The sequence below is a fragment of the Labrus mixtus genome, chromosome 10 (genome assembly GCF_963584025.1).
Source record: "Labrus mixtus chromosome 10, fLabMix1.1, whole genome shotgun sequence".
NCBI classification, from domain to species: Eukaryota; Metazoa; Chordata; class Actinopteri; order Labriformes; family Labridae; genus Labrus; species Labrus mixtus.
In genome coordinates this window covers 6,183,275-6,327,453 of record NC_083621.1, presented here as the reverse complement: position 1 = coordinate 6,327,453, position 144,179 = coordinate 6,183,275, and the positions used below count along the sequence as shown (strand labels likewise).

General features: G+C 40.3%; 1 protein-coding gene across 6 annotated transcripts; it reads left to right on the top strand.

Moving 5' to 3' along the window:
• Positions 1-45,501: 45,501 nt before the first annotated feature.
• On the top strand, positions 45,502-132,059 carry gria3b (glutamate receptor, ionotropic, AMPA 3b). Of its 6 annotated transcripts, none has more exons than XR_009674642.1 (16): positions 45,502-45,750; positions 46,241-46,399; positions 70,561-70,800; positions 92,018-92,205; positions 103,667-103,720; positions 104,743-104,904; positions 105,650-105,817; positions 106,235-106,339; positions 108,408-108,512; positions 110,344-110,550; positions 112,720-113,093; positions 113,586-113,784; positions 122,554-122,801; positions 123,574-123,688; positions 126,534-126,648; positions 128,089-128,227. XR_009674642.1 is itself a non-coding variant. In XM_061047723.1 (16 exons), exons 1-15 carry the CDS (start codon positions 45,672-45,674, stop codon positions 128,332-128,334), a joined length of 2,649 nt encoding a protein of 882 aa, XP_060903706.1. In that variant the 5' UTR covers positions 45,507-45,671; the 3' UTR covers positions 128,335-128,336; positions 130,238-132,059. The 6 variants fall into 6 exon arrangements, 5 of the variants coding, with proteins under 5 accessions (XP_060903711.1, XP_060903709.1, XP_060903706.1 ...); XM_061047723.1 differs by lacking the exon at positions 123,574-123,688 and adding an exon at positions 130,238-132,059 and having other exon boundaries at positions 45,507-45,750; positions 128,089-128,336; XM_061047725.1 differs by lacking the exon at positions 126,534-126,648 and adding an exon at positions 130,238-132,059 and having other exon boundaries at positions 45,507-45,750; positions 128,089-128,336.
• Positions 132,060-144,179: the final 12,120 nt, after the last annotated feature.

The following is a 144,179-nucleotide window of genomic DNA, read 5'->3' as shown; positions in this document are numbered from 1 at the left end:
TGAGAGAGACATTGTATGATGGCATGAGATGAAGAAACACAGAGATGTGAGACGTGGCTGCCAGTCTTAAAGCTGGCGGGGGCCTGAATACTGGAGCTCAGTGGCTATTTCAGTGCTTGTTCCCACTGGGGATGGGTCTTAGCAACATGCCACAGGACATTATTTCATGCATCGCTGAGCTGCCTTCAAACTAACGCAGCCACTTCTTGATTTTTGGCCTTCTGCACAGCTGAGTTTTTATAGAATATTTTTTTTATTGAATATGTTGACGCTCAATCAGTGTAACCTCAATGGACCTAATCCATGAATAAACCTGATTGGTCCATTTAAAAACACAAACTTTAAAAAGTCACAGTTGCGGTTATTCATATGGTATCAATAAGAAATGTGCATTAGAGGCACAGCACTGCAGACCGAATTCTCCCCTTGCTGCATATGGAAACAAAGATAATGTAAATTTGCATTTTAAAGGTCCTTTCTTTAAACTGTGAATGCCATTATAACTCTGGAAAACAATGGGCCTCGAGGAACAATGGTTTCAGCACAGTAGCTGCACACAAAAAATACAAAGTTGAGACCTGTAATTTGTGCTTGTAATTGTATGCTGTCCTGTCCAGCTCTGATTATTCCGTATGAGCCTGTCTGCATCCTGATGCTGATCTCTGGCCTTTTACGCAAAACAAGGATATTTTCATTAGACAGAATAATTACAAGTGTTGCAAATTATAGATTTACTGTTATTTATTCTGTGAACTGTGGTAATTATATTATTGTCACAATGTTCTTTATCTTGACAATACAGTACTCATTAGATCCATGATGATTCACAGAGACGTTCCCTCTGTTTGGTTGGTGTGCAGAACTTCATTTGAAACTATAGTGGCAAAAGCTTTGATTGCAGTTGCAAGGCATATTGTTAAGTTTTTTGTTTATTTGCCTTTAATGCCTATAATCATACAGCGCTATGTGCTTAAAAATCTTGCTTTACTCGTACACTCAGTGCATTACAGATTCATTCATTAGCCTATATTTTTGGCTGATTTGGACCTATTACAGTTACAGCACAGATGTTTTCACTTTTCACAGTACACACAATAATGAACTGCAACCATATATTTAAGGATGTCATAGCTACTCTGTTGCATATGAAGCAGCTTGTGGTCAACACTTGAATGTTAATGCATCTTACCTTTTAAGACTACAGCTTTGGAGTACTCCTATTAGTCAAATTATTGAAAATTGTTGCATAATCTGTGTAGTAAAGTGCCATTTTTCATTTTATCTGAAAATAAAAATAAAAACCATGTATAAGCTGCCATAGCTGTAATCAGTATGCATCATGTTTCCTTTGAAAAGCTCTGTTGGTGTAATTCTCAAAAAGTCAATATCTTTCTGAACACACAATCAAATATTTGAAGTACTTCTTATTACTAAGGGTGCAAACAAGTACTCATTAAAGGCTTTATATGCAATTTTTCACACTTAAATGTAATAGAAATCAAGTATATCCTCTGAAAATAACTCTATGAGTAATGACTGTCTACAATGGGTGTAACACCCGAGTCCCACTGTCTGTGATGTTTTCCGATAAATAATAATAAAAGTTGTTTAAGAGAGTGTTTCTAGATCACGGTCATTTCAGGTAAATTTACATGCAGTGTGAAGATACGAGCATAATAAAGATCGCTATCATTAGCATGCTAACACAACAATGCACCGCAAGTTGTTTTAGTTTCATGCTGGTGCTCCAGGGGCGACATCTGCTGGATCAAAAAAAAATGCATATAAAGCCGTAATAAAAGTAGTAAAAAAAAAAGTAAATAATAATCAGTTACAAAAAAAAATGTAATCTATAAACATTGATCCCTACCCAGATCACACAAATTTTAAAGGACATTAAGGTCGCTATCAAATATAAAGTTCGGTGGACTGGGTGCCATTCAGGGGTAAGGTTGCTACATTGTTGCAGCCTGTCAAATTATGTGTACATAGACACTGGGGCTGTAGCTGCAGTGTTTCCCCTACTATTATATTAGGGGCGGGGAGGGGGGGGCGGCCTATAGCCCGGAACAATGTGTGACCACACTTATCACAGGCATCAGCACGTTAACCTGTAAGGAGGAATGAAGGCTGCCGTTGTTAGCAATGCTACAGTTGCAATGCTTAACAAAACCCAATTGTCATTGTTTACAGATGACCAAATTCAACCCACAATGCACTGTATTTTGGTTCACTTCCCTTGTTTGGTCTGGAATGCGTTCTCACCTACCCCACCTACCTTTACACCACCCCAAACCAAACGAACTATCCGACAAAGCGCACCAGAGTTTGTTTCAAAAGGATCAAACGGCTTAGGTGTGCCAACTTTTCAGTTGTCTTTTCAAAATGATGGCCAGTAGGCCTACGCTGTGACGTAGTGTGCAGAAAGTCAGAACTTAAAATCAAAGTCTGCTTATTCTAAGCATTTTCGTGCTTCTTTTACTGTCACTTACATATATTGTAAGCAGGTTGTGTTTTTTTGGGGGGGCATGCTTGCTTCCTTTATGAACCCCTCCTTTTTCTCTCCTAGCTCTCTCCAATAAAGCAAGCAAAACACGATAGTTGGTCCTGGTGCATGCAGGATCCGTCTACAACCCCGTTCCCCTGGTTACCCGCTACCTCTCCCCTTCTCTGCTACAGCTACCACACACACACAACTTAACTTAACTTGGTGTTAAAAAAGAAAGTAAGATGTGTTTACTGTCTAACGATGAGAAAGAGCTCATAGTGGACGAGCGAGATTGAGTGAGTGTGCCATTGCGTGCAGAGGTGAAGAGACAATGTTATCGCAAAGGTTATCGCAATATGAGCATGTTACTTACTCAGCATGTGTACATTCTACCAGTTTTACAGAGGCCTGTGTAGAATGTTTTCACACCACTTTGACGCAGTCAGATGAATTTACAGCTAACAATCAGCTTCTCTTGGATTAAACGCACAGTATGTAAAATACGCCACCAGGGGGCTCTCAATCAAAACAGTAACAAAAGATGATGTCGAGGCTTGCGGGGAATTATGGGAGTTATTCTCTCTGCTACTCCCCCGCCCCTCCCCCCGGTGAAAACGAACTCCGTGTTGAACGTAGTCAATACAAATGAGCGTAACTCACCTGATAAAGAGAATATGTTTACCAACAATGTATCTGAGTATAATTTACATGACGTTTTTATCAAATGCAGCAAAGACAGCAGACAGACAGTAACTGTGATTTCAAGCTAATATGCACTCTTTATTTTTGTTTATTTATTAATCACAATTCATATGTTTATCGCAATAATGCACTATTTTATCATGCATCATAGGCCCATTATTACCAGATAGAAAAGATGCTGTATAGTAAGAACCTTTGGTCAAAGTCTCCTGATAAACCTCTCACCTGTGCCACACCAAATCATCTTTCAACATGGCTGCTCTATGAGAGATCACACATCACTCATGTACGGTATTTATTTTTTTATCTGTTTCCAGGAGCTAAAAGTATAAGAAATAAAAATGCTACGGCTGTAAAGATAAGACTCTTTTAGATAAGCAGAAATGTCTTGTCGAGTTCTTGGAGACGGACCAAGGCTAGCTTTGCTCGGGGTTATTTAACATCACTTGTACGTGGCACAGACACACACACAGTTATATAGTTCATCATAAACACAGAGAAAGAAAAACCACTTAACAGAAAAATAATCTTGACAACACCTTATTATACTCTATTAATTTGTGATACAACTATTGCCCTGCCTGTAGAAGATATAGTGTTTGCTTTAAATGTTAATCATTGGGCCAACATAATTAGCCGCTGGTCCGGTGTAACACCCCGTGTCAAATGAAGAGCAGGACTTTCCACTGGAGAGTGATTGCACTTGAAAGTCTGGAAGATTACCACACATAAGCATAGCCTCAGACAAAATTTCCCGCTTGGCAAACTTGATATTTGCTATGCAATTGCCTTGAAGGTTTTGAAGATTTAGCAGAGGAAGTTGTGATTGTTGGAGAGAACATCTACTGAGACGTTTGTGTGAAACTCCGCTCGCATACTGTAGCCTTATTTGAATTCATAGTGGACACTCACGGCAGCGCTATAAGCCTCACAGAGACTCAGGGCAAGAGCGGATTGATGGAGTTTTAAATCTTAATGCCCTTACTTGCTTTGTCATTTAGGAGTGGACACATCAGCAGATAATGATATTAAAGTAAAATAAGACTTTGCCAATTTATGTCCTTGCCATTTTGCCTCACCAAAGAAATTTGTTCAGACCCTAAAGATTTCAAATCTCTCCAGGCCTCGTTGGTTAAATTAAAGATGCAGGCCTTCTCTCTCTCTCTCTCATGATAAAGGGAATTAGACTGTCAAACAGCAATATCCATTTGCAGCATCTCCTTGTATTGATTTTTGAATTTTATTTCGAGACACTGCGACAGATTGTGTCTCTGACTGAGAAATCCAAACTGTGTCTGTGTCATCTGGGATACATTTACCAACTTCTGACATACTTATCTCTGTACAAGCCGTATATTTCTCTCAGGGGAAATCAAAGAGAGGCAGGAGAGAATGATAACTAGAAATGATTCAATAACTACATTTTGGCTTGACCAAAGAAAAGGACGCTAAACTAACAGAAGATGAAGGTATGCATCTGTGATGTGAGCCACGAGTTGCTTTCAGTCTGTTGACTGTTAGCAGCGCAGAACCTCGTGACCTGGGTCCAAATTGCTGTCTGGCATTAATATTGATCAAAGAGGCAGGCGCTTCCACCGGCTGACAGAGTTTAAAGGCAGGACAGGCCAGACAAAGACAAGTGGACGGCTATGCGGATGAATGTACAAGTGGCCCACAAACACACATGCATACACACACACAAACACACTGCACTGAGAGTTCAACAAGATAAAAAGCACTTCAATTAGTGCAGGAAATATTGATTACTGTGCTTTACTTCATGGGCCCGTTGGAAAACAGGACATGCAGAGCACCAGGAACAGTAGAGAAAAATGATTGGCTATCTGCTATGGCATCAATGTTTTTAGTGTTTAATTTGATCCACAGCAAACATTCATGACCGGTTTTCTGTTCATGAATTTGGAACTGTTTGGGAGACCACCCTACATGGGTCTCAGCCTCTCCATCCATCATCACAACACTGCATGATTTACACTTCTGAAAAGCATGCTATGTTCACTGGCGCCCAGCCCACATTTTGCTCCACATGCTTTTTCCATGACTATTTTAGCAACACAATTATTAATGTGACAGCAGTGTTTACACGTGTCAGCATAAATTATTGACATTGGCACGCGCTCAGCTATAAATAGTGTTGCTAGAGAGGGTTTGTGCATTTATCCTGTGACAGCCTTCCACCACTCCTGTCGCCGGCCACTCCGGGTTTATTCAATACAATAGTAAACGAGCATCCAGACACGGAAGTGCTTCTCCCGCACGACTCAGCTGTCAGGCAGGTCATTCTGTGTTCGGTCTATGTTTATCACATTTATCACCAGATTACTGTAACTGTTAACATAGGCTAGTTATAGGCACTTCAAGTAAATCAGCATCAATGAAAAAGGCAACACTGGCACAGTAAGACCATGTGATCCTTCATTGATCTCGTTACTGGCAAATTCATTTTTTCCCACTTAAGATGGCATTTCCATTCTTTACTGATTATTTAAACGCCCATTTATGGGCTGTAAGAAGTAAAGCAACACATTTGACCTGCCATACAGTATTACCCAATTCTAGCTTTTCACAGAGAAGACTTCACCAAATATGTTGGTTACTAAAATACATCATAGTATAGCATTATCAAAGATATCTATTCAGCAACAGTGTCAACAGGCTTATTACAAATAACCAACCATACAAATTAAAGGACTTATCAAAAATGACAATTTAATTTACCTCAATACATTTTCAACATTGTCATAATGGAAAAAGACAAGAATGTGAGGTATCAAGAAGTAATCAACGACATGAGATTCCTCAAGACACATGAACACTTTTCACAAAACACTCAACAATGTGCCCACTACCATTCATTTGGAGGGGAAACTGGACCTCTTGGCCCACCAAATGAAAAGTACAAAATTACTTCATGTATGGCGTTTAGATGTGCATACTGCACATGTTCTATTTCAGCAGAGCCCGAACGTCTTTAATGTGTTTTGTGTCCTAAGCAATGTCTCAGATCTGCTTGCATATTTGGCAAAAGAGTACATTTTTAGCTGCATGGTGTTCCAGGCAACGGCAGAAGTTTCAACAGTGTGGCTGGAACTTTATCTCCCCTCAGTTTATACTTTCTGACACTCTCCCTCGACTCTTCTGTTGATTAGCTTTTTCTTTAAATGTTCACTTTTGTCCAGCTTTTGGCAGGGAACGGGTGATTTCAAAGACAATTGCCATACTCGTTTATGAGAGAAAACCTGGCTACAATCCATGTCCAGGTGCACAATCCAAGTGTAGTGAGCATGATCATTACACTCGTGGGAGTGACAGTGATCAGGCTGTTGATGCATTTTAACTATGATATAGTATATGTGCACACGCATGTACTTATGAAACATTGATGCTGTTGTAGTATTCTACAAGATGATATCAAGAGAATCACTGACAAACACTATTGTATCGCGCGCAGGAAAACAACATGAAGTTGTGAATTTTGTGTTAGGGTTTTTTATATTAAGGCAGTATTTTACTTGGTCCAAGGAAACCAGTGGAACGTGCAATCAGCTGGAGAAAGGCAGGAACTTTCAGCACTTCCTGTTTGTTTCTGGGATTTGTAAGTCTTAATAGGAAGTAATTTTACAATTATGAAATCAGACAGTGACTCTCTCAGCGGAAGCAGTGTCACTCTGAGAACCCCAAAAAACTTTGCGCCTGACAGAAGTTGTTTTTATATTTTAGCGCTTAAAAAAAATGTTTAAACTGTAAAAAAAATAATAAACGTCCCCTTTAGCTGGTCCTGCACCGGTGATCATGGCCCCCTCCAAAAAAACACATTTTTAACACAGGTCCTGGTGTCAAACTCTGCACAGTGAAAGTCAGGTAGTCACACTAAAACACATTATTCAGTTAAGAGAGACTTTTGAACTGTCATTGTCAAAGTCATCAGATGATATTAAAAACTTCAAAGCTTAAAGTTCATCGGCAAACTCTGAAATTGAACTTTTCTTTGAGTATCTGAATTCAGACGAAGCAGTGGATACATTCTGATTAATATAGTTCATCCCCCCAAAAAAGACAGAAACCTAAACAACTGGTTCGCTCTTCACATATCTGTTCTCTTTTCCTTTAAAAACCCCTTCTGCTTTTCTCTTAAAATGACCTGCCACATCATCCATTATAACATCCTTCCTTTCCCCCTTTTTCCCCCTCTCTGTTCCTCCTTCCCGGTTATTATTCTGCCCCCTCCTGACTTCTCCATTCTTGTTTAGTAAAGTCAGCAAAAACCAGGGGATCTCTGAATATCCAAACAGATTAGAGAGTAAGAAGTACCTAAGAGATCCCAACTTCTTATCCTCCCAAAGGTGATAAATGTCAGCCTTGATTTTAGCTGCAACAGTTACGTTAAAAAGTGGACTCCCATAAGGCCCATTGTTCATTGTGATTTAATTGTACTGGGCCATGATATAATCTGGATAAGGGATAACGATAACATTTGAGTTGATACTAATAGAAAGGGAGGATATTTTTATTTCTTATGGATAGCTCAAACAGTTTATCACGAGAAAGAAATACAACAGCAGCCAATCAACCTGCAGCTTTTTGGTTTCACGATGACAACAAGCTGTAGTACACACTCATCGTAGCTACAGCAAATACTTTCTTTTAGCAGCCATTAAAGAAAGTGGATGTCTTTTTTAGAAGAGAAAAACATAATTAGGATTCAGGAGCATACAAGAGGCTAAACGTGAACTCAGATTTCCTTAAAAGGATGAGGGAATTGTTTATAATTATTTTTTTCTGCAACATAAGGCCAGTTACTTTGAAGCTCGACTGGAAGCCCCTTTAATGGACAATCCACTCCAAAAGGGGAGCCTTAGCTTTAAAGCTAGCTAATTAACCAACAATCTGAGCTAATGTGGCTCACAATGATTTTTTAAATTAAACAGTTTGAATCCATGCTTGACTTGTTTTCAATCAATAAATTAATTAATTAATTAAGCTTTATTCATTCAGTACATTTTACACAAATCAAATGCAATTTAAACACTTATAACAGCCACTTTTGTTTGTTTTTTTAGATTACACATGACATGGGCTCTCCTCCAAAAAAGTTAACAAGCCTTATCATTTCCCTGTGACTACAATAACGGGCCTACTGGTGAGGATGGATGAGGAATCAGGGTCCACAGCGACAGGCTATGCTGAGGAGCTGCATGTTGTAATGGTTTACCATTTCTTAGTGTCTGTATGAATGAGAAAGCATGCCATTAGCACCACAGGCTGCTCCATGTTGGTGTCTCCAATAATGGGCCAATCAATAGAAACACAGGACTCAGGAGCGGAGAGCACAAAAACAAGGAATTGAAAGCATTAATGGTGTCTATCCAATGCTTTTGGACCATAAGTGGGTTGTATGTTTTCTCATATTAAAAGTGTTATAGACCCTGAGATCACAGAATAGTGCACAAGAGTGATATTGAAGATGTATATCTGCACTCATAAAAAAATAAGATTTTTTGTGGTATTGCTGGGAGAATTTCTGCAGTGCGGCATTAATATTTTGCAGCAGCGGTACTGTCCTCTATTGAGAGTGCCAAACAGCAGCTGAAATCTAAAAAGATGTGTCCATGTGGGCTCCTTTCCCATTAGGAAGAGGAAGGGGTTTGGAGGATAGGCATTCGAAACTCTCCACATCCAAGAACAGATCCCAATTATAGATCTGGGCTGTGCCCATCGCTGTCTTCTTTCCCTCAGATCATACTCTGGAGTGCATGCATTGTCTCCCTCAGCAAAACAAACACAAAACACATTTACAGTCTAAACTGCTGGCGGTGAGGACAGCAGCCGGAGAGAGCAAGAGAGAGGGACTTTTGAAATCATGTCACTATGTTCTAGTTTGAGATAGTTTTTACCCAGAGCTCTCTGGCATAGGAGGGAGAGGCCCACTGCGAAGATGCAGCTTCAAAGTGAATAACTGTGTGAAACTACCATCTGTTTGCACTGACGTATGAATTCTGCGCTTTAAAATAGGCTTATTTTAAGAGCAGGATGAAGTAGGCTTTGATGTGGATAACATGCTTATAATGCTTTTAAAGTCTGAGTTAATAGATATTTTGCCTGAAAGATGAATCCATCACTGCAGAATAACCTAAACTGCAAACTTTTTTTATAAATATCATATTGCTTTCCTATACTTTTCCACAATAAATTCTACAAGTCATTCTTGAATCCCAGCATTGCTGTATTGGTGCTGCAGGAGCTTCTGCAGCTTGAATTTTAGTGCATGCAGTTTAGATCTCTCTGGTGCGTAGCCTTTTTCTCTCACTGGAACATTCCTCTCCCCTCCTATTTTAATTGAACAATCAGTTTGTACACAAAGCAAATCTGTGTCACCTCCCACTGGTACAACTGGACACCAAATATCATTGTCAGTGTGTTAACTCATAAGACAAGAACACAGACTCTAAAATCATCCATGATTCAAGTAGGGCTGTATCTAATCATGCCTTCCAATTTATATCAGCATAACCTATTCATCTTTAAGTCCATAAAATGTGAGACAGGAGTGGAAAATGTGAAACACAAAACACCTCAGAGGCTGCAAATGTTATGCAGTTGCCCCAGTAGCTAAGCAATTACTTTACTTTATGAATTGTTATCTTGTTATTTCATCAGTAGAACAAACTGTCCAATCAAGAACCATTCTAAACAACTTTTAATATGAAACGACTGAACAGCAACAAGGTTTGCAGATAAGCAGAAGAGATTGTGGAAGAGCAACATCCAGACCTCCAACAATAATAATAATAATAATAATACAACCCCAACTAACGAATAAAACACACACAAAAAAACAAGCAGTGAAAACTCACGTAGCCTGTGACAATTCAGACACCCCTGGCTTCTTAACACCATGGACAGCGACATTATGCACACACACAAAGCGCAGTATTATCATATAAAGAGGGTTACTCACGGTTAATACCGTCTTGGAGTCGATGTCGCGTCTTCTCGGGATGATATCCCTCCGCTTGGGAACAATTCGCTCAAAGGTTAGTGGGCCTTTCTTCTGCAGCAGTATTTCTCCTTCATGTCCACACAGCCATTATCTTCTCATGTCCTCACATGCTGCATCTTCCTTCACGCTGTATATCAAAAAAGTCTCAAACCATTTGTTATGTTCCGACGTCTATGTACCTTTTAAGGCCCATATAAACGGAGTGGTGGTAAATAAACTTGTTTTGTTGTCAGTCTAGGGAAGTAAACTGCAGTGGCCTAAAGTCCAGGGAGGAAAACAGCCTGCAGGTGTTGAGAACGGACCGTAAGTAAAACTTTTACAAGTAGGCCTATTTTAATCCCGAGAATATCTCAAGAGTTGTGATTGCGCTAGCTTGAATTGTTTTACGCGCCAAATCGCGTTCCACTTCCTGTCATTAATTAACACCTGAGAAAACAAGAACCCAAAACTGGGGAGGTTCCGCCCTATTCGTCTGATATGCTTAAATAATTAAATACTTTAAGTGGGATTTCTTTTTCTGCTATATTTTATGTGTGTTAGTTTTTTGTAAGTATAATTACTTTTGTGGGACTGTAATTTCAGTGAAGGAATAAGACAGTAGCCCATGCAGACATTTATTTAATGGGAACTCTTACTGAGATGATACCTTGAGTGGCAGCACTCTACTTACAATTAAAAATATTATACTGAGCTTTCCTGAAGATGTTTAGAATGATAAAGGTACAACATAAAAATAAAAAACATTTATCTACCAAGACATTTCATAATCTTTATTTTAAAAAGTAACTGGATTTATTTCACCTTTCGCTTCATTTGAAATTACAAAAAAATGTGAATTTGAGCAGTAGGCTACCAGGGTGACCATGATTGTTTAAACCACTAGACTTAAAAGGTCTAAGATCTAAGTGTTGGTTCAATGAAACCTCAAACTTCAAATAATATATATGGGAGAAAAGTTGGATTTGTGATCATTGTATATGCACACATTTATTAGAAACATGAGAAGAAGAAAAAAAGTCAATATAGATATTTGACACCCAGCTTAAATAGTTCTCAGTACATTAACAGAGTTACCTTGGAGTTACAAAGATACCTCACAAATACTGCTTGACTTTGAGACTTGGAAGTGTCAAGCAAACAATGTTATTAGATGCAGCACTTTATTTCATGGTTACCCCATGAAAGAAAGAGAGAAGATCAAATGAACTCTCAGCATTAATACCCATTACACTGGGCTTCTCCCAAGAGATGCCAGCAGCTCAGTGCCACTGCAACACCTCTGCTATGACTAATCAGTCTTTTCTAGTAGCATCAGCCTTAAGGATTCAGCATGCATTGGTAATTCACGTCAGCACTATGGACAATGACAAGATAAGACAACGTATTGAACATTGTAGAATGAGCTAGAAGCCGAGAGGTTGTCTGTTATGGAAGAGGAAAAATTTGACTCTGCAAAATAAAACAGAGAGACAACGAAGTTTCTCAGGAATATTCACTTTTGTCCTTGAACTGCCACCGAGATTCGACCCCTTTATATTATGAAGGGAAAGAAAAACATTGTCTTTATTTTGCATAGGAAGAATGGAAGTGATATACAGTGTCATGGACAAGCAACCTCAATACAATGTGCTGGAAAATTCTCATAAGCAGTAAATCTATCAACAGTGCAGAAATCGGGTGCAGCAGGGGAAGACTTACAAATGAATGTGGCCGTCCTAGAAACCTCCATCTATCACAATAATAATGGTACCCTAAAGTTATTTGAATCCCATAGTTGAATTTACAAATAATCTGATAAATTACCTACATTCTTTAGAGGTATACAGTAGGCTATATTATTTTATGATCACTGCCACAAGGGGGCACTGTCTTACACTCAACTACACTACATTAAAATTGGCAAGCTAACTCAATCATAAGTCAGTAACTTTATATGCACCAGAAATTTATTAGAGACCACTACATGAGGAGATGTAAGACTTAGACTAAGATTTAGAGGAAACGTTGCTGCTTACTCTGCTATCTCTGATGCTAAAGCTAATACAAAAAGCTAGCATGTTAATCCTCCGGCCTGTGCAACCAGTTGCCTACAGTTTTGAATATGTCTGTGTCTTGTTTTTCATGTTCAGATCAGAGGAAGTCCTTGTGACACCCTACACGGTGATGGATGCTTCTTCTCAGGAGAGCAAAGAGTGAGTAAAGGTAAGACATCTCATTACAGTGTGTTCATGTTATTTGATACTCAGTACTGTGCTTAATCACAGGATGCTGCAGCTGTCTGTTTATTTTCCAAGCTCAAGGGTACCTTCAGGTGTCAGTTTGTGTAATTGATTGTTAATTGATGTGGCCAACATAGGTGTTGCTATGTACAAATCCAGACTAGTTGCTTCTCTGCACTCGAATTGTCGATTCAAGATTGCCTGCCAATTGCAAAAGCAAAACAACATAACTTGTTGGATGAAATATACTTTACTGCACTCCTCTGGCTTCTCCTCCAAATCCACCATAGTCTAGTTGCTGTCTCCAGAGGTCTTTACCCCAGCATTAAGATACCTCATTGCAGACATTACCAAATACTTACATTGCTGAGCAAAGCTTTAATTGTATGCAGTAGTGGTTGACTGTGCTCAGTTTGGCCTTATTCTATTCAGGTTTCACTAATTTGGTGTTGGAGAAATTATGTTTGTGAAGACCTTTTCCAGGATTTTATTATTCCTGGTAATTATACCTTCATTAAAACCAGCTTAAAGGTCAAGGCTGACAACAACTGGAAAAACATGTTGTTTGGACTGGTCTATTGTTGACTGGAGACTCACAGCGATATAGATGGAGAACCATAGTCTATAGAAAGCCAAGAAAACATCAGAGATTGAGACAATAATGCCGCCTTCTTTTAAGTCTGAAGTACAAAAAGCAATGAAAGTGATAGTATGATAAAATAAACAAACACCTTCTTTGTTGGAGTTGTTCTATTATTAGTTCAGGCAGCTATCATCTCACTCCTGTTATCGTACTTACAGTAAAAGGCATTGACGTGTGCCAGTTGGACTGTATTGTTTGCTGCTGTAGCCCCTCATCTCTAATTATAAAATGCCAAACTTAATCTGTCTGCTTCTCTTTCTGGTGGGTCGACAGCAAGGCGCTTCATGCTTCATAGCACTTTACCCTCTCAAGCTATTTCCCCCCATAGCCTTACCCAATATTGACTGGAATAAAAAATTTCAAAGCTGCTGTAAACATTCAAACGTCTGACAAGCCCACTTCCAATTTTTCAGATACAGGCCTGGGAGTTATTATAGAAAACACACCGCAATCTTGTTGTAACGAGAATAAGACAATACAGCTTTACTTTCTCTCCAATCCAGTACAGCAATGAGGGAATGCTTTGTGTGGAAAGCTAAATCAAAATACCTTGTTGATTTGTGTTTTCTCATCAAAACGCTATTTAACAGGTTAATGCCGTGCTCTGCTGGGAGTTTGTTGAATATTATAGCAATAATTGGCATTTAAGGGGCCAGTGTTTACCTTTTTAGGATTATCTCAACCGGGGTCAGCCCCACGCCGCGCTACAACTTGAGTGATTTTGCCCCCTCTGTACCAGCAGGCCTTGGAAGAGGTCAGAAAACCATGTCAATGTGTCTCTCAGCTTAATTCTATTACGCACAGGTTCAAGCTCCAAATTAAAATGCAAATTACCTCCATAATAAAAGTGAGCGAGAGTACAGGCAGAGATAAGGTACATCCTTCCCTTTTATTGCATGCGCCTAGGAAGTACAAACCCCTTTGAATGTAAAACTTAATTTAATTCTGATGAACAAAGTGTCTCAGAACACATTGTGTCACAACAGGTTCTGTGCGACTTGTGTCATGTTTGAAACAAAAAGGAATGATGGCTTCAAAGCATGAATGCTGTCTTGTTTTTTTGACTGGATAACACAGACCGTTGCTAGGCATTTGTGTTTGTAGAAAGAGGTCCGACATATTTCACTAATCACCCTTTGAAAATGCGTAAAATATACAACTAACTCAAACACATACTAAATGAAAATATTCCCGAAAAACAAATCTAACATGATCTTACACAACCAAGGATACCTTATGAAGCCAACTCAGCTATTTACTGGCATTCCTGCAGTAATAATTAAATTATGGGTTAAATTAGTTAAATTTCTAACCTATTACAAGTTCTTTTGTCAAAATGTGAGTAGTCTACCCTATCATTGTTGTCTCTGCTTCCCTGCAGCTGTCTCAGTGAGAGCCCTGTACCTTTTGGACATATGTTACCGAGTATATGAGGTGAATGTCGGCATCAAGGAGATAACAGCTTGACGTCTCGCTGGTCTGTTATCACCGTGCAATGCTCCAGAGTGGCACAGCTGCAGGAGCACAAGTCTTATCACTCCCTGAGTTAAGGTGAGAGAGCGTCGGAAGGATGAGACTCGAAATCCAACGAGCATGAGCCCTTCAGGCTCCCCCATCGCCGCCCTCTGACTCCCCTCGCTTAGATAGGCCCGCTAATGCTCTGAAGGTCTGACCTTTGCCTTTCTATAAGGGAAAAAGGGGAATAAACAGTGTCATAATCTAAGCTCTTTAGTCATTCAAGGACGATTAGTACGGTGCCCTACGACACAGAAGGTGACGCAGATCTGTGATGACTCACTGCATACAAATTAGAGCTTTTTCTTTGCTAAGTAGACGAACTGTACACCTTAATTATAGGCCACCTCGAATCTCTTGGCTGTAAGTAAAGTAGTAAAATACAGCAAAACATGACCGGCATGAACAGAGAAGAACGCTATGTAAGATACAGGAAGAGATTTCTGAGTAGTGTCAGGATGCAATTGTATTATGTTCTCTCCAAGATAAAATCTGCTTGGTTATCTAACAGCAGAAAAAACAAGACATATACGCATATTGTTCACAGTCAAGGTAGACTTGGTAAAATATTCAGTAAAGGTGCACTGAAACGAGCGGGCCACTTAAAGTGAATATATTTTGTTTTATAAATGAACATCCGCTAAATGCCCCCAGGCTGTTCTTCACCTTTCTCCTTGATACATTACTTTAGCCGAGCAGTAAACAATACATAATAGATAACTCTTGTTCTCCGAAGTGTTTTGGCCTATATCAAGGCCATGTGTACATGCAATTGTTGCAAGTCACAGGCTATGTGAACTGACAGTTAACTAAGGCAAGCAAGTGTTTCTTTATATATTTGGCCCTGCAGTGCCTGATTTCTTCCCGGCTAAGGCTGTGAGTAATGTAAACCAAGGTATCAGAAAACACCCCCAGAGTCATTTCCTGCTCTGTCTAATCAAATGGGAGAGGGAAAAAATGGCAGATGCAAAGGTTGGAGTGATGATACATTGCAAGATTATATAAATATCTCTTTTTTCAGAGATTTTTCACACAACTTTATACAACACTGTTTTAGCTTTATTTTAATTTTGGACAGTTTAATAAGGTCCATAGAATGGGATTTTTCTGATTATTATGTACAATTTCTGGATAATATATTTTGATTTTTAAATGTTCTGAATTTTAAAGTTTGTTTATTGAATCATTGATTTATATATTAGTGCAAGTATTCAGTGTAAAATCTGAACACAACTCGGTCATATTAAATGTTTGCGTCTGAATCTCGGTCACAGACTTTTTTGTAAAACTTTTCGTAAAATGTGTTCTCAAACAGACTGTTTCACACAGACATGACATCACAAAGGGCAATAACCCCTCCCCCAGGTGGGTGACTCTCCCACAGCTAGGTGTTTGTTCTGCCCTCTGAGTTTGTCTTTCCACCGTAAACAATAGGGCACAATGAGAGAAAGCCCAAGACACATCCCCTTCCAGAGAAGGTTGTGGTCAATCACAGCTCATTTGCATTTAAAGCTACAGACACAGAAACAGCCTGTTCTGAACAGGGCTGACATAGAGGGGTTAATAGACATGATAACATACAGGATCAGAGTGGATTTTTCGAAAGAAACATGTTTTAGGGAGCACTGAGACTTATTGAGACTTGTTGAAAAGGTTTATTGTTAATAATTGACTATAATATAATTGTTAATAATAAAAAACTGACTTGGCTGGAAGAAAGACCGCACATGATCCAGCAGAACAAAAGATTGTTTTATTCCTTCATTTTTCCTTTCTTGTCAAAACCTAGCACCTACTAATGGCCTAGCAGTTAGGTCGTACCCCATACAGCGTCTTTAGTCCTTTAAGTGGACGGCCCGGGTTAGAGTCCAACCTGGGGCTCCTCTGTCTTTCTCCACTCTCTCTCTCTCTCTCTCCCCGTTTTTCTACTCTATCCATAGTGTAATCTAATAAAGGCAAAATAAATCTGAAAATCGTACTGACATTATCCTGAGAAATTCTGTTTCAAACTCATCTTATATTCAGTACTCCACAAGGTCTGTCAACAGACATTCGTGGTTAAAAAGTAGCGGTTAGATTGAACCATTTAGAGTCTCAGAAATAGTATTCTCTAAATCATTCATCAAGGTGTACATATGTAGCAAATGTAATTCTAAATAGCTGCATGGTATTCTCCTTTGACTTTGTTGCAATCTTCCTACAAATGAGTGAAGAAGAGTCTCAGCATAGTTTCTTATAAAATCAAATAATAATAACTAATATAGAATCTGTTGTTATTGCCTGATAAGTAAAGTCATTTTGAATCATTTTGATCATTTCTAGGTAAATTACTGGGTGTTGAGATTAAGAAGCATCAGATAATTGGACTGATCTAAATAAGCTCTGATGTTGTCTGAATGAAAACAGGCTCTCTGCTGTGGTGCTAACCTTACCACCACACGACCTTCTGTTCAGTCTCTAACATCCATTATGAAAGGCTCTGGGAAGTGCTTACTCACAGGGTTCTGGTGTTACGTAAGTGGCTGTGCAGACATTGAGGACAAGCCAAAAATTAATCGGCACGATTAATTACTAGAGCCATATGGTCAGCAGTGTCTCAGTGCCATTTCCAGTTAGACTACTTGGGAGGTGTTGGGAGGCCTGCTGACATTTGCACAAAGTCCCTGTATCCAACATGCGTGTTCAGCTACAGTCACTCTCTCTCTTTTACACACGTACACACACTCATATGCACAGTCATGCACAGTCAAATGTAATAATGTGCAGGTCAGATACACTTTATTTTTACAGCATCATCACTATACCTTGGTTGATCATTTGCAGCAAATAGTTCACTCCAAACATTCATTCATCATTTGGCCCTAAAAGCATGGGATGTTTATACAATATTTAAAAGATTGCTGAGCACCCAGAAAGACACAAGTCATTAGAGAGCTGACTCCAGAAGAGGTCACTGGTTTTTCATCCTCCCCTCCATCTAGCCTCTGTGAGTTTGTATTGGAAAAATGGAAATTGAAGTTAATAACACCAGAGGAGATTCGAGAGCTTACTTAATCAAACTGACAGGTGCCCGTTCAGCGTTCAAAACGACAAAGCAGAGGATGGCTCCAACACACACTGTAGAAATTAGATGGATATTGTCCTACCTGCCAAGGGCTGTATGAGTCATGGTAGACACTGGTTATATGGTGAGTGTACTGTGTATATACACAGGCTGTATTAATCATGCATGCATTCCCATAGGGAGTAGATGGAGTTTTCAGCTGAACTCTATATCTTCCTGCCGATAAACACTTTGCTTTGCCAGAGGTGCTGCAATACGTAGCAAACTCAGAATAATCATGTAAGCTACGCAGTTGTTCAAGAGGCATCAAACATGCATTTGCAAATACTTGTGAATGTGCTTTACTGGTGCATAACAAATTGGATACTGTGAGGGTATGATGACAGTGACACATCACATATATTTTATTATTAACTGCACAACTGTGTGAAGTGATTCTGTGTGGCAGGAGTGACATTTTCAGGGTATTGACAAATTTAACTGGTGTTTTTTTTAACAAAAAATGTATGACGTTGGTATATGTCCCAATTGGTTGACTGAATTAGAAATTGGCCTTGCAAGGTTCAGGGCTAAATTAAAACAGCAGTTGGCGAGTCTTGTCATTTTCTGTACATGAAAAGCAAATTTCTTGAAATGTGTTCAGAAAAGGGGTCCCGGTAGCCTAGTGGTTAGTGTGCGTGCCCCATTTACAGAGGCTTAAGTCCTCGAGAGCAGGCGGCCATAGGTTCAAATCTGAACTGTAGCTCCTTTCACACATGTCATTCCCCTCTCTCTCTCTCTCTCTCTCTCTCTCTCTCTCTCTCTCTCTCTCTCTCTCTCTCTCTCTCTCTCTCCCTCCCTGGTTTCTGACTCTATGCACTGTCATATCTCTAAAATAAAGGTATATAAAAAAACATTCTGATAATGTTGACCAGAGCATGGATGTATTTCATCTAGAGCCCGGCCGATTAATCGGCCAACAGATAATATGCCCGATAAAGGCACTATCGGTATCGGCCAATTTTTACCACAGATATATGCCAATACTACTAGATTTATTTACCAGTCAAATTGCATTTCATTAGAGTATCATTGTATTACACTAACAGTTCTCTTTCTGGTTGTCACCAGCAGAATGTGCTATATGGATTAAAGCAAGCATTATCACTCATTATCACAGCGTCAAGCGGTAATGCAGGTATATGTGCAGTTACTTTCCAGTTGAGTGAACATATTGTCTTCATTATACTGTATTTCTTTTCCACAAGTGTAGGAAACTGAATTTGATCAATTTAAAAAATGTATACATCTTTATCAATGTATCTCTCCATACAGCCACAAAAATTCCCATATCTGCTGAGCCCTGATTTCATCACAGTACAGTCTTTATATTTTCACATGAAAAGAAAAAGATTTAAGTATACAATACCTGTTTAACAATAGAAATTATTTCCGACTGGAGGACACATTAGTGTAACTGCTGTTGTTACATTCATCGTTTATTGCGAGAAACCAGTAAAACCTGAGTTTCCAGAGTCCTCAATGTTTCCTAGTTATTACAGTATCACTCAAAACTCATTCTATTTGGTCAGTGTGTTTGAACTGTTATGGAACCATTGAAATTATGTAATACTTTTGAAGGTGCATACTGACCGTTAACTGTTGGTACCTGAGGTTTATGTGTTTTAGAAATAAAGCTTCATATCCAGTGTAGCATCATGTTGGAGTCACAGTGCAGCAGAGAGAAATCTCTGAGGAGGGCTGCATGAGCCAGCCACAGTGTGAATATATGTGATATGAAATATGAGATACATTACCGGGTTCTAGCACACTTTCTCTCTCAGGAGTAATTATTTGAATCGTTGTTTTTTCTGTAATACAAGCCTAACACCAGCAACCTTTTTTTTAATGAAATTTAAATCTAACTTCAAAGACACAAAAGGTTGTAGCCTTTATTTTGTGGTTTTTTTTCATAACAATGTCAGTAAACAGTTCAAGTCTACTATAGGATAGGATAATACTTTATTGATCCCCAGAGGGGAAATTCCATATGTGGTCATGGAGATTTTAATATTTATAGCATCTTTCTATTTTTTCATATTGATGCATTGTCAATAAACACATAAGATATCTGTCACATGTTTGAGTGCCTAAGGCCTCAACTAATCTCTTAACAGTGAGTTTGGCACCAACATGTGTGAATCAGTTGCTGTTTTGCCTAAACAATAGCCAATTACCATCAATTTGGTTTAACTCTTTACAAAGATTTGGATTGACATGTATATGTCTATTTTTTAACACTTGTGCTCCTAGTGGGCAAGATTTAAAGGTGTGACTATTTGGACCACTTGTGAAGTCTGATGCCATAAACTAAAGTCAAATGTAAATAAGGTTGTTTGATTTTCTTTGTTTTCAAAACCCTGATTTCTAATTATATTTAAGGTAAATCCTTCTGTTGAAGGTGTTAGTAGACTGTGAAAGACAATATCTGCAGTGTACCGTAACAGACAGCTGTGTCTTGGATTGAGAGCGGGTCGTCCTCCAATGATTTCATTCCTATCTCCAATTGTCTTTTTATTAACGTTTCCTTTGGCAAGACACTGAACCCAATATGCTCCCAGGGGCGTGGCCTATGTTGTGTCTACGTGTGTGAATTATCAGTTGATTAGTTGCTTTGCATTACACATTACAAGTGTACTATATATACAGTGCATATGTGCGCGTATGTGTTTGTGTCTGAATACTGTCAAGCACCTTAAGTGGTCGGTCGACTAGAAAGGGGTCGTATAAGTGCAGTCCATTAACATTCATTAAATTTGCTAATATATTAGCAAAATTTTGCATTTTATATCAGAATATTGGCTTGACCTTTTGACCCTGCAGCTCATGAGGTTAAAGAAAAACTGAGAGCAGATCTCAGAGGAATGAGTATCTGATTATAAAAGCAATGAAAATGTCATACATACAATTCATTCTTCATCAAAGTTGAAATAAAAGAAAACTAAAAAAGATGAAAATGTCTTTACAAACATGGTCACTGGCTGCAGCTCTGGTGTGGAGTGTTAAACTGATGTTGCACTGATCTGCAGTTACTGTCAGCCCTTGTTTCATATTCCAGCTATCTTTGAAAACAGTCAAAGCAGATGAGGACTTGTCAGACCAAATCCAAATATGCTGATTTCCTGAGCAGTGATTGACAACAGCTTCTAATGCCCTGGGATATTCTGTCCTCCTACCATTCCAGGCTGATAGTATTGAATGACGGCTTTTCTCTCTCTTCAACAGCATTTTACTTATTAATCACATTGAGAGTATGAAGCGTGAAATGAAAGTCATCCCGCTAAACTACTCTGGCCTTGACTAAATAAATGGTCCTCCAAGGGAAATAACTTTTCATGGGATTGGTTTGGTGGCAATATTCCGAGACTATGCAAATGACTACAAATATGTTGTAAATCAAACTCCGACATAAACCTGGAAGAGAATTAAACAAGCAGCTTCTTTTGCACTGATTTCAGAGAAGTTAAAATTACTAGAGAGCATTTGTATCCATAATATAGTTAAAATAAGATTTGACTACTCATGCAGTTATTTATTATTTTTTTTTTTAAATCTTTTTTGTATGTATAAAATGAAGGGGTACTGTATGGGAAAAAAATGTTGCACTTTGCAAAATCTTGCCACTTTTGTAGACAATTTAAAAAAGACGGGCTCCATTTTGGTTTTAAAAGAGTCAAAGCTGACTTGATGTTGAAGGATTGGCAATTTAATTCAAATTACGTATATAAGGCAACGTCTGACTTCGGGCTGCGCAGTGGTTAGCGCTGTTGCCTCGCAGTGACAAGGTTCCTGGTTTGAAGGAGCCTTTCTGTGTGGAGTTTGAATCTTCTCCCTGTGAATGCGTGGGTTCTCTCCGAGTACTGTGGCTTCCTCCTACAGTTGAAAGACATGCTCGTTAGGTTGATGTGTGACTCTAAATTGCCCGAAGGTGTGTATATGTGAGTGTGGCTGGTTGTTTATGTATATATGTCAACCCTGTGACTGGCTGGCGACCAGTCCAGGGTATGTGCCGCCTCTCGGCCGATCACAGCTGGGATCGGCTCCAGCCCTCCCGCGACGACCATGAACAGGAAGAAGTGGTATATATAATTGATGGATGGATGGAACGTCTGACTTCAAGTACAAATACATTGGAGTGGCAATAAAAAGATAATTCAACGCAAAAGTAGTACTACAGACGGAGCACATGCACAATGTTAAATTTATAATGTATCATAGCAGCTTTGAACCACCATGTTAACACTCAGAAGGTTAGACCACAACACAAATAAAACTCATTTGAAAACCACATTTTCCAATCACTGTAAACACAGTTGACCTTACTACTGAGCAGAGCTTGGCATAAACTCATACTACAAAGCCAAACTACAGTATATGAAAATGACTCCATTGCATCTTTTGGTTAATTTAAATGAGCTCAACGAACTGTGAAAAATGTTAATTTCTTTCACTGAGGCTCTTTGTGTTCCACATCCCTAAGGAAATGGTAAAAATACATTTCAGAAGTTGGACCTGCTCTTAGTTGGCTTGTATTCATATGTGATGTCACTCGATGGGCAGCGGTAAAGCCTGCCCTTCTCTAAGTTGAGCTTTGCTTGACTGATCTAACATGAGGCTTTGGGTCCTGCATAAAGGCTATTCACTTTGGCTGTTAAACACATACTCTGGGGAATGACAGTATATAAAATGCAGACTCATCCATTTAGCAAAGGTAGCTTTTAAAGTGAGGACACAGTGTAAACTTTTTGTCAGCACATAAACACACATATCCTGCCTAATTAGTTCGCTATATTTGAAGCTAAACACTCAGGTTTAAAATAACCATGGCTTTAACATAAAGTGAATCACCATATGTTGAATGCTGGTTGATCAAACTTTACACAGCACCAACAAGTAGAGCAGCACACAATATATGTTCACATCTAATAAAATGATGTCACTGAGCTATCGTTCAAGGTCCTTATTGCATTTACTCTGGTTATATATATACATATTGTATGCAACATGGTGTATGGTTTTATTAGAGATCAAAGACTTATTTTCCAGCAGAAGATAAAGAGTACCATATATGCCCCCTGGTATTCTTGGACATTGTAATGCACAAAGTGTTTAAGCTGTTTTTATAAACTATGCATGTTCATGATCAACTCTAACATCTATAATTATCGTTATATAATCCATCAAAGAAAATGTGACTCTTCTAAGACCTTTCATCATTTAGTTCAAAGACACCATGTCGTCCTCATTTGATATGTCTTCTCTTTATCTGATGGCTCCATTTGTAAGAAGCTTTAAAGCTCATGTAAAACTCACTTCAGTGAAAATGACACCGCCTGTCTCTGAGGCTTGTGTTCCCATCACAGTCCCCTGTCACAATTATTGAGCTGTTTAAACAAATAAAAACAAGTTCTCACACTCTGAAACCTCATCAATTCTTTTTACAAGAACAGTGAAGTATACACCCACTAAATCGCCTGGGGGCTACGAAATGGGTTGAGAGGGACCTTTAATTCCATTGCCGTGTATGCTTGATCAATGATTGATGATCAGAGAAGACTTTAAATAAAAGGCCAATATTAATTAAACAGTTATTTTGATTCTACATTTTTCTTAGTTTTATTATACTCACTGAAGAATGAAGTACGTGTTTTGGTTCTAGGCTTATGAGTACACTTAAATGGCATGTAAATTAATCAACACATTCACATGGATGTTTGGTTTCTCTTGTTCTCTACAATGCATTGCATTAGGGATTTGGACGTCTAGTCGACTAAATGGTTGAAAGTCGTCACCAGCACTAGTCGGTATGAAAATTACTAGTCGTTAAAATAACTATTAATATTTGTATAAATTTGCCCTCGATAAGGGTCAAATGTTATGCTCATACTGCATTGCAACCACTCTCAACTAGCCGGGGCTAAAGCCACAGACTGGTTTTAGCTCCAGTTAATTGGCCAGCTCTCCCCGCTCTACTGCACTGATGTAAACAAGCAACTGACATATAGTCGTTTAGTCTGAACTTAAAATTCTGTTTACGTACGAAATGAGTAAAATAGTCGCCTTGGAACATCCCTACATTGCATGTCCTAATGGCATAAACACAGACTGATGTAGACATATGCACCAGCTGCTAAGGAGCCATTGAAACAACATTTCTATATGAACCAAAGCTACTAAAACCTGAGCACTTAGCCTAAACTGCTTGAACCAAAGCTACCTAGACCAGATCTAAAACTTGTTTCTAACTATGTTTACGTTGCACTTCTTTTACCTTTAATATTCTATTGGGTTTTTTAGCTACTACTAAACAAAAGCTCCATAAATCAGATTAAAGAGGGCCAAAACTGTTGAAGTTTTGTTGGTGTCATAAGGGTAATACAAACCTTTAAATAAATCAATGCCTGGACTAGTTTAGGGGTTGCCCTCCTTTTGTAAATGCCGTCTGAGATGAACATTGTCAGAAACTAGTACTTGTAAGCTGTTGTTTGCTTAAGAGCAACACAATGGTAATGTTACCTGTTATACTGTCAGAATGATAGATGTTGATCTTAAAGGAGATGGTCAAACATACGCCTAAGAGATGTTGCTAAATGAGTTGGTGTGAAAAGTTCAGCTGGCCCTCACCTCTAATTTGTCAAATTCGGCTACCTGGCCAGTAGAAAACGTAAAGAACATGCTGTAGGTACTGCTCTAGTATTATAACCCTCTTATCTTACATCATGAACTCTTTGAAAAAGGTCACAATGAAACTGTCACTAAATATTCTATAAGCAAAAATGGTCCTCTCTATCACTGCTTTCATCGCACTGACACAAAAAAACACTGAAAATAATTACAAGTCACATTTTTTGAATACAGTTAGTTTAGTTCCTTTAATGGAAAAGAGACAAATGACCTTTCTCGTTTGTGAGAATATTTAATGCAGATTTATACCTTTAGGTAAGTCCAGCCGTCTTGATGAATGATCATCAGAATGCAATTCAGGCTTTTTTCTTCTTCTTCAGTCTCAGGTTTGTGCTCTTTCAGACTCCTGTCAGCAAAGATGAGAGCGGGTTCATGTGGTGCGGTCTGTGACAAGCCATGGCATTGATGAAGGAAACAGCGGGGGCCACACACTCTACGTCCCATCTCCATGGTGCAACATATTAAACTCTCATTTACTGATAAAAGACATTCAGGCCTGCTGTTAGTCACACTGGTGCTACAACAAGGAGTGGCAGAATGAGAGATGGCCTCACTTTGTCTTAATCACTGTTCAACAAATCTGCTCTCTACTTTGAGCTTTCTTCTGGCTTAAGATTTCAAATGCAGAAAAGGCACAACGTCTCAAATTCTTACTGAAACACAACCTACAGGAAGTTACAGTATGCTGCTGAGCGCTGTGATTGCTTTTTTTTTTTCATTTTGTGGGGGGGGGAATGTTTGAAACCAGGAAATGTAAATTTTTCTCTACACATTTTGCTTCCTGGGCAGATAAAGTCGCTATTTTCCATTTCAAACGGGAATTAGAGAGAAAATCCTTCAAGAAAAGCTGTCTAAACTCCTACAGTAAGTGGTTTAAAAGCTGTGGACGAGGATAAAAAAAAGTGACTGTTTAATGGGTGGATTTTGACATTGAAGCACCCTAATCTGCTGTTGCTTCTGTTGTAAACAGAAGCATTGCAGACAGCGTTGTCAAAGGAAACAGCGTCATTTTATGCTGCTGCTCCCATAACTGATCAAAATGCCTCTTTTCCTGTCAAGTGTTTGCACGTGTCTTAGGGTGTTTAGATAGCAGGGTTTCTTTTGTATACTTTACAGTAAATTGAAAGATCAGTTATTGTTAAAACATACCTGAAAGCTTCTATGAAGGCTTATGCTTTGTCAACATTGTTCAAAATGCAAAAAAAACAACACAGTATAAAAAAAAGATATAGCTGCAGAAGCACCGAGAGTCACATACACACACATTCAAAAAAGCCATTTTTTACATCCTGGTTCAAATAACGAAATTGGTCTGATTAGCTAATGCCTCAATCGCTCATCCGTTTTGATTTTATGACGGATAAGCGTTTTTGACAATAAGGCGCGTAGCTGACCTGATTGACTACCGGGCGTGTTGTAGCAGTATGTCGTGAGGATTAAAACCCGCCTCAGCTCCAGCTCTTAGGTTGTTGTCATGGTCGGCCAAAAGATGGGTTGAGACAGCATTTTCAGCATGGCGACCGCCACCGACAGGCTTCCAAAGCCCCCGGCAGTAACAGATGGATGACGTCACTCTTTAATTTAATTTAAGGAGAGAAAAGGGCCTTATTATATTAAGCTCTATCTTGCACTTAGTGATATTATATGCCGAATCCCTTTAATTATTTATTTTACATAGTTACGTAGTACTTTCTATTAACCACGACGATATAGCAGCATTATTTCAGCTGATGTAAAACAATATTCTCAACACATTCATAGGCTCCCATATGTCCAGCTCGTAACAGCACTTGCTGAGTTGATAGAAGAGAAACCTTCTCACTCCTTTAATCAAGGAGCGAGAGTGCGTAGCAGTTCTCCTGAGGTCCATAAACTCCCGCACTTCTTGTCCTTGTCTGGAAATCTCTCTTATGTTACTATGTATATAAAGGCTGAGTGGCGTTTTAACATATGCATGAAAAATACAGACTCTGATCATTGCAAAGTGTAAATTATCTCTCCTCATGCAGGCAGAAGTCAGTCATTAGTCATCAAGCTCTCCAATTCTGTAGAACAGTGCAACATAGTTTTCTAAAACTGTCTTGATTCAACCGAGTGCAATATTTTCTCCAACGTGACGAGAAACTAGAACAGAAACCTTTGCAGCAACATTTGTTTCTGCAAGATAAACACACACAATAGTCAAGTTTAACAATAACCGGCACTGATTCACTCTCTATGCCAAAAAACTACTGCTGCTAATCAGGAAGGAAGCTTTAAGGAGTCGACGTAGAGAAAGAAAAATCAAAATGGCAAGAATCCAGGCAAAGAAAGATAAAGCTACCAGAGAGAGAATTTGAACATTTCTTAGCTAATGATAATGTAAAAGTTTGCCCTCAGGTGCTCTGAACATGACAAAAAACAAATCCCTGCTATAAATAAACTCACTGAGTCACACTATGTTTATGTCACACAGCATATTATAATGCTAAGTTACAGGACTAGTGAGCAACTCTCTTTATTGCACTAAATTCAACTTAATTTCAACATTTTCTTGACTCAAAGCCCAGTGTGTAATCTGTATTGCAGGCTGGATTGGTTCCTTGTCTTTACTCATTCACCTTGTTCACAGCAGCTTTGGCTGACAAATCCAAACAGAGCAAAAACACACAGAGGAGCGTAGCATGAAGAGGGATCAGTGCCCGAGGAATGAAAGCTGTTCACTGCATCCAGTTTGGACTGCGTGAGACCTCAGGGAGAAGCCAGGCCTGATGGTGAGCCAATCGACAAGAAAGATCATATAAGACTGATGTTATATTCAGAGACATGCATCTTTTTTCTCTTTCTATTTACCAGTTCTATATTAGCTTTTTATTCTAGGTTGGTTTTACATAAACATGTGTGCCCAGTACTTATTGAATAATGAATGTCGATCAATAACCAGACCATGAAATTACACCTGTTTGCAAATTTAAGGATGAACTATAGCAAATGTCATTATGGTAATGATGAACAACTTAAGTCTTCTTTAAGATATTATTCAAAGGTAGAGTCAGAAGCTATTTTTGTTGCAGCTTGTAAACACAACATCCAAACTGCTAACCACCGGTGTTTGGAACCTGCCTGTCCAACAGAAAGCTGTGTGTCTGCGTCTACTGGTGAAAGCCAACCCAAAGTTCACACTCATTTTGGAACAGAATAGAGAATCTCATTTATTTTCTTGTGTTTTGTGTTTTTTTTTTATGTCACAAATAAGTTGCACTGAGCTGTATGTTTCTTAAGCACTTTAGCCCAAGGTGAATTTACCCTCAGGGACAATAAAATATACCTTGTCTTATGAATACCGCAAGTTAAATGTTCTGTATCTGAAAGTTGAAATATACTTCCTTTTTTTATTTTATTCTATTGTGTCAAGCCCTATCACCCTTGCATTTTCCTTTGCAAGTACTCTTCAACCCGAGTTTCCACCTTTATAAGAATTTATCTGTTTAAGTGCTGTGTGATTCGTACTCCTTTCAAAACCCTTATTATAGGGAACACAACAGTATTTCCTGTTTGAGGCTTCATGCTCACATTCCGACACTCTACTGTTGGCATTATGCAAACACAGTGTGTATTTTTCTCTGCACCCTGCTGTGAGTGCATATTAGAGTATTCAAATGGGATTGCATTATATTTCTAAGCTTTGTACAACATATAAGGAAGGACAGGACAAGGCTTCATAGTGTTTTGTTTCGTAAAAACATCACTAAGGAGTTCATTTAAAAATACAATCATTTGTCTTTTTGCCCCACTTTTTAACAGAAAAAGTCACTTTGCACCTTCTAAATAAACAGCTTTAACCTGGTCGTTTGAAATGAAACAATTTAAGAGCACGTCTTTGTTTGGTTTGTGTTCAACAGTGTTTGTTAAGCTAATTCAGTCAAACAACAAAGGTGTTGCTATTATGGCCCACGTTGAAATAAATCATTTATAGTACTTTGGTGTTTTGACTCTGCCTTTAGAGCTCAGTGAAAATCCCATTACCAATTACTGTAGCTGCCTGACAAGTTACCACATGAGAGTAAAGCCTTTATTATAATGCAGCTTCTTTTTCAGACAAATATTGTAGCAACAACCAGAGGCAAACACTAGTTTCTATATACATTACACCACTTATTAGATTTGTAGGAACATGAACCAAGTACACAACAGCAGCATTTAAACAACAAATATTAAACGTTTGTTGTTATACTGTGTTGTTGGATTTGTTGCTGTAGAACTGATGGGATCTGAATGTTTACCGCAACTTGTCAACCACAAACAGCAGTGAAGCAGCTTTTTGTGTAAAGGGGGAGCAGCAGAACAGACAGAGTTTAGGGAACATGTGAGTGCGAGCTCTGCATATGGGGTTGTTTGTTGAGTATGTTACCTAAAATAGATTGTTTTCTCCATTTAAATCCTTGCGATGCTAATTCAGTTAGCCAGTTACAGGCATTTTCCAGTAACTGTATGCATCAAGCTAACAGATATAGGCTATCCATCTGTGAGAAATTGTGCCCCACCCCTGGCAAACATCGGCTGTCACTGGCTGAAAAGTAGTTGCTTGTACAGCATTCTGCTCTATACCTTTTTCAGATTTCATCAAGATAGACACATTTACTGTTGTAAGTTGTATGTTTTCAGCAAGGAGAAAAAAAGCCAAGTCAAGACTCAAAAGTAAAAGCACAGAAGGAACACAGAAACAACAAGACTTTATACAACGTCTGCAACACAGGTTGAAGTCAGTGAAAAAACACAATGTGATTCAATGGTCTTCTATGGTGTTAGTTTGGAGATTGGTGTACGAATCCATGGTTTTATTTCTGTGTTGAAGTACGAGCTATAGAATAAAAGCAACGATTTCACATAATTTGAGGCACACATGGCTGTTAGAATTTTCAGAGGAGGAATCAAAGTTCTGTTGAAAATGGAGGTCTGGACAAGACAGCAGCATAATAGATTTAGACATGGAGCAAAGACGGACAATAAATAAATATTCCATTAATCAACCAATCAGAAAGCGTTACGCAGAGAAACATGTAGGCTACAGTACAAACAGTCGTGAAGTGATCCTTTATCCTGGTTTTAAAATCTTCTGAGCTGACTAAATGCTCTAGTTTACGGCGACTCTGCAACTCAGACCAGGATGATGGAGCAATCACGCTCGGAAAGCACTTTCACCAATGACAGAGCAAGTTCAGGGAATGACATACATGATGAGCCCTTGAGATCGAAGGCAACAGCTGCCGATAGCTTCAGGAATCAGCAGAGAACATAAACACCAAGGCAGTTCATGTAGTACCGCCCTTGTAAAGAAAAATGTACCAAAGCTCCATCCTTCAGTTTTACAGGAAAGACAAACCTATTCTCTTTCGTACAAGACACAATGATGTGCACGTAAAACATAAACCAGAGACAAATCGCAGTGCAGCAGTGTTTAGTGAGGATGGGGTAAGCATGCATATAAAGAATATATCACTGATAGTCTGTCTTCATAGTAGTATTAGTCAGACAGGTGATAAAGTTATTGTCATCTCTGTGCTGTTTTATCTTCATGTCTCTACAGTAAGTGGTACAGATACAGTACAGAGTACACATTTTTTACCGCGTGCATTTTGACCGGTCATAGTCTAAAAACTACAGCGTTAAAGCACCAATGTCTCCGAGTAAACAATGACAGCACAGAAACAGGACTCTGAAACTGAAGCAGATAAATACAATAAAGCCATTGTTCATTTTATCATTTAAAACAATTCGTCTGTCATCTTGTCAGTGTCTGTTGTAACTGGAGGCGAAACGCTGTCATCAGTGTTGCTTTGGGTTTACCCCTTACATTATTTGTTTAATCTAAAGTTACTTGCATTGTTATTTTTTAATTTATTAAGGCGCTGTTTGACATGTCACATTACTTTGAGTGTGATGTGATGTCGTGCTGTCATATCTCAGTAGCGTCTGTATTCTTTTATTGCAGCAGAGATCTGCTGATGTGTTTCCCTGCTGAGTGGGAATACACAGAAATCCCATTTACTGATGGGGCGCAAACGTTTTTGTATATTGTAGGATTAATATTGAATTACTGTGGGTAAAGAGTGCACACTTGGAGAAAGTTGTTGTTTATCTCTTCCCGAAAAGTTAGAATAACATGTAATCATGAATATCTTTTAGAGCACAGCTACCTTTCTCTCAGCCTGCAGCCCTCCCAGAGTCTCTTGACAACATCAGAAGACTTGCTGAGTAAAAAGTGTCTGCTGTCAGTTTGAGGACATTTTCTGCAGGCAGGTGCCCACTCTGAAGATGTTACAGCAAGCCTGGATGATGCCCAGGGCCACTGCATGGGCAGGTTATATAACGTCTTAATACTGAACAGTCAGGCAGATAAAGTCTCTCAGTGAAGGTATCTGTTTACCTACGGATGTAAAGCATGATAAGTCATAGAGCTGTAGACACAACACATACCATTTAAAAGAAGCTGAATGCATCATCGCTCATTATTAAAACAGTTTTGAGGTTGAATTAGTCACAAATTATCATCTCTATATCCATGTAGATATTTATTTGGTAACAGAGGGACCTTGAGAGATCTGTTTTGTTTATTTAAAGTATGTTGCCCTCATCGCATCTTAGCCGTGCCTTAAAGCCTATAAAAATTCAGGTGGAGTAGTAAAAAGAGCAACGAAGACAGCTCAGTGGGGAGGGCCTGATGAATGAATAATAACCCAGAGAACTTGCAGGGTTTCTTCTGTGTTAATCCAAAAGTCATTGTTGACTTAGAGTTTGAACACAAAATATGCACTCTTTCTAAACTGTATAAAGGGATTTTTGTTCCCAAACCAAGCTGTTACATAAAATTTGTAAACATGGCTACTGTTGTGAAAAGGTTTGGAAAAAGATCTTTTATTTGGGTAAACTGAACATTAACATTTGATTTAAAATCAGGTAAGACATTCTTTCTTTCAATGGTCAAAATAGATTTTTCTGTAAGAAAGCATTAGTTACATGTGTACGGCATGCTAATGGAAATTAATGGAAACTATTACCACCCACACATAAAAGAGTAATAAGAAGCCTTGGCCATTTCACAGAAGACACAGTGCTTTGAAACTGGGTTTTCATTTTGTTAAAAGTCACATATACTCCTTTTCAACAAGTACGTTTTAGAGCTCCCTAAAAAATGTCTGTGAAGTTTCTTGTCAAAAAATCCACTCTGATCCTGCATTTGATCATGCCTATTAACCCCTCTATTTCTGCCCTGCTCAGAACAGGCTGTTTCTGTGTCTGTACCTTTAAATGCAAATGAGCTGTGCTTGACCACGCCCCCTCTCTAGAAGGGTTCAGGTGGCTTGGGATTTTTTTGCTCCATGCCCTATTGTTTACGGTGAGAAGGCAGACTCAGAGGGCAGAACAAACACCTAGCTGTGGGAGTGTCACCTACCTGGGGGAGGGGTTACTGCCCTTTGTGATGTCATGAAGGCACAATCTCAAAAACAGCCTTTAAAGCACACATTTTCAGTCGAGTAGGCAAAAGATGGAGAGGGATGGGCTTTTCATAATTGGGGGGTTTGTCGACACATATTAGTGTGACTCTTGTAATTCAGTGACCTTTAACAAAAAAATTCAAATCGATTGACGGACATGCATTTTCCCATGGTGAAAAATAAAATGCTTGCAGGTTTATAGGCATTTGTTAAAAGCATCCCATTCTTATTTTAAATTCCTGAGCCATTCCAAAGAAGAGTGTTTTTGTTTGCAGCATCTCTGCCATCAGCACTTTTTCTTGCCACCAAAACACAAAAAAGCAACCACACATAAACTCTTCTCCTGTACTCTAAATAGTCAACCAGCAGCAGTCTACATGGTGACAAATGAGTACTGTCACTTGGCTAAACACCAGCTTGCTTTTTTATTACAGTTATGTACTGCAGTTCAGTGTGTTGTTTTGTTATGGATTTTTTCTGTGTATGAAATGCTCAAAAATAACACACAGACATTTTTCTTTCTCATACAAGAACCCTTAAGTGTCTCCCAAATCCTCACACATGCCGAAACAAGGAAGATAAAAACACAAACTTTGCCCACAGCTACGTGAATAATGGGTTTATTTTAAGCAGGAGGGGGATCTTGTATCTAAATGTGAACAGTACAATAATAGAACACATTTGACTAGATAGAGTAGTGGTTGAATAAATCTGTAACCCCGTACCCTTCACGCCTCCTGGTTTACTAGTCTATATGAGAGCCATTAGTAGAGTCGCTGAGAGAGCGAGTGTCACTCTGCATTAGTCGACCAGCCTCGTCCGTCCAATCCATCCTGTCTGATAGGATTCAGTCTTATATCATAACTGCTGTGACAGATCTGAAATCACAGAGACTGTACGCAGCCTTATCACCCCTGCACTGATGCTAATCAATCTAATGCATTCTTCTATGTAAAGGCAGGACATACTGTGTCGGTAAAAATGTAAAAATGATGTCCATACATGTGAATCCTGGTTAATCGCACAATCTGCAGCTGGTCTGTGCCGCTCCTGCCCAGGCAGCTAAACAAGCCGTAGCTCTGTAAAATCACAATTTACTGTAATTCAGCGCGTGTGACAGTTAAAGTGGACAGTTCAGAGTGTCGAGGAGGACATGGAAATTGTTTTTTTTATTTGTGTGTTGGTGTTGGTGTAGAGGGCACGTTGTTCCACGTAATGAGATTTTCCAGATCTTGTGCATAATATCCGAGCATTTTTTTTTTCCACACACCTCCTGATCCTGTGTCTTCACTAAATGGTGGGGGTGTTTTATCAGTGATGTGATTATTGTGTAAGCTCCTACTGCTTTAAATAGATTATTTTGGGCTGTATTAATGACATCAGTATAAGCCATGAACTCAGTGTTACTAGTGTTACTGGTGTTACTGGTTTACGCAGTGAGATACTCGTACTTTATATACTTTTCAGCTTTTCAATGGCACCAGTTACAACAGAGAAAGATTCTCACTCTATATTATTATTATTTTTTTTTCATTCAAATGTCAGACAAAAGCAGGTTTATTATTTCTAGTCAGTGGCCTTCCATTTTATACCACATTAGTAACAGTAACACACAGATTTGGTCAGTTACTTGCTAGCTTATTAAGCTAATGCTTATGAGTAGGTTGTGCTGGAAAGCCAAGTTTTTACTTAAATATAGACTTGTAGGCCACATGAATCTATTTTTGTAAAACAGAAAAGCCTTTTATACTGACAGCTAACTGTGTGGCTGTCTCAGATAACAACTTTGTGGAAGTGTAAATTTATGTAACAGCAATAGTTAGCGAACACTGATAGTAGTAGCAGGAAAAACTACTAAAGCATTCAACTTTCGATCATGAGTAGCAGAAGAACAGAGACCTTGAAGTCCTGGGGTTATATTACAATGTCAGTTAACGTACCTTAGGTATCTAACCCTGACATAAGACTTACTGTAAGTCAAACGGTCACACAAAGCTAGAAATCAACATAGAGTTTCTATGAATGCATTCACATGAAAGGGGCGAACTAAGCAGCCTACAACCAATCACAAACATGAACATTTCTGCAGTCATCAGATCATCATATTTTACAAACTATCTATCATCTTGGGAAAATGTGAAGTAAATTCGGACTAAAATCAACACTGTCATATTTGCAAACTGAAGGAGAACTGGCAGAAATAGATCAATTACAGAGTGTGAATCATTTTCCAATCATTAGTGCACCTTAGTTCTGACTATAATAATTCCCATTTAATCACTAAAATTAGTTTGTTGATCCGATTTATTCCTATGATTTGAATGACAGTTTAGGCATAATATTCAGGTTGCAGCCCAGACTGTTCACAGACTGGTGCAGGGAAAATCAAATCTAACATGAAAATACAATCCAGAGCAATAAGTGCCAGTGATGATACATCTTATTAACACAACTACACGGCTCCAGTGGTTTCAGTCTCTGTTGTTTCAGTAAAGCAGCATTGATAACTCTCAGAGATATCTTCAGAGAAATAATAAGTCCTGCAGGTCTCTCTCCTTCCTCCCCTCACTTGATCAGCTCACAGAGCTCCACAATCAAGAGAATTGATTGGTCAGTGGGCTGCATTTTCCACAAACAGATCTCTTATCCTAACATCTGAACCACATCATCTCTATTCACGGGGTCTACATAAAAACGCAGAATCATCTGATCTCTCCTGGTAAGGAGCGAACCACCTTCGTAGTTCTGAAAACCTAGTGTTAACCTCAAAGTTCCCTCAATAAGAGCAAATGCTGCTCAGTATACCCCCAAAGTGTACCAAGTTTAGTTTCAGAGAGTAAAGAACACACGTACAATCTTTCTAACTTGACTATTGATCCTATTACAGCTCCCTGTCAACAGCTTAATGTTGTTGGAAGTTCAAAGCTGAACAGAACTGCTCTTAAAAGCTACAATTTGACAATTGGAGTAAGGAAAAAAAGGACATTTAAATTGGCCTCAGATCTATCACTGAGTGACACAGGATTATTAGCTTTCAAAGAATATAATTTCATGAAATTGGATAAAATACTTAAATACTGTATGATTATAGCGATACTTCCCTCCCCCTATTAGCTACTATTTATTCTTCATCCATAATGCTGACACTGCTGCCTCTAAAATGCACTTCTACGTGATCATCTAACATTTGTGAGATACAGGAATAACAGAGTCTTTACTCTAAATAGATTTTTTTTTAATAGGCACAAGGATACAATCCAGGCAGGCAAACAGAGTTAAAGAGGTCAGGTTGAGGAGACTCTAAAATACAGGCTAGGTCAAAAACTAGATCAAGAGACAGACTATGAAACTAGAGAGCTAGTGAAAGTGGACTGGCTAAATGTACTGGGAATGAATCAGCCAATGGGGAAGGCAGGTGTGTGAGGGGAATGGGCAGGTGGGGAGTTTCTACTGGCAGAGAGGCAGACAGGTAGGAGTGGCGGGGTCTGAAATGACAGAGGAGTTAGAGCACTGTGTAAACAACCGAAACTGAATACATGAATGAAGAAAGCATGAAAATAACTCAAACCATGACAGGTACGTCTCCACAGTGATCAGCTGATAATTGTTTCTCTTTGAGATGAAAATATTTAATTAGATTGCCCTTTCAAGGGAGCTTAACCTTTGAAAATGTCAGGTGAAGAGGTTCTAAAATAAGTGTGCCATATTCTATGAAAAATCCCTGTTTTAGGGAGCTTATCATGACCTATGGAAGAGTAGCAAAAAGGAAAGTCTGACATTGATGAATCTTGCAGCTCGGAGCAATTTGTCAGAGTTCAGATATGTTCTCGGAGACCCCCTTTTAAAGCAGGTCTACCACTGAGATTAACTGAGCTGTCTGTGGTCTTAAATTACAACCACCTGCCTAGTATTTTGAAGAATTTAAGGATTTTTTTTTTTGTTTGTTTGTGCTTTATTTCTATGTAACATTAAACACAAATTGGGGTTTACTTGGAGGGGCACGAGAGGATGAAGTATAACTATTCCCCTCAGTGACAGCGCCATTTGTTCACTCCGAGGCAGATCAATCCAACTCTATCTTCTCTGGATTTCCTCTGCCTTTGTTGTCACCACTCAAGCTGTCTTTAGTAATCATCAGCTTTCATGTCAAATAAATGAGCTGTTTTATTGCCAGTGCTGCCGCAGCTCCACCACTGGTCAAAATAAATGGAAATGAATAAGGGTTATTTCGCAAGGACATACCATACATGTGGAAAAAAAACGTGGACGAGCAATAAAGGCTTCTGCCAGAGTGAATTGGATCACATGGATGACACATCAAGTGCACTTTACCTCAAAAAGAAAAAGAGACAAAATGTGAAAATTTAATGACTCTAAGAGGAATATGGTGTTCGGCAAAAGTGACATGAGGAATGTGATGCAGGTCATAAAAATATGGCAAGCACAGCATGTTGAAAATAGAACAGAACTGGTGGCAAAAATAATGCTTTAAACACCGCTAATGTTGAGGTTATAATTCAACTTTAATTTGGTACTGATGATGGCACGCTACATATTTTTTTTATCAGAAAAAAATAACTTTGATGGTCCTTATGTCACCAAAAAAAAAAGGTCTACATGCTCAATATTGCAAGTAGGTGGTACATACTGGCCATGAAAGCACTATTAGTTAAACTGCATGCAGTATTCTTAATCTTTATGAACACTTACAGTGACTACAGTGCTTATAGAATATCTCCTCCAGCTGTCAGGCACACTGCATGTTCAGCCATACAGCAGAGCATCTGTGTTTCCTCTGCTGGCATCAGTAAATAATGCACTCCTGTGCATCTGCAGATCGACTTGATATATAATTTACACAACGAATGCAGCGAGGCAACCCTTCACCATTCACACTGTCAGTATGTTGCTACTGAATTTTATTAGAGTTTTCAAACTCTGGGTGGCTTGTTTGTATTGTGTTTTGTGAATAAAACATTATCTTCAGCTCTAAAACTCACCTGTTTTACCCATTACTGATCTATCTTTGCACAAAATCTAGTCATAGTGGCAGTAATAAAGACTAATACGTGCAGTGCTGATGTTTTAAGGCTATATGATTTGGTTTTTATTGTCTGTTTTCATAACTTTTTCACATTGTTTTCTCTCCTTTGACTCCCCACTCATGGAAACGTTTCTGATATATCTCTAGCTCTACACACTATTTCACAGAGTCACACAAGCATGCAAAGATGCTTTGTGGACACTTGACTCGCATAAGTCCTAATATAATTAAAGCAAAAGTTGTCTACGCTCTGAACAAACACTGAAGACCCCTTCGAGCTCCCACTGCCACCCGCTGCTGCCACTGACAGCACACTACATGAGAATATGCAAATCTGAATGAAACCTGAAAATATTTCCATTACATGCCATAGTCGGAGGCGATGTCTCCAGAGTGATTTGTATTTTTGCTTCATTCTCATTCACGTGCAGACAAGCAGCCCGGTCTTGGCCTTGTCAAGCACTCGTCAGTATGATGCATGAGAAATGTTACAGTTGGGACTTGTTGGGTTCAGTCGGGCAAAAAGGAAAAAGTGGCTTCATTTCAACCAGCACCGCTAAACTATTCTGTTGAGAGCGTTGCATTAGCTTGATTACAGTTTTATCTGTTGAATGAATGCACAGAAATGGCTGACATAACATTATGTTGCAAATCCAATTTCATATTGATTGACAGTGCGAGATCCACCAGGCCCATGTTATGGCTTTCCTGCACTATTAGAGCATACTGCGGTGTTATTTGCATTGGAGAAAAGGGGCATTTGCTGGGAGTAATTAGTTAAGCTCCTCTGACTTTGGAAATTTAATTGCAGGTATAGTAGAAGCCTCTAACAATGGGATAACTGAAGCATTACAGTCTGTGAGGGACTCACAAACAGCAGGAGCCTCCCTCTTGACAAACAAAACTGGAACACTCACACACGCACTGTCAGACACACAAACATACCAGCACGGAAATACATGGACACACCTGAAAGACAGCCTACATCTCCTCCTGACCTCTTGATTCTCTGATCCATTAATGACATGCAATATTCATACTTCCGGCTACTGAATGTTTCATAATAACTGCAGAGATGCGGAGTGCATTATTGAGAAGTATGGCAAAGACTATCTACTCAATGTTTATCATTTATCATGTTCTGTTGGCTTAGTGGGCTGTTTCTATTAAATGTTTGACCTTGAATGCATGCATTGCGTCCCTGTTTGCTGGAAATCAAAGCACAAGGGAACGCCATTAGCCTTATATCATGTGCTAAACGTCCCTGAAAACCAGTATGTCTGTTGCATAAAGATAAATAGTGTCCTTGCTTTTTCTAATTTGCCTGTGGTTATCATTATTTGTATGAACATGTACACTTAGTACTGCTCATCATGTTTGCTGTTCAGCCTACACAAAACCTTATGTAACGGTGTTGTGAAGTCACTTTAAAGTGTAGTATTTTCTCACAGAGAATATTCATCATAAGGTACGATATATAACATAGATTTTTCTTCTTTACATTAGTAGGTTTACTTTAACAGCCATAATAGCTGTGACATCAATCACTTGAGCAGTGCTGGTAGAATGGCACAGTGGACACCGGTAATTATTTAAAAGGATCACTGACTATTAATGGTATTTTGACTCACCTTTCCCATTAACCATTGCAACCAGTTTGTTTTCCTCTCAATTAGGCACGCAGGCAGTGAGCAACAACCATCTCCTATTACTGCGATATGGCAACAGAGGCCATGGGGGAAGGGAAAATAACAAGCTGCTGTTGTTGTTACCACTGCTGATGCTGCTACGGCTGCCGCTGCTAAGGGATTGTTTTAGTATTTTGTTGGCTGCATTTCATTTCGTTCTTTCGCAACCCCAGAACTTGCCTTCGCGATTAAACCTCTGCCATTCCCTTTTGGAGGGAGAATGACAGGGTCACTGAAACCCAACCTGAGTCAAAGAGCTTTGAGGTGGTTGACGTTGTGTTTTTTTTTATGCTGGGCAGAATACTTTAGGAAAGCCAGGGATATAACAAAGCCATCCTACATTCAGCCAGTAGTAGAAAATGGGATTTGACATATTACTTAAGCCGTAGCTATTAAAGGTAGGTCCATTTTTCTACAGAGAAAATTGTCAGATATTACCATAATAACCACTCTGTGTGCTTCTGATAGTAACCACCACCTAGTCATTGACCACATGAGGGCCTCAAGGAATATAGGTAATCTATATGGTTTTATTATAGTTTTCTCATTAGTCAATTTACAATTCCCAGTCCCTCAGATATCCTCTCATGCATAAACATCTAAATTCAGACAGCAATAATATTCACTTATAGTGATAAAAAGGGAAGTATAACCTGAAATAGGATGTTCAAAATGCTATTTTAAACCTAAAACTGGGAATTTAGGAGGCAAAATGGTTATATTTAAAGGCTTAATAGCATTAAGACAACTCAGATGTGCATAAATTAACACAGGTCTCTTGGGCTAAAAACATGCATTAATTGATTCTAAATGTACACAAATAGCTTAAACTTTGTGGAAGATATTGTTTCAAATCTACAATTAGCTTTTTTAGGCTAAGGCTAGCATCTTTAGAGCCCAGAACCAGCTCTTTATAAGCTACATTTTTAGCTAGTAAACTAGAATTAATTGAAGCTAAAGCTAGTGTTTTTTTTTTTTAGTTGAAATAGTTTTGGAGGAAGATTCAACTAGCAGAACGTTTTTATTTAAGTTAAAGGTGGCACTTTGAGAAGCTTTAGCTAGCATTTAGCTAGCTCTAGTCAGTAAAACTAGCATTTTAAGTGCTTCAACTAGCTTTTGTAGAGTGTAAAAACATTTGTGGAAGCTAAAACTTTTAGGCTATTGTTTTACAGGTAAACACAATAAATATTCAGCTTTATGGGCATTTTTAATGAATAAATGATAAAACTTGTCAATCATATCAGTGGCCCATAGTGTGTTTGTTGAACATTTCTTAATCAACTAATCATTTTAGCACCAGACCACGTTCCCTGAGCACCCAGATGTTTTCACTCATAGCATGGTTAACCAGAATTGCAGTGCTGTACCTCATGTGTGAACATATTAGTCCATACTGTACGTGAGTGCTAATCTTGGGATATTCTTCTTGCACGTAGTTCTGACCTCATGTGGTGAAGATGTCTTGCTTCCACGCTGCGCTGACTTCTGTGGTCCCATGGTTCTAACTCTGCAAAGCCCGCGGCGAAAGAGTGAAGTGTGTCAGCCTGTGCAGCTGATAACACCGCCTCTGTCACACTCAGGCCAAAGAGGGTTTGCTGGGGAGCCAAAGCGCATGATGGGTTTGTGACACAACATGCAGCGACATTCAAATACTGAAATTGGGGTAGGCACTTTTTTCCTCATCCCTTGAACTGTGTCACTTCATTTATCTTATGCCACATGATGCGTTTTCATTTTACTCATGGGGAGTTCACAGCCAAACATCTTTTTCCATCAGGATGTTCTGCCACTTCGCATACGCGACATAGAGTTTTATCCCACTGGAGAGCCTTTCTTTACACTTAGAAACTATATTTGAGTTCCACATTGTATGGTGTTTGCACAGAATGTTTTATTCGACTAGATTTGTTGTTTCTTTACATCTGCGTGACAATCCACCACAATGGCAAGTGCTTCTCTATCTCCTCAGGCCATTGCCTTCCCTGAGTCTCTTTCATGGGAAGAGGCACTGACAGAATAAAGAAGAGCTCCTTGAGAGCAGAGTCTCTTATCAGCCTCCAACATCTGGCCAAGACTGATGGGCTCTTGGAAAAGCTCTTCAAGTCATTGGGTTTGAGCTGCATAATGCTTGTTTAACTGCATCTTTGCTACAATACTAATTTGCCCCCTCTCATTATATGTCTTTCTTCAGAGGAACCCATTTCTAGAATGACTGAATTTAGTTTCTCAGCAGGGTAGAATTGATATGAAGCAGTGCACTAAATGGTACGCAGAAGAGATATTAAAAGGTGAGCCAAGTCATATGTGAGCCCAGGAAATTAAATATGATCTGACCAGTCATGACCATACAGTGCAAGTCGGAAAAAGATTGAATTCCTGAGCTGCTAAGTGTTTAAATCTCTGACATGAAAAGCAATTTGCTCTGATATACAGACAATATTTGCAGGAAAATGAGTCATTATTGTGGATTTAAAAATGTATGGCTTTACTGCATTGCAACCCATTAGATTAAAGCTCCAAGGTAATTTGCCTCAGATTTCAGAATTTATCCAGCCACCTGGTTATTTATCTGCAAACCACTGGGGGAAAAGCCTCCAAAGAGGGTAGTCTGAGCAGATGTGTAATACCAAGCCAGTTCTTGTTCTTGTCTCATAATATTATAATAGAAGCAAGATAGACCAATTAATTAAGGACTTGTTTTTCTTTTTTCTTGATCACAAAAATATTGTAGTGCCTTAAAATATTGTTAGTGCATAACAAAGTTTGTTTACATAATAATAAAATACATATTTTATAACCTAAATTCTTCTCATTTAAATTCTTTGGATAGAAAAAGTGAAGATTACAGTCAATATGACCAGGACCAAATAGAAATGATACCATTAATTATTCAGTTTAGGGTGTGCCAGGGTGTGAACTTTGAAGTCAGATGCAGCAGAAGTCACCATTGATGTGTTCTGCTGTGTTTCTTCTATTCATTGGTCTTCTTCTGACACTTTTTACTCATTTGTAAATGCCAAATCTCCATCTACCGCAGATCCTGCTGAGGTAATACCCACTGCTCTCATAGGGAGGGTTTGGACAGCCACGAGCGGCCCACAAGTCACCAGCTGTGTTTTTCACCTGACAGCGAGGATCTTCCCCAGGAGGGTGCTGCGCATTCAGAGGTACAAAGAATCTCCATACAGACGTCCTGACCAACCAGCAGGAGTCACCAGTGCAGCGACAAGGAACAGTGCCAATTGGGTTTTATGGCGCCTGAAACAATGGAGCCGAGGATTAAAGATAAAAGCTGCTGTGGTGGGGTGTATTATCCCTCTGCATAACCACAAATGTTAAATAGCCATTGCTTGTGCATCCCTTGGACTCACAAGGCTGCATCATTTTATTGACATCTCTGAAAACGAGCCAAATTAGTCTCAAATAGTCAAATTATCATGCGTATGCTTGAACAACATGCTGTAAATGGACAGACCACAAACTAGGACAAGTGTTTAAGTAACATACTCTTCACAACATACAGTACACGTGCAGGTTAGAACAGGCTCTAATGCCAGTGTAAGAGTAATTGTGCATAAAAATGTCCATAAATACTTAAATGATAAAAGCGGTCAAGCAGCCAGGCTCACTCAGGCATTAATGAGTGATTGTAGTAGGCAGAAAGATTGACATACAGGTTTGTTCTTGAAAGGGAGTGACCTGTATCCACGACCTGAGCTAAGTGGCTGTATTGGTTGTGTGGAGGTTGGATACCCAAGGCTATTTGTAGTCCTTTCATTTTAGTCTATCCTCTGTAAATACTGCTTAGAGATTACATTCCATAGAAGAATTCTTGCTGTTTTAAGCAAAATGCTGAATGTATTTTCTTCCTTGGATTGTAATTTATCAAACTGAGCAATCAGCTGAGCAATTTTCATAAATGTATGTTTATTTTCTTGTTATGTTATCCCTGATTAAATCAAATGTTACCTTACAATTACATGTTAGGGTTGTTTGAGCTACTTATTAATGATAATAATAATAATAATAATACTAATAATAATAATAATAAGCAATCAATCAGTCTTTATTTGTATAGCGCCAATTCATAACAAATGTTATCTCAAGATACTTTACAAAAAGCAGGTTAAAGACCTTACTCATTGTTATATTATCTACAAAGACTCAACATGAATCCATCATGAACACTAAGCAACATTTAGCAAAGTTACAGTGGCATGGGAAACTTCCTTTTAAGAGGCAGAAAGCTTGAACAGAACCAGAGGGGGGGGGGGGGGGGGGGGGGGGTCAGGGGGGGGGGGGGGGGGCGGGCGGGGATCCATAGCAGCAGGCCGTCCCTCCAGAGGAACTCACGAGACAATAGAGCTCACGAGCTGCCAGGAAAATAAAAACTCTACTGGACCCCTTGTGCAGTTAAAAATATGGGACGTTTAAGTCGAGGTGAAGCAGTGGAAAAAAATCCTAATTCAAAGCGTAAACTGAAACGTTTTTTTTTTTTATATGTTGGACTTTTTTTAGTGGCTTAGCTACAGTGTACAAACTCCAGCCAGCCTCTCCAAACAGGGCTGACGTATCTAGTACACTTACTGTACTGTTAAATACCTCATTCAACCCCAGTTACAATTCTTAACCAAACTGTATAAAGCAATGTTAGCCCTGTTGTACCTATAGATCATTACCTCAATACAGATGTTTATACCCTTTCATTAGAAGAAAACCGTTAAACATTTGTATCTGTATTTGCAAGAAATCTGAAGCTGGTTAGAAAAAGATTACAGAATAATTATGCAGCGATCACGGGCAAAATCAAACCCTCATAATAATTACATCCGAAAGCTCCTCGACTCCCACAGAGAAGGACTTTGGAATAAATGTTGTAGTTTCTAACTTATTTGCTCTCTTCTCCTCAAAGAGGCAAAGATGAAGATTTCATCCTGTTGTGTTCGGAAGCGAAGGCAGGGAGCGAATGAATAATTCTTGCTGGTGAGGCCTGCACTGCTCTGAGCTATAGGCTGTGAATCATCATCATCATGAGATAAAAGGCAACATCTTTTCATCTATTTTTCACTCTTTTCATTTCGTCTGCTGCTCTAACACTCCTGTGAGCGCTTTTCAAATCCAAGAAAGGCATATCATAAAATTATTTGTTTTCATATAGATCATATCTTTATTTTTTTCACTTGGGACTAAATTGAATTCCTGCAGAGCCTGGAGGATAATGCAGCAAAGCCAAAATGTCCTAATTGGAAATAATACGGCAGAAGCGTCACCATTTAATATCAATTATATCAAGGCCTTATCGGAAATACTCCAGCTCCCCTTGTTGTGGAAAAAAAGATTGTTCTTTTAGTTTGAAATGATGCATGATTAGCTGAGTTCACACTGAGAAGCAGCATGTTCTGTAAATTACAAAGTCAATGACTCCTTTGGTATGCTTTCCGTTAATTGTTTCATACCACACAAATTCAAATCACAGGTGGCCTCTCATTTCTTCTTAAATGACTATCAGCGTGTCATACTCAGGTGTGAGGTGAAGCAACTTTGTGGAAATAACAGACCAGAGGAGTCAGCGGGTCACAGTTTGACTAGGTCATTATGACATCAGCCGTGGAGGTCACGCACACCAACATATGAGGTCTCTGACATGGAGGCTGTGCTGGAGACTGGAGGATCAATGTGAATCATCCCAGATTCATCCCCTGAGAGCCTCTGAGGAATCAAGATCAACTTTGACCCCGTTTGGAGAGGAAATCCCCCCCTATGATGACATGTATCAGATCACAGCAGGACTTGATTGAGATTAATAATGAACAGCATGTCCTGAAGGCAAATGATTCCATTTAGATGGAATTATTCAGGTGTGAAATACAAAAGTAAAGTAATCATCTTAATTTCTTAATCGTGCATTTTCTTTTCTTCTATCCTCAAGGTGTTATTGCCTGTTAAAACTTAAAAGTTTCAAGCATGGACACTCAGTCTGTCCTCATTTGTTTAAAAGACCTCAGTGCTCTGCAGTATCAATAGCGGAAGCCTTAGCTGTTTGCAATGCAATTAAAAACTCAATTTTCAAAGCGCTTTGCTGAGGGTGATAAATGGGCCAGTAATCCCTTAATTGTCCTCTGTTATGCACAATCACAGGAATGATAGATGTTTCATTAGGGACACAGGCAAACTTAAAGTAAATAAAAATACGATGCAGATGTTTCTGAAGGATGGTTGACCAACCTCAAAAGCAAGGTACACATTTTTTTTTTATGTGTTTACAATTTAAACTGGGATAAATAGAAAATATAGGGACTAAGTTTTGCTCAGGCTGTTTCAGGACCATAGACAGCTCTGCATGTCCTCGTTTCCCCCCTGCCTTCGTTAACGAGTGTGCGTGCGCGCTTGCCTGTTCAGGCTTTATGGGTTTTTAACTTTTAATCAAGCATTGATTTTCTTTGTATCTTACTTCCTCTGCCACGCTGGAGATTCAGGTGGATAGCGTCCGACTGAAGTGTGAATGAAAAGACAGGATATGGGCACTGGCACACACAAAGTTTTCACACATGATCCCACTGTGGGAAACACTTCCCATTTCTCATTGTTTGCCTCACATGGAGATACCGCGACAACCCGAAGTGGGCTGGTCATTCATTCAGAGTCTGAGATTGCTGTGTTTCTATTGATTCGGCCAACAGAAGGCTAATATTGACAAGTGCAGCGTGTATTCCAAGCACTCATATGATCCAGCGTGCTGAGGCTTTTTCTAATTTAGCCTCACATCAAGTTTGACCAACATTGGCACGCGGCGACGGGGTCCAATCGGAGTTCAGATCTGCTCCTGCCTTCCTTCCCTCCACCAACCCACCCCTCCTCCTTCTTATCGCTCTCCCTCCTCCCACCCACCCCCTCTCTCTCTCTTTCTCTCCCTCCCTCTCTCTCTCTTAGTTGCTCTGCAGCTGGGCTGCACCTCAATGAACCTAATTGGTGCACTGTGAGCGACCATCATCTTTCCACTGGATTTCCATCGCGCCCGGCTTCCATCCAGAACATATGAATCTGCCCAGACAGACCCTTTTGAGGAGTTGAACAGATAGGTCGGAGAAAATGGCACAACGCGTGGTTTTGTTCCTACTGTGGCTCTTTGACAGATCCTCCGCAGGATTTCCCAATCAGATCAATATCGGTAAGTGTTTTAATGTGATTAAAAAAAGAGACGGATGTTGGTTCAGTTTGGGTTAAAAAATGTCATGCCATATTGCAGTTTAGTACCGGAGAGATCCGGACGGAGCGCGAGCTCTGCGCAGTGAAAGAGACTAACTTGATTTTCCGTGTGCTGCAAGCCTTAGACGCTGATCCTGGCAAAATGTATTGATAAAAGCTACACAGAGTGTTAACTATGTCATTGTTATTATTAGCTTGGAATAAGTGGAGTGTAAAGTAAGTAAAAAGGGAGACGGTCAGTGGCTCTGCTCGATCTGAAGAGTTCATACAGGCGCACCGTCAGAGATGCATGATAGTTCTTTCAAATAACAACCAGCGTCCTTTGTATTACAACGGGACGGGCAGAGTGGTCCATCACTGAATTAAATTGGGCTCAGAACTGACAAGACTTTAAAAGGCGCAGTTTTGACTGAATCATCTTTGTCTGATCTCGTCTTGTTCATGTCTTTAAGGGGGGCTGTTCATGCGTTCCACGGTGCAGGAACACAGCGCGTTCAGGTTCGCTGTCCAACTCTACAACACCAACCAAAACACCACTGAGAAGCCTTTCCACCTCAACTACAACGTCGACAACCTCGAGTCGTCCAACAGCTTTTCGGTCACCCATGCGTGTAAGTGTGCTTCTATTTCAGTCATGTCCACACTCCCACCAACCCTGTCCACGCAGAATGAGCAGAATTATTTATGTCCAACTCATCCGGTGTGAGGAGCTTATAGAGGCTACATCTCAATCCAGGGGAGCAGTCAAGTTCATCCTGCTGCAGTCTGTTTCTTCAAGTCTCAATGGAGATCATAAGGACATGTATGACATGAATGTAACAGTCATCTTTCTACATTTATCCCTCACAATTCTCTCTCTCTCTGTTTTTGTTTTTTTTTACCACAAAATACACATTCGTTATTCTAAATGTACCATTACAGATGGGAATACTTAACACACTAACTGCAAAGGTAAATTACAATACTGTTTCCATTTTGACAGCATTCCTGCCTGTCTAAATGTAGCAGATGCCTTTTTATTTGAATGCCACATGAACACACTTTATATATGCTGGCCTTTGCGAGAACATGCGCCCAGTTAAACAAACGCTGTGTCACCAACTAGGAATTTTGGTGTGTTGTATTATGGAGCAAAACTACCGGATGGAAGCAGAACAAAATGAGTGTAATGACTTACATCACAGAAATGACGATAGCAAAGAAGATAGACATGCAGGATGATATATTATTTATTACATACAGCACTAGATTTCTCCCTATCCTTTATAAGTCTGATTTTGTGATTCTCGTCCATCCCTTGTTGCAAGTGCTGCAGTCTCTGATCCAATAAATAAGCCAATGATCCCCTGCCCTCTTCAGCTACAATTTCTTAGAAAACGAGTGGACACAAATGAAGGAAATAGAGTGCAGAATGTCATTTTGCAATGTCTCTTTAAATGATGAGTCCAGTTCAGTTGAGTTGCCAGCTTTGCAGACCCACAGATCTGCCTGGCCGGTGCATCTGAGTCCCGCTAACCCCAGTGTGGCACGCTCATAATGGCCCCTCTGACTCTCCCTGTGCAGGAGCGTCTCCGCCTGCTCCTTTCTCTCGCTCCCCCCTGTGCTACAGAGTGTCTCCCCCAGCATTGCAGAGTCAGCTCATTAGCACCCAGCCCTCATATCACCACACTGTGCCGTCATTGGGCGAAAGGGGGGGGGGGGGGGGGGGGGGAATCCATAGCTCCCCAACCAACCTCAGCAAATGAGCCAGGCTCAGACCTGCAGAGGAGGTGGGTCTGAGCTGTGAGGGAGATGAAGAGGAGCGTCATATCAGAGGCAGCAGAGCAGCAAGCGCCCTAACGAAGGCATCCACAAGAAACAATAAGCAAATGAGAGTGAATAAATAATAGATAGTGCGGTGCAATTTCACGCATGTTGAAGAAGAAGGGAAGCATAGGAGAGAAAAGGCTTGATATCAGAATCTAATTAAATTCAGGGGCAGACAGAGCCTTAGTGAGAGGTAGGGGATCCTGTGGGAGCTGTGGCCCCGTTTCTTCTTTCTTGCTGCCATGCCTCAGCATCTCCATCATGAGCTGTCTCTGGAATAGCTTGAACTTCAGATGCAAGAAAACCTGTGCTCTTAAAAATGCAGAGTATCCAGTGTTTCATGATTCAAAAACAGGAGAGTGTTAGTGAAACGTCCAACTAATATTCAGTCAAAGCATCTCTTTTGCTTTAATGTGAGTGTTCCATAATCTCCTCTGCTTGAAATCTCTTTTGTTTTTGGAGGAATTTTTAACCTTACACACTAAATTTGTCCTCCATTTAATTGTGAATAATCAACAAAATCTGTGTAAAAGCAGCTTTAAAAGAGTCTGAGCTGCAGTTTTCTTTCCAATTTGATTTGTGTAATGTACGATCAGAGCCTTTTTTTTATTCAAGGTAGTGCCCTGAGACTCTCGTCAAACTGAGCTTGCAAACGGCAGACAGCTCATGCTGAGCTCACAACAGTCCACAAGCACCTCAGATTGTCTCTTCCAATGTAGCCAACAAAATAGAGATGACGGTTATTAAATATCACTTATCTGCTGACTTCCAGGCCGCTGAGGCTTTGCCTCTGGTGAGTGAAGACCTCCTGTGTGCAGACTTTTAGATTTGTCAGCACTGTTGTTTGTTCTGCAAGCTGTCACAATTATTTAGTGGACATTCAAATTTACTTTGTCATCAATAGCCCCGTGTGTATGAGTCAGTCCATTGTCAGCAATAACAAGTCTTTTATGATGTAGCAATGTGAAGTAAGACTTTATGAAAGTGGTGTTTATGCGACTTTGGGGAGTAAATCTATTTTAAGGAAAGTTTTGTTATTTTGTTGCAGATGAGTTATGGCGGGTGGAGGCCTTGCAGATTTTTTGGAAATGACAGCAATTATATTTAATTTTGAAAGGACTCCTCCTTTGTTTTTGTTTTTGTTGGGTTTGTGTGAATTCTCCCTTTTAGTTGGCACATAAACTGCTGCAGCCTTTGCCTCTGTCTCCATACATCCTTTAAATAAATAAAACAGAGGCATAAAAAACATGCATACAGTGACTCATATTAACTTGCTACAATGTATTTTCCTTTCTAGAAACAAAATATGGAACTCCTTATGAATGATGAAGGTTCGGTCTTCTGTAGGAAGAAAAATCTTTCAAGTCACTTTAAATCCTTATGCTTTTAATTGAATTAGTGACCGGCAGCAAAACAATGTGTGTCTTCAGTAATCCTTAAGGCTGGGCTTTGTACCACTCAGGCATGGTGAGTCCTTTGGTGGCAAAAGACTGTTGTTGCTTTGAAGTGACATCAGAAATTGTGAAATGTGTAATTACCGGTGCGGGGTCCATAATTTGCTCTGGAAGCTGGGAGTCAGGTATGCTCACAGTGAAGACCGGAGCAGTTCAAAGCAGAGAGCACCAGTTTGAAGAAAGCAAAGCAGACAGCATTAATGTTGCTGATGGTCACAGCTAGCCAGCTTAATGACACTGCCATCCTTTTTTCCTCTGCTGTTTACTCTTATTCTTCTCCTACCTTTACCTGAGGGGAAACAAACACAAAGCCCCCTTCCACCTCTCCTTGCCACGCTATTTATTAGATTACTTGCCTTGTTTCCGGTTAAAGGAAAATCTTGCAATGCTTGGCTTTTGAATCTCATTTCCCTCTTCCTTATTTCTCATCCTGTCATTAAGCTAATGGTCTGTGTCCTCCCTGCCAGCCTTTCTTCATGTGCCGTCCCCTCTTTTACGGGATCCTCCAGGTCTTTAAAACCTGGCTGTAGCATTTGCTTCTTTGGCTTCACCGTACAGCCACTGTCTCCCATAGCCGCTGGCTACTATAAACCAACCAGCTCTGCTCCAAGAATATGAAAATAAATACACGATGAAACATCATCACTGTGAAGGCTATTTTCATTTGCACTGACAAGAAACACAAAAAGAAGAAAAAGCAGGATGACCGTTAGCTGAATGTGTCTTATTATAAAAGGAGAGAAGAATAGGTTTAAGAGAGAGCTGCATATTCTCCTTAAGAGTTGTTACGAAAGGGTACAACTGCAACAGCTATATGGTAAATAATGAAGATGGAGCGGCTCACTTGTTGGCCAAGCTGAGCACAAGGACCTGGGAAAAAGCTAGCCCAATGGCTGCAAAGTTAACTCCCCTAACAAAGCCTCTAAATTTCAGTTATTAACATGCCATAGTTTCTTTGATAGATAAAAAAAAATGAGTTTATTTTGCAAGTGAAGTTAAGGTAACCGGCCCAGACTCAAGAAGGCTAATGGTCACAGCCAATAACTAATACATAGTCCATTTTAAATCTTCCAGTTTTATTGTTTTTGTGTAGGTTAAAGTGATTATAATGCTTTTTTTTTTTTTGCTTTAGAGGTGGTATTGTGTATTTTTGTTACGCTCTTAGAGTTTGCCAGGCTAGCTGTTTCCACTACTTTGAGTCTTTGTGCTAGGCTAAGCTAACCTGCCACAGCTTTGGCTACAGATTTGCTGTATTTATTTTCCAGTGGAATCCATCGTCGCTTCTAAATCCTAAGAAATCAAACAGATGAAGACTAGGGGTCAGTCTGAATTAGTGTGCTGGAATCATTATATTTTTATAATGTGATTTATGTGAGTAACATATTCATTGCAGTACAAGGATACGTAAGTGTAAAGAGTTAATTTTATTATTATGCAGTCAGGAAAAAGCAGATCCTTGAATTTACATGTGATAAACACAATGTATCATCTAAGATGTCATAAAAACTCATAACATAATGCACATGCCCAATTGTTGTATAAACACACCACATCCTTAGGAGCATCATCTTCACTGACCTTTACGCCCACCAAGGGAGAGCTAGCTTTGTTTTTGATGCCCTGAAAAACCAACAGTGTCCAGCGGTCCACACTGACTGAGCGCAAGTGGCAAATGGCATATGTTGTGAAGCACAGACAAAAGGCCCTTACCAAATCTTCCCTTGCATTCTTGAGTCTAGCTTTTGGGGATGTAGTTGTTGGTGCTGTGTGAAAAGACGGTAAACAAAGCGACAGGGAGACAATGTTTTTTGCGGCGCATGGCCTGACAGAGACAGGCTATGGGCGAGAGAAGCTCCTTAGGTGATTGTAGTAGTGCCACACTTGTGCGCCTCGCAGGCTGTAACTCAGCTTGAAAGGTGTGACCAGGGAAACATGGCAGAGGATGCTGGGAGAAATAGGAGGAAGTAGGCAGTTGCAAAATGAAGACTTGGAGTTCAGTAAGAGAAAGCAAGAGAAGACGTAATTTGATTAAAGACCGTTTTAGACGCCTCTTTGGATGTGTGTGTGTGTGTGTGTGTGTGTGTGTGTGTGTGTGTGTGTGTGCGAGTAAGAGACTTCTCCAGGCAATGTGAGGGGGGGGGGGGGGGGCGCGGTTGTGAGGGTTGAACCGGGACATGCCATCACAGCTGTGTTGGAGGCACAGATGGAGGTTTGTTTATGGCATGTGCATATGCATGCATGTGGATACACATATGCACACAGCCTCACACACTAACACACTGTAGGCATATTCAGTCCCACATGCATCAACAGACACATCCTGTCTCCCTCTTCACATTTGCCACTGAGTAAATCTGACTGTTTTGTACTATAGCTCCCATGACACACTTCATCATTCCTTCAAAGTAAAGGTCATGGTGAAAATATTGCAGGCTCACCCTGTGTTTCTCTTTGTGCAAACACCAGACTTGGTTTTGGAAAATACCATTTTTGAAGGGGAGGATTTTTGACAAATGCAAAGAATAAGCAGCATTGGATTTATTCAATTAGCACCGTGACTGTGCAAAAAGCCTGTGACAGAAACCTGAGCAACTGTACAGTAACGTCATGGTGTGGTTTTGAGGCCAGCATGCCAGGCAGTCTCTGAGGTCTGTTAAGGTGCCTGGATGCGGGTCTCAGTCAGATGAGCGGTACTGTAACAGCACTTGATGAGGTCACATGCTCTGGGAACTGCAATGCCTCTGGGAGAGGAGCAGGATGTCGAGGGGGAGGGGGGTGGGGGGGGTGGGGGGGTGATTGACAGCTTAGTTGTGATGAGGCAGAGACAGGGTGGAGCTTTTATTCAGATACAGTCACATGTTGTGATCTGACTACAGCTAAAAAATGTTGAGCACAGTTCCAGTTATTTTTGGAAAACTGCCTCTTAAGTCAAAATTTCCATAAAACTAATACATCCTATTACTACAACTGCTCCAGTAACTGCTTCTACAAAACAGGCAAACACTGCATACTTTACCAAGTTAAGCACTGATGAAATACTCTGAAGTTATCCTACTTTTCCTGCACTTTTCTTGCCTCGCTGGCACTATTAGCATCTCTGATGTAGTCAGTTTTGGTCATAAAAGGTTAAGTCTTTTTCATACAGCAAACCCATACAAAAAAGCTGGATGAATTCCAAAAGGCCAAACTTCCAAAGGGAACATTATTTTGGCCGTATTTCCTGCCCATGAGATGCCCTCTGATGTATTTGTATTTATTTATTAAATTAATTCTAAAGCCGGGCACACGGCGGTAGCAGTAATGAGATGCAGAAAACATAGAACACACTCCAAGGCAGATTCAACACAATGAATTTTTAATCAGTATATCAAAAGATCCTCTTAAACCCAACCTGAGGAGAAGTGTTGCTGTCGGAGTGTTATTTGTCTTGGAATCAATGGTGCTGGCAGATGTTGTTTGATAAAACAACAGCTTTTCCTCCCTCGCTGCTGTGGTGGCACCAAATCTCCATATAGCTCACACAAACACTGGGCTTTTTCAGCAGTGATGGATTATTAAAAACAATAGCATGTACAGTATATAGGTTACAGGGAGGGACTTTTTAATCTTGAAGATCAGTAAATCACATTAAAGATTTAGTACATCAGTACTTTTGAAGATCCTTTTTAACCCTGACAGTTTTCAATCTTCTTTATAGTGCCAGACCTACTGTGGGATGGTTGAGTCTTTTATTGATTTACTTTATCTATTGGCTCAATTTTCTGGGCAAATGTGGTAAATTTAAAGTGAGAAGAGAGATTAAAGTTGAATGACTATGGGCGGACCGTCATGGCATCTTTAAGATTCCATCAGCCTACAGGAGAGCCCGTGCTTGTGGCATAGAGCGAATATAGGGTCACTGTGCTGCAGGATTGTATCTAAATAACATCTGATGCTCTCTTATGACACATACTGCAGTAGTTCTGAGAAAGCCAAACTTTAAGGACAATGCATGCTGAGTAATAAAAACTGTGATGCTACCGTTAACCAGCCAAACCAAGAATAGGTTACAGGAAAATGTGCGCAACACTGACCCATATGTGAGCTTTACGGCAGAGCTATGAATGCAAGGCGTAGATCAAACCCTCTTCCTCCTCAGCAGACATGATGCAACATGACAGCCCGTCCTGGCCCCGCACATCTGTTCACCACTGTTCAAATAATAGGGCAGTTTCTGAACTATAAGTCAACGATGACAGGCTAAGTCTGTGTTGTGTTATTGAAGATGATATCAGCAGTGCGTTGTGATGAACAAGAGGAGCCGGCTGACCGCATAAAAAGCAGCGATAAACCCCGTGAGGGACCGCACCGGAGGAGACAAACAAAATCTTAGCGTTGCATTGAGACACATTGGTGGCTGTGTGCTGTGCGAGGAAAAACTGCTAGTGATAAGAAAAAGCCTGAGCATGTGGTGCATTTTAAGGCAAATGAACTGGAGGGGGGGGGGAGCTTTCTATTGTGAACTATTCATCTCAGGTACATCAGGGATACGTCTGCCTGCTTTCAGCTCCATGTGATGGCTGCTTTCCATTTTGTTTTCTCAATAAGCAAAACCTCTCAAGGAGAGTGGAATACAGATTATTTTCCATTTCCAAAAATGTCCTTTACCTTTATGCACCAGTTGTGAATAGGCAGGAAAGAAGAAAAGAGGAGCATTTTAAAACACGTATCACTTGTAAAGATCTCTGACACTGCAGTCAGCATTTTTTTACTTTTACCCCTCCGCCCCATCTTCCTCATTTCTATTGCTCTCTTTTTATATATATTTAATCTCTCCCACAAAGCCCATTACAGCTATGTCCCCGAAGCCGTTGCAGTCTCACTCTGCTAGCTATTGGCCATTCACTAGAGTCCCCTACAATACACATAATCACTGAATCAGTAATCCCCTACTTGAGCTGGAATAGCACATCCGCATCGTGCCTCATCGGAAGTTGCTGCATTGGCCTGGCTTCACTTGGTCCAGAAGGGGGAAAAAAAGGAACTCTGTAGTCTGTCTTAAAGGAGCTGCTGACTGCATTGTCCTAACCAAGGTCAGGCAGCGTAAGAAAGAGAAACTTTTGCGCCTTTTATTGCCTCTGAAGGACCCTGAGAAAAGCATTAATTGGGACCTATGTGGTGTCAAATCTTGTGGGTCCACTTGGCAAAGCTATCAGCTGTTCCTTGTTGTGGTATTCATCGCTCTGTGTGTGGTGAAGCATATTTCTTGCATGTCAAAAAATGAAGAGGGCATCAGGGCGTTGTTATGATGAATACAAAACATGAACAGGGAGTGTCACCATTCTTTCTCCAAGCTCGTAAATATTGGATCACAGTGCGACAGGGCTTCCAGCTCTCCCTCGTCTGCCGAGCAACCAGATTGATCCGCACGTTTCTGGCCCTTTTTGAAAGAAAGCAGTCGCTAGCAGAGCCCTGCCAAAGCTGCATGTCTGCGCAGAAACAAGGGCTCCATCATAACTGATTGCTTGTGACAGTTCACAGTCGCCGGGGCCACTGAAGCATCATAACCTTGTGAAACTAGTGTACGGGCACTCTAGCATACAAGCTGAAGGAGAGGAGAGTGAAGGGGAAAAAAATGATATTAGCATATTCCTCGCAGTGATACAGAGATGCAAATAAGACTAGCCGTGCCACGAAGAGCCACTGTGGTTAATATGAAACACATCTTATGTAATGAAAGACATAATGCAGACTAACATGGCCGGAGTCAGGTTGGATTTGTTGGCAATCACTGAGGGCTAAGATTGAAGATGTAGATTGGAGACCCCGGCTATGTTGATGATGAAGTGTTGAATAGAGAAGATGACAGAAATTTCAGATGGAGGGCCTGAGGAAAAAACACAGCATATCAGATCACTTTTATGTGTGTTGTCACAATAACAAGCATTACTGACTCATAATGGGTGCATGAATTTAATGGAATCTGTGAAGAGTGAAAGGACGTTCGAGCGCTTGTGGGCAGCCATGTTGCTTTGTTGCAGTAACTGCTGCTTGTCTTGAAGAGTTCGGTTGCCGTCAAATTGTCCAAACTCGAATACGACGGAGCACTTAAAGGTGTGAGGGGGCGAAATTGTGACGCAGAGGTGCGGCCGTGACGTTACGCGCTTCTTACCGCAGACCCTCTGTCCTTAGTGCTCACGATCCCCATGAGTGAGAATTAAGTGAACATGATGTGCCCGTTCAACCATGACCCTCCTCTGTTTCTCCCTCCAATGGTTAATTCGGAGAGTGCCGTTGTGTTGCTCTCGCCATTTCACACATGGCTACATAAAACCTGTGGGCGGTTGCTCCCAGGCCGCTGTCCGTGTTTGTGTGTCCATGCATGACTGTGAGATGAAATATTGAAGTGTTCTATCATCAAGCATTGGGTCGCCGCCGGCACGATTCCTGTCCCTTAATTTTATTTTTCCTTTCTTCTTTATCTTCCCGGCTTGGTGGCTTTTTTTTTCTCCCCCCCCCCCTCCTCAGCATGGCAAGCAGATCAGGAAGGCAAACCTCATCTGGACCCATGACAGAGCTAATCCATCGCAGCTGCAGAATGAAAAGGGGCCGTTTGGAGGGAATCCATTCCAAAAAAAGGCCTCAATGGGGAAGCTTCTCTCAGATGCCTGTGCCCTTTTGCAGCCCTGACAGTGCGAGAATATGATGAAAAAGCACTTGGGAGAGTTCACTGGCTTAGCAATGTTTATGAGAGGAGGGAATAGTGAGGGAGGGAGAGCTGCAGGGCTGGAGATGGAGAGATGAAGTGACCACACACTGTGTTTGTGTATGCCTGCGTGTGTGATGTGAACTGGATTATAAGTACAAAGCACAGTATCTGTTTCCTCTTCTCCTCCATCTTTACATCTGTCTGTCTTCAAAACTGAACTGAAGCCAGCTGAAGGTCTATAGTGTTATGTCTAAGATGTGTGAGGGTTTTTATGTGTCTATGGTTGAGCTGCACAATTTCAAAAGAAACTGCACAATTGCTGTGAAGGAGACAGAGGCTTTGAAGAAGCTTGATGTCCACATAGAATTGACTTTCCACAAAGGAATGCACAATACGGGTGACGCCGAATAGCACCTTGCTCTTAAATGGGGTGTGAGAGTGCAAGACAACTTTCTTCAATACGTCACATCGATGACATCAGACATCTTAGTTTCTTTTCACTGCAGTGTATTTTCCTCCTGCCTGTTGTAGCCGCCCTGCTGCTGCTGCTGCTGCTGCTGCTGCTGCTGCTGCTGCTGTAGTCTCGTCCCTAAGCTGTAAGGGGATAGACTTTGACTCTTTTATGCACAAAGAAGCTTAAGTTTGGAAATTGCTCTCAAGTGGCCAAAGTTTGTGAAACGTCAGTGAACACCTCTCTACCAATTTAGGGGTTATTTCAGAGTTCACCTTTTGACCCCTTGGAGGTATTGTACTGTATTAACTGTTTAAGTCTAATGGAAGACTTTAGTAGGTCAAGTTTTTCACTGAAGTGCTTGTTTAGAGGCCATGATGTTTTCATAATCCACCAAAGAATGAACCTACCACTTAACGCATGAGTAGTCAAATTAGTAAACCATCAAGTACCACAGGTGCAACATGGGAATGGTAACATTAGCACATGGGTTGAGTTCAGATTTGTATTAATCAATTTATCCATCCCAATACAATGTAGGAGTGGACTCTTCATTTTTACTCTGAATAAAAGTATCATATATAATGTTAAAGGAAAACTGCAGTTAGTTTTACAATTTGAGCTCTTTTTTTTTTTATTTTAAATTCCAATTCATCACTTCCACTTCTATCTAATATATCGGTGTTCTAGTTACCAAAATAAGAGCTGAGAACGGGGCAACGCTGCTCAATATTGGCCAGCCCTACTTACTGTTTTACCTCCCAAAAAGATTTAGCTAGGCTTGTTTAACTTATTGCCTGTTATGCTCTATATGATCATTTGACTGTTTAGCTTTTTGTGCACTATTTTTAACATATATATGGTTTTATTGTTACTACTTGACGTGTTCTATGCTATCTTCACCGATTATAAATAAAAGACATGTTGAATTTATGATGACATTGCTTTGAGCAAACATCATTCAACTGCATTGATTTTGGCCTGCACTAACTTTCAGATGAAATTAATATTTTGTAACTTATAAAAGGGACAAATTATCGTCAAACCGCATGTGTGGTCGAAATAGAAGATAAGATGAGAGATAAGTGAGAAAATGTGCCTTTTTTTATTTGGGTGAACCAATCCTCAAATGAAAAATCCTTATTCTTTCATCTGAAGTTGATTTACTTTGCAGTGTTTTCTTTTGCTATTCAGTTTACCAGCTGATCCAATCCATTTCAGTGTGTCTTTATAATGCTGCCTCGAGACTGATATCTTTAAATCTGGGAATTACCGTGACTTCACTCTATTGCAGCACAGTGACCCTATCAGACGAGATATCAGACTGGCACCAAATTAGACTGAATTTTTTTCTTATTTTGCGTCAGTGCCCTGCACTTACCCAGACAATGAAAGGTCCAGTGAGAATAAAATGGAGCACTTCTTTTCATCTAATGCTAGAAACCTCTCGCTCACTTCTCTGAATGGCTGTATGAAATGGCTCTAAAGTGATGCCCACTGCTGGAAATCTTTATTGGCTTTGATGGTAAAATTTGCTTTAGAAAAGGAAGGTGAGGATGCCATCTTCAAGTGGTTTGCGTGCTGAAGCTCTGGTATGTGTTGGATTAAATCTCACTCAAAGTCACAGCCTTTTGTTTTTAATTTCTCTCTACCACCTCCAGCATTATCATTAAGGGATCGACTACGTGTCAGAAAGGGCACTTACAACATGAAAAGTTGTGCTGGACTCTAGCTACTTAAGGAAGCCTGGATTGAGGCTCTAAAAGGGAGGGGATGTCTTTAAGCGATGTCTTCAAGGTTAAACAACTGGTCCCATCGCCCGACCTCATTGACCCATTCTATTATACTTCAGACAAAAGGCAAAGAGCTCAGAGTCTGGTCCTGGAGTGGTGCTGTTTAAAAATCAGCCCTGTGATGGAGCTTCACAATGCAAATCCCCTGGATGGTTGGCTCTTATATTTCCATTGCCATTGGATATGAAATGTGACATGTAATTTGATTAGCGACACCAGGGGCAAAGGCCTAGTGTACATGCACAGGATAGTAGCAGATAGTCATCTTTTCTCTGTGGCCCTGTGCGGCACACTCTTAGCTTAGCATGTGCATAGAAGATCAGAAATCTCCCTGAAGGACAAAAACTGCCAGTCAGAAGGCATTAAGCTCAGATAGTCTCACACTTGAACTGGAATATGGAAATTTTAAGACACCTTGCTGCCGTGCCTGGAAGAGGAAGAAACAGAAAAAGACAAATGGAAACTATTTTAGCAAGCAAGACTGAAGGAAAGGCTAGAAATGAAACATACAAGAGGGCAGGACAAACAATCCAGTGTTTTTGACAGTGATGGAAAAATATATGTGCCCGCAAGACATCCATAAGGTTTTTGTGCTTGTTTTGTTTTCAATCACCCTAATAAGAACAGGAGCAGGAGAGGTTTTCAGCTGCCAGGTACGTCCCCTGCTGTGTACAATTGGATTCAAAACAAGTCAGTCAGGAGAGGCACTCTATGCCTGAAATATCACCACAAATCTTTACCCAGAGAGGAGCCCAGTTCTGCTGCAGTCAGGTCCAATAATTTAGATGTATCTTCTTAAAGGGTTTCTTTGAGTTTTCTCCTTGTGTCTCCTTTTCTTTAAGGCATCTGACACAAGACCCAAAGTGAACCGTTTCCTGTGATGCAGCACGGCTAATCCTCACTGTTTGTTGTGGAGGCAGAGCTCCTGACCACTTCTGACAGCAACAGTTTGAATGTTTGCTGTTGTGGTCTGACATGTTGAACCCTCCTGTCTGCCTCGTTCCTTTTCGCAGCTGTCCTAGGCGCCCTGCCTCCTTTTCTGCGTCTCCCTCACAGCACACCCATGGTGGTTAGACATTGTGTGTAGGGACGCGTTGGCACGCCTCCAGTGGCCGTCCCCTCTCTATGCAGTGGTTGTGCGATCCCCTCCTCGCTTTGTGCCTCGTTCACTTCCCTTCCCTTCCATTTCTCAATACTCATCTGCGAAGAAGAAGAAGAAGAAGAGCATGCTTTAGGCCTGCAGTGCTGATTGGGAGGATTAGTGGTGTGTGAGGGACTTTGCCACCAGCTTTCTTGGAAATCCAATTACAGAATATCATAAGCCTTACATGTTTCATACTCTGCTGAATCCTCCTTAAAAATGCACACAGTCGCACTCAAAGGGTCAGTGTTTAGTCCCTGCTGTGTCCTGTAGTGACATCTTCCTGAAGGGGAGACATGTGATCATCTTTGAAAGGATAAGACAAGTCCGGTAGCACTCCTCTCACCTCTGCATTGCAGCAAATGGTGGACTGTGTGAATCTGTGGGAAAATAAGGGAATGTTGTTTGCGTAACGTGATGGGTCAGGATCTCTGAGAAAGGCTTTCGATGTCCAAAGGTTTAGGCTTGTTATCTGCACACACAGATAGTCCTTGATTGCATGTGTGAAGGAAATGACACGCAGGGGAGGAGGGTATGCAACGGGAGATTTCGGGCATGTATCGTTTTAAGTTATTTAGCAAACTGTTCGATCTTGCAGCCACAGCACGACACTGTTATCTGATTTATTGAAATGGCAAACGTATCGGACATTTACACAGAACCCTTGCTCAAACCTGACGCTTTCCTTCCCCTGCTTAAATATTCTTGTTGGTCAAACGGGAGGTGGGGGCAATGCCATGAGAAAGAAGACTTTGTGCTTCCAGTGCTGTGTGTGGCTCTGTGCTCAAACCAAAGCACAATGCTAAGACCTTGAAGTTGAAAATATCTGTCAGAGGAGATGGAGTTAAGAGTCATTGATTCCCCTGGCAATAGCTCAGCAGCCACTCTCACAAGCACAAGCACAAGTACAGGACTATATCATCAAGATAGCAGGAGGAGAGGGGAAGGAGCTGCTGGTTTGAAGGGCTGCACTAAAAAACAAGAGAGGAAAGGGAATATTTAATGAGCTCCAGAGATAGGGAAGTACTTGCTTGTGGGCCTCATCTGACCTCAGTAACTCCGGTATCAAGATCAGTATCTTCACTACATAGTCATTTGCAGCATCAAACCTTTGATGTGTCAGGTATTATTAATGACAAAACAACAATCTGGCAGGCAAAGGATTGATTTCTTAATCTTTAACTTGTGAACAGGGTGTGTGGAAGAAAAATTTGTGTAATCCTAGAAAATTGAACACAAGTGGCAACCCCAATTAAGGCCTTTTAGGTGTTAAAGATGTGAAAAGAACATTTGTACATACCCCCTTTTTCAGACATTTCTTTACAATTGTTATTCCGCCATACACTTGTAGTTTTTACATTAAAAAATAATAATAATTTCAGTATAATTAAACCGTGATTAGAATATTTAAGTCACGTCTGAATTTTTTTTTTCAGAAACACTGTTGATTTTGATTCTTGGGTCCATTTTCAAATGCAGACAATTCCAGTTTGCAGAAGTAATTCTCCCTTGGCTTACTGGGCAAACACCCACAGATCTGACAAACACAACTCGTATCACGTAACTCAGGCGTGCTTTTAATTCTGCCTCTTCTTGTAGCAGAGCAGAGGTCCGTTCACATTTTAATAGGATGTACTGATGTTTTAGATCATATAAGAGACTTCTATCAGAATACTCAGACACAGTATAGGACATGATAAATGTTTTTTTTTTTCTCCAATGGAAGCTTTTCACGTTAGTTCACTTCATGTAGCATCAAAGAGAATTCAAATGATGGTAACTAGAGTTATATTTTATGCCTTCACGTTGATTTTCATAAGGTCTTCTTCAATTAGACACTATCATCTGCAGCAAGCCCAGAGAAGAAAAAAACCCTTATCTGAAATGCTCTTTTACTTACACATCCTTTAGATACCTGGCAGCTATACAGCTCTGTGGACATCTTTTGTCAAGTTCTACAAACCACAAAGTGACATGTTAAAAAGGGGGTTTGGTTAGTAAACCTTACCAGTGTGTCATGCTATCATGCAGTTTAGCTGCACACTGGATAACATTTTAGTTTGCTTGTTCAAAACTCATGTCAGCCTTTAAAGCTCCTACGAGGAGCTGTCAGTTTGTGTCTATTTTGGCGCTGTGCACAGTGCAGTACCTCTACATTTTTTGTTGACCGTGTATGAACAGTATTTGTGTCAGAAAAATCCTCCACTTGTCTTTCAAACGGCATAATGTGTCAACCAGAGTCGATCTCTTTGGTGAAAGAATTGAACAAAAGCTGTTTTTGCAGCATGCTGTCAATTGCAGACACAGACATAAAAAATAACTTTGTAGAAAAATGCAATCTTTTTGCTGTTGGTTTTGTTTACTTTCATAGGTTGTATAGAGGCACCATTTATTTTGCTGTGTTTCATAAGCAGCTAAAATCCTCTCGCTGAAGCGTTATTAAAAGAAAGTTCTATCAATGTAGCGGTAACAATTGATTCAACATTTGAGCAGCAGGGATGTCAAAATGTACTTAAAATTTGTTTTAAAATGTAATCCTTTCCATAAATTATAAGCGTTCTTTTTTACAAAGAAACAAAAGACTGGGGCGCTGGATAGCCTAGCGGTTACGTGCGCTCCATGTACGGAGGCTATAGTCCTCATCGCTGCAGCCATGCATTCAAATCTGACCCTTTGCTGCATGTCATCCCCCTACACTCTCCTCCAAACATTTCCTGTCTCTCTTCAGCTGTCCTTTCTAATAAAGGCAAAAATGGCCTGAAAAAGGAAACACAAGACTGAAAATCTCACTCAGGCTCTTGTCATGTTCGAAGAGGAGGTATTTTCTGAAATCTATCCAATGGAAACACCGAATGTATATACTTCTCCCATGTGTAGAGGCAGCATTACCAGCAGTTATCAAACCCACTGCCCCTTCCTGAGAAACACTAATTTGAGCCATAAAAGTTACTGGCCAGTAACCATTGTGATGTGACTTTTACTTGAGTGTTCCCTATCTGCACTTGTATACACTACATAGATACAATAAAACGTAGACATCCATTCCTCTTACGTCTGTGTGCTCTAAATCGGCTAAACAGCATATTTGGATCCTTAGATGATGGTTTTTTGGGTCACCAAAACATGTGATGTGTTAAAAGATGGATACATGAGATGATTAAAGGTAACAGGAGCTGCTGATTCTTATCCGTTCGTGGGGGAGCTCCAGGCTCACCGGTCTTTGTGACACAGCATCTACAGGCCAGTCACCTTATCCCCCATCATCCATCATGCACTGTATAAGTCAACACACAAGTGCATGCAGAGAGACGCACATACACCCACAGATGTGCCTCTGAACTCCCTAGAGGATTTGTGTGCACACTTTTCTGTCCAAACAGCAGTTAAGGTTTTTAGCAGTGTTTCCCGAATTGGCGGAGTGAGCACCAGGCAGGAGAGAAATGAAATGTCGGGGTCATAAAAACAGAGGAGCTGAAGTTTGACTGTTATCAGAAGTCAGATTGCTACTTTGCTGAAGAAGCATTAGGATGATCAATGTTTACTTACTTACTCACCCAAACTCATTGTGTTTGTCCTTGAGCTGTCATTTTCAAGGCCTTTTTATTCTAATACAACACTTAATTCCTTTGAACCTTTTGTTTACAGCCATGTTGGGGTAAAAACTTTTTTTTACTTATTATTGATTAATCTGCCATTTGCCAATATTTTTCCAGTTTATGTGTGGCTGAAAGGATAAATACAACTATAATCACAACTGCCAAGAGCTGAAAAAAACATCTTCATATTGCCTCCTTTGTCCCAAAAAAACAAAAGAGTCATCATTGATTTTTATGAATGGCAGCAAAGCGTTATATTTAAGAAACTCCCAAATGTTTGACATGTTTGCTTTAAAATGGTTGAGACAATAATTGATCCTCAAAATAGTTTGCAGTGATTTTTTTTAACAACTAAGCTCTCCCTCAACATACCTGTTTTCAATCCATTCTTTTTGCTTACACATGACTGTTTGTCAGCCCTTTATTTGAACCACAATTCAGTGGAATAATTTAACCATTGGCAGGACTGTTTATTACTTTACCATGGTATTTTGTGTTTGTACAAAAACTTTTGCAAAGACTTATATACCCGTCACAGGGTAAATTCTTAGATAGTTTATTGTATGTAAAGAAAAGTGTCGTAGTCTACCACAAAAAGGCTTGAGCATTATACCCCTGTGATTTACAGTAAAAGATACCGACATGAAACTGCAACTTCCAACTCTGTTGATTGCTGATCATCTCTCCCAGGAATAAAGTCACCAAAAGGGAAAAGAAATCAAAGCTGTAGATATTTCTTAAAGGAGCTCTGACACATAGCGTTTTAAAATGGGTACTGCAGTACAAATTCAAAACATTAGAGAGAGCTGTCTCCCCACATGCCCCCTCCTCCCTAAAGTCGATGTGCACGCAGTTTGCCATGTTGCAACACGGAATCTTCAGTGTTTAACCTGTTCTGCGTCAGACTTGAAACCTTTCCGTTCTGACCTCTCTCCATTTATTAAAAATAATTTCTTCTGGTCTCAGAGCACATGAGAAAAATGCTTTAGCTTTTTGGGACGGGTAGAATCGGTTACATCTGAACCAGTTCTCTTCCATCGCTACTACACCTGTTTGGCCTTTAAGGGTGATGTGATTTTATTGTGATGCGAGGATTTCTGAGCTCGTAATGCAAGACAAATTTCTGTGCAAACAGATAATAAAGTGTTATCTTATCTTATTTGTTGTTTTGTCTGGCAAACCGAGGGGAGTCCAAAACGGTTGTGTGGGGGTGCCTTAAAACCGCCTACCTTCTCTGGTCCAAACATAGTGAGGTCATTTTAGGGTTAAATTTGGTAGATAGTTTACATATTAGTCCTTTAACATTGGGATTATTCCCTGATAAACATTATAATATATGTATATGATATGACAAGTACTCCCATAATAAGGTGATGTCAAAATACACAGTGGCCCTGCTCTTATTCTAACACATTACCTTTATATCCTAAATGTTTGGTTTTGCTTCCTTTCTTTCCTCCATGTGTGACTAATGTTGTCATTTAACCCAGGAGTAAATTTGAAGTGCAAATAGATGTTGGTGTAGAAGGACAAGTAACAGCTTCTTTTGAACGTTCCACGGCAACATCTCAGCCGAGTCCTTCTTGAATCTGGGTCTCCCGTTTGAGTTAACAGTTTGAAGCACTTCACATCTCTTTATGACAAGAGCTGATGCATTCCCCCAGGGTACTTACCAGCTATCTCCCTGTGACAGCTTCCCTTATTCAGAGGAGGCTGGTCCTGATGTAGGCTGGTATAGGGGAAGGGGGGTGGGTGTGGGTTAGTACCAGGACGAGGAGCTATGAGGACCAGAGGGAGGAGGAGACGGAGACCAAGGCAGGCGGGGAATTGCGGTCACGAGGCTGAGAGGAGAAACAACAGAGCTGAGCACAGAAAGAAAGAATGTGGGTTTAGTGGGGGGAAAAAAGGGACACGTAAAACTGCTTAAGAGATACAATCATCGTTGACATTTACTGTTCCCGACCCCCTTCCCAAGGCTGTGCAAAGCTCTGGCTCATGGGCCACAAAACAACATGGAAGTCCAAACACTGCAAGTGCATGAAAAGGTTTTTTTTTTTTCCTTGATGAATTATCCCAGCATGCCTTCAGGATAGCACATATCCCTCTGAACTAGCATTCCAGGCCAGCCATCTCAAGTGATGCATCAGAAATGTAACATCCCCATAGCACAGCCAAGTGTCCTGATTATAGAAGGGAATGAGGGCGGCACACTGTGTGTGTTTGACCAGTGAACTGGAGATGGGATGCATGGTTCCCTGCAGCAGGATGGAGGAGGAGGAGGAGGAGGAGGAGGAGGAGGGAGGAGGAGGCACGGTTAGCTGCAGAGGAGGGAAAAAAAGAAAAAAAAAAGAGATTGGAGAGGAAGGAAAAAGAGAAAGGGGTAGATGAGAGAGAGAATTATCTTTGTTTTGTTTACCACTCAGCCTTTATGCAGGCTCCTCTAATGACTCTGTGTATATGCACATGGCTGTCTGAGGACTTGGGAGTAAATTAGCATTATTGAAATTCAAGGTGACACTCACAACATCATTGAATTATATTAACTGATGTAGTATTTCTGCAGACTTGGAGACAGACTTGGCCGCCTTATTTCCACCTTCAGCGCGACATTTATTTCATTTTTATATGATTACTGACGACGAAGAGGCCAAGGCGTTTCTCTACAGCAGCTTTCTCTCCTGACTTTACTGTGGACTCTATTCTCTTTTTTTCCCCACCCTGAAGTCCAAGACCAGTGTCTGCTCCACTGATGGAGCAGCATGATATTATGGGGGAAACAATATGAGTGGGGAAAAGGAGAGGCACTCAGGTGAAGAGAGATACTGCCACGCTTGAGGAGGGTGTGTGCTTAGGGGGATGACCAGATGGCTGAGGTGGAAGACAGGCAACAAAAGGAGAGGTCAAATATAGTGGTGAGGATGGAGGATCGGAGTGAGAGAGGATAGACATCGCTGAGAGAAAAAAAACAAAGTGTTTGAATACATTCATATTAAGGTGGTAAGCGTTCATCGTTACCACTCAGTTACTGATTCAGAGTTTGAAGACGCAAATACATTTGACATGTGCCTTCTGAGCAGAAGTTGACCTTTTACAAGACATTACCGTTAGATGGTCTGCAAGGAGAACACAAAAACATGTCTGAAATTGTTGAGGTGATTTGATTTACAGTCCCCACCTCTGATACTAAAACAAGTGGAATGCAGATGTAGATGTTTCCACAATCTTCATGTTTGTATGCTACAGAGGATAAGTCAGATACCTGGGCATAGGTGTGTGAAAATGACTTCAGCTGATTAACACAATGTCAGGACATTTTCTTTGTATAGTAGGCCCTGAATAAAAAGGACATTTTATTTTAAGTGACAGTTTTTTTTTTTTCTCTTTTTCTTCTCAGTTTCATTAAGTAAAAAAAAACATTCAATTATTTATTTGCCTCTGAATTTACACAATAGTTCTATATTTCAATGGATCATGGAATCCAACATTGTCTATGTATTCAGATTGGATTGTCATGTAAATGAGGAAGCACACCCCACACAGACGCAGGGTATGGCTCTTAGGCTTTAAATCTTAAAGTTTCAATACAAAATGTCAAAACCTTTCAGAAATAGTTCAAGTTCTTACTTTGGCTCCTAAAACCAACGAACAGAAAACTCATAAAGATTGGGAAATTAAGCTACATCCCTTTGGTTGAAGTCCCTTAGCCCAAGCCCTGCCTCGATTCCTTTCACAAGACGGGACTTTTAAATTCCTCAGCTCCACTTCTCCAAAATATTCCTACTGATTGCTCTTTTGTTTGCCATTTTATTTTAATAAACATGCCTGTGAATATGCTCTGCTCATTTGTTCTGCAGCCTTGCCTTGACTGGTGGAATTAGAGTTCATTAGAATTTTAATTTACACGCACCTCAACTTCGCAAGATAGCAAATTGGTGCAGCTTGTAACAATAATGTTAAATAATAAGAAAGTTATTACAATCTTAAACTAAAATGTTGGATTTATAGTGTTAGTTTAAAAAAAACAAAAAAACACGCCAATTCCTCACAGGTGATGCAGGCTGTTTGTGATAAGAGACAACACGTCTTTGTTTTCCTCCATTAGCACTGGGTTGATAAAGCAAATTGCTTTTCCTTTTTTTTCTCAAAGCGCTTTGTAAAAATGTTGCTTGTGCTGTAGCATTTTAGTCTGCTGATTGAGGATTCATTTTTACAGATGAGCTGATGCATTTGCTTAATCAGTCATGATCAGCTGCACAGCTAGCGCCACCTGAAAGTTCCCAAAGCTCAGACTTTCTTTCACCTCCAACCTACAGTGTTTAAATACCTTTAGAACCAAAAACACTTCCTGCTCTGCGCTGCTTGTTAGCCTCTGACCGTGGAGGTGGACTGAAAGTGATTAAGAGTGAGAAAAAACAAGATGTTTGTGCACAGCTCAGCATATGGAACTGCATTGAAAATCAATAACACTGCTTCCATTACCTGTATGTAGAGTTACACTAAGTGTGGTGGGGTCTATTTATGGGAAAAGCATGCATTTAACAGTGAATGCAAGTGTTAAAAAGCCGTGGGTGCAGGTGGAGGATTAACTGTGCAGAAATGATGGTGCGGGTTCTGTGGCAGGATGACTTGGTGTCTAAAGGGGTATGCTGAAAGATCTGGTGCCCCAAAAACAAACAGGTCAGTCCTTTGCTCATGGGATCCCTGCAACAAGCTGGCAACCCCAAAAAGGCTGCAGCATAGAGACATCGTATGACTAAAGGGGGCAAGATGAACATTCAACATGGCGGAGGGATGTGAGGCTCGCTCAAAGTTAAACCTAATAATCAGAGGACAGCTGAGCGGAGAGAAAGAGGCTGCCAGATCTGCTCCCCCAGGACAGGTTCTGTGTCAGTACTGGCCCAAATTAAGAGAGAGTGCAGCGAAAACTGGGCCTCTATGAGGGCTGGAACTCCTACTGGCTACCATTCAGTGTGGGAGATTGCAGCACTCACCCTGCAGCACTTACCCACAATACTGCTGTCCATCTGTTGATTCACTTATCAGGAAGCAGTGTGTGTGCGTGTGTGTGTGTGTACGTGCATGCATGCTTTTCTGAGTCCATACATATATGGCCTTGCTTTCCTGTCCTGTGTGGTTGTGTGTGTGTTTATGAGAATGGATGCTCACACCTAGGGAGAGGTGTCTGTACCTGGACAGATAGGGAGGCAATAGAATTAAAAAGGATGAAGTAAAACCCCAACAGTGACAACATCTCATTATTCACATGGTTAAGAGGCGCGTATGGAGCTCTGGAGCTCTGTCAACCGGATTGTGTGAAAGGTTTGCATGTAGCATCGTTGTTCTGCACAAAGACAGACTCACAAATTCTCACAGGTAGTAAACGAAAAACAACAACAAGGTTATTGTGTGTGTGTGTGTGTGTGTGTGTGTGTGTGCATTTTATATAATAAAAATTTACACTTTATTGATCCCGCGAGGGGAAATTCGTTTTTACACTCTGTCTAGTTAACATGCTACACAAACATGCACAAACAGGATCCTATGGACATGCACTAATGGAGAGGTCTCAGAGTGAGGGGGCTGCCCACAGCGGGCGCTCCTGGGCTGGTGGGGGGGGGTTAGGTGCCTTGCTCAAGGGCACCTCAGCAGTGCTCAGGCACCTCTCCAGCTACCAGACCAATTTCCGGACTTGGTCCGTGCTGGGACTTGAACCGGTGACCCTCTGATTCCCAACCCAAGTCCCTACAGACTGAGCTACTGCCGCCCATGGTATGATAAAGGAACACAATTGTTTTATGCTAGAGATTTAATATTTTGATTTATTAAACTCAGAGAATGCAATTATCTAAAGCAGCAGTTGAACAAGCTGTTTGTGCTGTATACAACTAAATGAATGAGTAATCATCAGCCTATCACAAACAAATATGTAACTTAGCTGTTGCATAAGATTGTACGGAGCCTTCCCTCCTGTCATCCTAGCATTGTGCTGGAATATTCAGAGTATTTACGGATGTTAAGAATGCTTGATTACCCAGCGGGAACACTTGAGAGTCAATCAGAATAAGTGAGCAGCCATTCATGATAGTGTAGGAAAGGCACAACACACATCTGTAGCTCCCAATGTTAGTTTACACATTAATGGCTTCTGACTGAGGGGAAGTTGCTCCTGCTGAACAATTTGTGCTGTCCCACTAGAGTGCATGATGAATACACAGACTAATGGAGGACATTTTTCCGTATGCCTCTCAAAAACTGTCATCTTTGATGAAAAGGAAAGCTTGTATTGCTAAGATGTTCGTTCCCAAAAGTTGCTGTTGCAGATTAGTTACGGAGAAAAACATTTATTCTGTTGGGTAACTGTTTATTTTCTTCTGCCTTTGCTTTCCTCAGATAGAAATTTAACTGACCAGGGTCTAGTTTATGTGCATCTTGTTGGAAAAGGTTATTTTTTTTGTCTTCAAAAGGGGACCCTCTGGGCCAATCTCGAATAAAAAATATTATCTCTTTATGTCTATGTAACACTATTCTTGCCTTATTAATTCCATTTTGACCTCATTAGATCTCATTGTTCATCAGAGTCAATGCCACGTATGTAACTGTGACTGACATCGCTGCATTCACAAAAACAAATATTCTGAGTTCAGGCTCATTTGAAATTAAAGTACAATCACTCTTCTCCTGAGGTATACCAAGAGTTGTTTATTTCAGCTCCTTCGTAGGAGGTAACAGTGGCCCTGACAGGCAGCAGTGTTGTTCACAGCGACTGTGACTGCTACATCGAGTCCAGTGAGCCGAGCGATAACTGGTGGGAGCTCCTGGAGACCTGCAGTGAAAGCTGTGACGTTTCTATCCTTTGGCTGCCACTTTTTCACCAACGCTAGGACACACTGACCTGCTTGGGGAAAAAACGGCCTCAATGACCAGATCTGCTGGACGCAATGCATGCCGTCATGTCATGCTTTATACACTAACATGACTTTCCATTTTTCAGATTTAAATACGGATGATTAATTTTGATACCAGGTGCTTTTCATCAGGGGACCAAAAGGCAAGGTCATACATACATCATACATATATCCATGCATATATTTATATATACAAATATAATATATTACGGAATATATATTAAGATATTAGCCATTTGGAAAAAGGGTGCCCATAAGTTAAGCATCAGGGGCTGAGATATCCTGACTTAAAGTCGTACAGTGCATCAATCCATAAAACACTGTATCCTACACTTCCCAAAATACCACTCATTTATTTATTTGCCTTGTAAGTACCCACATTTTTCAAACACTAAAGAAATAATGAAGACAGAATTTCTTCACCGTTTTGTAGAGTCCAAGTCAGGAAACCCTGATGACATAATTTGGGTTCGTTTTCAGATTCTTGAGAATGCTCAAGGCTTCATATACATTGTAATAACAAGTAAACTAATTCTCAAAATTGAGTGAATGTGGAAATCAGTATAGTGCCCCTTTAATTGGCAAATTGTTTGAATAAATCAACTCCCATCACATCTAGAGATTGCCACATTGATTGATAATAAAAATATTTTGGAGAAAGGAAACAAAGTATTGTTTCAGTAAGACGCTGCAGTTACAGTTGTTGCTATTGAGCTGTGAATGTGAATGTTCATGTTTTGTACTCGCTATGCAGTACTTCACTGTGTACAGTTCATGCTTTGTTCACCACACGGGGTCATTGAGGGTCACAAAAAACAATTGGCAGGTTATTTGTTAGCGGTCCAATGATCCAATCAATCTTAGTGAATGTAAATACACAGAATTTGCTGAATAATGTTTTGACCCTTGTGACCTCTCTTCCTTTGCTCTGCCTGCAGTTTGCTCCCAGTTCTCCCGCGGAGTGTACGCCATCTTCGGATTCTACGACAAGAAGTCCATGAACACCTTGACCTCGTTCTGCGGCGCTCTTCACACATCCTTTGTCACACCCAGTTACCCCACCGATAACGAGGTGCAGTTTGTCATCCAGATGAGGCCCGCCCTTCGCGGCGCCGTCCTCAGTCTGCTCTCTCACTACAAGTGGCAGAAGTTCGTCTACCTCTACGACACTGAGCGAGGTGAGTGACAACGCCGGCCTTGAGTCAGGGCTTTAAGCTTGAATTACAGCGAGGAACCACAGGAAATGTTACAGAAACTCTGCACGCCAGGGTTAGCAGAGGATAGATTTCCTCTGTAATACTTTCTGAAAGCTCTGTAAATGCTTGAACTGTTAACACTGCAATATTTAATACAGTAGTTTGGTGTTATGTAAATGTGAAATATGTTCTCTAGCAGCTCCTAATAATTGTAAAGACACATTAGACTTCTAGAAAATGAGCAACAACCTTTGGATTCCTTCATCAGCTGGCTGGTTGGAGTCAGTTAATCTTCTGTTTAATCATGTTGTTGATATCGGCTCGTCTCTCATCTGAAATGAGGTATGTCACGGCTTCTGCTAAAATGTTTTCTACAGGAATCAGAGTCGCTTCCTGCCTGTGGGGGCTGCTTATTGTGTTGCATCAATAGGTTTTTTTTTTTTTTTTGTGTGTGCAGTTCCCAGATTGTGTTGTACTGTTGACAATAGAGCCCAGTGTTTATGAAGACCTGTCAACATGTGGAAGTGTTCATTTCTGTGTGTTCTAATGTCAAACAAGAAAATGAGCTCATTATCTCTCGGTAGAATAATGATCTCCGGCTCCCACGGAAACATCAATTTGTTCAAGCAGCACCTGGACAGGAGGGAAAGGTATGTTCAGGAAGTGGCAGACAATGTGTGCACAATATGTCTTCATCTTTGTGCCAAAAAAAAAAGTGTAGCTGCATATTCCTCCTGAACCTTAGAGCAGCTTAGATTTGTTTTGTTTATTTTCCCGTTATAGAAAGGTCTTGACCTGCAGATATGCTTCAAGCCACGTGTCTCTGCAGCGTGCCCTCTGCTCTCTGCATGTCTCTTTTTTTCTGTTTCCAGCCTCACTCCTCTGTGTGTTACTTTAAGGCAGAAATTTGAAGTGTGCTTTTAAGCAAAGTCCTCTGTCTTTAGGTCTCCAGGCTTTAAAGGGTCCTGAGCTGAGGGCCTTAATCCTCCACACAGCCTGCAGATAATATGTGGTTAATTAGGGTCACTCTGACTGGAACACTCATTGGATCTTCCCTGCGGACGCTAGCAACCCGCACGTCCTTCAGAACAACCAGTACTGCCCAGCTACTGGTACTCATCCCTCTGCTTTTCCTTCTCTGTCTGACGAGTGAGGCTGTCTGGGGCACAGTCGGACTCATAGCGGAGGAGGGGAAAAGAGCCTTTATAACATAAACAGAAGAGGTGTTGGAGAGAGACAGACTGATGACAAATAGAGAGAGAAGCGGGGGGGACAGAGGGCAACATAAATAGGGAGGGACAGTGAGGAGGAGGAGGTGGAGGAGGAAACCAAACAGCGGTTCAGTGTGGCAATTAAGGCAACAGCAGGCGCGTGTGATTTACACCCTGATACCTGTGTACAGACAATTCCCTGTGTACTGTACATCCCCGTGCTGAAGCCCATGCCAAGCCACTTTTACCTCTTTCCTCACTGCCAGTGGTGTAAGACGATCCCTTATTAGCGGGAGGACATTGGCCCCAGGAGGGGATTAAAGTCGTTTATTGATGCACTCCATCCAGCACTTTGGGGGGCTTTGACACTTGGCTCATCAAGCAGACAGATGTGTCAGAGAGTCTCTACCTTCGCTTATCAGGTAGTGCAGCTCCCCTGGCAATACGGACACTGACTGCAGGCTAAACCAGGAGGACTGACAAGGGAAAATAGTCTTCAAGGGTGCATGTTTTTTTTTTTTCACCTGAAGGCTACGAAGCAAAGAGAATATTGAAACACAACTGCCTTTGTTTGTGTTATTTGGAGTTATTTGCTTATTGAACCGGTTCCCACAGTGTTCCTTTGTTCCCACTCTATCAGAGCTCATTAACCCCTTCTCCAACCCCACCTGTCTCCATGAAATGTGTCTGTTAAATTGGATACCTATCCACAATTTACACTTTGTCTTTGGCTGTCTTGCATTTTAATTATTCACCCAACACCTTAAACCCGATATATAACAGTTTTTTAATCTGTTTTGTTAATAATTAGGATTATTTTAAATTATTTTCCAATTACTTTTGAATCACCCTCACAACTGTCTTCCCAGTTATTTTGGCTAGCTGTTTTGAGTGTTTATCTATGTGTGTTACATACCTTTGGCAAGAGTGTCAAGTGGTCATTCTTTATTTTGAAATAACTATTGAAACTCTGAAAGCATTACCTTAAACAAACAGTTTCTTCAATACTTTATACTGTAGGCCTTGTTATTGGACTATTATCCAATTTTATGCTGATAATGTCAACTGCTTATGTGTTAAATTCAATCATTTCAATTATTCATTTATGACAGGAAGCTAACAATTTAAAATGTTTTTAAATAGCTTCCACTAGTTATATAATTGTATCCACTAATTTTAGATAACTATTTAAACTGCTTAAATGCTAGTTTTATGCACTTTCAAAACACAAGCTTTAATAATTAATATTGGTGGGAAGTCTGCAGGATACAGCACAGTCAATTATAGCTGTTAGCTTACTGCTAATTGTGCACAAAGAAATTAGTATCACTCCAATTCACCTCGTCTTTTTTTTGTTTTCTTCCTGAACATAAGGACACATAATATATCTATTTGAAATAGATTGAGTTACTTCATTGTCTCTCCATGTAAGCCTCCCCTCTCTCTACTGCGAACTAAAAATACCCAGGGGTAAAAGTATCGCTGCTTGGGAATCGCTCATCTATTAAATTCTTCGTTCACTCCCGGCGACGCTGCCTTGGGTCACCCAATTGAGAGCCAATGAGGGGAGATTGGCCTGCAGTCCATTATGTTATTGCTTTACTGTGGTTGTCGTTACTTGGTGTGTCTCATTTAGAGAGCTGACATGTTGAGAAAATCTGCATAGAAGTAAATAATCTTTACAAATGTAAATGCAACAAAACACTATACGACTTTCTTTAACTGGTTCATGCGAATTATTACTGATTAACTGAACATGAACCTTTTAGCCTCATGATTGGTGTTTGATAAAAACATTTATTGTACCACAATGCTAGAAGCAACTTTTCAATTCTTCTTCCAACTCTCCTATTAGGGAGAGAAAACCCTGCATACTCACTGGCTGAGTTCCACAAAGAGGTTTTATTCAGTCGATAGAAAAGATTAATTACAACCACACTATTCATTTGGTTCTGTTATTGGCTGGCAAAAAAAAAATGCTTTTAAGCCGTAGTGCAGAGCTTTCAGTCAGAGACCGATGGTCCATATGCTTCTCACTCAGATGAAATGGAGGGAAATTTGTACCCTAAATAACAATATCAGACATCTGAAAGAAGACTTTGTGATGGAGGTACTGCACAGGAAGCAAATGGAGCCTCCAAATTGATGTAATGTAATGTAATATATCGACAGGTATTCATGTGTTAGTACATGTGTGGGTGGCGAGAGAGAAGGGGAAGATCGAGATGGATCTTGAAACGCTTGCTCTTTGAATCACTGACCATCTCTGTGATGCTCCACCTTCAGACATATTTTCCTGATACTTCTCTGAGTGCCTGGTTTCTTTTTCCTTTTAGTTTGCATCAGCCGAGGAATTTCCCCCTTAAAACTCTCCAGCTGTGTAGGGTGAAGGTAGATGGATCTTGCCCTTTCTGTTAGGCGGTCAGGTATGGGCAGATAATTGCGAGGCCTGTGCAGCAGAGACAGATGATTACAGGCTTTATTGTCTCTCCCAGGCACAATCAACCCTGATTCAGCAATCTCACCTCTACTTGATTTATGAGTCGCTCTTTCTCTCTCTCTCTCTGTCTTTTCACACTGCTCTATACTCTGTCCCTATATGCTTTAAGCTCTCTGTAATGTCCCTTCTTCCTCAGTGTCTACCTCTCAGCTGGCTGCTTCTGTGGTACAGCTGAAGCAATCTTTCCTTTATTACATTTCAAGTGGTAAAGCAAAGATGGGTTATGATAACTACAGTTGCTGTGTTGGCACACACAGCATAGCCCGTCGTTAAAAAATGATAAAAGTGGCAGAATTACTATAATTAATTTCGAGAAACATTTCAAAGAATGAGCAGGCTTCTCATTTCTATTCAGAAAACATCAAACTCACCAGCTGAATTGACAACTGTCAACAGCTGCAGATTCCAAAAGCTGCAGTGAGCTAGCTAGCGCATTAAGCTAACATTAGCTCAATGAGTTGGTTGAAAATCTATGCAAATATTTTCTAATAGTTTCAGCTTGAATTTCAAGAAGTGGTTAAAGAATTGTACATGTTGGCCACCTTTATGATTTTGTAGTGACAGATGTTGGCTAAAGCTAGAACAAAAAGTTAGCTTCCACTGCATCTGTGAAGTTGACGTGGAAATAAGTAATTGTATTATGTATTGAAATGCAAAGCTAGTAAGTATGAAAAAACTGTATACATTTTTTTTTTGAAACATCATAACCCTCTTTGTCTGCATAATGTAATGACAAGAGCAAACCTGTCAACACTCCCATTTTCCCCGTGTTGCCCCTGTATTTTAAGGCCGTCTCCAAGCTCCCTTTTGATTTCTCAAGGGTAACTCTCGTGATTTTCAAGGCTCCACAACCTTACTTTATAATTCATGTACAGGGATCCATTTTGTTCGTCTGAAGATACAATGTTTGCAGATTTTCTTTCTCAACACACAAACAATCCATTTGCTCCCAACAGCACAATTGCGGCATATAGTTGCACGTCTTTGACCATCCCCCATCCCCCATCCTCTGGTATTTTAAAACCCAAATGTTGGTAGGTCGAGATGTAAGCTTCAGGATCCGTACTAACCAATATTGGCAAACTTAATGAAATCTGGGCTAACATGCTTGGATTGCTTGATTGTAAACTTCCCTATTTAATGTCTGGATTACGCTGTTACTGTTATGCTAAACGATGTTGCATGTTGCATCAAGGACTAAAGTCTTCACTCTATGCATGAATAATAACATTGTGTGTTTTGAATGGGCATATTCACCGTATTGCAATATAATTAAGTTATTTGTTCACTCATTTGTTTGTTTTTTTCTCTGGAAAAGTTTTAAAGAGAGACCATTACCGAACACTTTGAGCAGATTATCGCTCTAAATCTAAAGCTAAAGAAGCCTGCCGTGCCTGGTTACAGTTGCTAGGCTATGATTTGGCCAATTACTCCTTCCTCCATTGCTTCCCAGCTTCTCTGCATTCTTTTTATTTTGTCATAATGTCAGAAACTCAAGTTAACCCTAAACTAAACAGCAACACTGAAAAATAAAAGAATACATAAATGAAGACATAAATATGACTGATTGAGTCCTCTGACAGTTTAAAAGCTCTTATATTATACATTGACATTTTGTGAATACCAATCAGCAGAGAGCAAAGCCACTGACATTTTGTGGTCAGACCGGCCATTTCTTGGATTCCGTGATTGTGTTGTGAGATGCAGGATTTCAGCCTGCCTTGCCATAAACCATATCTCCACACAAAGTTGTTGCTGACATATTAAGAGCAATGACGGGTCTCCTGTTGTCCCCTTCCATCATTTTCTCTTCCAATCAATACTTTGAATGGGATATAGTTTTGGGTGAAATGATCCAACACTTGGCTGCTGAACAGAAAGCGCAAAGCTATTTATTTTCATCATTTAACTGCTGACAGTCTAAACTTCAGCAGAAAATAACTTTTTCGATGTCTCATTATAACACCAGGAAGTCGAATGATCTTTGAACAAAAATCTGCCAGGTGGAACCTTTTTTCCAGCTTTCAGTCCCAACGTTCCCCCAGGGCACTTCTTTCATTCACCCTGTCAATATTTACAATGACCCCAACCACTGCAGAGCCAGTTCAGCGGACTCGTCTGGAACAATAAGGCACATGTACAGTATCGATCATAAGGTAGCAGCAGCGTGTGTAACCACAAACATGCAAATGTGTGCTAATTCTCGTATGCATTCCTTTATCCAGAAAATCTCAATAGCAAGCCTATGTAGTCTTTCTTTACATGAAAAGTTGAAGTACACCAAACCAGTTCCCATCAGAGATATATAAACTTTCCTAAAAAAATGGTTCTTGCTTCTTAATTATAACTGAGGCAGCTGAAGCCCCGACAACAGTCTGAGACTAAGCCTAAATCAAATAACATAATTTTGGTTTCTGCATAAGCAAGATAACTTCTGTTGTTTTTAAATACAAACAAACTGATTAAAAAATGAGAAGAGAGCAAATGCAAATATGCAAATATGCAAATATGTCATTCTAGTCTATTCACCATCAATTATAAGACTGTTGTAGTTAGACATTTCTTTCTGAAATCGTCTTTCACATTTCTGTTGGAAATGTGCTCCAAAGCAACACAACTACCTCGGCTGTAAGTGAGACATACATTCAAAATAAATAGGTCACATAGCTATCTTAGAAAACATTTAGAAAAAAAGAATGCTTAGTTATTGTTATTTTTTGGACAAACAAATGGTTTGCAAGCCTGCAGTCATTAGAGTATTTGCAGCTTTTACATTATGTAATTCTAGGCTAATAGCCACTAGCAACTGAAAATAACAGTATTTTTTATCTTCCTATTGTCTTCAAGGACCCTGATAGCTCACTCTGAAGATGCTGACTGTATGTGACAAATATGACTGATGGGAACGAGTGTGACAATGACAGTGTACATGCAGTGCACACACTGCTGACATGCTGCTTATGTGATGTGTGTTTGTGTTTTGCAGCCTTTCAGATACACGTGAAACAGTAGTATTGATTTGAGTGTTTGCTCAGAACAACGAACACAGTAACCTTTTCTTTTTTTACTTTTTGACCGTTTTAAAATGTGGCAGTGCACGTTCAGTTGACTAAACAGTTAAACCACCCTCACTAGTCTGCACCAGAAACACTTGGTAAAACAAAATATAAATATTTTTGCAAGTTGCCCCTCGATACCGGTCAAATGTCATGCTAAATCAACGTAGCTACCAACCGCCACTAGCTGGGGCTGTAGCTCTAATTATTGTGCCTGCTCTCCCGGCTCTATAACCCGCATCTAAACAAGCACAGTGAGCAAATAGTGTCCAATAGGAGCAGCGCTTTTAGGCAGTAGAAAATTGTTGTATGGAGGCTGTGTAAGGTTAAACTGGCATATCAATGAGAGCAATGTGTAACTATTTCTAACACAGGCTTGTGAATGCAAACCTGCAGGGAGGAGAAGAGACTGGTGCTGCTAGCATTGCTAACGTTAGCCATACTCTGCAAACCAAATAACATTGTTTATCCCCAGACCATTTTAAATAAAGTGTGCTCAATTATGACTGTATTCAAAATGTTCTCTTATCCTTGGACTAGTTAATTGTTCTGAATTTAAATTTCCATTCAAGGAAGCCCCTAGGACTTTAGTTGCTTGGGAACTTTCTACTAGCAAGGATCACTCCTAACAGTATTAACCAACTCATTCATTGTGTAACATTCTTTCCCTGATTTAGAAAGAAAAGATACAGTCTTTAATGTCATTTTTCATTTGTTAAGTTCTGGAAAGCCTAATACATATTCTTTAGCTTTCACACATCGTTAGTCATTTAACCATTTTAATAAAGTCCCTGATCACATGCATCTAGTCATTTATATGCTGAATCGCATCTGCACTTGCAAATAACAATTGTTTTCTTTTGCATAACACTATTATAGTATAAGAGCGTATGAGTGAATTAATATGACTTTCTCTTTAAATATATGGAAACGGACGAAGCCTCTAAAGGCTGCTAAATCCAGTGGATGGATATAATTATGTGAAAGCTGGCTAGAATGTAAATAATGAACTATCAGATTGATAACATTTTGGTTACATCAATCAAAGACCAACTGGCACTGTGTTAAACACAATCAGCCCACCACAGACTATGTTGATCAGCTGTTACACAGGCAACAAGATAACTCCAGCCTGGCACAGTTGGCAGCATGATGTGCCAGCAGGGCCAAGAGGCCTGTGAATGGGAGGATTGGATGACCGCACATAGTTAGCCTCGTTTCTTCTAAATCCTGCCAAGCTACTGTAGATAGAAAGATAGAAGAGACAGATATGAGGGGGCGGCTTTAGGGGGGGCAATCAGCCTGCGTCAGATACCCTGTTATAAAAGTGAACCTTGCTCCCTATTCTTCAGCAATCCCTCTAATTGGCCATCCAGAGACAGTTGCCTTTGTTCGCTTAAAGAGTCAAATAATTAATGCCTCCCTCTGCTCTCCTGGATGCCTTTGATGGCAAACCAAATCAAGTCTGTCCTTTGGTTTGATTGTAGTCGTTTGGCGTTGCTCTTACTGTTGTAAACAACATTGCAAATCAAGCAATGTGATACACTATCAGTGCACTCTGGAGTCCGAACTCCTGTGATTAAACACATGATGACAGGCATGCAATGGCTCCTGCTTTTTTTTTTTACCACATTACCTGCCACGGAAAGGTGTGCCGACATGTTTTTGTGTACAGTGTTTCTGTAGTTCTTACCTTCCAACCTCCATTAGTTTGCAGCTGCCTGACAAACCAGGGCAATGTTTTTCTATGCGACACTCAGAATCATCAGCAGCTTTTTTGCCATTCAGTTTGTTAGACAAGTCATTGTTCTGCCATTCTGACACATTTCACACACATAATGTCTAGGCAAGTGCAATATTGTCACCCACGATTGTTAGATTTATTCTCTCTGCACACATTGCGAGATAATAAGTGTGAATGCCGGCTCCCTGCTGCAGCCATGTCTATATCATAGACTGCAGCTTGTTTCCTTGGCTTTGTGGTCTCATCACAGCCAATATTATGGCACATCAGCTGCACCCAGCTGAGACTTTATACGCACACACATATGCCTCTTGTGCTTTAGTGTCCCTCTCCTTCATGCTGGCTTCATAGCAACTAAATTATGCATGCGTCAGGAGAGTAAATCAGCTTGGACACGCTGACAAGACAGGGCGCGTCAGAGAAGCCGTAAAATGCACCAGGAAAATAATGTTGAAGAAATGTGGATGAAGCTATACATTAGTGGCTTTCTCTCTCTTTTTTTTATTTTGCACACGTAAAGCGGTAACACTGCCAAAGTGACATCCCGATATACAAACCTGCACAGGCGCCCTCTGTAATTCAGTAACCACAAGTCAAGCACCTGCGCCTTTAGAAAAAAAAGTGATATGAGAGCCATCGTCTGTCACAATAAGCACACAATAAACCCCTGTGCTCTCTCATAGTGTCTTCTTATAAGTGAACCTGGAATAAAGCCATTTTACCACCTACCCACTGCTAGCTTCAGCAGCCATGAAATTACTGCTGGGAGCTTTTTTCTTTTTTCATTATAACAAAATGTCCTGGCCTTTGCTTCAAGCAGCCATTCTAGAGGTTGATTGCTTTGATGTTACAGCATGTCACAGGGCAAATTTGTTTGCAGAAACAACAAATAAAATGTATATGTCATCTTCAAAAGTAACCACAAGGGTAAAATAATATTAGCGGCTTTTTTTCTTCATGAGAGGCGACTGTCTCTACTTGCCATTCTCCTTCAGTTTCAGCTGATCAGCCGAAGCTGCCTGAAGAGTTTTTTGCTGCACTTGATCAATCCCTTCAGAAGGACACACACACACACACACACACACACACACACACACACACACACACACACACACACACACACACACACACACACACACACACACACACACACACACACACACAACTGTGTCCGTTATTGCACATGCATCCATGCATACGTATGTGCAGATATTTCCCAGTATGCAGTGTGAGTGTGGATAGACAAGGAGAGACGGAGAAGCTCTGAAATGTCTGTGGGTGGATATTCACAGTGGCAAAGCGCCACTCTCCTCCCTCCTGTGCGTGTGCACTTCTAAAGATACAGACAGCATGCTGCTTCTGTTTGATTTGACATGCGCTGTCTTTTTGATTAGGACAACACTTGGCAGGGAAACTGTTTTGGTTATAGGCCTGCAACACCACATCAAAGCCTTGGCTACACAGTTTTGGGGGTACTTTGGCAATTGGTTTTCCCGCTGAAAGCTACATCTCAACCAGAGAGGTAAACGTCTTCATTTCCTTGTAGGCACGGAATAGTGAAGGAACCCATACTGTAGCTCCTGCTGATTTAACAAAAGCTATAACATTTCTTTTCCTTCACTTAATTACTTAAGATGAATGGACCTGTTTTATAGTCTTGATTTGCTTCCTTGTTTAATTGCAGGAGTTAAACACTTTCCTCAAAGGCACCTCAATCCTCACAGCTGCCAAGACTTTCTCATCTTACTCTTCATCAAACATCAGACTTTTTCTGCGCTTTGCCTGCTTGTTGCCTCTCTATACCAATTTACTAAAGCAGCTAGTCTGGAACCTTTCAGTTCATTTATGGTTTCCACGGGGTGTTATCAACAGATACAGACCTAAATGATCCTGGATGCTACAACCAATAAAAAACATTGAAACAGGTAATGTTGTGGTACGCTGCAAGGCTCGGGAGCTACTGTAGTTCTAATGTTAACTTCCTATGACTATGACGGACATTTGGCATGACTTTATTGAGCACCTGCACTCATCATTTAGATTTAACTTTAGCCAGTAGTAAGGCGTATGAAAGCTCCAATAAGGAGTTTTTTAACAGACTGAAATTAAACCTGATGCTCTGGTATTAGTGGAAAAAGCAGACAAAATATATTTTTTCTATGTAGTTACTTCATATTCCTGTCAGGCGATTACAGGAACAGCACACTCATGAAACTGCCTTGTTTTACATTTATCCATGCTAAAGATTCATTGTAAGATGCACATCACACATTTTAACATTAAGAAGAGTTCTTTTTTTTTATGCCTTTATTAGGACAGTGGATAGAGTAAGACATTTTGGAGAGAGAGAGTGGGGGAATGACAGGAGCTGCAGGTTGGACTTGAACCCGGGCTGCTCACTTAGAGGACTATAACCCCCTTACATGGGGTTCAACCTAACCGCTAGGCCATCTGCACCCCTAGAAGAGTTTATTTTGGTCAGAAAACACTACTTACAAACAGTATGCACTGAGGGACATTAAAAAGAGATATCGTCTTACACCATGTCCATATGGAGGCTGCACCTAAAAAGAGGTTTAATTACTGATGCGTTTGAAGATGCAAGGATATTCCACATCAGAGGCATCCATTTTGGTTGCTTAAACAATTCCTTAACAGCTTCCCAACGCTCCTGTAAAATAACTTTCAATTTGATGGGGATTTTGGTAGCCCCTGTTGACAAGCTGATGCCCTTTATCTCTTTGCTGATTCAGTCATGTACCTAAATGTGTGAGTTGTGTTTTTTGACAAATAGTTTCAAACCTCTTGCTTTTAACGTCACTTATCAAAGAATCTTTGGCATCTTTATTGTGGGGGAAAAAATGCTGTTTCCCCAGCATTCTGTAAATCCCTATATCTGACACCTACCCCCACTGTAGCTAGTAGTTAAATACATTTATACTGAAATAATCAATCTTTATGCTGAGGGTCTCGTTTTCTTTTATTGGTCATAAAGAGGGATTCACATTAATATTAGTATGTTTCATAACCAGCTGAAAACTTCTCACTGGAGCTTTGAACTTGCCCTACGCCAGAGAAAAAGTGCTTTGTTAGGTCTGAATCAGGTCAGATATAAAAATCTGTCTGACAGACTGATTTTCAAAGAAATCTCCGTCTGGTTGCTTAGCAATGTATACGGTGAAAGTCGTAAGCACAGGTCATAAAATCACTGCTAACCACTGCCTTTTTTATATATATTGTGGGCCTTTGCCAGATGACTAATGAGTGGAAAAGCCTTCCTCCTCTCCCAGTCCAAGACTTTGATCTCCACTGCGCAAACACTGAGCGATCCTCAGAGCCCTGTGAGCATACTTAGCCCACAGGCAAACACCAGGCCTTAAATACTGTAACTATTTACTTTGGCTTCCTTTAAAAGACAATAGAGACATAGCATCTCTGGGAATATTTGTAAATTAGCACGTATGTACATAGAGATGCAGTTAATGAAGAGGGAGATTTAAACAGCTTAGAAAGGATGCTAAGGAAGCTCTCACATGTTTTTTTTTCCCGATAGCCCTTCTGGTAGTTGCTGTTTCGTCATGCCTTAAATTCCCCAGCCTTTATTTTGATGGGGCTTACAGCATTGACACGTCTTAGTTTGTCAAATACAAATTCCTTGGGAATTTACCCAGTGAAGTCTCATGTCCAAGAGAGGGGAAAATGTTACATTACGGATTGATCCGTTCTGCCTTGATATCCTTTTCCATGTAACATACTATTTCTATCAAATGTAGGAGTTTTTTTTCTATCCAGGTTTGCAGACCTTATATATGTTTTAAAATGAAAGAAAAGATGCAACATAAAGTGCCATAAGAGCAATTTCACCAGCATAAATAAGTGCTAAACTGGCTCTACAGTGTTCATCTTAACTGTAATATACATACAAACTGACATAATGAATATAATCTGTAAGGCTAATAAAGAAAGAAAGGGACTTTTACTGTCCCTACCAGCTGCGGTCAGACTCTCCAGCTGGACGTGACCACATCTTCAAACCCTCCGACTGTTTAAGCACAGAACACCTCAAAATGTAGCAGGAGGTTTCCGAGTGAGCACAGGGTATTTTTTCATTTGAGTACACAACATTAATTAAGATGGGGCCTTTAAAAGCATTTGATTGGTCTTTAATTGTGCACTGTTAGGCAGTTTCTCTTACTGCAGTATTAACTTCCAGAAACGTTTATTTTTCACGTCTTTGTGTAAGACTTCTGCCTCCACTTCGTCACAGATGAGGTCCATGGATGCATGATAATTTGAAGGTGCATCTAAATAAATTAGGCAATCCAAGGAAATGAACAAACAATACCAACGTGGCTGAATACCACATAAGAGAGTGATTCAGAATTTGAAAAGCAGGACATCAGTTTAGCAGTTTTGGTGAAATGTCCCTAAATGTTTCCGTTAGCAAATACAAAAGCAAGCAAGTTGCAGCTTGCTTTTGGTGTCTCTCTCTCTGCAGGTGGTCAGTCCTAAACTTGCTATCAAACCAACCCTACAATTATAAGTGAGGCCATTACTTTTTTTGTGTTTTTCAATCCAGCTGCTTCTGATGCCCTCTGAGATTTTTAACAGTGCTCAGCAGGGCGTTACGGACTCTCATTTACCAGAGGATTGGTGTGTTAGCGAGCGGAGAAGCCACATTTACTTTTGGCTCAACGACCATCTCCTCTTTTCCACGAGTGTACTTTCGATTCTGATCCTTTAGAAATGAGTTTAGACCCTGTTTTTTCGTGCCGCTCTTTGCTTTTAGCTGGCCGTCAGTCTTGTGGTGCCCTTTCGTTACGGTGTAGTTCAGGTGACTTAACTTGTGTTTCATTATTTGACTCGATAAATAGATTCCATTTGGGATTGATCTGGATTACCGACTATGATTCAGTGTAATGGTGTAGTGTAACAGGAGCAAGTGGTACAGTTTTGAGCCGACAATCAGTTGTAGCCAATACCAGGGTGTACGGTTTGAGATATTTGCAATATGGTTTCTCTGATTTGCCTTGTTAGCCCGGATCAGATGTGAGATATGAGCGAGAGAGAGATCGAGAGAGAGAGAGAGATGGAGGCCTGTGACACTCTGCACCGTACCCTAATGAGAGGCAGGGAACGAAAAGGAGCTGGGCAATGAGATTAGATGCAACTCAATTCAATTACTGCTGAGCCGCCACGGGTGACGCTTCAAAACTCATCCTGTTAAGATCCGGTTCACAGACGCAGAGAGGGGGACTACAGCCCCTCGCTCAGCCGCTGTATGCTACGCTGCCACAACATCTCGTTTGCAACAGCTCTGATTTATAAGCACACAGGGCGTCATTAGGCCCCGGCGGGATTTGATAGCACACTCTGCAATGTTCTGATATAGATTTAAAGGAAAATGCAGAAATAATTGAGTTTTCAGCCATTGCAGCTGTTTATACACTGCTCTGCGGACTACACAGTTTGTGTTTGAGATTAAAGAGAAACTTAACAACCCGTTTAAACTTGAGCACAGCACTCAAGAAATGGTTTTCAGATTTTGTCACGCACCCCGAGGGCCTGCCCTTACTGTTACCCCACAAACATGAAACTCTCTCTGACTGCTTCGCTTTTAGTGTCTCCATCAAACTTCCTTCCAGAAATATTTACTTTTCCTACTTCAACGGATGCCTGTTAGACATAGACTGGTATTATATATTTACTGTAAAGAGAGTGGTAAACATATCTTTATAAAGAATACAGAGAAGGTATTCCAAAGAAAAAAGACATTCACATTCAAGTGTGGAAGAATCTCAGTCTGTGTTCCCGCTCGACAAATTCCAGCCTTTCCTCTTTCTGTGCAATATTCAGAAGTCTGAGATCACCTATGTTCAACTTTAAGCTCTACTCGGGCGCTGGTAGCCTAGTGGTTAGTGTGCATGCCCCATGTACAGAGGCCATGGTTCTCGAAGCAGGCGGCCTGGGTTCAAATCCGACCTGTACTCCTTTCCTGCATGTCGTTACCCACTATCTCTCTCTCTCCGATTTCTGACTCTATGCATCCATCCTATCTCTCAATAAAGGCATAATGCACCCAAAAACAATTATGTTATTAATGCACACACACACACACACACACACACACACCTGCATCGTACAATCAGCTGTTTGATGTCTTCATTTCACTTTGCTATATTCATAATATTACTCAGCTGCATGCTTTATAAATTCATAAATAACACCACTTGCGTTCTAAAATGGTTCATTTTAATAATCCATCCTCACAGCTTGTAATCTGCATGTAGGAGGCATGTTGTTAATGATGTAACGTATCACAACGGTCAGAAAGCATTGACAGCAACCAGCAGCACAATACTATGAAAACAACAGCATGACGTGTCAATATCATTTAAATGAACATTTTACTAAAGGTTTTATATCTATCTAATCTATTCCTTTACCCCCTGATCTAATCTTTGCCCTTTAATTTATATATTAATAACTAACTTTATTTGGAATAACTGACGCCCAAGACTTGTATTCACTTTATTATACTTGCTGTATGAACGGGAGGACTCTAAATTTCAAACTTCCTCCGGTAGTGTTGGGCTGCCCAGATTAGAGCAGCCGTGCTGTATTTCTCAGACAACTCTATGATAACTTTGGTCACAATTGAAAGTGCCACTACATCTCATTTGAGCATCCTCTACCTGTACCTACTAAAAGATACTCAAAAGCCACTCGTCAGGAACACAGTAGGAGTCTGGTACAAAATACAAGCACACTTAAACATAGTGTCAGATATATCAAGCCTCACACTGTTATGGGGAAACCATAGATTTTATTCCAGGTAGAGGTGACCCAGGCTTTAGACTGTAGGCAAAGAGTGGGATTAGCAAAATTAAGGACTTGTATAATGAAAATGATCTACTGCAAAGAATATACAATATCCCTCCAAAACACTTCTCCATGTACCTACAGATAAGACTCTAAACAGTCCTTTCTCAAGCCTCAAACAGGCCGCTTTAGACTATCTTTAAGGTAACAGCCAGGTTTTCCTTACGTATAAAACTTTTGTAGATAATTCCTTTTTCAATTATAGGACTCCTTGGAAAACACGGAGGACTAAGGACTTAGACATTTCTAAACACAACTGGAGGAGAGTCTGCCAAAATGCACAGAGCCAGACCATCATCAACGGTTTACATTGATGACATTTATGTATTTATGAATTTTGTGCATATACTGTACATAACCCTCTTCCTGCTACATCACTTTGATGATGATGATTTTTGCATTACATTTGGCCTAAAGAACTCACATAATTCCTTTGCCTTTGAGCTACACAGAAATTAAATAATTTTGGGAAAAGGTCATACAAACTTTATCTGATATTATCTCTATTAGGCCGCATGTCTGCCCTCGGGCATTTATCCTCACTGCTGACTTCTGGCTAAACGCAGGGGAGTCACACGTTGGACTTGAACCTGTGGTGGACTATAGAAGCTGTGTATGGGGCGTGACCTAACTGCTTGGCAATAAAGCTAAACTTGTCCCTTTTAGTCACCATTTTGTTCAAGTTTGGGGTACAGAAACTCTTCCCCCTCCAATCGGGGGAGCATGACAGAAGACTTTGGGAACCACTAGTGTAGACCTCGTATGTGTGAATATCTGTTGTAGTGAATTTTCCTGAATAAACACAACAACCTCAACATATGCGGGTTCATCTTTAATCTTAAACGTGATGGCTGTATATAATTATTAAAGTATAGCCATTATTGGTTTTCAGTGATTTATCCATTTGTCATATTTACTCTGCAGATATTTTGGGATTTCAGTTACAGTAGTAGAGTATTTATCTACCAAACAACTACACATGATACCGACCAAACGCTGGTAGATATTGGCTGAAAGAAACACTACTGTTCTATGACTTGAAAAGTCTCTATTTCCCTCTGCTGTATTATGTATACCACTAGACTATTAACACAGTATTGTGCTCATGCAGTGGAAAGTGTGTGAGGGTGGCAGTGACCGCGATGCTGCCTTGTATTTATGTGGAGGGAGTAGATCCACTCACAGAATATTGGTCTTGGTCCAGAGGGCAGCAATACTTTTTTTTTTTCCTAATCAGAGAAAATACTTTTGCAATAAACAAAAACAGACTGTGAAGAGAACAAATCGATAGTAAAATAAACATATCTGCATTTAGAGTCCAAGAACCCTTAGTGTTTAATCACTTTAACTTCAAGCAACTCACTGCTGTCCTCATGTCCGAACATCTATCACTTTACCTTCTGGAAATGATGCAAATTTATTTTTTGAAGTGTATCCTGCTTGGGATGGGATATGATTTTTGAACATTTGAAGAGTCATTCATTTATTTAAAGAAATTGAAGTGTTCATTATTTTTTTACCAGAACCTACTTGCAATACGGCCAGACGGTGGCTCTAGCACATCTTTGAGCTGTTTGCTAGTCGACATTTAATAACTTAGCATCTATTAACGGAAGGAATAATTTACTTTACTAAACATTGTTTGGTAAATGATCAATCAAACAATCTTTTTTCTTAACATCTTTCAGTAAAATAAAAAACGTTAAAATTATTGTGATCCTGTTAATGGCAATAACTATTACATATTAGCATCATGTTGAGCAAAGTAAGATGTACATCCTGGTCCATCTGTGAGAAAATAAGTCACTGGTATTTTGAATAAATTGAATTATTGTTTGTTATAGCTTAGCTTATTATGGCTTTTAAATAGTACATTTACTTGAAATGCAAATCCCTAACAAACACAAATAAATGAATCATATATGTAGTACGTTGTATGATACTCTAAAGCTGGTGCTAAAAAATACAATCTAAAAATAACGATGATGTTTGGTTCGATATATCTTGTTAAGTTGTGCAATTTAATTATTCCAGTGGTGTCCAACACTGTTCAGACACGGATATTTTTGAAATGTTCAAGATAACAGCATGAAATATCTATTTTATATTTAACACATATAGATACAAGGCTCATAAAGGAAGTGCTGATGGATGTGTTGTAGAAACCTATAGATAACGTTTGTATAATATTGACTACAACAAATGATACGTCAATGAAAAAGGAAGTTGATTTGTTTTTTAGGTATCCTAGCAAACTTTTGGCGGTTTTATTTTAATTTAATGACAGAAAACATCTGAAAAACAAGATTTCTGCTTTTGTCTTGTCAGAAAGATATTTTATCGAACAGCTGTGCTGAGTTAACAATGAGGACTACATCTCCCATGATCCCCCACTTCTTCACTTTGTTAATGTTTTGATAATGGGACCCTGCAGTAGGAATGACTTACTGTATGTTTAAATGACAATTACAATTAAATGGAACATTTCCATTTTGCGGTATATAATGATTTGATTTATGTGCCACAATAAGCTACAACTACTACTCGTAAAATTACCCACAAGGTCTTTCCTCCCATAACTGTACTGCTTCTTATTTTTAATGTAACAACCGGTATAACTAAAGAATACAGATATATATATTTATCCGAACAAATGCATACTATTAATCTGGACAATGAAGGGAATCCATGCCAGATGTGACCGGCGACAGGGAGCATTACAGCATGTTTAAACCTCTCCCTGTCTGCATAGCATGATTAGCTCTGAGGAGCGTGATCAGCAGAAGCTGCTGCATCTGTACAGCAGGGATTTATAGGCGGTGATAAGAAAATCTTCTTGTTGTTCTCTTCCATTATTTATGTACTGTGTAACTGTGTTACATTTTTAGATGCAACATGGCTGCGGGGCTCCTGAAGGCGAAGAGGTGAACAGGATTTATAGCTTTCTTCCATGTTGGAAATAAATATCGCTAAGAAAAGCATTTATGAGTGTATCTGATGCTGATTAGAAGGGTTGAATCCATTGATTGGCTGAAGCTGATATGGACTCTAATGCAAGACAGGTGACTGGCCGAGGTTAATCTCTGCTGGGAAGCATGGAATAACAAAATCATGTATTATTTTTTTCTCGCTGTAAGATATGAAAAGGAGCTATCTGTCTTGTTGCTGCTGTCAGATTAAGTCGTGCTCAAAGGATTTTGTTCATATTGGATTCTGAAGTCTAAATCACTAAACAAACTTTTTTGCTGACCATAAAAAAAAAACAGGAGCAAAAGTAATCCCTTTCTGGACAAACTATTTACCACCATAAGATTCCATCTCTTAATTTCCATACAAATGTAAAACTGGGCAGGCATGGAATCTTCTGTGAATCTTAAATGAATCCAATTGTTCCAACACAGTTCAGGGTCTGCCAGCGGCAGAAGGAGAAAAGTGTTGCACAAATCAGCAATTTCAAAATAAAAGCCTTGTGTGATTCTAATCTGATTGACAGGGCATTGTTTCCTTTCTTTTGCATACGAGTTGGCATAATTCATGACTTTCCTGCATCTCCAACCTCAGAAATGGAAATTGAAATGCACAGATGTCTTTTTGACAGAGCACAACAGCTACTGGCTCCAAATCCCGAGAGCTTTCCCCTGTCAGCATTTGCACTTTCTTTGACAATTTAAAGTCCTCTGATGATTGTTATTGTGTCTTTAAAGCAGCAACAGAATGACTGCAGCATTCAAACATGTTTGTACCCTAATATTTTGGCCCATATGCGTGGCATGTTTTACACCAAATGTGATTGTATGTTAAATGGTTCAATGGCCTTTTTTTCTACCTTTTCCAACCAAATTCCCAACAGTTTCCAAACCAACAGAGACCACTTTGACCCAGTTCATCTGCATGACATCTCTTAATGTGAGAAGCTTTTATTGCTGGGAAGACTGCCATGCTATCCAGCTGGCTTGCGGTTGGTGAGGTTCTGAGCATATGCCTGAGGAAAATGAATAATGCAGCTCTGTTATTCCAACCTTCAGCCTGTGTCTTTTGCTTCAGGTAGGGGAGATGTGAGAAGGTATGGTACATGAGAGAATTCTTCTGCTGCTGCTGAGCTCATGTAAAAATGATGATACATGAAAGAAGCTTCAGATGTTTGTACAGAGAGAAAGATTGTGGCTTTTGTCCAGATACAAATTCCAAGAATATATGAGGGGTTTTGCTTTCAGACTTCACTACATCTGTGTTCTTTTTTGCCAGTAGTGTTTAACTTGTTGTGTACAAGTATTGTAACTTTTAAGCAGTTCTGCAACCCTGAAGCCACAAATGAACTACATGTGTACCTCTAAATGCCCTCACCATAACATCTGAACTCAGTGGCTGCAGGTTAAATTCATATTCTTTAGGACGGACTCCTCTGAGATGTGACCTGATAACCCAGTTGCCGGAGGACCTTGAGGTCTTGCTTGCTGATATCTCCAGGCATTATGCCACTGCTCCTCTGGACAGATGACACACTATGCGTTGGTGTTTTTCTTTTTTGCTTCTTGCTGTGCAGCTCGCCAAAAGATCAGTTTGTGGAGTGCCGACACACACACACATGGTGCAGCTGCCTCAGAGCATTTACAAATCAAGAAAAATACAGCTTGACCATTCAGATGGAATGAAAAAGAAGGAAATTGCAGAAGCAGAGAGTCACAAAGTGGTTTTCTTGTTAGAGCTGTTGTTGCTGTGTCTTTGCTCTCTGTGCCGTGTTTCGTCTGCAGCCGGTTCACAGAGATAAGCTCGTAAGGATAAATGGCCAACATAAATAAAATACATAACTAATGTTTGCATCGCTGTTCACATTGTGTCAGACAAGTTGCATAACACCCAATTAAATGGAATGACAATGATCGTCACATAAAATCTCTCTGAATGTGTGCAAGAATTTGCTGCAGTTGCAACTTTTGCTTCTCTCATTTTGCATCAGTTAACCAGAATATGTAGACTGAAAAATAACAACAGGTATGGAAAAGGAGCTTATTGTAAAAAACAGTTTGCTTTTGCATCGTCCATTGCTTAATGAAAGGCCATGCAGTGTGCTTGATTTTCATTAATAACCTTCGTGTTCGCTCTCGACCGCCGTACATTGGAGAGGAGTTAAGCCGTTTTTATTTCAGCCTGTTCTACGTGCAGTCTATCCCTCCAGAAATAGGACTATTTTATTCATTCTCTAGTATGTGATTTGACCGTCATGTTTCTGAGCTCTCTCTTAAATGAAAAATATTCCCCGTGTGAATTAATCATAAGAAGGGCTCTTTCTCTTTTTCTCTCTGGTAGACTAATGATCTCCTTTTAAACCACTGGTCTGGATGAATCTTTCATTGTCTTTATGTAGAGAGGAACTGGCACGATCCTCCAAGGAGACACTGGCCATGCTGTGTGCCACTGCACTGTCACAGTTAACATGTGGCTGCGCTAAACGCTATAATTTAATTGATGCCAAGCGCAATAACATCACCCGCTGATCTTTTAATAATATGGAGATAGGATTCCTGTCCTTTCACTTCATAATGATACTGCCTTCTCAATATGCAAATGTGAATTCACACTCTTACACACTGATGATCAAAGTCTGGACTCTAGACAATATTGTAGTGGGCCTGGACTCTTTGGAAGCTATTTTAGATTGTAATGAGTCGGCCTTTGACCTTTGGATTCAACAAAATCCTCTCTAGAATAAATTAGTGGCCACTCACTTCTTGTGTAACTGTTTGTTTTTTGTGTCTAATCCTCTTGGTCTCTCTCTCTCTCTCTCTCTGTTTTTCTCACCCTCTAGGTTTCTCTATACTGCAAGCCATCATGGAGGCAGCGGTAGCTAACAACTGGCAGGTGACCGCTCGCTCTGTCAGCAGCACAACAGATGCAGCAGAGTTCAAGCGCATCATTGAGGAGATGGACAGGAGGCAGGAGAAGCGCTATGTGATTGACTGCGAGGTTGACAGGATCAACACCATATTAGAGCAGGTGAGAAGAGTCTTACTGTATGTGTGGTAAAGCCTTTAGATGATATTAACAAACACCTAAAGAGTTCAATTTGTGGACTTGGGTTGCTTCCTGTTTCAGTGAAAGAATTGTAAAGCAGATCTAATCCAACAACAAGAATCTAAGGGGCAACTCAACTGCTCGGTGGTCATGCGGTAATACTTATCTGTCTGTGAAAACAGCTGCATCACGTCTTCAGCATCCATTACTTGAAATGCATCGCGCAAATCATCTTGGGTTTGGCTGAGAGACATAAAAAAGTATCATTTGACACCAGGAGCTGCATTATAGGAAATATCAGAGGGACTCAGGGTCATCTTTGATTACGTTTATTATTTCTTAAATGTAAAAGAGAATTAATATAATGTGAAAAATGCTGCCTTTTGTCAAAACCACACTGGAGATGACAGACCATATCTCACACTAGCCTAAAAAAGAATACAACAACTGGACTGAAGCTTACAGTATATCCACGATATGAGGGTAAGAACACTGGTGTCTGCCCCACTGTACAGTAAACATTGAATATCTGTATACATGTAGCGAGCAAACATCAATGTTAGTCCAAAGTAGTCAGCAGGTAAAATAGTCAATTTGCTTGTTCAAACATTAAAAAACGTTATTGTTTCACTAATGGCTGCATCCATTATGCAGCGGAGGTTGAGGAGAGAGCTATACAGTTATGTTGGAAGTGTGAATATATCCATTGTGTTTCCTCTCATGTTTTTATTAATGTATTCAAGATGAGCTTTAACATGTGAAATTAATATATGCCATCATATCCATCACTCTTCAACCAAAACTATTAGCTTAGAAGAGGCTGAATGCTAACATTAGCCATGTTCTGATGGTAGCTAACGGGTAATCAAATGTTTTTTTGGGTTTTTTTTTAAACAAAATATGACCTCTCTGAAGTCTCTCTGGATTTTCGGTATCCATGTTTTTCCAGTTGTGTATCAAACAGGAAGCAGTGGAAGTGACAATTGGTCACAGTCTCATCTTCATATGAACCTGGAACACAGCAGTACGACATGATAACACGTGAGTTTCCCACACTGAGGGTGACGTCACAGAAAGATGGACGCAGTGTCAATATGGTCTATAAACCCCATTCTGCATATCACCTCAGCTCTACTGAGCCTTTTAGCATCTTTTCACTCTGAGCACCTGTTAGACATCGACAAAGTTTGACTTAAACTTATGATAAAGCTCAGAGTTTATCGAGCAACAGAACCAGATTTTATTTCTCAGGCGCTTGTTGAGACCGTAGGTATTGGACTTGAACTCTACCCTAGATTAATGCAAATGTTGCACTATAGCTACTTGTTGTGAAAATTAAAGTGGCAGCTGTCTGCATTTCACTTTTTAAGGTTATCATGTCAATGTTTCCCCCCCAGTGGCCAAATAATCAGTTTGTACACATACTGTTATAACTTTTATAATGTCAGTTCCTTAAATTTTAATTTAAATAAATGTAGCTTTTAATTTGCAGAATCATTCAGCAATAATTATCTCTAGAATATAAAGCATTGCCTATTACTACTTTGCATGATTTTTTTAAAAAAAGAGCTCAAAACAAACCGGTTTGTTTTCTTGATGAAGTTAAGTTTGTGTGGCCTCATTAAGGTTTGTGAGTGTGTTAAACTGCAGTCCTTCCTTTATAGAAAGAGCTCAGTTCGGTGTTGTTTAGTTGCCAAGTTTGAGGCTGGCCTATTTTAAAATCAATGTGTGCGGCTACCAGAGAGCCTGAGGTCGAAAGGGCCTGGTATGAGCAGCCAATTGGGTAAACCTTGGATGATGCATCCGTTTTAATCCTCTGCTAACAACCCCAAACCCCTCTGTTTCCTCCATCCCGTCCTCTGCCTGAGGAGGAAATGAAAGGTCTACCAGTCCTTGTAGTGGGGAAACACAATTACCATGAATAGATGAGTGGCTATTATACCGTGCATCTTCTCGGTCTGCCTGCCCTGCTCCACCCTGGATCTGCTGCTGCTGCGGCTGTCTGCTCAGAAGGCTATCAGCTCCGCAATTGGATTCTGCTCGTTAACATTCATTTAGATATCGGCTTCTCTCTGCCTTGCAATATCCCCTCAACAACTGTTAGTCTCACTTGTTTTTTTTATGAATCTAATTTGATCCCAGAGTCATAGTTTAAAGCAGAATGGCTTTTAGTATTCATTTGCTGTGTCTAATTTGATTGTTGTGCTGCAAATTCCCTCCTTTTACAATCCAGATCCTGAATCTATTCTATGTGTTAAGAATATGCACTGGCTCAGAATATTCATTAGAAATCACATGTGATGATTATTAATGGCTGCGTCTTTTTCCACCCTAGTTTTGCAAACAAACATGAAGATACAGAGGAATAATCTGTTTGATGTTTTCTGGTTTTTGTTTCTGCTAATGAATTATTTTGTTTCTCTCTCCCCTGTGAACATCCATGTATCAAACCATCTGCCTAACATCACTTTACTTGCCCTTTTCTGTCCTCATTGGATTAGTCACAGGAAGGTCAAATAATAAGGCTAATATAACAGCTAACCTTCAAAAGTAGCAGCGTGCTCCATTTTGCCCCTTGTTTCAGTGACAACCTCAGCGTGGATTGTTATATTTTCTGTTGGAGCTAATTGAAATAAGCTGGTGAGCTTTGCCAATATGGATGAGTCACAGGCATTGTGGGGAGCTGCTGGACTTCACTCTGCAGCTGCCCCCCTATTGGGACAGAGCATTATGCACTGAAACAAGGATGGACCGTCTCCCATGAGGGCAATCACATCCAAAAAATGGCACGCAGCTGCCGGCTATGTGGAAACCCACTGCTCCTACCTGCTGCCGTGGTTCTGTTTACCGATGATTGAGTTTCATCACTGGGGGACGGGAGTGAGAGGTCGAACAGAACCCGTGTGCAGAAGCCAGTGCCTGTGTGTGTGTGTGTGGCAATGTGGACATGTCGCTTCAATCTGTCAAGGTCAGTGCTGTTGAGAGAGGATCATGAGGCAGGACAGATCCAGCCAGCTGATTGCTGGGGGAAATGGGAATCAGCTCAGTAGCTTAGTTTGATGATTTCAGTTGGAGTAATCCCACCGCAGAGTGAATGTCTTTACCAGGAAGGGAGGCTCCTGCAGTGTAGAGTTGTCTTGTGCTTTTTCCCTTATGGTCCAATGTTGTTTTATTCATTCCCTGAATCAGTTATATGCATAAATATTAAAGGGACATCCAGTGGATTTTTTTAACTTAAATACAATATTGTTTTTCATGATATGCTGCGTTATCCTTGTATACGCTTTCTAAATAAAACTTCCTTTTACATAATGTCACACGAAACTTATAAACCTTTGGCACAAGAATTACCTTTGGGATTAATGAAGTTGATCTCATCTTTAACATTTAAAAAGTTATCTCAGATACATTAAGCAGTTCAATTTAGCTCCATCCAGCAGGCATGCTAGGAAATTAAAATGCTTTCTGCCGCTGTTTTTATATTAACACATGACAAATAAAAATAAATAAATGCACCCTAACAGAAACATTTTTAACAGTGAAGTAACAAGGCATTTGATACTTAATATAATTGTCAGCCTACTCTGTATGATATAAGAATTTGAAATGTTTATCCTATACTATTTAATTTCTAATTTCTAATTTGAGGTTAAATTTATAGTTATTTTTACGATTAAAAAACACGTATTAAGAATGGACGTAATGTGTGTATAACAAGTAATGTTTGCTTGTTTTGCTGTCTTCAAATGTCTTGTTTCTTGGCCGCTTAGTTTAATCTTAAAGATGAAAAAAAAAAAACACTGAAGCAGAAAATAATAAATTGTCCCACCAACATCACAAGAAATATGCTAATTTAACATGTGAGATTTTTTCTCTCTGTGTTTTTGTTTCTGCTTGTTCCCTGATGTGAAGTTGGTAAGGGCTTATCTGGCAAAAGATGGAGTCGTAAAGCTCTTTTGAAACATTTGAATCAACTTTTAAAAATGAACACATTTTTTCACGGCCTTTAAATACACAAAGTATGAAACATTAACTTGTTCCTTGAACAAGCTTTGGTGTTTGTATAGCTCTTTCCTTTAAACAGATGAGGGCTCAACACACAAACATGAAAACATTGGATGAACCTGGTCGTCAGTGGTGGGCGCACTCAGCTGAATTTCAGTTTTATTGGCATCATTTATCACTTGACATGATGCAGGAACACGCTTATAGAAGGATTTGCATACTGCTGCATCAGGAGCAGTTTTGTTTGCTCGTATAAGAGAGGAGCAAGTCTCCCCACAAATTTGTTTTTGGTTGCTGAGGAGAACGCTTCGCTGCCCTATTATCATTTCATGCTGTAACAACCACTCAGGATTTATCGCCCATAGGACTTTTCCATCAATACACTGCACTGCAGATAAATTAACCCAATGGCAGTCCTTCCCTTATGACAAAAAGAGGGGAGAGCCACTGCCAGCCGTGCTCCCTGAATCACATCCAACAAATGTGTTTCATTCAACCAATGAGGTTTTTTTTTTATACCGTACGCTGAGAAAAATGTGTGTGGCATTAAAGAAAGGCAGCACAAACAAGGAATGGGATTGAGTTTAAGATAATCACTTTTGTATTACTACAACTTGTCATAATGATGATATTTCAGGGCTAGAGTTTGTGGGTCTGTGTGTGTGTGCTTTCTTGTGTGTTGCACTCTGTACTGCCTCATATGCTAATGTCTAATCTGATCCATAGCCAAGATTTCACATATAGAATCAGATATGCCTGTGTGCTCCTTCCTGACCCTCTATCCTCGCGGGATTTCTCTGCTGGAGTTTGCTCAGAGGCAACAACCTGCTCATCACTTGTGTAAAGAGAGACAGGGGGGAAAAAAGGGGGGAAAAAATAAAGAAAGAAAGAACGGTGTCTGGGACAGGCCCAGGGCACGCAAGCTGTTCAAAGACAGGCAGGCAATGAGCGCACTGCCAGCCACACAGATTCATTATCATGGAGAGAATAAAAACACGATACGAAGTGAAAGGATTCACAGAAGGAGACGGAGGGAAAAAAGAAAGGTACATCTGGGGATTTGTTAGAACAACATTCGTCCGCCTGTGAAGGCATGAAGTGTGCCCATACTTCCTCCCAATAGAAAATTGGAGATTCTCCATACCCCAATTAATGCTCTTGAATGGGACCTCACACACATTTGGATATATGATTGTATTTTAAATAAATGTGTTGTATCACATTTAAGAAAGGGGCAGAAATCTGACCATGACCAACAGATAAACAGCAGCTCATGAAAATAATTGTAAATAAAAAGAAGGTCCTAAACCCTAAATCATGTGAATGACACAGCAAGACTGGTCTTCTTAAAGAGGGGATGATATTTTAACAATGTGGCGCAAACAGATTTAATCAGAGGCATTTGACCTGAAATGAAATCTGAATAAATCTATGTATGTTTTAACATGTTATACCTACTATTTAGACTCTGATGAGATATATTTTCTGCCTGTGATATCCATCCATTATATAAGTATACGGCTTATCCAATTCAGGGTCGCAGGTGGATGGAGTCAATCCGAGCTGTCATCCTGCAAGATCCTGGATAGGTCCAAGTCAATTACATGGCATTTATGTGATTCATATTGCAATCCCAAAAAACAACCAGGAAACCATACCAGATAAATGCATCACGAGTTTGAGTTTTAGCAGTTATGTCATGCAACCTATGTACAAAGTCTACTTTCCTCCGAGCGTGCTGCACATCATTCCCTACTCCCTCACCCCTGTATCCGACTCCATCCACTGTCCAATCAATAAGGCCTCAAAACCCCAAAATATAAAAATATTTGAATTTCAAATTTTGAATTTTTGTATACTTTATTAATCCCTGAGGGAAATTCTGGTTTTACACTCTGTGATTGAGAGAAGTACATCTCTCACACACACAGGACCGAATCACACACATGCACAGACAGGACCTGTGGACATGCATTGGTGGAGAGATGTCTGAGTAGGGCTGCTACGCAGAGAGCACACCAGAGCAGTTGGGGGTTCAGTGCCTTTTTTTTTTTTTTACAACTACAAGAACATTTCTTGGAACCCATACTTTGTATTTGAGTATCACAATGAAGCACATCTTTAAATTAGTACTTAAAGATAGAGGAGGAAAGTGAGGGCGCTAATGTCCCTTCTGATATGAAAGGTGCTCCTGATCTCGACATCAGCTTATTGTTCCTGAGTTACTGAGAGGAAGGGCTGATGGATGTATACCTAAAACCCTCGTCTCATTGTAAACCCAGGGATACGTATGGAGCTTCCAAATCCCCGGCACCAACCGTGGCTGTTGAGGGCCATTTACTAACTGAGATTATAGAATTAAACAGGATTAGAGTGTTATCATTGAACTGGATGTGACCCGCTGACTCCACAACTGAATAAGAAGCAGAGACCGGTGTGCTACGACTGACAATTTGCACTTGTAGTTTGGACTGAATCAAGAACACAGCTTCATGACAATACAGACGACAAATCCAAGAAAATGTTTCCCTTTGATGCATCAAGATGAATTGCCTTGTTCATTCGAAGTAAAAGCGGAGTAGGACATTTTCCTGTTCTGAAGCCAGGTTTGAGGGCGTGTCGGCTGCAGTGTCAGTGATTCTTTCAGCTCGAAGTATCACGTCTCACATTGTTCTCATACCTCAGAGCAATCATGGAAATAATCATCTGAGAAGGAGTCAGGTGTTTCATAAAGGTTTTGTGTTTTAAGGGGCCGCCAACAGTGGATACCCCAGCTCCCTTAAGGGGCATGTATCCCGACTGCAAAGAAAAGCATCTCAGGCGCAGCCGCTGCTGGTCATTAATAAGGGAATGTTCCACCAAGAGCACTTCTACAAAGAGCACTGAAGCAGAAAGTGAGACTGAAGAACAGGAAATCCTTCTTTTTTTTTTTATCACAGCTTAAAATCCAACCTCTTTCCCTGTGAAGTAGAGCACTTTAATATATCTGCTGCCATTAAATTATATGTAGACGATTAAGGACCTTTTTTTATTAACACCCAAGTAATGAAAAACTGAGTTATAACATACCATCACTGTTTAAAGGCATGATCACAAGAGAGACTACACCAAAGCAGCTATCAGAGGACATTTATTGTTATGTTGATTGTTGACAGAGTCTGTTCACTTTGTGTCCTAAAGGTCCTGTGTTGGCTAAGTGTGCATTTATTGTGATTTAATATTTTAACGTAAGCTTATATAATGTCAGTCAACGTAGCATTAGCTTAGCAATCAAAGGGTAGAATACAATGAATACAACAGATCACAGTTGATCCAATCAGATCACCCCTGATGGTTCTGACCATATGTGATTCGCAGATCAATGGAAGATATTTCATGGCTGTTCAAATAAATGTACTGCTGATAAATCCCAACGCAGAGTCTCAGTAAAAAGAAGGCAGCCTTTAAGTGGTCACCATCGCCATGGAGGGACACTGTATGAATGAAAAGACGGTACGCATGCTTTCTTTCAGACTTTCACACAGAAACAGGTTGTAAAGTGTTGATTTTCAGTTTGGATACGTCACTTCTCAGTTTCATCTCATCTTTTTTGTGTTTACCCTACAAGTATCTGCAGGTGCTTACATATCGTTGTTTATAATGTTTTGCTTTTTAGAGACGTGTATTTTTCAAGTTATTTAAGGTTGACTTAAAGTTCAAAACTCATTGCAATGTCCGTCATTGAGACAATATAACCCTGTCAAAAGTGATATTTTAAAGACCTCTTTCAGTGGTTCTGTTTTGAAACCATAATACATTAATTTGTTTCCAAATGAACGTCATTTATTTGGGGTGATTAAAGGTAAGAATAGTCAAACGTACAGAAGAGTGTCTAATATCAACTCTCATTTCCTGCCACTTAGCCTACGAACGAACTAATGCTGAGCCAATAGTAACAACGTTTTTATTATTGTAATTGCAAGGACATACATTAAGGCTATGGACTTTATACAGGAAACTATCATCTACACTTTTGACAACTGCTTGTGATCATGTAGCTCAATGAAATGCTTAAAGATGCACTATTTAGATGTGGTAGTGAAATTTTGAAAGTTGGAGAAGTGAAACAATTGTATGCTTTATTTTCTGAACTAAATACACAGAATGTATTCAAAGGAAAAAAAATGTGTCGCTGGAACGCTGTTTGGATCTAAAAAGCTACCAGGAGAGTTACGGTTTTGGTTGAGAGAAACATGACATTTGAAGCTAAGGTTTGTAAATTGTTACAAAAATGTTGGGCAATATTTACAACCGAAAATGTTTTGGGGTAAATTAACAAGTAGCTTGATGTGAAAATATTTGTAGGGTACAGCTCTGATGCCACTGGCCTACCATATAGGAAAAGAGGAGGGTAAAAGTAGTTGCATCCTTATTTTCTCCTTTTTTATATGCCCCCCAGTTAACGCTTTGTTATTTACAAATTATGGGGAACCTGTCATTTTCAGTCTGCTTCTTCCTGTGCTGAGGCAAACTTTGCAGTAGAAAGGTCAAACTCAGAGGGAAAACAGTCTGGCGGTTATTGAAAATGTGTAGCTGTAGTTTTACATTTAGGACTCTATCTGGCGGGGCTGAGGCACAGCTAGTCTGGATGAGGCTAAAGTCAAGGTCATCCCTGTTGTCTGTCCCCGTCAGGCTTAAAAGAAAACTCCTCTCTGCAGAATACTGGCTTTTCCTTTACGCAGCAGAACAAAAGGTGGAGGAGCCGGCTCATGGATCGATGTGCAGGAAGGAACAATGTATGAAAAAGAAAATAGTAATCACGCTTTTGAAGGGGTAGAAGTGGGAAAAATATATATATATATTCTTGTTGATGTCAATAAAAACAGAATACTAAATGTAGAAGGTTCATGTGATATGTACAGTCTATGGTTTTATTATAGCTGCTTTGGTGGCAATTAACAGAAACAGAAATCAGTTCAAGGAGAATTGGGTGCTGGAGAAAACAAAAAGGTGTCTGAAGAAAGTGAATGCATAAAGATGTGTGTTTGTTAATGATCCTTTTAACTTGAAAATCATGCAAAACCACTGTACACAGTTTAAATTAATTGATACTCTCAATGTACTCCCTTTTCTCGGCTAAACCCGGCTTGGAATTGAAATCCTTAGCGCTTGGTTAAGCCATGAGTATGCTTCTCATTTAGATAAAGAAGTTGTCACTGCTTGGTAATGGCAACAAAGATACCAAACGAGTCTCTGGCGAGAAGCTTACAACTTAATGCAAGGAAATGCCAATGGTTGGAAAATAATGAGGCCTTTGTGAATACATCAGCATTTACCTCAGACATATTATTACAGCTAAAATGACAAGAAAACACTCACTATCCAAGAAAATATTAGCCTCCAGAGCCTCCACCATTTACAGAAACCTCAGCAAACACAGCACAATGATGAGCTTTTAGAAAATGTCCACCTACAAGGTTGAAATACCACAAGAGTGGGGCATTTTTTGTGTACTACAGAAACACGGACATATTTGATGGCATCATATGAACAGATTAACTTCATACTAGCTTATTTAGCCGTGAAAAAAATAATAAACCAAAACCTCTAAAGCTAGTAAAATAGACCATTGTTACTGTTTAATTTATCAACAATTTGGTAATGCTAAGCTAAACTAAGAGCTCCCGACACTATACTCTAAATACATGAAACGGGATCGCTGTTCTCAGAAACGTAATAAATAACAGTATTTCCTTAAACTATGCCTTCAAAGGTCTGTAACTCATTGCACTAGTTTAAAGCATGCTTAATTAAGAAAGGTTGAGGGGAGCGGTTGGTGTGATCGGGCCAGAGGAACTGTGTGTCCCTGTGTCATGAGTGTCTCGCTGTGCTTCGTGCCAAGGTTGCCGCTGGTATCTGCTGCCAGGCTGGCTGTGAGCTGCAGGCCTCTGGTGGGAGGGGCGGGCTTTTCCTCTGCCCGGCTCGAGGGCAGGTGTGAGGAGGCTTACAGCCAGAGTCAAGGTTAGCTCATGGAGGAGGAGAGCAGAGCTGTGGGGTTTGTCCAAGAAAATGCAGCAGGGCTGAAAGTCTGAGAGTGAGACTTGTGAACAATAATAGAGGGAGTAGCTTTGATCCAGCTTGCTCTGAATTTCCTTTTTCACGGAGCTTTCTGTCACTTTCTCATTAGATTGACTGATTCTAAAAGCCAACCCCTGCTACTTCTGCATTAATCAGCTCATTTGCTTTTTTGTTTCTTTTTGTACTTTCTTAGTTTCTCCATGTCGGCCTGCCATCCTGCAGGGGTTGATGTTTTAAAAAAGGAAAATCCTTCTCCATTCAAGCAGAGTCATGAGAGAGTTCAGTGTGCCGTTTCTGTGAAAACTTCTAGAGGAGATGTATTCATTTGAGTGAGAGTGCTCTGTCCAAGCAAGGATACATGTAATATTGTTTGGTGCTACTGTAAACTAGTGCACTCAGGTCAGATTGAGTTCACCAAATCTGAATAAAAAAAAAAATGCAATTGCATTTGAATGAGTGAAATTAAAAACGTCCTTCAAAGATTGTTTGCAGCAAGAGACAAGTTCGCTTTTCTTCACTCTCTCCTGCTCGGTGGAATTGTTGTAAACGATCTACAGTAACAAATATCCAACGTCCACCAGCCTGACACGCACACACAGAAAGATGATAAACTGACAGTTTGTTTTCATGACAGAGCCAGGGCCAGAACATGTGCAAACATGCTGATTTCGCTGTAAACTTGTGTTGCTGTGTTTGTAGAAGGCAGATGAAAACTGAGACATGGTTGACAGGTTTGTGCATGGCAGTCGCTCAGAAGTCCATCCACGGCACACTGCAAACTCATAAATAACAGACCTTGTCATGCAGGCCATGCTGAAAACCGCCGTCCGGCACACAATGTGCAAAGGAGCTGGCACATTTTAGAGTTTCACTGTTGGATTTATCTGTAGGCTAGGAACAAAAGCTAGGAGCATATCTGGAATAAAAGGCAGCATATGGTGTGTATCACCGTGATGGAATGGCTTAGAACACCACTTACTATTTTCAGTCGGGCTGCGTGGGTTGAAACATGCTGTTATGCTCTAAAGGTGTGATATTTTTCAAAGTAGAGCAAGATCCACATCTTACTCGTCTCACTGTAAATTCCTTTGAAATGTTTTTTTACACCTTCTGTCCAAGAGTTACGGAGGACTCCAATCCCCGCAACGTGAATGACTTCAAAGCGAGGAGAATATTCCACGCTGTCTCTGTCTCTTCCTCATTATCAGCTCCTGCTCAGTAAACACTTCCTTTCTTTCTTGTTGTTCAAATGACCGCTTTGCTCAAGTTAACTTTTCGTGCATTCTACATTCACAGAGACTGTTGTTTCCACTTATACGAGCTGTGGCTTTTAGCTCTCGTCTCATTGGTGGTTTACTGTATCGATGTTTTTCTTCCATAGGTTGTGACCCTGGGGAAGAACAGCCGTGGTTACCACTACATTCTGGCCAATCTTGTGAGTAATAACCAAGCTGCTCCCTTGGGAGAGAGGGGCCCTGTTTTCTTTTTTTCCACAAGATGGGACTTAGTCTACGGCATGAGTATGAATGTGCATGCACGATAAGTGGATTATATGCTTTTATGGGAAATCAGGGAAACAGACCTATGTCTTTTTTCTGCACTGTATGTCTGAAGGTTTTAATGATTTCTGCTCATGCTTTATCAATCACAAGCTGGCGGCCAGACTGCTTTTAATATTCAACTAAATGAATATATTCATTTTGGAGTTTAAATGAATGTCCTAAGCAATATATAAACATCGTTTAACCTTTTTAAATGTCTTTGGAGAGAAGCCATCTCCTGTTCCTCCAAGTCCACAGAGGGAAATGTTCATTTAGCCTTGATATAAGCATGAGCATTTAAAAGCGGAGGATGGCCCCTCTCTCTCTCTCTCTCTCTCTCCCTCTCTCTTTCTCTCTGCGAGATCCCCTGCTGCTGTTTCCTCGACTTTAGAAGATGTGATTATGCAGCAGTCAGACACATGTCCTTGCACGCCATGACACAATGCCGCACTTAAAAAACAGCAATTTGGCCATAAAAAGAAATAACTTCATGTCATGGCTCCAGGGTGGAGAGGGGAATTTAAAAGGCAGCTGGAGCAGCAGAGGTTTTTCAAATGCATTAGATTTTTGCTTTTTTTTTTTTTTTTTTTTTTTTTTTTTTTTTAAATAGAAAGCGTACTGAATATAATTAGGCCAGCTGGTTCAAGTAAAATATTTAGACTTGTACGTGATTCTGACACAAAGTTTAAAGCATCTACTGGCAGGTTGTTTGTCATTAAATAAGTCAAGTTACGCAGCAAAGTGTGGAGAGAAACATTCAGGGTAATGGCAAACACATGTTGCTCTTTCATACACTTTACAATAAAATGCACCTCGCACCCCACCCCCAAACATGAGAGCAAATATGTTATGGTTTAGCAAAAGTAAGATTAAAATTCAAGAAGTCCTCATCTCCTTCCTTTTTGTCTCATCTCAGGGATTCACTAATGTGAGCTTGGACAAAGTCTTCGCAGGTGGAGCCAACATTTCAGGGTTTCAGATCGTCAACCCTGAGAACCCGATCGTGCAGCAGTTTATGCAGCGCTGGGAGCGGCTAGATGAAAGAGAATTCCCAGAAGCCCGAAACACTCCTCTGAAGGTACTCTGCTTTGCAAGGCCCTTTCATTGCACATGCAGAACACAGCGATCATCCCGTCTGAAGTGCTCTCTATCTCTTCCTCGCCTCCTCTCATCCTTCTGTATGCCTTTGTCATTACCTCTTTTTCCTCCCACCCCCCTCTTTGCCTCGCATCCTTCTCAGTAATCAATATATTGATAGGCGGTGCAAGGCAAGGTTATATCGCCGCTTCAATTTACATCTAATTAAACAATGATCAAGAAAGAAATGGATTTTGAATGGCATTTAATTAGATTTTGTCATGGTGCAGTGGTCAACAAACAAGTGGCTCAGACCTCAGCGGTGGAAAGGTCAAGCAAAGTTGGAAGGGAAGTGCGTGGGAGATAAAATCTTGCATTAATGCTAAGTTTTCTCCCAAACTAGGCAGGAAAAGTTTTAAAAGCTTTTTTTAATCAGATCTGTTCAATCAATCTTTTTTTATTATATTGTCAGTATTAGAGCGTGCACCAAACTGACCTGAAGTCCTGGCAAATTTTGTGTTATGACAAATATAGCAATAAACCGGATCAAATAATCATATTCTGACATTTTAATCATGGTGGTTAAATTCAGTTTTACTTGCAGACATGAACAACCTGAGTGCTTTAGTATAAAAACATTCATCTCCTTGCACACAGATATCTCATGATCTTGCGTTCTTGTCTCACCCTGTGTTCTGCTGGTTTTTTTTTTTTGTTGTGTTTTTTTTCTGTCTTTTTCTGTACAGTACACTTCAGCTCTTACCCACGATGCCATCTTGGTGATAGCAGAGGCCTTCAGGTACCTGCGGCGCCAACGCGTGGATGTCTCTCGCCGGGGCAGCGCCGGAGACTGCCTAGCCAATCCCGCTGTACCTTGGAGCCAAGGCATCGACATTGAGAGAGCTCTCAAAACGGTAGGAGTGGAGGGAAGAGTAAAGGAGAGAGAGAGAGAGAGAGAGAGAGAGAGGCAAGCTGATAACCAAAGAAAAGGCTGGGAGAAGTGAAGCAAAGATAGCAAGTGAGAGTGTGATAAAGATGGAAAGTGACAGAGAGAAGGGGAGAGAGTGCAGAGCCGTTCTCCTCCCTCTGCCCCCCCGATATCTGTTCACAGAGCTCACTCAAATCCAGGCCCTCATTACCATAAAACTACATCTTTTATTAAAGCGTATCCAGTTCATCATTTGATTAACAGACTGCAAGCACTCCAGCGGCTCCATAGACACGAGCACCTTAATACCAGCTATACGCAAAGTGATGGCTATCCTCTATGTCTGTGTGTGTGTGTGTGTGTGTGTGTGTGTGTGTGTGTGTGTGTGTGTCCCTCATGGCAGGTCCAAGTGCATGGCATGACAGGCAACATCCAGTTTGACAACTATGGCCGCAGGACCAACTATACCATTGATGTTTATGAGATGAAAACAGGTGGGCCAAGGAAGGTAAGTCTGAACGTTGGCCTCCATTAACTCGCATCCATCAGCTGTCAGATCCAGATTTAATCTTTATAGAAACACAGCAAACAGCTGGCACACATCGAGGTTTGGTTTATTGCGCGTCCGAATCATGGAATTTTAAATGACTCATTGATCAACTGCGCTAAGCTAAAAAGCTCGGTGAATGTGAGCCACATGTTCAAGGTTGCAAAAACGTAGCAAAACTTGACTATTTTTAGAAAAAAATAATAATAGTCTTGTTAGGTTGAAAAAGAAAGCCTTTTCAATTCTTTTAATAAGTATTTCCGCTGTCACCTGGGACCAGCGGGGGCTGACAGAACAGTGCAGCGTTACACTGATTGCCTTTCTCTCTCCCCTCCTGTAGTAGCACTGATGAGCAACACAAGCCCCACAAATCACACCCAAGCTGCAATCTGATAACTGAAAACTGTCCTATCACAAGAATGATATGAGTCTATTTCCAATCTTCAGGAGAGCACAGATCTGATTCCACAGTAATTACCATTCAAATAACCAATTACTATAAAGAGGATCCAAGAATTCCTCTGGCTCCTCTTCAAAATGGTAATTCCCCGCAGTGCGTTCACATTATAACCGGTACCACATGATGACCTCTGGTTTTATTTCACAACCTCACCGAGTTCCAGGAGACAGCTGTGAATTACTCGTTAGCTGGATAAGTGTGGGCTAGGTCCGATGTGACGTGTGATTATTCCGCCTGCCTCCCAGGGCCTCTGACGCCCCACAGTTCGGTTAGCATTGCGATGGCCTTAGAGACATTCTCAACGCAGCCAATCAGAGACGGAGAGAACAGGGAGAAAAAGAGGTCAGGGAGAGGGAGAGAGGGAGAGTGAAGGATGGAGGGAAGATGAGACAAGCCGGGCAGCAGTTTGTCAGGACCTGGAGCCCCGCTCACCCCGCTGACAGTTAGAGGATGAAGGTTCTTAGCTGTGACTGTCATAAGTGATGTATGGGCTGATATCCGTCCCAGCTGCTCAGGGTGAGATCAGGACTTTGCCTCTGGAGCAGCACTCCATGACACAGCCTCCCCACAGTCCCATCCCCCGATCCGCTCCTCTCAAATATCACTCTCGGACAACAGCCAGGAATAAACATTAAGCGCTCTCTCCAGTCTAGCGGGTGCACTAACTACAGCCACAGTTTGTGAGCTCAGTTCTCGAGCTGTAGTTTGACAAGTTTGCTGCTTTCTAGCGCCTCCACTTGGCTGTTTAAAAACTGTGCACTCTTGTACACCTGTCTGGCTCAAGCATTTTAAGATCTGAGATGGAAAAATGCATACCAGATGTGACGGGGGAAACCTTAGCCAGCAACAGTTAGACTATTGGCAGCAACATATGCAACATGTTTCATCGTGAGCCAGAGAAGCCATTATTTCAGATGGGCAAACAAACACTTGACATTGGTTTGACTTAAGCATCTGTACAGCAGAATGCAGAGTAACTGCAATGGCAGGACTGTGCAGAAGAAATGTTGGAGCCACTGAAATATTATGCTAAATTATTAAACGTGTATGCAGTTCACAGGCCTGGGTATCAATTATTTACCATAAAACCTGGGAAGCTGGAGGTGGGAGGGGTTGAAGTTGTCTGCCGTATGCTCATGCATTTCAAGCTCTTGCACATTTGGCTATTTGAATGGATAAAACATGTATATTTTTCTAATATCTCTGATCATGACACTCACTGCATGTTGATTGAGAATTACAACTCTGTTTCTTGCATGCGTAGTTTACTTGGCCCCCTTCTGCTGCTTTAGTATTCTGCTCATTCGCTGCTATTTTGGTCGAACTTAAGGGCAGAGACAGAGGGCCTCTGGGAAATGAAGTGCTGTTTTAATGAGCCCTGCATCGTGGCAGAACCGAATAAAAGTTTGCCTTGTACCTGCTGTATGCCCATTTACAAAGCATCAAATGTCTAATGTTGAGGGCGGGGGAATTTTTGTGACTATAAGTGTATTTATCACTCAGTTTTATTCATCAGAGAACAATCATAATGTAAAAAAGATCAAAGTAACCCTTGCTTTTCCTTTGCAGATCGGGTACTGGAACGAGTACGCACGATTTGTAAATATTATGGACCCGCAGGTTTCCAACGACTCCTCAGTGGAAAACCGAACGATTGTGGTCACTACTATTATGGTACACTTTCCATGCAGTTTTAAATGTTTCACATATTCTGCCACTCAAGGTCATGGTGTTGATTCCAATGGGTGATACATTCTGTCCTGGGCGGGTAGAACCACATCTTTTTTGTGTTGCTTTCCATCCACTCACTACATGTTGAAACAGTCAATCCCGAAGGGGGGAGTGTTTCAACTGTATCCGTGTGGGTGTCAAAGCATTTTGATTTTCCATACTTCAGTGGCCTGTCGTAGCAGTGACATCACAATAATGGTATAAATGATAATGGTTGACTCCATCAATTATAAAACGCATACAAACGCATACGTAAGTAGACCTGTCTGTCCTCATCAAGTAAATGTTCACTGACACTCGGGATAGACTGGCCGAAGAATGACTAGAGGATCATACTGCAATGGTTGCACAAGCTGGGCAAAGCAAAATAAGCAGTATTGGAGGAGGGATACAAAGGTGCGGTATATATTTCCTGGTTATCGCCTCTCCAATCTATTTTGTATTGCTCCTACATGAGTTCTGTGTTGAAGTATAACTTCCAGGCAGTGATTTAGGAAACATAATATTCCCAGACAATATGAGAAACAAACAAAAAGCCTCACATTTATTGATTTCCAAATGGATTTACTCACCTTAATGTTTCAGGCTTTTGGAAAGCTTCCATTGGAAATGTATTATGGCATTATAATTACCTGATGCAGTACTTCAGTCTCTGCAAACAAACAGCTTGAAATAATGAAGAAAAAACGTAATGAGGATCTTTGGTATTCATGCACAGTTAGTTTCCATTTGTATTCCAAGGCGTGATCCGGCGTCACTCAATATCAAGAGGAAACGTTTAACATGTCAAGATGAGAATTACAGTCAGGAGGTAAACACGTGTTAACTGGAGGAAACACTCAGTGGATCCGAGGTGAGGGGATACGTTCAGCACAGAACAAACAAACCATTGCTCTCCTACTTGCACTATAATTGTATGTGGCTGTAATGACAATGCCTGCTCTCCCGAGCGGTCCTATTGTTTGTTAATGATGATGTGCTCAGTAAGAGACAAGACGAGCTGCACCGGCGTTTTTGAAAACGGAGAAGGAAACTAGCACGCTCCTGCTCTCCTCATGTAATTATTTTATTTATAAAGACTTCCTTTTTCTTTTCTTTTCTTTTTTTTTTTTTTTTTGCATTTGTATGGTAGGGAAATAACAGCTCTTTACCTTATTTATCCTGGAATGAAACAGCCTTTTAAGTGCGCATTGGTGCTTGAACATGTTGAGATACTCTGGGCACTATCTGATCCCTCTCCTGTCACTGGCATTTACTTACGACACCCATCCCCATTCCCATCCCCACCCACCTCTGAGCTGACCCACACCTTGCCTCACCAATGACTCACAGCCCTGTTAAAACTCATTCTGGCCTTCTGTCTTCTCCTAAAGACATTACAAACTTTGTTCTTCCTTGCCTTAACCCTTCCATTTCTGTGCCGTAGAGTTGCACCCTTTGGCTTGAATGGGTTGGGTGCATTGGTGCTCGGTGTCTGCTGGCTACCACGGCTTGATGAAAGCAGCGCGACCACAGGATCTCGCTGCTGTTATCAGTGTTTATGTGTGCATTCGCGGGGCTTCATTTGTATATGCATGACTGCATGGATGTGATCATTGCAGCTTAAAACGTTTTTAATCTCTCCGTGTGTGTGTGTGTGTGGGGGGGGGGGGGGGGGGGACTGTGTGCAAGAGTGCATGGGCACATATGAGTGCATGTAAGCATATTTCTGTATTACTCAATGTGTGTGCCAGGGCATGGGAGTGAATAAACCAGCGTGTGTTTAAATCAACAGGAAGCTCCTTATGTGATGTACAAGAAAAATTATATGCATCTGGATGGGAATGACAGATATGAAGGCTACTGCGTCGATTTAGCATCTGAGATTGCCAAACATGTTGGAATTAAGTACAAACTGTCTATTGTAATGGATGGGAAGTACGGAGCCCGAGACCCCGAGACCAAGACGTGGAACGGGATGGTGGGTGAACTGGTCTATGGGGTGAGTACTGGGAGCCTCGATTTCGCTGATTACATGACAGTTTGCAAGGAACTTCAACATGAGAGGAGACCTCATTTTTCTGTCTTAAGGTTATCACCAACCCGTTATGAGCTCATCAGCTTTTGCCCAGTTCAAAGTCTAACGCTGTCTGTCTCAGCTGTGAGTGAATCTGTCAAATGCAGCCTCGAGCATTGGGGGGGAGTTGGTGATCATCTTGAGACGGAGAAAATGAAATCATTTCTCAGTGCTGTTCATTGCAATTAATCTTTCTTGCTTAGCCTAGAAAACTCTCTCTCTTACAGTCCAAACAGAGGTAGGTACTGTACATGAAAACAATGAGTCCATATGGCAAACACACTGTAATCACTTTGATGAATGAAAGATTGTATGCCTTTGAAGTGATTGTGTAATTATGTTCGATGTTTGATGTGTGTGATGAATATGCCACGTTGTAAATTCACAGCTGAGAAAGTCAGCTTCAGGATCAACAGCTAAATGGCTGCTTGCGGTTTGAGACAACAAGATCCATATGTGTTGTGCTCCATAAAGATTGAACCTCTCACATTAGGGAAGGGTCACCTCGTGTTTTACATCTGACGGAGTTCTGCATTCAGGCTCTCGCAACACCTCGAGGACTCCTAAATGAATCCCGCAACCCCACCCACTCTCGCCTTTCTCCCCATTCAACGAAGCCACAGTGGTTGAACAGGGGGGCCAAATACAAAATGCACGAGGGCTAGGCTTCCTCATCTGTTCAATTTCCCAACTATCAGCCTGAGAGATTGCTCGGTTTGATGTGCTATCGCCACCGAATTATCTTTCAAATGGGAAAAGTCCACTCCCTGCAGATGGAGGTGAAAAAAATATCCCCATCACGTCGCTGTCAAGACTTTCCAAGCCTGTAATTTTACAGCAGGTGGGCCAAGACTAATAGTTTTGTACATTCTGACCTTTTGACCAGTAAATTAATTTGATTTTAGTTGTCTTTTAAAGGTTAAGCCCGAGGCTGCTCTTTATTGCTTTGTTTCTCTCGCCATTGATTGAGTGCTGCTTACGCCTGCACCAGGATTAAATGGTTATAGCCCTCCACATTGTTGTGTTGACAGGGTAAAGAAAACAGTCATGTTTATTGAGCCTATTTGTGTTGCACCGAGTTTGACCTTGTAAGAAACATTTTCTGCCTCGTGCCTCTTCAATCCAATCTTTTTCTCGATTTCAACATAAAGACGACACAATACAAAGAAATGTCCTTCACGGAGCGCCTGCTTTGAAGAGGAGCAGTTATTTAATTAATCACACACACAAGCTGCAGTAACACTGTCTAATGTGATTAATTATTTTCTTCTGCCTTTACAAAGAAACCCATTGTGATTTCCAAAAAGGGCAGCACCATCTCTGTGGATGTGTTTTGATAACAGTGTGATTGAAGCTGCAGAGCAAAGGAGGGAGATAAAGAGAAACAGCTTGGAAAATGAGACAAATAAAGCTAATGCCAGAATAAGCTGTGTTTGGGAAATCCAGCTTACCCAATGCCATGTGAAGAAGTTCAAGCAGCCACGGTTTGCTGATCTTTTGTGTGCAACGACCTTTTTTACTATACAATCTGCAGTTTCAATTGCAGCCAATTTAATGACAAAGTTACACTTGTTATGAAGACGTCAGACAACCCACTACTTTCTTTTATTATGCAGTTTTAATGAAACAGTTCAATTATTGAAACAGCCAGATTCTCATAGCAAGACGGGTTATAAACTGACTATTTTAAGGCAGTTTATAATAAAAAAGTGTTCTGCCTCGGTTGTCTTTTTGGGTCCTGATGAATTTGGTAAACGTGACTGAAACATTTCTTCCCCCTCAGTGGATTTCTTTCCAAGCTGTCTCTCTGAAAGTCTTGCAGTGGCATTGTTAGCTTTTACTCGTTTTTCACCTCTCAATGTCTTAACATGTTGGTGAAATATCAGATTGATTCTACAGTTAAAAACTCAGATATAAATCTGCTTTGCTGTGTGTGTATGTGTTTGCCTTATTTCCTATAATTATGTGTGAAATGTGTGATAACATTGTTTTATTCTGCCCTTCCAGCTGCAGACATTCACACACACATTTAAAATGACCCCTTTCATAATGCAGGTCATGACTAATGCTCGCTGTGCATGTCCCTGTTTCCAGAGAGCAGATATAGCTGTTGCACCTCTCACCATTACTCTGGTTCGAGAGGAGGTGATAGACTTTTCCAAGCCCTTTATGAGCTTGGGCATCTCCATTATGATAAAGAAGCCACAAAAGTCCAAGCCCGGTGTGTTCTCCTTCCTGGACCCGCTGGCCTATGAGATCTGGATGTGTATAGTGTTTGCCTATATTGGGGTGAGCGTTGTCCTGTTCCTGGTCAGTCGGTTCAGTCCATACGAGTGGAACCTGGACGAACAGGATGAGACCAAAGACCCCCAGACACCGCCCGATCCTCCCAATGACTTTGGCATCTTCAATTCTCTCTGGTTCTCTCTGGGGGCCTTCATGCAGCAGGGCTGTGACATCTCCCCAAGGTGGGTCAGCTCCAGTAGCTCCAGGAGTGGACAAAAACAAAACTACTACTGCATGATTTTTTCATTGCAAGTGATGGGATGCACTTTAATAAGTACACATTTCCTGTCCTCTCCTTTAGGTGCTCATTTGAAGCTAAGCTCTATTTACATTTATTGCAGCTATTATACCTATAATTGAGTTTGTCAGTTTGTGTGCTGAAAATACCATCAGCAAAATTATTTAATCAATATTTTCCCAAGGCTAGGAAATGAACTTTGACCATGTTTGAGAGCCAATTAAAGGCTTGGACTAGAGCACATTTAAAAACAACTTGTACTACTTTCCTTGCAAACGTGCTTTTGAAAGAGCTGTCGCATTGATGTGATTTAAAAGAGAATTCTGATGACCGAATAAATTGGGTACATGGAACACAAGTTGTAGATCTTTGAAAGGCACCACATGGCACTGTTTAATGACTCTGTGTTTCCTTGCCATCAACCTTCCTCTTGTAGGTCTCTATCAGGGCGTATCGTCGGTGGTGTGTGGTGGTTCTTCACCCTCATCATCATCTCCTCCTACACAGCCAACCTGGCTGCCTTCCTGACAGTGGAGAGGATGGTCTCTCCTATTGAAAGTGCTGAGGATTTGGCCAAGCAGACAGAGATAGCATATGGCACTCTAGACGCAGGCTCCACAAAGGAGTTTTTTAGGGTGAGTAGAAGAAGGACTTATTTTAAAAACATGCACACACAGCATCACAAATCAGAGTTCCTTTGCTCTTAGCTCAAATGGAAAAACACCTAAACGTTTTGCACTCAGGCTCACTGCATCATAAATACTACTTTGTGTAAATGTCCTTGATAAACTCTTCCTTGCAGCTTTTCCATTTTGTACCTTCAGTTCAACACTCTTGACCTGTACAAGATTGCTCCAAATGAGGCATGTTGACAGAGAAGCGGTTCTTGAACTCTTATGACACCAACGTGAAATTTATGCGGCAGTACTGCAGCGTGCAACCTTGAGGCGCTGGGGCTGTCAGCAGAAAGTGTGATAACAACGTGGAAGACTCAGAGGTGATAAAAACAGGAGGCTAATCAAAGCACCCACATCAGGCTCAAACTCTGAAGGGTCAGCTCATGAAATATAATTAGCCAGCCTGCCATGGCTGGCAAATTGGACCTGATGAAGAAGAGCCCTGCAGGTCAAAACAGCACGGTCTGAATAACGGTTCAGATGGAATAAGCAATATGTCTATCGGCATGAGGGACTTGCCCGGCAATTAAGCCATAAATTAACTAAAATCTGAAGCGAGACTGTATTAGTATTTGAAAGACAGCCACATATTCTCAGTGCAGGAGTTAAACAGCCCTGCGTATCTTTAAGGAGATCAACATCCTGCTGATAAATTCATAGTTGCTTTAGCTGGTGGCGTAGTGACATTGGCGTTCATATCCTTTGCATTTGCAGAGCAATAAGTAGAAAAATAATTAATGAAACAGCGCTCTCTCTCTTTCTCTCTTTCTCTCTGTGACGACGAGGAGGCAATATGACAGTTTTTTATCTTAGGCTCCCTCATTACTCATCAGCAGGAGAGGAACAATTCATATGTTTCACAGCTGCAGCCTGTTGGCAGAAAGAGCTATTCATTTGTATTACCCCTGGGTTGGATTGTTCAGAACAACAAATGCAAAATCAAATCCATGTTTTAAGTGACAAAAAGGACAAGATAGAGCCTGCAGAGTTGGATGCTTAAAAGGGCGTTTTAAAAGGCTGTTCACTCTAGCTGTAGAGCTGGTAGATCTTCAGAAATGTAACACACGACAAACATGACAGCAGCACTTTATTCTCTACAGCACCTTACAAAGCCTGTCATCACTGCTCCTTCGTCGGGGAAGAGGATCAGGTGTATTTACAGAATATGTCTTTGAGCTGCAGACATGATGGATGCCAATTACAGATTAGGTTTCCAGCCTGACAATGAGGCCACTGTAGGTTCTGCAGGTAGAACAATCTGAGAGGTGGTCGCGGAGTTGCTCGATTCTGTATTCTGCATAATGAGTGTCCTAGTTACATCCCCAAAGTCTTCAAATAGGAAATGACATGTGTGAACCACCATTTCAAGGGACTTTTAATTAAAGTTGTGCAGGGCTGACAAGCCAAAAAACACACTGATTAATAGGAGTTAAAGTTCTATTTCAGATCTGTTTCTCTGGAAATACATTCAGGCTTAATTAGACGCATACGGCATCAGCCAGCTGGAAATTTTAAATCAAGTTCGATGTTTCAAACGAGACATATGTCATCATCTCTGCCACTCAACAAAAACTTTGAATTTTTAATGATTTCACCTGGTTTATCCAAAGCTGCCTGAAAAGTATTCATATTGCATATTGGTCCCTGTAGAGAAAAAGAAAAGAAAATTCTGCCTGCCTTTCAAAGTAGAAGTTATGATATGGCACCATAAACTTGTCTTTTAAAAAGTTCTTATGTTGGTACTTTTCATATTTTTGAATCAGTTATATTATCTCATCTTCTTCTGTGGTATTAGATTTTCCTCAAGGTTGATTTTATTTTTTATTTTTTGCACCTGCTGATAAACTGACAGTTTTGACACACGGCTTATTACCTGACAGTGACAGTTTTCACATTACGGCGAGTGTCTTCATCTGCAGTGGGAGTGAGGAGAAGCTGTAGGGAAGTTTTTTGAAAAAGAGGTGTTAGAGTAGATCCCCTTTGAAAGTCTTCATTCTGCTTCTCGCAACCAAGTAGGACAGCTGGCCTGGGAGCGCATCTACGTGTCCACTGAGAGCCCGTGTGGCTCTGGGTGCTTGGCAGTGCGACTCAACCCGCACTTGTCTCCTCTATGCTCAGACTACCCTGACTGTTTGGATGCTCTGTCCTCCCCTGTCTTCAGTCTGTCTTTTGCTTTACGTTGAGACAATGTGAGATAGCTTCAAGCTTTGTGCCGCTTTCCCTCCACGTAGTAGCTGTCATGTGCCGCTGCACAACTGTGGTTTGTTTCATTACGTCGATTCCCCCTCCATGAATCTCTTCGTGCAGTCCGTTAAATATTTGTATTTGGGATGATTAGAAAATGATGACATGTTTGTCCTCTTGATGCGGTTTAATTCCATCAAACAGCTTGGCTAACTTACACTTAGACATGTACATTGAAAGAGAAGCTGGATGGTAATAATGGCTGAGATGATGAAATGGGCTGATGTGGCTGTTTAATTACGTGTAAAGACCGGGGTGAGACCATCAAAGACAACCACATTGCTGTCCCATCATGCACCTCATTAAACAGCGTAACAATGAAAGAACGATAATTGCACAGAGAAATGAGAGCACAGCATTGTTTTCGGTTCCCCTCAAAAGATTATACATTACCTGAAGCCTCGACGGCAAACATCGTGCATCTTGCTGATGTGCAGGTGTGCAGGAGATGAGAACAACAGCTTGAGTGCAGTCACCAGTACATTATACTAAGCATGAAAATCAATTTCACGTCTCAGCTATTGTGGCACGGACACTATAGCTTCTCCATGGTCCAACACAGTTTTTAATAAGTGGCTTTTTTTTATGTAGAGCAGACCTGCATTAGGCCATGGATGCATGAAGAGGAGATTTATGCAAGACATCTTTAGGTTGCCCTGCGATCTGTAATCATATGCAGTGCATTGTTCCACAATTCCCCCAGCTCTTGTCTCTATATGGTTCAGTTCAGTGCTGAGTGAAGGGGAGGCTCCTATAAAGATTAGAGGCTGTTTGCATAAAAGAGAAAGCTGACAAAAGCGATGATAGACAAAAGCGAGATAGGCGCAACCTCTGAGGGAATGTGCTGTCCTCGGAGGGCCTTGTCGAACTTTAGATGAGTGGCAACAGAAGGCACGAGAGCTGCCATTGGAGTCCGGCTCCAAGCATCAAAGACTAGCTATTGGTATTCAGGGCGCAGCATGTGGCACTTCAATGACAAAGTACTCCCCCAGAGCCTCAACTTTCATTTCTGCATACTTGAAAAACAGATAGTCCTGACTTACAGGATATTTGGGGGAAAGTGGTGATGTCCACAAACAAAGTGAGAGGGAAGTAAAGAAGGAGGAAATGTAGTGGCAGGTGTTCATCTGTTTGAAGATGTTTTTCAGAGACAAGTGGCGAAGCATATGTTGGAGAGGTATAATGAAAGCAGCGTGTGACAGCAAAGGGAGAATAAGAAAACAGGCTGTATATATATAGGTCCGGGGTTGGGAAAAGGCCTGGAAATGCTGAATAACTCCAAATCAATACAGATTAAGAGGTCGTTTAAAATGGAGAAGGCAATTTCTTTGACGTTGCGCTTGAATCACTTGATCCTCCTCAGACATTTAATTGACATCGTTGGAGACCTCTAAAACAGCCGAATCTTTCATTTCTAGATTTACTTGTTTTTATTACATGACAACAGATCCCTCTCGTCTGTCTTTCCTCCTGATGACTTTCTGTTTGTTTATTTCAGTGCATCGCTGAAGATTTAAAAGCTCTTAACATCTCTGTTCAAATGAAAAAATAAAATCAAGGGGATAACTTGTATTGTCAGGTGCAGTGCAAAGTGACCTGATGGTAAGAACAGGCCCAGTGTTTCCAACACATAGACAATACCTGGGTGGGCCGCCCAAGTATTTCAGACCCGTTGTTATTTAATTTTTCATTTATTCTTAAAATGTCTGCATTGCGTGTGAGAGCATGCGCGCGAGAGAGAGAGAGAGAGAGAGAGAGAGAGTGCAGGCGCGCGAGGACCTCACGGCTGCTACTTATTCTGTGCTTAACTCCTATAAATATCAGAATACCTGTTCATGTACAGCTGCTTGCTGCTAATAGTGTGCTGGACTGCTGAACAACGGAATATTGAGTGGAACTTTCAAAGCGTGAGGCGTACTCCTGGTGTTTGTGTCTGTGCGCGTGCGTTGATAAATTGAGCAGATTCAAGTTGTTTGTTGCAAAAACTAAATAAATTTAGAGGGGGGAAAAACATTTGGTATTAATACAAGCCTAATATTAAAACACACCCTAAGATAAGAGTAAGAAAAAGAAAGGAAAAAAACGATGTAAGAAAATACAAGAAATACGTCATCACAGATTGGAAAAAAAAATCTGTTAACAAAATATATTACATGCCTGCATCTTTTCTGTCCCAATAAAATGTTTGCCTCCCTTTGATAATTGAAGGACCCTGGTCTTCGATAACCTTCATTTCTATGTGCATGCATTATTGCAGCTGAGTGCCGGTTTGTGTTGGTCTACATGTGATTCAGACCTGATGATGTGAAGGCCTTTCCAACACCAGTTTTCCACTGGCTTATCTCTTGCTAAAGGCAAGGCCTGCTCACTTTATCCCTCAACTTAGGTCAACAGTCTGGATAAACAACACTGAGTTTTTCTCAATCTCTGTTATAAGAACGCAGGAAACTCACTGTTTCAGACAGCTTCAAAGGGGAACACCTACACAGATGATGTAACCATGTCTCTTTGGTAGGAGGCTGGCTGAGATTCACTATTTTGGTACTTCATTATGAACAGAGCAACATTATGATTGCTTTGCATTAATTGAAGAAATCTAAAGGAGGAGGACGGTGCAGTTTAGGCCGACATATACTTCTTTCCTTCTGCTTTCTATGACAGCTATCAAATGTAGCCACTCCCCATTAGCTCATTTAGAATACAGCATTATCTTCTAACAAGGCCATTATATGGTTCGAAGTAGAGCCACATGCGTAAAGCTGTATTTATGGCTGTGTATAATTGCTCAACAAATCGTCTGTTCATTGATGATGGACTTGTGCAGTCATTATTCCGTAATTGAATTTTAAATGACCACCATAGACCAGAATGTGAATGATTACATTTTAAAGGAGACGAGAGCAGATCTCCAATGCACAGTGGTGTGTGTGTGTGTGTTGTGCGTGGGTGGGAGTGTGTGTGTGTGTGTGTGTGTGTGTGTGTGTGTGTGTGTGTGTGTGTGTGTGTGTGTGTGTGTGTTTTATTTGAGTATGCATGCTTGTCTGCAAGAAGTCAATAATCAAACATTTCTCTTTCCCTGCTGGGCTTTCTCACTGTGTCTTGTTTTTTTTTCTCTCTCTATCAAAAGCTGCTGTAAGCATCTGGCTGCTGACTTTAGTTGTGGTGGAATCGGCCTATTTAGGTTTTGGTCGCACTTTGCCTCTGCTCTGATATTGATGAATTGACTTCATAAAGCACTGAGGCAGCACACTCTGTCGTCAGTAATCAATGGCCATATCCATTCTTTTTTTTCTTCATTTGAGGTGGCGTCTGGAGCTTTCCCATCGCCAAGCAGATGCACCCTGAGTCTTTGGGGAAATTGTCCTCTAAACTAGTGTCCTGTCCATGAGGTCTGACACATGCAAATTGAACACATTTAACAAGATAGTCAACAAAAACCTCACATCTAAGTCTGACTGTCCCCCCCCCCCCAACCCCCTACTATTCATTGTATTTGCATTAAAATAAAATGGCCGTTGTCCCAACCTCAAGGCTTTTCATCTGAGCAGGGAACATTCATCATGCAGACGTTTAATTTGTGTTATGTTGCTGTCTCATCTCATCCTCACCCTCTGCCTGATGCTCTGTGACAGATGCCTACAAACTAACTGTATATGCTTACATGACGCCAGTAAAAGCACTTCCACTAGGTCAAGGTTAATGCTTTTGTATATTAATAGAAGTGCATTAGAGATGAATTTGTTTTTGTTAAGGGGGCTTTTACCATTTCGGACAGTGATGAGTCTGCATACTCATTGGTATATTTGGCCACGTTTAGCCACCGTGCTCAGTATTCATAAGCAGTTATCCAAGTGCACTTCATATAACACTTTCGACAACAGTGCTTTACAATAGAGGGCTTTGTTTTATTTGGATTATTCCTGGTAGACAGAATGATCTAATACCCGTAACAGCTATTTTTTACAATACATGACCTTGTGCATTATTTTTTTCAAAAATGCACAACAAGTCCATTAACCATCATTATATTAAGGATTAAACTTGCTGTTAAGTTGCTTGTCAAAGTCCAAAGAAAAAAATAATAATCTAAGAACATTGACACAAATTGTGATCTGGCCACTATAGAGAACAAACCACATGACGTATTTTTGTAGGCTAACACGGAAGTAGCATCGCCATGGGGTCTAACGAGAATTCTCCTTTGGGATGTTTTCATTGGATTTTGGATCATTGCAGAAAATAATCTCTGTGGTAAACGTACGTTTCAGATGCGTCTGTGTTTTGTTCAGCAGGATAATCTTCACAGATGAACAAAATTTTTTAGATGTTTGAAGCTTTAATGCGGCCGACAGAAGTAAAAAGCTAACGTTACGCTACAAGCGAACTACACCACGGTCGGATGATTGTGACGTCACTAGCGTTACGCTTCAGACGATCTCCGATAAACTAATCCACGTAGCTTAATAAATAGTTTACTAACATAATATTCACCTTAACCTAAAGATTAAACCTACAGGAGACATCTCCGACTAGTGAGAGAGTTCCCGCCCTCTGTGTCCGGCGTGATGACGTTTAATGTCCCCGACAACCACTGTAGTCTCATTTAGCCACTTGTTAGCAACCGCCTTTTTAAAGACGGGTAAAAACTTCAAACTTCACAAGTGGGGGTATTACCTAACGTAGTTTATGTGGTCTAACAAAACGGCAACATCTCTTAAGCTTGTGTTAACCACAGACCTTATTCCAGGCGTCTAACCACAAACACATTCAAAATCCCCGTTGACTTTTAGACGTTAGACCCCATGGCGCTCAAATGCTAACTTACTTCCGGGTTTTAGGACTCGCTCCTGTGGCGCTCTATAGCTAACTAGATAAAATGCAATCAGTGTAACAGAAAAAAAGCTTCACCTGGATTTATTTTTAGTTCATTATTTAGTTTTTTTTTCCAGAAAAATCTACAATTATTTTCTGTTAAAGTGGTGCATTGTTTACAACCATATGTCACACAGTCAAGTTGCTTGTCCATCAGTCTAAACAGAAACCAGTTAAGAAAGCGAAAGCAGAAAGTGTTTAGCTATCCTTGCTAGCTTAAATGTCATTGGTGAGGCCAAATTAATAAAATCTCCTTTTTCAGGTCAAATATTTTATTTTATCCAGTAGCTATGTCTTTGACCAAAACACTACATTATCAATGACAATTTGAAGATTGTATAAATGGCACTATTGGTAAGTGATTAATGGGGTTTCTTTCTGAGTGTGTTAGCATGTTAGCATTTAGCTCTATGCTGCTATGTCAACATGGCTGTTAGTGTTGTTGTAGTCTCATTCTTGTTGCTTGAAAAATTACATTAACGCTCATCTAAAAATAATAAAATACGTTTCTGATTATTCTTCTATCATCCACAAATAGATAAATTAGCTCAAATTAAAATGTTACTTTAGCTATACTGAAGACACCTGGCCTTGGGAGGTAAATAAACACCTAAGGGAAGTATCTCTGACAAATTTGTTTTTATCAGTAGCTTGTCTGTATTCAATGCACACAGCAGATATTGTGATTTAGCAGTCTCAGAAGAAGCAATCTAACCCCTCAGTCTTTCTCTGGCCTTCACTAAAAGAAAGTCTGTTTTTTATTTGGAATCCAGTCCGCGGTAGCCTACACTCAGTGCCACTTGGGACTTGGTTCATCACTGCTTGGACCGGGATCTGTTCAGAGTGTGAAATGCCTATGCCAAAATAAATCCAGCGGCATTGAATAATTTAATTGATGCTTATTATAGATAGCGCTTCACTCCCACAGAATTTACAGGCTTACTAAGCCTGACCCCAGGCGCTGGGAAAATGCTCGTCTGTGTCACATTGTGATGAGTTGTCTTGTGTCTGTGTAACCTGCTTTCTCCTGCTCCCCTCTCGCTTCTTAGTCACATTACCTCTGAATCACAGTTGAGATGTTACATTGACGGCAGTGTGGTTGAAATGAATGACTGTAATAAGTTCTAGTTAAATTAGGACTATAAACCAAGGCTGGAATTCACCAACAGAGATTTGTCCAAAACTTTTTCAAGTCATTGTACTTAAAGTTTTATGTTTTCTTAATTTCATTTTCCCTAAGTGAGTCCACAAACAGCAGTATTTCTGCTAGAAAAAACAACTGTATGACATTATGTTCTGTACAGGTGATGTGTGTTCCTCATTCACACTCAGTGAATTTGTGCATCATGAATATTTGAGCAGAGCATTCATGCTTATTAAGAAAAATGGATTTTGTAAATTTTGTACTTCATGATCTTGTAAAATTCCACCAGCTATATTTTCTGGAAGTATTTGAAGATATCCCACCAACCCCTTATAACGAGATATCTATAAATACTTCACAATGCAAGCTTAAATGAAGTGATCATTAAGCACAAAAATACTGCAATCTCCATCACAGGCGTATGAATTTAAAAAATCTAAACTACTTTTTCTTTTCCTCCCGCACAGCGATCCAAAATAGCAGTGTATGAGAAGATGTGGTCATACATGAAATCTGCTGAACCCTCAGTGTTTGTTAAGACTACGCCCGATGGCGTAGCCCGGGTACGAAAGTCAAAGGGCAAGTTCGCCTTTCTCCTTGAGTCCACCATGAATGAATACATCGAGCAGCGGAAGCCCTGTGACACCATGAAAGTGGGCGGGAACCTCGACTCGAAAGGATACGGTGTGGCGACGCCCAAAGGCTCAGCATTAAGGTGGGTGGAATAATATAACAATATTGTCTGTGTTGTTATAGTATTCCACCTACCCTGATGTCCCCCTGTTGTCATTCTCTTCTCTTCCTCTTCTTTTTTTTACGGACATCAAGGTAATAGTATTGTGTATTGATATGCAACAGGATAAAAAAAGGTTTAATATTGTTTTTAAGAGTTTTATTCATGTGATAAGAAATGCTAATTTCTCGCGCAGGGAATGAAATCCAGATAATAAGGCTAAAGCTAAGAGTCATTTCATATTTATCCCTCTCTCTCTCTTACTGTTGCTTTTCTCTCTTCGATCTCTCCTCTGTCCTGTATGCTGTCCTACCTGACTGTTGTGTTGTCACTTTTAATTTAACAGTTCAATGGTTTTTCAATTTAGCCTTTAAAAGCTGCGCTGTCACTTGTGACGAATGTTAATTGCATGATGTTTGTTGTTGTTACTTCTCTTCTCAATGACAAGTGTCCCCATCCCGCACACTTCAGTTCTAAACTATGTAACCCTTCATGCCACCTTTTCCAAGATTTAACACTGTCTTACCTTTATATGAGCCTTTCTTATCTCTCCATATTCCTGAAATTCTTAAACAATTTGTCCTTTCCTAGACCATTCTGATTAACAGTACTCTGTGCGTAAGCCCCCTGCTATTGACAGTGGTAGTCTCACTACCATTATCTATCATTATGATGCATAGTACAACTATAACTTTGCATTAGATTTCTCACGGACCTGTGCATTTTCTTACAAGTTATGTTTTATCGTTTCAAGAAATGCTGTTAACCTGGCAGTTTTAAAACTGAATGAGCAAGGCCTCTTGGACAAATTGAAAAACAAATGGTGGTACGACAAGGGAGAGTGCGGCAGCGGGGGAGGTGACTCCAAGGTCAGCCTCGATGTCACCACAATCGGGTACCATAGTTCAGAGTAATCGGCAAGGCTGTTACATCAACCCAACCATAACCAAACCAACTGTCCACCCAAACCGACCTGGCTAGTGCCCCACGGCAGATTACCAAATTGACTTGCTGGTAAAAAACAGAGAGATTTACAGCTCAGATCCAACAATGGAGCATTGCTAAGCCAACAGAAAAATACATATTATGGACTATTCTGTAATGTTTAGATATTTAGCAAATAAGAATGGATTCAGGAGTCACTGCAGTTAACAAAACTACAAGTTAGAGGATGTTTACTTATTAAGGGAGCTTTGAGTGGATGTGGCTGCCCTGCAGTTGTGAAAGGTTGAGCGTTATTTATTCACCTTGACACATGTGTAGGGCGGATCACCTTTGTCTATGGGCAGTTAGTGAAGTCTCAGCATCTAATTAATGAAGAAAAACCTTGAAGTTTGCAGATGAAAGACTATTCTACATTGAAAAAGGCCGTCCCTCCTGAAGGTGAAGTTGGCTAATCCTGTTTAATACATAGCTTTGCAGTAGTTCACCGCACAGCTGCTCCATGTCCATGGTACTGGCCCAGAACCGATGAGTTTTAAAGCCAACAGGATAAATTGTACTTAAGGGCAAAAAATAAATACAACTCAGAATGGATGATCAGTTGAGGCCGAAAGGAAAGCAAGGGGAACAGCGGCGTCTTGAGGGGACTAAGCATGGCAGGCAAACGTGAGAATTCTAATTAAACTAAAGACTTGTGATTTCTTTGGTTGAGTCATCAGATAAACTACTTTTGGTTTGTTTCCACTTCAGAGTTCATACCCCAACCCATTAATAACCCAGCCGTGAACCTTTTGACCATCAGATTTCTCCCTCTTCTTTGTTTAATGACGGATGATTTTTTTTCTCATTATGGAGGCTAATGGTGCAAAGTGTGAAACCCCACTCAACCATGACAGCTCAGTGTAATGCTACTTAGATTATGTGCCATGAAGCATTGTGCTATTTTTACTAGATTACCTGTACGGCAATAAAGGTAATCTATTCCTCACAATGCTGGTCAATTTGATGACAAATGACGCTGTCAGATGAGATGATATACTGTAGGTCACTTAATGGCTAGATTAAACACAAACTACAAGGTCTCATGGACTGGATTGTGTCATTATTAAGCTCTTTATGTCATTTGTCATGGATTGGCCTTGACCACAACGAACAGCTAAACTGCACTGAGTCATTCTGAAAAGACTGCTGGGGGCAGAGATTAAATGACTTGTGGTTTATTTCTGAATAAGTTGTATAATAACCTGAGAGTCACTTTTTCCAATGTTTGCATTGCTAACATTGCTATGTTCTGCAATCACTGAGCTCAGCAGGCCTCCCTCTGCTACTGAAGGCATCTTTCTCTTGCATTGTCTTCGAGCTGTTACCATGCACAGGTATGTACTGTCTGTCTTTTCCCTGGCTGGTTTTGGCTCCAGGACTCAGTTGAAAGGCCCGGTTAGCTGGATTTAAGCAGCCTGCATCGCCCTGTTCCAAACAGTGCATCGCTTGGCTCTGTCCCACTCGCAGCTCCGTGTTCAAACAGACATGAGGGGATGCACATAACCGTGCACACAGCTGCATGCACACCCACTCACACACATTTAACACAACTCTTCTCTGGCCTCAGGCACAACACAGTGCAGCCTTGATTGAGTTTCAGACACAGAGCATGTTACAGGGTAATTGCATTGTTAATCAATGTCTCTTCCGGGCCAAGACAATGGTCTGGTCTTCACAGTACGTTTCTCCAGATTGGCTTTGAGGGATATACAGTGGTGTAATCTTCTCTCAGTGCATTATGCATTGCATGGATCCCCTCCGGGGACATTGTTCCCAGGGAGTAGTCAGGTTACCCATTAATCGATGCACTATTTTTCTTTGCTTCTGATTTTTTTCTCTGTCACACAAAAGGATTGATCTGAACTACAAAGGATCTTGTATTGAGACCTAAAAACTATATCGCCTTTAGTTTAGTTTTTGTACCCTGAATTTATTAAGTGCAATAGAATATTATAGTGTTTCACTTTTACATTCAGTATTTTGACATCATGATATAACTCCTAGGGATATCAAACTGCAAAAATCAGATGTGTCAAACATTAGATTATGCAGCTATAGGCAAATATGAGAGGAATTACTCTGCAGATACGTTTGAGCTCCGTCCTGCAGCTCTGTGCAATTTGGTGGGGACACACTTCATCTGACAATAATCTGGCATAATTGGGAGATAAGGTTTTCTTAGCGATATGTCTGGATAGAACAAGTGCGGATGAATTAATTAAGCTGACACTTTTGGGCATAGTTGCGTAGATATGAAATTGGTTGTAATACCTCCAGAATTGATCGTTGTCATGCCGGTGACAGCATTGGTTGTTACAGGATTAGGCTGATATTGTGGAAATAGACAGGTTGTGTGCTTAGATTTTTCTGTTGAAGACAAAGCTCCTGTTGGACTGAACCTGTTATATTCTCTCACGGAAGCCCCTTAGATCTATTACCAGCACCGAAACCAATATACCCAATGATTTTTAATATCAATAGACTTGCAGATCGTACCTCAGTACCTGCTGGTCGTCCTGTTAACAGCGTCTGCCGATTACTCAAAGCGATATGGGCAGGTCCTGGCTTTAGACTAGGGGTTATAAAGGTAATAGTTAGAATGCCTGCTCTCTGTGATGTTGACACAGCCAGGATCCCTGCTTTATCGCTTTGTAAAGTATGTAGTAGTTTAAAGTTGAATAACATAAAATAACATAATATAATGTTATTTATGTTATTTCCCACGTGAAGAACTCCTGTAAACCTTGCAGTATTGAAACTCAGTGAACAAGGCATCTTAGACAAGCTGAAAAACAAATGGTGGTACGATAAGGGTGAATGTGGAACCAAGGACTCTGGAAGTAAGGTCAGTCGCTGCAGGTCTTTTGTACTGATTCCAAATTGCATTTTGACGTACTGTTCATATGCAAGACAAGACTTCTCTAACATCTATAGTGTACATTTTGTTCATTTGCTACACATATTTTTTCTTTTTTTAGTGTTTGAGTTTTTCTGCCACAAACTGTAACACAGTTTGTATGTGGCTTAAACACATGGCACTGCTTCCCCCAAACTCATTTTTTTCTTTCAATGCCTTAGAGATTAGACACTTGATGCCATTTCAAATGTAGAAGCTCTTCTTTTTTTGTCAAAACTGTAATGATAATGCTGTGGGGACATTCCTTAAGTGCCTTTCAGATACACTATTTGGATTGAATCACTGCAGTTAACAGTTGTTGATAAATGCTACTTTTGCCCATTTTCACTCTTGACATTCATGATACTTTGACCATTATGCTGCTGTTTCTATTTACCAAACTGTTAATGAAAATTTGATTTATTTGTGTTGTTACTAGTTTGCACGGAGATGTGTCTATTAGATTCTTTGGCCTCCTGTGGTGTGATGCACAAGCAAAGCCTCTTATTGTGACGATTTACTCAAAATCAACTTCCCTTAGTGGCGAGAGCGCCGTAGGGCGTCCTGCTAATCTTTTCTGCTGCTTGGAGTTGAGGTTAGAGGCTCTGTTTGCACATTACAAGAATTCGAGGAATGTAATAAACCAACTATTTAACCCTCTGAGTTACAGTCACAGCCTTTAGATTATAGGTTAGGGTGGCTAGATAGCGTCGTTATATCCCCATGCTCACAGGGTTAAACTGCAAATAGTAAAACTCTAATGAACAAATTTTTAATGAATATGTTTGGTAGGTAAGCAGCAGCAAAATGGTTTTATCTTTAGTGCTTTTTTTAAAGTTATTGGAGCTATCATTCATCTACTCTGAATTTGACTGTACTGTATGACAATGTTGCCATGAGAGTTATACGTACATGTCTCTAAGAGGATTTAAAAGGATAGGGATCTTCAGAGCTATCGACCTATGCGATACTGACCAGCTTCCTAACATGGTCAAGAGCAGAAGCCATTTTTGATACAGTGTAAGGAAGGGGAAGCTCTACATTCACCAGCAGATAATGCAATAAAAGTTTGTTCTTTTCTCCTCAGTGGTTTAATTATGGCAGTCTGCAGTTCTTTAGAAGTCTGTGACAGCTACAGGAAAGTCAGCTCAGTTTGAAGTTCCAGCCTTAGCACCTCATTACATCTTAAATTTTTGGTTGCTTGTAGCAGTAAGCATCCATAATCTGCCATATGTAGCCCCAGTGAGATAGTGTAGGATGATTTACTAAAGCAGTAAGCAGTTGATGGCAATGTGAGGCTCAGTTTGAAGGATACAGGCTGCATTTATTTTGTTTTGCTGTCCTTGCTCCACTGCAAAACTCTTAACTACGTTCTTCACTTTCCCCCAGGACAAGACAAGTGCTCTCAGCCTAAGCAATGTGGCTGGTGTCTTCTATATTCTGGTCGGAGGGCTGGGGCTGGCCATGATGGTGGCTCTGATAGAGTTCTGTTATAAATCAAGGCAAGAAACCAAACGGCTGAAATTGGCCAAGAATGCCCAGAATTTTAAGCCGACTCCCCCGACCAACACCCAGAACTTTGCCACATACAGGGAAGGCTACAACGTATACGGAACCGAGAGCGTAAAGATCTAGAGGTAGGTCGACATTCCTTACCGTCAATAGAGCCCCAGAGCATTGTGGGAGATGAATCATTCAGCTTCCTGTCATATCACTTAGAGTAAATAATTCATCTGTATGTGTTGCCAAGAGGGTGCTGCTTGTGAAATTGTTTAGGATTGTCATGTTGGGCAAAACAGAACATGCATGCCAACTTAGATACAAAACTGTGAGATATTGTTTAAGCCGTGTAGCGTATAGTTGCATGGATAGTGCCTCAGGCTGTATGGCTGCTACAACATACTGTATGATCTCACTGAGTTACCACAACCGCATGTCTACTAGATGTCACCTACATGTTCTATAAAGAGCTGCTCAGCAATTATTTATATCTTTGGTTTTAATTGCAAAATATTTGAGATTTAAGATTCCATTTTAGCCTAAATCTGTGAGGCTCACATCATTGAAAAAATACATTTACAGCACTATTGGTTGATTTTATTTTCATTTTTTAGGCCACTCGGAGGCAGTGGAACTGTTAACATAATATAAACATTTAAATGTCTTTTAAATTTAATACATGAAAAGTTTAAAGACATAGTCACCCATTTACACACGAGGCGTCGTTAGGGTTTAATGGTTACCTGATGGGTCCGAGTCAAATAATCTAACTACTGAGGGAAATATATTGCTCTTTAGCTGCTGAATGCATGACTATCCATTACAATTTGTGTTAGCCTGGTAGTGTACAGTCAGCTTTTTTTTTAGCATGATCTCAAAATATAATGAATTGACAAATGATGACACCAACTAGAATTAATTATGTCCTTTAAGTTGGGACATAGGAAACCAAAACAATGATCTCAAAGATGCTAAAAAGCTTTATAGAGCTGAGTTAAAGTGAAAGCTGATTCTCTTTGAGTTTCACGAGTGACCCCTTTAACTAACATTTAGTAAATAAACCTATTGTTGAATAAGAATATCAGTTAATGCAGCTTTAGAAACATCAGCAGCAGCACTTTAGAATCAAGGCCATTTATAGTCTGGGTACCACAGAGCACACTATAGATGGAGATGATTTGGTGTGTGTATAAACCTAAAAGCTCACTTGTTCTTCATTACCACTAGAGGTATATTCAGCAGTCCTACAGTATTGCACTAAACAGAGGGGGAGCATCAAAACCCTCTTACATAAACTGTTGGTTTTATAGTTGATTGGTATTTGATTGGATTGAGCGCATGTGTGTTCTGTTGCTTCTCATTAAACACGAGGCATGCCTGTCTGCAGAAGTACAGCTGAACAACAGACCAACATCCTTTTTAAGTGTCCTGAAAACATATTTTTTTAATAATTATCTTAATGGTATCCAATAGTAACACATCACAATATTCCCTGTTTGTGTAGAAAAGTTTGTATGGACTGTAGATTATCAACACAAGAGACATCTGTAGGCCTATCTGTGGGGGGGGGGGGGGGGGGGGGGGGGGGGGGGGGGTATTGTCAGTTCTGTTCTCTCTTGTATTCATTAAGCATGATGGGGTTAGGAAAAGGCTTTATTAATTATATAAATACAAGTTAAGGATGAACTACATTCATTTGTTTTTTTTATTTACATGGATAGTAGGAGTATTAAAATAAATGTAGAGTAACAGTAGGAGTATTTAAAATAAATGTAGAGTAACAGTAGGAGTATTAAAATAAATGTAGAGTAACAGTAGGAGTATTTAAAATAAATGTAGAGTAACAGTAGGAGTATTTAAAATAAATGTAGCATTGTGTGATGTGAAGTAGAACTTTCAGAGGCTAAATAAAGGCGACAGACATTCACAGTCACATAATATTCTCAGGATATTAGTCACAAGCGATTTCCCTGACAACCATACAAACCTCAACTATTCCCATGTTTTTTTTTTTTCTCTGCTCTGTATGTTGACACAGGTTTAGGAAACATTTCCATTTCCCCTTATAACTGTGACTAAACATCTATGAACGGTCGGGATCATGGGGGATTGAGCTCCAAGCCAAATCCTCCTGGGCGGACACGGCACGATAATCTGCAAAGACGACACGACTGGACTGGTCACGGGGAGAGCCGAGGCGGTTCTCTCCTCTTAGTGCCTTATGGAACCCTGAGTCCAATCAATGCAACTCATTCACAATGATATTGCTTTTTGCTTGAAAACTCATACAAAACAGAAGAATGGTGCAGTGATTAATATGTATATATCTATAGATATATAGATATATATGTATGTAAAATACATTTGACACGTTACAATGAATGAGAGAACTAAAGCCATCATTTGCAACCCTAAGCACATTTTGAAGTGCCACAAAGAGGACGAATCTTATATAACAAGTGTCTAATTGGTTTCTTGTAATCAATATGATCCGATTACTCTTCATTGTTCTGCTGCCAGATTTTCACTGGTTCTATGTGTTCAAATACTTTTAATAGATCTTCTCAGTGCACTGTAAGACGCTGATTATTAGACTATTGCTTTTATACTGCTGTAAGTCACTTATTGTGACCTTGTACTTGTTTTAAAGACAGATCAACCTTATTGGAGCGAAATGCCATTAAGCCCAAAACAATTAAGAGAGTGTTGTTTGTGTACTCTAAGCTCTGGTGCTGCTGCCACTGTCTTCTGAACGTTTGGATGGGACTCATGAAGATGAGACGATGATCTGGTTTGGCTTTTACGCACCCCAAAACAAGGTCATGTTTCGCACTTCCAAAACTGCCAAGAGTGTGTTTTGTATGACAAAGAGTGTGTAAAGCGAAGTGTTCATGCTTGAGTTTCAAAAAAAAAAAAAAAAAAAAGTTTGTGATTTACAGTTTGTAAAATATCAAAGGAGCACCGACTCGCTGAGGTTCACCGCTCTGAAACAGTCTCTCCCTGAAGAGTCATTCAAGTCTTCTGTACATGAAAGCGAAACCAAACAAAAAGGGTAATTCAATTGTAGATTAACTGCAATCCAATTAAAGGATAACAGTAATGGCTTTGAAACTGTAGTATTTTTGATTACCTTACCATTCTCTTTAACAATTGCACATTTTACAAATGAGCTGTGGTTTCGCTTTTAATTTGATTTTCTTAAAAGAGCATTACAGTGTTTGGTGACTTCACATAGTAAATGAAAAATATACGAATACAACGGAAAAATAGATTTATACAAGGTTATACCATGTGGAGACCTGAAGCTTAGCACATTTCCATATTGCTGTAATCATTTCTCTTCTGTCAAAAAGACTGTGATTCCATAGGATTTAGGAAGATAAATATGTAATCACCTGAAGCTATGGACCAATAGTTTTATATATATATCAAAAAAAGAAAAGGATAATGTGAAGAAAATAACGAATGAGCTGTGTACATTTAGATAAATGAGATTATTTATATTACATGATAAAACATTGAGTTCTCTTTCCCCCTTTTAGTTCTCCTTTTTTATTTTCTAAGAAACTGCATGTGAAATCAGTGATGCTTGACCAGCTCTGCTACTCACAAACTGAGCCTAGGTTAACATTAAAAATTCAGCCCTGGTTGATTCCTTTGAAAATCAGTTTCACCCTTTTGCTTTTCTTTTTTTAACGCCTCACCTTCTGCAAAAAAAAAAGAAAAACAAAACAAAAGTTGCCAGGCCTAGTAGTGGGTACAAAAGAGCAAGAGATGCATGCATAATTTGCTGAACCTCATTAGCGAGGCGCTGTACAGAGAATTTTAATACATTTTGTAAATAAATTGTACAGAAAGAGCTCCTGTTGTGTGTGTCCATGTCATTTCCCAACACTATGTGAACCTCTCTATGCTGAATTAAAAACTGAGGATGGCCTGAAGGGATCTTGGCTCAGGTTAAATAAGCTGAATACTTAAACTCCTGCGTGGTGTCGGTGGACTATCGGTAGCCTGAGCAGCCCCCTGCAGACAAATACACAAAGAGAGGAGTTTTTCCCTGTAATGGTGTGATATTGAGCCGTTAGTCAGTGGAAGTGTGTGTGCGTGTTTTCGATCAATAGTATGCACCATCTGCCTCACACTCGCTCTCCTGCCTTGCATCCCTTCCCTGATTGAGGGCTCCATTGACAGCTTCATCTGCCATGTGATCTCCCTCTCTCCCCCTTCTCTCTTCTTTTATAAAATGCTTTGTGACACAATCAATAATGTATTATTATAACCAGCAACTGCTTACAAAACACACTGCACAAGGAGGCTGTGTCTCTTATAATTCCAGCACTGGCTTAAAGCTGAAGAAGTATATTTTTAAGGAGGACAATTTCATCAGGATTCATTTGGAGAGAAAACAAATCAGCAAAGTGGCAGTTAATCATTTAAATCCTGTTTATTCTCACAGTGTAAATTCTCATACAGTAAATCAGCACAATGCTCCATAGATTGCCCAGACGGTCTGTTTCATTTCACTGCTCCCTGGGTCTTCATTTTTGTGGTTAAAATGAATTCATTCTTCCAGAAATCCAGCCTGCCACATGCAGCTCAAATCACAAATCCAACAAACATGGCAAAACACCAGTGTTTTTTTTTCCCTTTCATTTTTGGATGCAGACACTATGATTCAGGATTTATTCACTACACCAGTCCTGTGAAACAGACTCAGGCTAAATAAAATGCTACTGTATGATCCAAACAACCCATTTCTGACAAAGCATGAAAGGATATTGCTTTTTTGTTCTTTCTTTGCTTGCTGCCTCTCCCTTTTTGTTTTTTTTGTTTTCCCACCCCCCGGTTATGCCTGGACTGCTTTCAAACAGGAACAAGACAACGTGGGGGAGTGGTACGCGAGGATGGCACTGCACTGCAGTACACGATGCTCGTGAGACTATTCTGTGGAATGAGTTTACTCACCTATCAAAGCGAGCGGCACAGTGGCCGTGTTTGTCCTGCAAGAATAGGAGAAAAAACAAGAGGCAGCAAGCAATTACAGCGAAGCCTTTCATTCGGAAAGTAATAAAAGGAGAGGAACTGTTCCTGTAATCACAAGAGCAGAAGAGCACATTTCCTTCCACCAGAGGACAACTAATCATCCCCTACTGTGCAGTCCCACACTTCTAGCATGTGTCGGCTACAGTCTGACCTGCCTCTTTGGGGCCATGTGCCTGTGAGAGTTAATCTGATCTAACAGGGGCTCTGTCACCAAGGGGAACATGCTTATATGTGTGTGTGCGTGTGAGAAGAAGAGAAAGAGTGTGTGCATGAGAAAGGAAAAGGAAAAGGAGAAAGTGTCATGGGGGGGGGATACTTTGATTACAGCCACAAAAAAAAAGCTTTCTGGTTCACTAGCTCCCTCACTTTGCAGCGTACTGCAGTCTTCACCTCTCTCTCTCTCTCTCTCTCTCTCTCTCTCTCTCTCTCTCTCTCTGCAAGGACACAATGAATAAATCAGATTCCAACTCAGTTGTTCCATTTCCCTCTTTTCTCCACTTAAGCTCCTCGCCTATCTTCAAGCACACCTGAACAGAATTGCACTTGACTTTCAAGCTCGCTCGACATTGATCAGCTTCCCAAATGGGTGTTGTGTTAAAAAAGAATTCAGTTCAAAGACATTGTCATGGACTGAGCCTTTTTTTTTTTTGGATTGAGCATTGACTACAGCAGTGCTTCCAGATGATTTTATACATTTACATGTTTTGTTTTGTGTTGATTATGCTTTTTAAAGCACATTTGAATGACTCCGAAGACAGACATGCAGCGAGATGACAACTGGGTTTCATATGTCCAGCCTGTAGAAAAAGACTGAAACAAAAAGATATGCAGAAAACATATAAGCAAAGAATCATGATTTACGTGAACTGTATCCCACATCTCGTCCTTTCACATCCTTTGGAGGAAGTGGGTTAGCCATGTCTAAGTGTTCAAAAGCCAACTTCTCCAGACTGTGAGTAATGCAGGTGTGACTCACATAGAGAAAGCACATAGCAAGAAACGATCGGTTTACTGTCTGACCAAACCTGAAGAGGCAAGAGTCATGACTTGACTGTGAACACACGAGGATCGCTGGCGGTAGATGCGCCAGTTCCAGGATCTGTAGAGAAGGTTGTCCTTGAGGGAGTTTTGTGCACCACAGATTCAGGGTCTAGAGTTACAATAACAGACAATGAATGGTGCAAATGCATGAAGTCAACTGCAACCTAAACTCAGCAAGGCTTCTTAGTCAGACTTATCTCTTACATATTGAGAAAACAATACAAGTTCTCGGTTTCTTTTTTTCATTCTCAGATATTACACTGGAGTAAAGGCACAGTCCACTTTCAGGCTTTTTTTTGCTCCATAACATCGAGTCAGTGTTACTTTCATTCCTTCTGCTCATACTAGAGCTGCTCAATTATGGCAGAAATCATTATCACAATTATTTTTGATTCATACTGTGATCACGATTATTAAACATAATTACTCAGTGATTTTACAACATGCGTCACATGAATTTATCGAATATAAACACTCTTAACCCTATCATTTCTGAACACTTTCAAAAACAAGCAATCAATGAAAATAAACAAGTGAAAAAATAAAGATAATAATATTAAATTAAAACCTGATTAATTGCCCATGGCTAAGTTACATTCCAGGTTGTGATTTTCTACATTTTTCTAATTTCCATCCACAAAAAGGTGAATGTTGTGCTCAGGGAGGTTTTGTAAACGCTGTAGCAACTCTTGCTCAAAACACAAAATATCTTGGGGCTGCATTACATTATTGATTGTTGAGGGGTGTGTATTCCTTTAAGTGGTAGAATGAACATGTGCCAAAAAACTTAGTGCAAGGAGCCTCTCCGCTTTGATTTGGAAATACAGTCAAAGCTGAGGGTTACACATTGCTGTCTGATTAAAGACTACATATGTCTGTGAGGTCATTTCCTGTATTCTAAACCCCCAAATTGAAAACACCTAATTAGCATGATATACAGATGACCCAGCATGGTTAAGTTACTATAATGAAGTTCTAAGTGGATCAACATCAACAAGTCATAGAAGGGGTTATGGACTTTTTAAGTTTATGCATTGTGTATGAACTACATTAAAATGCAAAAACAGGGTAGTTGAAATAAAACATTACCAATGGACTCATTCAACTTGAATGGGTTTTTCCGGGATAAGTTCCACTCTTGGGAACTACTTTTGTTTGCTTACAGGTGTAGAGTCTTAAATCCGAATTAGAATTAGAAAATAAAATGTGTACAGTATCTCCCTGTGAACTATACGACAATAAAAAATAGTAAGCAATAACAATGGAGTAAACAATATAGAAATATATATAGTACAACAAATATGTGAACTTAGCTTAGCATAAAGATAGCAAACATTTAGCTTAATTTTGCTATAAATAAAAATCATGTTTACCAGCATAGTGCACTGTTGAATGTTTATTTCCATATCAAACTATTACATAAAATGGCACTTCATGGGAATGTAGGGGGTTAGGGTTTGAAGCCACTCAATTTCTTGGCCAGTAGACATTGTCATTAATATACAATTTAGTGTTCTACACTTAAAATATATGAAACACTTGGATTTGTGAGCTTGAGCAGTACTAGTAGACTGATTTTTAAGCTAATGACAGAGCCAAGACAGTTCTGCTCTTGCTAAGCTTAGCTAACTATTTATTGGCTACAGCGTTCTAAAAACAAACAGATATGACTTTGGTATCAATCTGATTTAACTTTCTGCAGCTCTCTTCCTTTAAATTATTTACAGTATTTACAGTTCATACTTAAGGTGAATTCTTCTTTAATTTTGCCCCTTGGTTCCCAGATCTTATACAAATAGAGCTCTTTTTGAGGAGTTAAAAGAAGATGTTCCCAACATTAAAAAATCTGCATTTACTGCACGACAGCCACCAGCCAGCATGGACCAGCACCCCTGATGGGCTTTTCAAACATGTTGCTGAATCAACGCTTTGATGAATTCTGCTTCTCTGGAATTAAAATGAATTCAGGCGGCAATGTGCAAGCGAGTTATGGAGTGTACGTAAGTGATTTATGACAGCTTTGATTGTTCATGTATGTAGTTTTGTACTTTCACTGAACATGTGGAGGACAGAGGACACGTCTGAGGGGAGCTTGCAGGGTTGGATCAGAGGGAAATGAAGAAAAAAGTAGCAGGAGTTGAAGTCCTACAGAGCCTCATTAATATGGCCCATTAGAAGTGACAAGGAGCGCAGTGTGACTTCACATCTGGACGTTGCACTTCTTCATAATCGCTAAGGGCAGCCGGCTTTAAACAGTCACAGATATGGCGTACAGCTGAGTTCTAAGTTATCCCATTTGAAACAGAATTCATGTCTTTCAAAATATATAGCGCGGCATCTGCTGCCACTACACAGAAAGTGGTTTGGTTTCTCGTAAAAAGGAAATGGATTTTGAAACTGTGTTTGGGTTAGCTTGTCTCTGGCCTTCAGCTTGGACGTGTACAGTCTAATGTGTACTCCAAACATCCCAACAGTTTTTCTATGATGTTGTAATTGCTCCCCACAATAACAAAGGGAATATAAGTCAGCTGCGGTTCATCCGTGCAGAACCCTCTGACCAGCTTTGGGTGAAAGTTCAACTCTATGTCGTTGCTTAACTGCAGCATTTTCTAAACTGCACTGTTTGTCAAAGGATTTTTTTTTACTTAAATGTAGGGAAATAAATCATTCTCACATATTCTAAAATAAACAGATCAGCCCATAGACAGGTCACAACATAATTTGTTGACTCATCCGTGAGTCATATACTATAATATCAGAGGCTTATCTGGGTCATGTTTCCCAGAAGCCTCTCCAAGTTTAGATGATTGTAGCACATAGACTTACAATCATGCTGAGATGATCTTCGCCTTTGAGGGAGTGTTTGACATTTTGGTAGATATGCTTATTTAGCTTTCCTGCCGGGAGTTAAGACCCTTTTTCTATATATAGAGCACAATTTTGGGGAAAAATTATAAAAAAAACCCAAAAAAAACATGTATTTGAATGTAGCACACATGCAGGGATGATGAAATGGTGGATTAATGTTATTCAGTCCGAGGTTGATTTGCACTTGTTTTGAGCCTTTATTAAGGCAGCTTCAGCCAATCGTGACAAGTGATGAAACACAACGCAACAGCTACCACATGGCAAGGTGACCTTTCTGTTGAAGTTGATAAAACACACTCAGAAAATATCTTTTAAAAAAAATATCATCTTTTAAGTCCACAATGTTTTACAGTTGCCGGCACTAAAGCATACGAGCCTTATGCATCTGTTGTGCATTTTTAACATAGCCTATTCTCTCTTGTGAAGACAGGCCGTTTAACTTTATCCTCCATTAAAAACAAGAAGTGGTGTGGGTTTATTGGTCTCTGTGTTTTGCACTTTAAGCTAAATAAGTATGAGAAAAGATAGAAATAAAGCCTCTTTACGGTACATTAGAGCTATAGCTCTCTGGTCTAGTGGCACATCTTTAGGAGCCATTAGGAAGCATAGCGCATGTGAAGTGGGTCATCTCAAAAGCAGCACTCAACGACTAAGACATATACATACTCATCCTCGTGAACTTTAAGAGTTGATTGCAAAATCTAGTTTATAAAAGGAGCAGATAGATCTGCACTGCGGTATATGTTAGTATATCATAAAAAAGTGACTATTATTGTAGCCTTTAACTGTGTGTTTGTGATGAACTCTTCATATAAAGGCCTTAAAGAGAGCGGTGATACAATTATTTTCACTGTGTGTGAGAGCAAAGTGTTGGTAAGTATAACCTTTCATGAATCCTTAAAGAGAGAGAGGGACAGACAGACAGAGATGTTGTATATCATCTATTTGAGGGCTTGTCAGGGGTTCTAGTATTTTGGCATAGAGCAGGTCACTTGTTTCCTCTTCCTTCAATATTTACTTTATGTTAAGCTAAACCAGCTTCAAATTTAGTGTAGCACATTGAGGTGTTATGCCTCTTACCATTTAAGCCTTGAAAATAAAGAACATTGTATAAACTTCAAAACATCTAACTTATCTGATCAACTTTGACTGTAAAAGATTACAATGGGGCGGCTGTGGCTCAGTGGAAAGAGTCAGTTGTCTCTCAGTTGGAAAGTTGGAGGTTAGTTCCCCTGCAGTCACATCTTAAAGGGTCCTTGGTCAAGACATTGAACCCCTAAATTTCTCCTGCTGATATGTCAGCAGTGTGTCAATGAATGGGATTAGTAGTACACTTTACACAGCAGCCACTGCCTTCAGTGTGTGAATGTGATGTGAATGGGGAAGGTACAGTAACCTGCACTTTGAGGACTCATGGGACTAAAAGAATCATTAATCAAACTCAAGTCCATTTAAAAGGAAAACGATGCATCTACTGAATGCTCACTTTGACCAACTGTCAACTTTAAATATTTAAATTACTGATGGCTTATCTGTTACTGACTGATAGTAAAGACACTATTTTGTTGCGTGTGTATCTTTTAATTCAAGTACATTTAATCAAACTATGTGTTAACGTTCTTTGTAAATATTTATTTATCGGGAACTTTATCATGAAAGCATTTCAAAAACCTTTTTCTGCAGGAGAAAGTATTGATAGGGTATTTTAATATATTGAAAATACTAACAAACATGCACATACCAGGAGATCAAAGCCCATTTTAACACTCTCAGACTTATCCTGGAAGTTGAAGCAGTCCATTAGAAACTCAGTGTATCAAAAGCAAAGAGTTGTGTCAGTGCCTGACAGTGCATGAAGTCCCATCATTGTTTTATAATACTGGCCTTCCACTACAACTCGTGCAACAAAGCTGAACCAGGCACAGGCCGAGTCATTGGTTGAATAACAAGGATGAGCGGAGTCTGGGAAGTAATTTCATTCACTGAAGCATCAAAAGAAAAAAATCAAAGTGAAGCAGAGTGTGTGTAAGAGGTGCAGGAAAAGGCGTGGTAACACTCCGACTGTTGGATGTTTCTATCCATAATTGACAGCAGTTACAAGATAATAGCATGGCTTTTTAAATTTTGACAAGCCCTTCAGTAAATAAATAAGATACCCAGGAGGTGAAAATACCTAAACCTGCTCGAGGAAGACAGAAAGGATGTGCCACGCTCATTATTGCCAGAAAAATAACACACATCTCAGTGTGTGTGTGTGTGAGTCTGTGTTTGTGTGCAGTGGATGAGCGACACCATCCGTGTCTTTGAACAGGAAGTGATGTTCCTGCCACCGTCACTCCTCTAGCACCTAATTACAGCTTTGAAGGCAGAGCGACTCTTCCTTGTCGGCCATGTATGTTGTGTGGGTGTACCTGAAACTACCTTTGAGCAGCATCAAATGTTCAATCAAAGCCTCAGTTAAATTACATTTCTACACTCCCTTTTAATGACACACACCAGGGTTCAATGGATGACACTGAGAGTGCAAATGCCATCTGTGCTGCATGTTTTGCATACATAGCAGATGCTAATGAATCTCATTACAAGCACACACATGATACATCTATGGCAAATAATTTCTACATGAGTGTTTAACAATGTGTTTCACCACAAATATATTGTCACTGTATGGATTGCAGTGTTTTAGAATCCAGCCTGTGCATGCCTATTGATTTGTTTAGTGTTGAAATGTTTAATTTTCAAAGGAAAATTAAAGAAGTGCTGTTTTATTCACACATTTTTAGTTAGTGATCTCAATTCAATCAATCAATCAATTTTTATTTGTATAGCGTCAACTCATAACTCTGATCTGTGTTGAGAGGCTCTTGAACCTAAATACAAAGCTCTCTGTTTCGTTTTTTTCAAAACAGCCGTGAGCTCAGGGTCTCAGTGTTTGCCAGGAAATGTGCATGACTTGATTTTCTCTCAGCTTCAGAATTGGTTCAGTGTGTGCAGTACATGTTGCTAACACAGAAAATGCATGTTGTTGTTCCAAGCAATTTTTACGTCCAAATGTTTATGTATTCTCATGTTGCCACAGAGGAGCAACTGGAACAAAAATCAAAAATCAAAAAGGTAAAAATCTGTTCATGTTGAAGAGACACACGGCTGTGGTGTGGCTCAGACACACATTGTATCCATCACCCCGGGCAGTAATAACTCATCATCATCTCCAAGGTGAAATCCCTGCCAACATCAAGGGAAACCCTGTAAAGGAGCTGAGGGGTGGGGGGCTGGGGAGGTTGTGATAGAAAAACAGTCTCTGCTACAGTCAGAGGAACTGCTGTTTCAAGTGGAGTCATCAGCATATTTTCAAAACTCACTGTCATTTCCTTCATTGACTGTAACAGCAAAAACACTTCAGCACTCCGCCGCTTGACGGGCACTATTCAACGGGGACCGGCTGAATAGAAGCGCCGAATGTGCAAGAAGGCTTCGTCCAATCACGGGATGCGTACAGGCATTCCAGCCTGAGAGAGAAAGAGAGCGAAGGACGCAGCAGTGGGAGAGATATTCTTGTTGAGAAATTGCATTACAGGAATATGTTATTTAACAATAGGGATTGGTCTGGGCAACATATTCTCTCTAAATGTCAGAGTTTGGATGAAATGAGGATTTAGCCACACAATGTAAAATGTCTGCATATTAAAGATGCATGGGAACTTATACAGGGGCCCAAACATACTGCGGATGACAAACTGAGTTTCCTCGTTCTTAACACCAAGCATTTTCTGAACTCAGACGGAAATGAAGAGGAGAAAAAAATCCTTAAAGAGAAATGTTTTACAATGCCAAATTTATGGGATTTTTCAATTGTCTGTGCTCAACACCCATGTCTTATGTGGAAGGCTATATTTGAGCCATCTCCCTCAGCAATAGCTCAATTTAATAGAACAGTAACGGGATACTAGCCTAGAACACTGTTCAATTTGATTACGCAGTTCATGGGGACTGCGGACTTTGATAAAGGATTGATTTATTTTGCAGGGAGCTTGAAATAATAATCCTCTGCTAAAGCTTCATGGCCTCCAGGCTCAAACTTTTAATAACGTTATGAGAGAGATGAGAATAGTGCATAACTCTCGGCTTGGTGCGGCTCTGCTCAGCTGTCCTGCACAATGGGCTCTTCCTGTAGCTGCTGGTGCCGCTGCATGATGGGTCGTTTGTTTTTGTTTGTTGGTCCTGGAATGTGCCCTTGGGTTTATCTTAAAAGTCATACGTGCACTTATATAACCTGTGCCATGAATCATAGTGGTGTTTACGAAGACTGTAGCACTTTGTTAAGGCTGCAGAATCTTTATAATAGTGCTGGGACTTGTTATTAAAAACAAGCATAAGGTTACAGACTTCACAGGCCGCAACTGAATGCAAAATTAAAGGAGGCTGGGATGAGGGCGCATAAGGGAGAATGTGATATAAACAGCCTGAAACTGCCTTGAACTGCCACTGGGGGCTCATAAAAACTGAATGGAGACTCTGCTTTGTGTGAATTATTTAAATCTGGAGGGCAAAGAGCATACAGATGCTGCATTCTGTATGAGTTCAAGCGGGCATGAACCTCACTGCTGACATGACAAGAAACTTGCAACTACAGAAGTCATCAGACAGCCAGTGCAGATTGAATGGTTTGAAGGTGAAAAGAAAAGATGACCTAATAAGTATTTAAACCACATCCTTATAGCTAAAATAGAATTTAAAGCTTTACATCCTCGTTTTCAATGGTTCAATAAAGTGCTGTTTTGTTTCTGTTTCTTTGTTCTGACACATGTTTTGTATCGTCTGAGGTCTGATCGGTTGAAAATATCAGAAATGTCTTGATTTGTTCTTGTTTCGTTTTGTATTTTGTTAATTTCAGTGATTAGATTCCTGTTTTTATTTTGTCTATTTCTTCCTTCTTGTTTCCCTTGTGTGTATACTTTGCTTAATTTCCAAGTTTTAGCCTTTATTTTTTCCTGTTTTATTTTGTCATTTCTTATCCTCGTGTTTATCTATGTCCTGTGTGTTACATTCTTGAGTCCCCAGTGTTTCTTGTCTTGACTTACTCCCTTCCTTCGTCTGGTTTTCCTCCGTTTTGATTGCCTTGCTTGTCTTCGCCTGTGTCTGATTACCTCTTTGTCTATTTACTTTCAGTTTACCTCCCCCCTCTTGTTGTCAGTTCATACTGTATGTCTTCCCACCTGTGTTCCCAGTGATTGATGGTTGTTACTCCTTGTGATTTTGCTCCTCTTATGTTTTGATTCTTCAGTTGGACTTTTGATAACTTTAAAAAGTAAGCTTTTGTTTTGTATTTTGCCATTTTCGTTTAATTATCTTTTCTGTTTAGTTCTTCACTTGAGTCCTGTTCCTCACCATTTAAGCCTCGGGAAAATAAAGTCGTGATTTCTCATTAAGGACTTGGTGGTGGCTCATGAGGCTAGAACAGTTGAGAGCCAATGCTGTATAACAAATGGACAGTAGAATACCGCACCTCAAGTGAAGCCAAAAGATTCAGCACTCACCCTGCTGATTGGCTGCACTATAGGTCATAAACCCCGCCTCCTCATGTTAAAATAGGGTGAAACTGTTAAAATCAAAATGCATGTCAGATAAACATGTTTTTGTTGTTATTCTCACACCCTGTATCGTCACAATAGTTAATTATTCCGCTATGTTTTAAAGTAAGAGGTTAAGGTAGCTGTTCATGTGCGTTTTACAACACGGCAACTAATTTTTCCGATGTGTCCGACACCACATGTATGCAGCATTCATATCGTTTAATAATCCCAATCCTGTGTACAAACAGAGTTTTAGTCATGCTGAGGAGTGTTTTTAGTGTATAGATTTACAATAATGTTCTGCAACTTCTGAGTTTGGCTGCAAAACCGTGTTTTTCTTGCAATTTCAGCCTTGAAATCAGGCAATAAATAGTTACTGTGGTAAACAAATTACTCCAAACTGTTAACTCTAGCTATCAGTTGAATCTTTTGGAGTTCACAATAATACAATATTTTCATTGAAATGAAATAAAGTGCAGAAATACACTCACACTCAAATGATCTGTAATATTTTTAAACTTTATTCAAATAAATGTTTTTATGTTTAGGAGCTTGGCAGCTTGACAAATGGGATACCTTCCCTGTTTGAATGGATCCTTCAAATGATCACAATGACAGATTGACTGAAGATGCCACTTGCAATTGACATGCACACTGTATTTGACATATCTTAGTGGATGTAGCAGGAGACAGATGGTGTTTATTTGGAGCTGGAGCAGGTGAAAATTCTTCTCAGCCAGCCTCTTTTCTTCTCTACTTTCTTTTCTAACATCTCCTCCATCTTGCTCTCGAGCTCATCCATCCTGTAGGCCATGTGGCTCTCCCTCTCCGTCCACTTCTCCGCCTTCTCCTTCAGGGTTTTGTGGAGGAGCTGAACGGCGTCTAAGAGGGAGCTCCTCTCCTCCTGCCACTCCTTCTGCCGGAGCCTCAGCTGCCCCTCAGCTTTCTTTTGGGCTGAGGCTAACTCAGCATTTACCTGTTTGAGGCTTTCCAGTTCAGCCGTGAAGGTAGCGCGGGACTTTTCAAGCTGCACCTGAGCCTCCTCTTTGATCCTTTGTAGATCCTTCTGCACAGCGGCACCTCCCTGACTCTCTGCTGTGTCGTCCAGCTTGTCAGTCTGCACCTCCTGCTCATGTTGGGTTCTGACCCACTGGTATTTTTTTGGAGCGTTCTTCTCCTTGCAAACTGTTTTCAGAGTCAGGGCCTGGTTCAGGAGATCTATTTGGAGCTTCTGCAGGTGGAAGTTAACCTTCTCCACCTCTTCAGCCTGAGCAGACTGCTTCTCCTGGCTTGTGCCTTCTTCCTTGGAGGTGCAGGAAAGAGTTTTTGTGGCTTTCTTTATTAAAGCAGCTTGTTCCTGCTGCAGCTTCACACCCAGGCTCAGGATGCCCGTCTTCAAAGCCTGGACCTTCTGGTGGTGCTCTTGCTTGTTATCTTCCTTCAAGTCTTCACTGG

Excerpts from the sequence above, each read along its gene's own strand:
- gria3b (XM_061047723.1), top strand. The coding sequence starts at position 45,672 with ATGGCACAACGCGTGGTTTTGTTCCTACTGTGGCTCTTTGACAGATCC. Across the intron at positions 104,905-105,649 it reads CCCGAAACACTCCTCTGAAG|TACACTTCAGCTCTTACCCA; the intron begins GTACTCTGCTTT and ends TTTTCTGTACAG. Across the intron at positions 108,513-110,343 it reads TTGTGGTCACTACTATTATG|GAAGCTCCTTATGTGATGTA; the intron begins GTACACTTTCCA and ends TTAAATCAACAG.